General features: G+C 42.3%; 2 protein-coding genes across 3 annotated transcripts in view; both read right to left on the reverse strand.

Annotated features, from left to right (window-relative positions):
- Positions 1-14,257: 14,257 nt before the first annotated feature.
- On the reverse strand, positions 14,258-110,238 carry PHIP (PHIP subunit of CUL4-Ring ligase complex). The gene is made up of 40 exons (XM_074150227.1): positions 109,929-110,238; positions 109,681-109,739; positions 109,434-109,463; positions 109,157-109,216; positions 99,298-99,448; positions 99,075-99,173; positions 91,036-91,196; positions 84,678-84,899; positions 84,005-84,105; positions 75,911-75,981; positions 75,006-75,106; positions 74,848-74,888; positions 74,227-74,325; positions 72,056-72,209; positions 70,981-71,115; positions 55,049-55,177; positions 48,811-49,036; positions 45,090-45,227; positions 43,845-44,028; positions 42,924-43,047; positions 40,589-40,729; positions 39,998-40,074; positions 39,622-39,853; positions 39,003-39,122; positions 35,702-35,809; positions 35,021-35,145; positions 34,754-34,836; positions 32,646-32,757; positions 32,371-32,432; positions 31,004-31,159; positions 28,919-29,039; positions 25,294-25,419; positions 23,284-23,356; positions 22,861-22,911; positions 22,430-22,579; positions 20,776-20,928; positions 18,940-19,103; positions 18,183-18,463; positions 17,690-17,851; positions 14,258-15,417 (listed from the first exon to the last, which is right to left on the reverse strand). Exons 1-40 carry the CDS (start codon positions 109,972-109,974, stop codon positions 14,771-14,773), a joined length of 5,475 nt encoding a protein of 1,824 aa, XP_074006328.1. The 5' UTR covers positions 109,975-110,238; the 3' UTR covers positions 14,258-14,770.
- Positions 110,239-128,074: 17,836 nt separating this feature from the next.
- The window catches only part of HMGN3 (high mobility group nucleosomal binding domain 3), a 24,294-nt gene continuing 8,189 nt past the window's right edge, over positions 128,075-144,179 (reverse strand). The window contains exons 2-6 of one of the 2 annotated variants that reach the window (XM_074150398.1): positions 135,945-135,995; positions 131,785-131,814; positions 131,078-131,125; positions 129,076-129,189; positions 128,075-128,569 (exon numbers count right to left, since the gene is read on the reverse strand). In XM_074150398.1, the coding sequence (XP_074006499.1) occupies positions 128,531-128,569; positions 129,076-129,189; positions 131,078-131,125; positions 131,785-131,814; positions 135,945-135,995 (282 nt within the window). In that variant the 3' untranslated portion in view covers positions 128,075-128,530. Of the gene's footprint in view, positions 128,957-129,075; positions 129,190-131,077; positions 131,126-131,784; positions 131,815-135,944; positions 135,996-144,179 lie in introns of both variants that reach the window. The other variant, XM_074150397.1, reaches the window with a different exon arrangement.

The raw sequence follows: 144,179 nt of genomic DNA on the forward strand, positions 1-144,179 counted from the left end.
TATTTAAACTTGTCTTCTGTAGCAAACAGGAAAAAAAAAGTCTGTGACCAGGAACAAGTTCTCCTCAAGATTAATATCTAGACTGCAAATTACTAGTCTTTCAGTTGTCATTTGTACAAGTAAACCATAAGTAAATTTGGGAAAATGCCATTTTTCATGACAAGGTTGCTTGCTTTTTCTGTCCTCAGACCATAGGAATTGCTAAATTGCATCAGATTCTGCAGTTTCAACTGTTACTTGAGAATAGCGAGCATGAGACATCTCAACAATGGTACACGTAATCAAAAGACTCTTAAAAATAGCCTAAAAGTTTTTGCATAAATCTAAATGGTTAGTAGTTGACTCATGCCATGAAACCTGAAAGTTATTTAAATCTGGGTCTTTATGCTCAAAGCTAGACTTAGTTCTTTTTTTTCCCCATCAGGCCAATCTTTTGCTCTCATTACTTCATGAGTTCTACAGATGAAATCACACACCCAATGCACCGCACAGGCTGCGCTGTTATTAAAACTAAGTCACAGAAGTCTCTTTGCATGGTTCATCTTCAAGATAACCAACAAAATTGGCAAATGTTGGTAAGACTCTGCACTGGGTCATACTAGGCAAGAAAATCTATTTTAACAGTAAGTGTCAAAAGGTAATGGAAAGTCAGAAATAGTCTTACTAATGGAACACTTCATTTCCCCCTTTTTCAAGGGATGTAACCCACAGTAACATACATTGGAATGTCCAAAAGCAGAGTGAGATTAAGGCACAGTCCTGCACACACACAGATTTTTGTGAAGAAAACAATGGTTGTTATTCAAATTTTGAAGGGCATCTTTAAACAACTAAATACAGTCACATTAAGCCACAAAAATGTCTGAGGTATGATTTGAATGTTGTTTTCGTGTAGGAACGGCCAGTGTGTTCCACCCACACTCCAACTTTCCAGGACAAAGTGTCATTGGGGATGAGAAAGAAGAACTCTCTTATAAATAAATGCAGTGGGGAAGGAGAGACTTACAACCTTTCCGTTATTTGGATGCGCTGAGCAGAGTCCGTCCCGTACTGCTGGGATATGAAATACTGTGCGGGAAGCGCAGAGAGCAGCACGCAGATCTGCAGAGCCGCAGCTGCACTGACGTGAGGCATTCCAACAGGAAGCTTTTGAAAAGACACTCCCCTACTCAGAAAAGGGGAATTAAAAAGAAAAAAAAAAAAAAAAAAAAGGACAAAAAATGTGGCCATCAGCTTTCCTAGCTGCGTAGTATTTTAAACATTTCCTTCAGATTGTTCTGTTGGCTCACAGAGTAACACGCAATCTGTACACACGCATTTCAGTTACATCCGGAGCACACCTCCATCAGGTCAAACTGAATTAAAGTCGAGGGTTCTTATAAAAACTAATAGAAGACTAAAATAGGCAGCTTCACAAGACAAAGAAAACAAAAACCTGGTTAAGAGTTATAAAGACATCTCTTTCATGTGGAACTAGGGAAAAAAAAAAAAGAACTAGGAAGTTGTATCGTCCAATTTGCAATAAAAAGCTGCTCTCCATGAACAAAATTCATTGTGCTGCTCTATCATCTAGTTAAGTGTATCAAATGTCTCACACATCAGACTGATGGCCTCAAGAGAAATCTATTTAGATGCAGTGATTCTTGTGCGTATGACAGAACTGAGGGATTTTTCTTTCAGACCGAAGGCAAGCAGAGCATCGTACCAAGATGGTAACACCGTGTGCCACAGTCCCATCATGAGACTAGAAAAGGATTTGTCATCGCCCTTCATTCCACAGGCACCTCCCACACCTCACCAATGCATTAAGACACTCCTGGCTCTCCCCTCGTCAAATTTAGATACTCACCGTCAGCTGAGGAGCACATTTACTGGGGGGTTTTCAAATCAGGACTAAGGCTTGCTGAAATTTGAGATTTGCATCTTTTACACAAGTGTTCTCAGCTTTACTGCCACGTTCAAAGACTCACCTACATCCAATCTCCGTTCTTCCTCGTTAGTCTGTCTCGTTAGTCTCCGGTAACGGCTGTTACAGCTACCACTCTCCAGAAGAGTACTCAGCACAAGCAAATTGTTTCAGTTGTTTCTGAGTTTTTTCTAGTTGCTGCTATCCTAATTTATGTTATTTACAAAATAATTTGGGTTCCTGCAATAGACGCGGCACACGCGTACGTGGGAAGTGAGATTCATGGAAACTGCCCAGCGAAGGCAGGCGAGATCACAAAACAACGCCGAAGAATACTGTGAGGAATACGAAAACGTCTGTGTGCGTGATTTACCACAAACTGTATTTTTCACTTCTGCGTTACCTGCTCCAGAGCCAACAGCAAAGAAAACAAAAAGCTACTCCTAATTTTAGACATTATCAGTAGTTGTCCATCTGGAGCACTTGTTTACTCGTCTGTATGTGGAGGGGGAGGAAGGGTCACATATTAGTTCCATAAAATAACCCTCAGGACGCTGCCAGGCTGGGGGGCTGGACAGGAACCCCCGGGGAACGCTACCACCTTCCCCACAGCATTTCAACAACTCAATTTACTTAAATTTTACTTAAAAACTTCAAGGCCAGGCTGGATGGGGCTTTGAGCAACCTGGTCTGGTGGGAGGTGTCCCTGCCCAAGGCAGGGGGGTTGGAACTCGATGATCTTTAAGGTCCCTTCCAACTTTAAACATTCTATGTATGATCCCATGAACTCCCGCCGCTGCGGGTCCTTCTCTCATTTCTGAAAGCAGCTTTTTGAGCAGCCGGATCCAGCGAACGGAAAGGATTGCAGCAGCAGACGGAGGGAGAGCCTGGGCCAAAGCTGGACACACACATACACACACACACCCCCGCAAGGATCAAAACACCCCCAAGTACCTGAAAACCTGTCAGAAACCAGTTACGCCTTTACCCCCGCCCGGGAGCCGAGCCGCAGACCCCACCGAAGCCGGGGGAGAAGCCGCCGAACGCCCCCTGCCCGGTAAATTCCGCCACAAGCCCCGGGGGCCAACGCCACGAAGCCGAGCGGCAGCCAGGTGAGGCGGCGGGGCCGGGGGACCCACCGGAACCCCCTCAGCCCCTGAGGGGAGAGCCCGCCCGGCGGCGGGTGCCGGCGCCACCCCGCCACCCTCCCTTCCCTCCCGGTTCCCCCCCGCTTTAGGCAGCCCCTCACCCGGTGGCTCCGCTGGGCTCCGTTGACCGGCGCGGGGTTGATCTCCCAGGTGGAGGCGGCGCTGCCGGCAGGTAGCGACCGTTAGGGGGCGGCGGACATTTTGTGCGGCTGAGGGGAGCGGTGGGAAAGGGCCGCGCTCGGCTTCGTGCCCTCCCCCTTTACCGGGCCGGGAAGAGTTTTAACGCCCATAAATGGAACCCAGAGCGGTGAAGAACCCTCTACTCCGCTCTGGTGAGACCCTACCTGGAGTTGGGGTTCTTCAGCCTGGAGAACAGAAGGGTCCGGGGAGACCTTAGAGCCCCTTCCAGTCCCTAAAGGAAGAGATGGGGAGGGACTCTTGATTAGAGAGTGGCACCATAGGATGAGGGGGAATGGTTTTAAACTGAAAGAGGGGAGACTTAGATATCTGAGATCTCAGGAAGAAATCCTTTACTCTGAGGATGGTGAGACCCTGGCCCAGGTTGCCCAGAGAAGCTGTGGCTGCCCCATCCCTGGAGGGGTTCAAGGCCAGGCTGGATGGGGCTTGGAGCAACCTGGTCTGGTGGGAGGTGTCCCTGCCCAGGGCAGGGGGTGGGACTGGATGATCTTCAAGGTCCCTTCCAACCCAAACCATTCCATGAGTCTATGAAGGCTGGTGGCTTGAGGCCTGTGTCAGGTTTTCCTGACAGGATGTTACCTCCTGTCTTCCCTTTTGTGTGGGTAAGCCTCCCGCCGTGGGCGGATGGAATCAGGGCTTCGCATTCTCACAAAACAAACACCTGGGTGGACTTTACACCCTTACCATACTTAAGGAGATTCTAAAGAAAGAAAGAAGATTTTACTTATTTTTTCTGGGTTAACGTTAAGTAAATCGTATTTGCAACTCCCTGAAGTCATTTTTTTCCTGTGAAGATGGACAAGCACCTTTAACTTGCTATGAATAGAAGTCAGGGGACGTTCTCCAGCGTGAAGTTGATGTGTTTTACCACAAACCTTTAACCCAGCCTCACAGCGTACCTCTAACCACCCTCTTGGTAGCTCAGAGAGTGCTTGGTGGTACTCCCTGGGCCTGGTTTTGTCCCAGATGGGTGAAGGTGTAGCTGAAACGAAAGTCTCCAGCGTGGTTTCGATCATTCACATGTCAGCCATCGAGCAGAGGCTCCCTCTGGCCCTGTGACAGCCGAGCAGGTCGAAACCTGCTAATGAGTCTCCTCTTTGTCAGGGGCTTCTTTGGTATAAATTCAACAGCCATCAGAGTTGTTGATGGCACCCAAATAACAAGAAGGGGATAGACTGAAACGACCCAGAGAGATTAGAGCGGTGGGAACATTGCAAACAAATGGGGAAAATTCAGCAGTTGCAAATGTTGAGTTTTACCAAGGGAGAAGAAATGTTCTAGCCCTCTCTTCTCGCTTCCTGAGCACATCTTTGTAAAGGGCAGTCCCATCAAAAAAAGGGGAAATGTTATCGAGCCGTAACTAGTTCAATAATGTAGCTTACTTTTCATATCCATAGTTACACTTTTCAAATGAAAAACTCGAGAAAGTACTTTATCCTGTAGGCACATGCTAAAAGCGAAAATGGTCTCAGAAATGATTTGAAAAATGCAGGAACTAGACCATATGATGATACGGGCTGAAATACTCCCGCATCCTGTGTCTTCCATTTCTTCCTCACTTCTAGGGCTTGCATCTCAAAAATTGTTAGCTCAGATTTAAAACTCAGTCATAACTTTAAGCCACAATGAGATACCTGGATTTCTGTGGCACCCAAGTGGGTATGAGAAGTTGTGAGCACTTAGAACAATGAGCCTCAGCACCAGAGAGCTTTCAGACTGGAAGTGGATCTCTGTTAGTCTAAGGTATGCAAAGTAAGGAACCTTTCTGGATACCTTGTGGTCCACAGCAATTTCCTCTTTGCCCCATACAGCCCACCCCAAGGAGAACAGATTCTCTGGGGCCATTGTGGCTGTGTTTGCATCTTGCCAGCCGAGGCTGCAGTAAATAGAGGGACCTAACCCCTCTCTTGGGCAGAACCTCAGGAGCCACAGAAATAACCTGATCCCACCTCAGGGAGCCTGAAGGTCTCCAAGTCTGACTCAAGCCTTGGTACTGGTCTGACTAAAAGGATCTTTGTGGTCTGATTGCACTGGGATTCTTCACAGGATCACAGTGGTTTCCATTCTTCGCAGGCAGCAGTTATCGCCACAGAGCTCCCCAGCTTTCCTACCCCAGGTGGGCCACCACAGCCAGGCACGCAAGAGCCCCAGGCAGAGCCAGCCCAACTGCAACCAGGGGATTAGTACAGCCGTTTGGGAGGGGAAAAACCTCTTCCCAAACTACTTCTGTTTCTTCCTTGCATAAATTGTTTTTTATGCATAAAATCTTCTGGTTTCCACCACTCTTTTTCTCCATGCAGAAGCAAGAACTTCCAGCTGTTTGAAAGAACCAAATTTCTCTTACTTGTTAAGACAGGTGTATTTTCACAGAGCTGTGAAACAACAGCAATTACCAAGCTGTAGAAAACTAGGAAAACTGTTTTCTGTTCTGTAAAAATTCAAAACAGCTTCTTTTGTGAAGACAGAGTTCTCCATAAACCCAATACAATCAAATCGCATGCACAGAAGGAAAATGGAATGCTCAACAGATCTCTGAAACCTGGATAAGGGAACTGTTACTCACTGAACTCTACCACGAGTCTGCCCTGGCAATATCAGTCCCCTAAGGAGGAGAGAGGAGGCTTAACAGGGAGTCAAGGGCACCAAGACAAGTAAAAAATAAGATCCAAAGCTCACAAAAAGTTAGTAAGAATCTAAGTTTTGGCGAAAGGCTGGAGGCAATGCTACACCGCATTTTCTTGGAACATTTCCAAAGCCAGAGGAAAATGACAACTTGATAAATTAGCACGTAAGAAAAAAACTCTGTCCATAAGACAATTTCAGATGATCTAAAGACAAAGCTTATATGATTTTTCTAGTAAATTTCCTATATAATTTAACCTCTCGTTTCCCTTATAACTTTATCTGACAAAAGATTTTAGTATTAACGCACATTTTACAACCTCAAAGCCTTTACAACCGTTAAACAGAATAAAAGTTTCGAGTACCAGGTTTTTAATCCTTCCCAATGCACTTGTGCATTCAGATTAACCCATGTCACTGAATTACAGCAGTAGCACAGGGTGCACGTGCCCCCAGCTCTGCACGTTGAGATATTAGTTGGGTAAAAATACGCAGTGTATTGAGAAATGCTGACATGAGCACTAATTAGACTGTTTTAAGTAATTTTGTTCTGTAGGTTTCCTCCTCGACATCAACTCCAGGTGAATGGGAAGTTTTTGACAGCTGGGAATACAGCTGTATTCCCTTTTGTAGCAGTTAATGGGAGTTTACACCGCCCTCCTTAATAAAAAGAGAATTCACATTTTGAATTAGCATGCTCGAATATGAGGAAAATAACCCCACTAGATTTCTCTGCAGTAGAATGTAAAGTGATTTTTTTCTGGTGTTTTAGTCATTCTCTAACTAGCTTTGCATTTTAAGTTACAGTCTTTATTCTTTTGAATATCCTTGTTCAAAGTCAAATTCGGAGACCTGAGACAAAGCAGAGATTAACAGATAAGGCTGCCTGGCCCTTGAATACTAACTAACATTTAGCGTGAACTCGGTATCTCAAGGAATATGCCTCTGCAGAAATTTGATGCTGAAATAATTGATTACCTGCCTCTGCTCTTGATTCTTCTTTTTTTTTTTTTTTTTTTTTCCCCCCCACCCATGTGCCTACAAGCTAAAATAAAACGAGATGCAGGTAGGACCAAATATAGGTAACCCCCCCCTGTTTCTGAGACAAGAAAAGGCAGCACAAAGGAGATTTGCAGGGCTGTTATCAGATGAGGAACAGCATTCCAGAATTCTCTACCCTGACCACCCCTCGGCACGCACGGATTTCAGAGTAGGAGGCGGGATTCGTAAATCCTCACTCCACTCTTGTAAAAGAGTCAATTAAGCCTGTTGTGCAGATACCTAACACGCAAGATTTGTCGGAGCTGGAAACATAACCTGACAGTTTGGGCTTTGAGTTTCCTGTCTGCATTAGTAAAACCCACAAAAATTACATTTTGCATGCTAATTTTGTGTACAATAACTCAGTTATATGCTATTTAAATTCCAGTCATCTCCTACATCGCTTGCTGGGTTTTGTTTTCTGGCATTTGCTTTATTTTCACCTGTGCTTCAAACAGAAACATTGATTAATTTTTAAAGCCGTTACACTTTGCTCGTTTGTCTTTGGGAAAAGTGACAAACGCTCTTTTGTGAAGCTCTTTTTGTGACTGCTGGAGCAGGAAAGAGCAGAGGTTTTGGTACAAGAACTTCTCACTTTGGAAACAAAATGGTCAGCTTCGATGTTCATACGTCGTTTCCTTCATTTACTGAGCATTATAATCTAACGGGAGTAAATGGTATTAACAGGGGAATGAAGCATTAGGTCAGCATCTGCCTGTCAGATACCAACATTTCACAGCGCCTGCTAATCCGAAGCAAAGTCTTGACTCTTACTCAAAAATAAGGGCAGTAGGTTTCAAAAAGACGCCTGTCACACGTGAGGAGAGAGAACTGGGATAGGATTGTATTTTAAGGATTCGGTGCAAGGATTCACAGAAAAAAAAGATCTTTCAAAAAGAACAGACTTCAGGCTTCTAAAATCCCCCCTTTGAAAAAAACAAGCCAAAAAAAAAATCATGAACTACTTCATACAAACTGCTTCAGTAACAAAACTAAAATCAGGCCTAAAGTGAAATCCCTGGACCTGGGGTGGGTTGTTTTTGGGAGAGCACACCGCTATTATTGTAATAACGTAATACACAATAAAACTACCACCTCCAGTACTTCACAGAAACATGCAGGGGTGTTGCATTTTCAGCATTGTTAAAATTGTTTCTCTCCAAGCGGAACACACCAATTACTAACAGACACAGATACTTGAGACAACAGAGGTTTTTTCCCTCGTGTGCTAATAAACCAAGTCTTGCTTTTGCCACAGACTCCCCGGAGGACACGTCTGGGAAGCTCAGGGGAACTCAATCCCTTCCGCTCTGACCATCCCCTGACCCCGTGGCTCGGCGTCTGCCAGGTGAGGGCTTCTCCTGTCACTTCCTTGTGGTTTGGGGTAAGGTACGTAAGGAGGAAAAGATCATCCGATAAAGCGAGTAACAGGTGAAATTAAGCAGAATCCACAGGGTGCAGTGTTTGAAATACCCAACATTTCTTTTGCTTTAGGCCTACTGAGCAGAAACACGTAGATAGAAACAAACGAAACCCAGAGCCTTGCGCAAACACAGCCCGTATTGACTTTTCTGTGCATCACCCATCCAGGGCAACTGGAGGGCAGAGCAGCGACTCTACCTGCAGGGAGGCAGGGGACTTCTCTCTGCTTAGCTGGTTTTACCACCTTCTAGAGTTGTTGGGAAGTTGTTGGGAAGCAGGTATTTCCACAGGTTGGAGGTAGCTCCGGTACAAACAAGCTGTCACCTGAATGGGGATGGCTTCTTGGAGGAGGAGGGGTACCCTGCTGCACGTGCCAAAGTGAGCTAAGAGGACTGGCAACATGGCCTCTTCAGTGCCAGATGCCTTTATGTTGCCTTCAGAAACTGCAGTTTTAGTGAAAACCCCCTCAAAATAGCAAATTTCGATCTCTATCAGAGAGTGCTTTGGTTGTCATTTTGTCTGTTCCCACATAATACACCGCCATACTATTTTCTACAAGGAATCGAATCAAGCTGCTTTTAAGCTGTTTTGAAGAACACAGGAGCAATTGTCCCAAAATGCAGTAAATCACTAGATAGAAACAAACACTGTTGGACAGCTTAGAAAAACATGTTTTCTATTTATTTAAAAATAAGTTTGTAGTTACTACATTGCAGTGACAGTAATTCTTACACATACATTCTAGTTTGTATAAAAGGATTCAAAGTAGTATGCATCAAAACTAACATAGAAAGTGTCCACATAACAGTAAAGAAATTTCCAATCCATATGTACAAAAAGAAAGGGCACTGTTATTCTGGCAAGATACTTCAGGTTATAACATGATAAATCCAGATTTCTGGAAGGAAAAAAAACAAAAAAAAAACCTTGATAAAGCTAAAGAATTATAGTTTTCAAAACTGTTACTCATTACATACAACAGATTTGTGGTTTACATAATTCTGTACAAAATAAGCATTATTTTTTTTAATCTGAAAATGTGTCAGTTTCAAAATTAACCTTCCTAGGTCATTTCCTCGAAGTTGAGCTCCATTCTATCCGTATTTAAACATGATGACAAGAATTTAATTCCCGCAAGATCATTATCCAGTTGTCCGCCACACTTCTGCGGTTTTAGTATGGTCCAAAAATGTAACTTCTGTACAGTCTCAAGCTCAAACCAGTACATGTACACCCCACTGGCCTCTCTACGTGACAGGTCCTTGGATTTCTTTCTACTCCTCATTTGTACCACCTCATTCTTTCTTTCGGGGTAGAAATTCATAGCACGGTACTACCTTCCCTTCCTAAAATGCATTGTTTGCATTATTTGAAGTGAATTTCCTGATGTATTTATCTGCATTAAAAAGGATTCAAATGACTACTTGTTTCACTACCAAGCCCCTAAAAGCTAAATTTATTCAACCTTTATTTTATTGCAGCATATAAGGTTTCTCTCTAGAGTGCCTTGAGGCTGTTAGACCCTTGAGGGAGGGAGGGGGGGAAGCTAATCACCTTTTTCTGCGATTTATTCTAGCTTTCTCGGCGCGTTTCCTTCTCTAACACCCTGTAAAATGACACAGCCAATTCCCACGTTAAAATTAGCACAAATGCAAAAGCACCTAGAGGTTAGCTCTAGTTTAAAAAGCTACCCGTTATTTCCCCCAGACGTAGTAGAAAGCGTACAAGCTGCATTCCTGATTCAAGAGCAGGAAACTACGTAAGCTGTCAATCCCAGATTTCTTATTGGAAACACATTGTCAAGCCGTGGCCAATTTTATGAAATTTAATACACTTTCCTCTGCATATGAACAAGCTTGTATATACAATAATTTACAGCAGAAAACTAAGAGCCCTTTTATCAATTGAATATCTAGGTCCCCTTGGAAACCAATCTGTTACAAGAACTTCAGGGATAAAAGAAAATACATCGTGTAGTAATTTTACACAGTTAATTTGGCTTCGTTAGGTAGTAAACAGAAAAGGAGCTTTTGCTGTTTCTAGGTGAGGTTTTAAAGCCCCCGACCTTGTGTATCACAGCGCTGTCGCAGAGTTGTATTTAAATTCTTGTTAAACACTCAACTGTTAAATAAAAAAGCAAAAAGAAAAACCTTTGGAAAAACTACTGTGGACAAAATACACTAGTTTAGAGTAAGGTAAGGACTCGGGACACAATGTCATTACTGCGGTATGGCTGTATGTTGATTGACCAGCAATATGTTAAAATTATCTCAGCGAGATCTGTATGCTTCAAATCAAACGCAAGCGTTGATGAAAGCGAGCTTAAAATCTTCTCCAATTTACTATGCAAGTACGGGGTGAAAGGGTCCCATTCAGTTAAGCCTATTGCTTTTATAGAACCAGTCAACCATTTAACACGTGCCTAAATTCAAATTACACGCTAAAAGCATTACTTGTAGTCCTTGATCCGACAAATGTGAGCAAAAGATTTAACAATGTGGTGTAAAAATTGTAACAAGCTTGAAGTTACCGAATGGACAGGCTATTTTTTTGGGTTGTAAGTAGTCTTTTTTTGGTAAGACAAAAGCCTCTGGCACAGAATCAGAATTGGTACTTGAAAAATATTTGTACAGCAATACAGTGAGTTGTCTCTACACTACAATTTATTTTTTTTTTTATAGCTATTAATATATCCTACGTGCTGCATCAGGGTCCTTTATCCATTCATAGCTTTACAAAGATTAAGCCATAGTAATATTTAACTCAACCAACTCAATCTTACAAGTCTTATCAACAAACTGAGCACATGTACAAACCGGACACTGTACAAATAAACATATGCAAATATATATCACAGCAGGCTAATCACCGGAGGAAGACATTGCTCTGTAAAGGTGTATCACTGCTCACTGCCCAGTGACAAAGAGCACTAGTTCAATATTGACAATAAGGAACACTACAGCGGTAAAAATGTCAGTTCAGTTCCCAGAAAACACACCGACAACAGAAAGGAAAGGGCTGAAGAGTCGTTAATTAGGGAGGCACAGGTACAGTGGTTTCCGTTCAACATTCCCAGCGCACCGGGAGCACAGAAACAGAAGTGATTTCTTCATCGGTAGTTAGAGAACACACTCTTATAAGGATACCACTCAGCGGTAAATACCAATTTGAATGTTTCCCAGTATAAATACCAGAACAGTATCCTCATACCCATGTCAAAAAGAATTTAATGACTAAAACTGTGTTAATTGCTGCCAGGTCTGTAATATCATTTGCGTGTCTATGACTCCGAACCTATGGAATATTTACAATGCAAATGAGAAACAAGCACATGAGATTCTGCTACTCCATTTTCTGAACGTGTTGGCAGGTACTTGAGATGGCATTATAAAACATGCACGTAGCTGGAGTTCTTCAATTAGTTCAGAACACCGACCAATAGTTTATTGCTCACATTTAAAAATTTTAAGACTTTGTAATAAAAAGCTCTTTTTCTGTGTTGATACAGTATGTCACAACAACCTCAAATAATACATTTTTTCCCCAACCGAAATGCACAGTCTGATGGTGACGAAAGTATCATAAATAAAGTTTGTGATCTAGTGACATTAAATTATAAAAATATAACTTTCAAGTAAATCTGATATCAACTTCTAATAATTTTTAGTGTTGCTTATATAAAAAATTTGACCCAAATTATGCACTATTTTTTTTAAAAGAAAAAAAAACCATTAATGTGTCTAATATGAATTAAAAAATTACCGGCTGAAGTCACTGGTATTACTGGGTGGGAAGCAGTACCCATGTTCTGCAGGTAAGGCCTTCTATTCTCGTAAAATTAAGATGTACAATTTTCTACCTACTGTTAAGGGAACGCGTATTTCAGTTTCCAAAACTTACTTACAAGGTATTTTCGATATATAAATATATACATAAACATGCCATATAAAACATAATTACAAATGGGAGTAAATACAGAAGTTGAATTTTCGATATAATCTATTTCATATATTACAATGCAGATAACATCAGGAAATTACACGTTTTCAAATGATTGCCTTCATCAGGGAGATCCGACAAAATGAACAATTAGCTCTGACCCGTGAAGCTGTATTGAACTGGACAACCACCGCTCCTCTCCCCATGGGGTTAGTGACTCCGTTTTAACTGAATGATTGAAATCATACACCAACAAATGAAATGCAAACTGAATCCCTGCTCCCCAAATTCATATCCGTAACAATTCAAAAGAGGATCTGGAAAATATTTTTGTAATTTTTTTTTGTAGCAAAATGCGTAATGAATTGCATAAAACTAGGTCTGGTGGATTCCAGTTTGCTATCCACAGTAAGCACGGTTCTGTTCCCCTTGGTGCCAGACACCAACGTTCTTGGCTCAAACAGTTAAGATTTTTATTTTTTTTTTTTTAGTAACAGAAAATAAAGAGTGAAGAATTAGGCCTCAAATAAGTATAGAGAATCTGTGCAAATTTAAGGTCTTAATTCTGTATGCCCTCCCTTCCAGATATTGCAGATGATGTTTGTAAAAATAAAAAAAATAAAATAAAATAAAAAAGAATTACTATAAAGTAAGGGTGTACAGAATTGAGGTTTCATTTCAGGTTTATTTTTTCAACTAAGTTAGGGTCACACACACACAAAAAAAACCCTTTCCCACTACCCAAACTTCCAAAATAATGTATAACCAGAAAATTTTGGTTACATTTTTGTACCATACCAGATCTCAGAAAATATGACTACTTCTGTATTTTTTTTTTTTTCCTTAAAACTGGACAATATTTAAGTGATAGAAAATGGTATTAAAGTTTGTTTTGTAAAGGTATAAAATAACTAAATGTACCATAAACAAATAAATAACTGCTTTTCTTTTCTAGAGCAGTACATATAACAATACATTCCCCTAAGTCATATAGTTATCATTTACAATAGACAACTTAATTTTACTAAGGATGCAAGAAATAATAGAATACAAGGCACAATCATTAAATGGAATTTTTTCTTTAGGGTGTATATTGACTTATGTCAGCGTGATATACCATAAAAAGTGCAGAAAAACACAATGTGCAATGAGACCACTGTATAAAACATGATTGCATAAAAAGTGATTTGGCCTTTTGAACCTTAATAATTGAAAATAACCAATCTTCCCCTTAAAATTAAACTATAAAGTATGACATTTTAAAATTTCTTTTCAATTCTAGTGCTATCTAAAAAATCCTGAAAAAAATTTATACCTGGGTAATATTTTCTAGGTACGTGTTTCTGTATATATTAATATATACACGTAACACTCCTCTTTGTAGGTCATTTTAGCCCCTTCAGCACGTCTAAAGTTGTAGAAACAACAATCAATCTGGATCAGAAAGTAAACATCATCATTCCATACCTGTCCTGTCATTTCCTTGAATCCTTTAACCAATTATACATTTTGTCTAAAACATCTCTGTCAAAGGACCCCACCAGTGCATTATTTTCTACCAAAAGTACCAAAAAAAAAAAAAAAAAAGAAAAAAAAAAAAGGATACATTTCAGAACAATGTTAACAACTCGCTATTTCAAACAATCCACAGCTGTTATCACTGCAAATGGTATGTTGTACTGACACTCGAAAAGAAAGAAACAAAGGCTTTTCCACTGCACTGATTCTCAGTCTTTGGCACAATAAACAGAGATTTAGTGATTGATACAAGAATCAAGGTCTGAAAAATTAGACATTAGTCAAACTTTTTCCAATGTGGATATATATATATATATATATATTTGTGATTACATTTTTGCTATGTTTGGCAGAACTTGGATAAACCAACAGCCTGTGCGAGGCTTCTTTTGCAGCTGAACGTTCCATCACAACTGAAATTAAGCATTTTCAGATTAGCAAAGTTTGGTATTTTTTTGTATTTAATAGAAATGTAAGTGAATTTACTGCCACTTTTTGCCAAAACCTGCCTTCCCAGGCAACTTGACTTTACAATCTACGTGTACCTTGCTTGGTTAAAAATAGACTTCTGTTTTCAGTTTGTGGCATTAAAAGTTCTGTCCCCTTTTGTTAATTGTGTAGAGATACTACGCGCCCCTCGAGCAGAGCAGTTCTCAACTCCATACGTTACTCAGAAATTGCTTCAATTATTCTCAACTGTGAACAAAATGACTGTTGAAATGCATAACCTATTTGGAGGGCAATAAATAGCAAAAGTTTAAAATATATATTTCTTTCAAAGAATGTTCTTTCAGTTTTGTTTTTTTGTTTTGTGGTGGTGTTTTTTTTGTTTGTTTGTTTTTTTTGCTAAATTTTTCTCCCCAAATCAGAACATATTCTTCTAACCCATAATAGCAGCAGGGAAGCAGAAGTCTGGTCTGCTGTTCCTTAACTGTACCTGCTTCGTAGCGTTCTGAAGTAAAACCCTTGGTAAAAATTACCAACCGATTAAATTAGCTTTTGCTTTTTCAGTCAACTTTCGGACTCGGCCTCTGCTAGACGTTCCGAAAGTCAAGGAGGTGTCTTCAAACAACAGCTGCCTTTGCTCTTCCTCAGAGTCATCCTCATTGTAAAAGGCTGTCCTCCTACCCTGGTTTCTAGTTCTCATGTGAGGTTCAGAATCTTTAAGCTCTTCAGACCCCTCCTCCATGGGCTCCTCGATCTTTTTCCTCCTGCTTCTCGTTTGCATTTTAACATTGGCAGGAACTAAAAGGTCCGAGCCTGGTTGATGGGTCTTGATCTTTCTTTTTGGCTTTCTACCCCCACGGCCTTTTTTTTGTAACAAGTCTTCCTTCATATTATTTTCCGAAAGAGAATTACATGCAGTAGAAGCGGAGGCTTCTTCGGGTACATCCCTTGCAGTCTGGATTGTATTCTGCTCTGTGACCTTTTGCTGTTCAACAATTTGTAGCTTTTTTGGTTTTCTGCCTCTTTTCTTGTGCACCACTTCACAGCTACTGTTTAAATTAGTCTCCACCTTCGGTTTCCGTCCGGGACCTCTTTTAACGGGAGGTTTCGAAGGCTGCCCCCCGTGTCCGTTCACCTGAACGCTTCCCGATGCCAAAGCATTATTCTTGCAATCTGCTGTAAAGAAACAAGAGTGCTTATCACCTAACAGATTTACATCTACATTCCTTTTCACGCTGCCTTAATAAAACTCTTACTAAAATATCTGAAAGGATTCACTGCGATTGCCAATCTATCATAATTTAAGACACCCAAATTTAGAGCTCCAAGAGCTTCATGTCAGTATGGGACGAGGACTAACTTCTAGTTGGGTTTAGCTCAAGGTAGCTTGAAGAAAAAAAAAGAAAAAAAACCCACAAAAAAAAAAAAAAAAAAAAAGAAAAAAACCCCACACAGATAAAGAAAAAAGGGAAGAACTCGGGTGTTTTTCTTGGCTGATGCTGCACCAGTGGACAAGGACTCCTACCTGGTACCTGCAACAGCAAGAACTTCACAGCAGGTCATCTCTGCAGAAATGGAAAGGTTTACTTTCAGCCTGGGGTAACATCCTTTAGAGCCAGGCCATTACACCAGGGATATTTCAACAACAAGCGAGGAAAAGGGTAGAAACGTAGGTCTTGAACAAAAAAAGGAAGTTATGTAATTTGCACTAACGTCCAGTTGTATCACGGGGGCGTATTTAGCCATGCAACGTGGTGAGAGCCGAGGCCTTTGTGGGAAAGCTTGCAAGGAACAGATGATTTAACCCATCAGACCACAAGCTGCTTTTTCAGAAGCACAGACGAGTAAGAAAGAAAGGATAATCCTCAGGGAGAGGACTCCTCCAAGGAGTGAACAGATTAATTAGCTGGGGACCGAAGCGTAGACTACTGTTTTTCCATCTTCAGAGCAAAGATGCTTAGTGAAGCTTCACAGCTCAGAGCTTCTTCATGAACAGGAAAGCTTTTATGACTAAGTGATATTATTTCAGTCTCCACAGAAGCTTTGACTTTTAGGGGAAGTTCAGTCAGAAGACTGTATGAAACTAGGTCCGATCAACCCATACAAATGTAACTGAAGCAGGAAACACTGTATAGATTCATAGATCCATAGACTGGTCCAGGCCGGAAGGGACCTCCAAAGGTCATCTAGTCCCACCTCCCCGCAGTCAGCAGGGACACCCCCAACTAGACCAGGTTGCCCAGGGCCTCGTCGAGCTTCACCTTGAATATCTCAAGGGAAGGGGCCTCAACCACCTCCCTGGGCAACCTGTTCCAGTGTTCCACCACCCTCATGGTAAAGAACTTTTTCCTAATATCCAATCTAAATCTCCCCTTCTCCAACTTAAAGCCATTGCCCCTCGTCCTGTCACTGCAGGCCTTTGTAAACAGACCCTCCCCAGCCTTCCTGTAGCCCCCCTCAGGTACTGGAAGGCCGCTATGAGGTCTCCCCGGAGCCTCCTTTTCTCCAAGCTGAACAACCCCAGCTCCCTCAGTCTGTCCTCATAGGAGAGGTGCTCCAGCCCCCTGATCATTTTGGTGGCCCTCCTCTGGACCCGCTCCATCAGGTCCATGTCCTTTCTATATTGAGGGCTCCAGACCTGCACACAGTGCTCCAGGTGAGGTCTCACCAGAGCAGAGTAAAGTGGCAGAATCACCTCTCTGGATCTGCTGGCAACACTTCTTTTGATGCAGCCCAGGATGTGATTGGCCTTCTGGGCTGCGAGAGCACATTGCCTGCTCATGTCCAGCTTCTCGTCCATCAGCACCCCCAAGTCCCTTTCCTCAGGGCTGCTTTCTAACACCTCATCCCCCAGGCTGTATTTATACTGAGGATTGTTTCTTCCCAGGTGCAGAACCCTGCACTTGCTTTTGTTGAACCTCATGAGGTTCATCTGGGCCCACCTCTCCAGCCTGTAGATCTACTTTGCTGTGGCAAAAGAATTAAAAAATTAATTGCAACCAGGACGCTCTGATCTTTACGCTCGTGGTGGTGGAGGGTGTAATCACACTCAGCGCTGCTGACCCACATATAACCCACTGAAGTTTTATTAAATAAAACCCACGGGGTTTAAAGCGTGACCCTGCAGAAGTCTGCTTTGGAAGCGGAGAACTCATAACATGACCTTTGTAATAATTTCAATGAAGGTACAGATATGTTAGTGTATCAAACCGGCTTGACAACACTGTTACCACACCACGGAAACAGTGTTAAGAGTACCCAAACCCATGCTAATTAATCAAGAAGGAAGCTTACTCTGACTAAGCTGTTCCACTAGACTTCCCTATTCCGCTAAATCCTAATGCACAGTGATTTCCCCACCTCCAAATTATCACAACTAAGGTACAACACACACCACAGCCACCACAGCAGTAACCGGGAGGGAAAAAGTTCCAAAGAAACTCCGTACCTTGTTGATTAACGGTGGAAGATTTTACTTTGCGCTTGATTTGCTTCTCTTTCTCGGGATTTTCTCTTGTGGAGTTATTCCTAGTGTTATGACTGTAATCGGACTGACTGGGGATGGATACAATATTCTGGTTCTTGGAATGTTTGGTTGAATTCTCCAGTACTAGAAGGACAAAAAGAAGAAGGAAAAAAAAAAAAAAAAAAGTATTATTCAAGTTAAGTAGTTCATACCACATTCAGTCTTACCTGGCTAAAAAAGCAGTCATGTTCTACTACAAACAATTTGAATCAGTGAGCTGGAAGTGACAAAGCTTCCTGGATAAAATAACACAGCCCAACTTGCTCAATTTTCCTCCGATAAGCCTCAAAAGCCCAGCAGCTTGAAAACAGAACCGGTCTTAACTGAGAAAAATGCCTTCGATTTCCAAAAAGCAAGTTTTAGGTTTAAAAATATTCACGGCTTCAAAAAAAAACCAATCAAAGAAACAACTTGCCTGACTTCGCTGACCCTGCAGTAGTATTAGGCTTTGTAATTAAAGGCTTTATTGTTAAAGGCTTTGCTCCTGAAGAAGTAGACGGTTGCTCCGTAACAGCCACGTCTGTCACTCCCCTATTGCTTCGAGTCCGCACGAGGGAAGAGGTTTCGGCCGCTTTTCCGTTCATCTGAGGCGGAGCGTGTCTGGGTGCCGTCGCCCGTGCGGGTGCAGAGGACGAAGAGGTGGCAGAAGTTTCCGCCTTCAGCGGAGGTTTTATTAATCTCCTCTTCCTTTCAGGGCTGAGAAAAGGAGTAACAAATTTGTATCCCGAATAACCACTTTTTTTTTTTTTTTTTTAAATTTTTCCAGGAATAAATAAAATTAACTGCTGGTGTCTAGAGATCGTGGGAGTAAAAACCATCATCTCTGTACAAAGTATGGTAAAAATACGGCATTTACTGTGGAAATTCAGGTAGTCGTGAGCCTTTGAAAAATGGATCTTACAATAAATGCTGTATTTACGTGATAAAGCATGACGCCAGCACTGTCCTAACGATGCTGGTTTACTGTATTTAGCAGTTATTTGAATTTTAAGCACTAGGATAGCTCTAAGTGAAGTTTAAAACTCTTCCGCGTCACAGGGACTTGGCTGTCAGAGCTCTGCAGCACCGGGAACAGCAAAGGAAGCATGGATTAAAACCCACACTAAGCTCTACTGCTCGGGTATGTCCGACTTGCGCAGCATTTAACGGATACCGTGAAGGAATTAACGTACCTGGATGCAACGCTACTGGAAACTGAGCTGCTTCTACTTCTTTTTTTCCTTCGTTTCTTTATTGTATTTCTTTTATGAAAGCGTAGGGCAGATTTATAATCCGATAAAATAGAACTTATGTGTTCTTCAAAGAAAGCAGAAAGGCGCAAACTCATGCTGTAGATCTGAAAGAGAAAAGCCAGTAAACAAGTAAGTTTTACGCTTTTCCAAAGCATCGTTTTACTTATTTATCGTTGAACAATAACTAATAAACTGATTAATATGGAAATGTTTTAAGCAAATTTAGTCTGTCTCAACTGATTTACACTCACCCACGTCTAGGTTTGCTTTATTTTCATGGTTTTGAAAAGTGTGTTACAACTGAAGATCACACACAAAAGGAAAAATTAGAAAAAACACCTTTTCAACTGCTTTTCCAGGCACATCACTTGCCAGCTTCAGCAGAAGCCAGAGAGAGACCCTGAACAGAATTTTACTGTATCATACCTAGGGTCAAGAAATCTAATTTTCCTCCGTATTAAGTTGCCTCCTTATATCCCAGATTTGAGCATCACTCTATTCCTCTTACGGATGAGCTGATACTACCAGTGAGTTGGCTGCAACAGGTACAATAAACGTATTAGAATTTCGTAGGTGCACGTTTTTCTTTCCTTTTTTTTTCCCCCCCTCTAGCCTTGGATGATTTACAGAGAGAACCAATCAAACTCAGATCAGAGCACAACTCATTATTTGAGCAGAGCTGCTATTAATTTTGGAAACAAAACCACCGAAGTGAACTGTCTAGATACTTTCAAAGGGGACACGGCATCTTCTTAGAATATGAAACACAAACTATCAGAGCGCCGGATTGAACAGTAAGTGTGACAGATTCTGAACGCATTACTGGAGAGGACATCCAAAGAAATTTAATAAGAAAATATGTTAAAAAAATTGTAAAAAATTATGTCTAATGTGCCAAGGAAAAAAAAAAAAGGCTGATGGGCTTAGGTTTACTCTTCAAACAAGCATCAGGGACGTAAAGTGAGGCACTAAAATATCACTGAATGACAAGCCAGAGTAAAAACATCACCATTCCACAACTGTGTGTTGCATTCACTGAACGTCCATAGGGTCCGGAATACTAAAATTCTTGACATCAGAACCTTCCACTTCTCAGTAAAATAAAGAAGAGCTACAAGTTCACTACTTACTAGACCGGTCTGCTTGGAAGAAACATGAAAAAATACAAAAACATCAGAAGAATCTGTGAAACCACACCTGAGCTAAGATAATGCCAAGCACCCTCTTTATCTTGCTTTGAGGAGATCAAGAAGAGAAAGAAAAATCACAAAAGAATCCAGACCTGCCCCAAAAGCCCTGCCCTTTGATGCAACTGAAAGACAAGAGACTGATTCTTAGGCCTGAACAGTGCGACTGTCTGTTATTGACTGAACAGAGACCAAACTGCTCGGTCCTTCTTGCCAGTCACCTACTAAGGGATTTGTCCCTGCGTTTTAAAGAACTCCTGATGATTAATTTGCTGTTTAGAAAAGCCAAACATAAAAGCTATCCCTAATTCTAGTCTAACGCCTAAAGCATATTAGGACAAGAAAAGCTACACAGAAGCCTTGAATGTGCGTAAATAGACATTTCTCCCTTTCACTGCTAACACATACTGCACTTACAAGTCAACTGGAGGGAAAATATTAACAGCTCTGTCACCAGCAGAGAATTTCAGTATCAGCTCAGTGAGAACGGCTCTGTAGGCTCCTGCCTCCACCGTCTCTTTATTTTTCTGTCCTGTATTTTTTCAGATATAAGTATTCTTTTAATCAAACAAACAGAAGAAAGTCTTACCCTTGATCTTTTACTCGGTGTATAGGCCTTGGAATTGCTGAAAATAAGTCTCACATCTTTACATAACTCCATTGGTGACTCATAGTTTCCAGCTTCCAGTGTTTCTCTAACAGTAGCAAAATCCATAGGAGTGTCAATAATATCTCTATAATCCTGTTAAGAAATAGCAAAGCAACGTATTGCAGCTTTTTTTCTCCAAGGTTTAATGTATCATTTTCGTTCGGATGCATTTGATAAACCTGTTTAAACAAAACCGTCCTCTTTAAATAGGTACAGAACACTCCTAACGACATTTTGCTCCTTTCTTCTCGTATACAACGTAACTCCTCGCAGACATACTTGAGAGGATGAAGGGTAGAAGTTACCTGATACAAGAGTTAATTCATTTTGTGAACAGATTTACTGAAATACAAAGCTCAAAATCTTGTGTCCTAAGGGTTACCTTACTGACACGCTGTCCCACAGATAACCCCGGTCGGAAAGCGTGACTACAAGCTCTCTGGGTGGCTCAGCAGCTCAAATTTGGTAATAAGCCTAATACTGGTTTTACATATTTAGCTTTAAAATACGAAGTCTGAATATTTGAACCCGATGAGAGGCTTAAGCACATCCCCGCTGAAACCCGAGCGGTTTCTCAGATGGAGACCTGCCAATTCAGGAAAGTATGACTAAAATAATGAAAACTCCACAGGCTTAAATAGGGCCCTGTTTGAGCCAATGACAGAACTTTTTTTTTTTTCTAGCCTATGGAGGAAACAGAAGGATATTCATAGGATAAAAAGCTTAAATACCAAAATTAACCCAGAAGTTATCCATCAGAGCAAACAGAACCTGTGTTAAGCTACAGTTAACGTTTCACTACAGTTCTTCAGCGGGTACTTTTTCTGCATCAAGCCCAGATGACCGTGATTAGAAATTACTTTTAGTTTTTATACTTCAGAAATGAAAACAAAAGATGATCCGTGACAACGTTTGCCAGATGCAACAACCAAACAGATGCACTTCCATTTTTCACCCAGAAAAGGAAAGATGCATCTTAAATAAATTACAACTCTTGCACTTAACAGCACAGGTATCCCCAAAAATGTCTTAAGAGACTGAAGAAGTACAGTTTCTTTTGAAATTACTTTAAAATGATGAAAAATATAATTACAGAATCATAGAATGGTTTGGGTTGGAAGGGACCTTGAAGATCATCCAGTGCCACCCCCTGCCCTGGGCAGGGACACCTCCCACCAGACCAGGTTGCTCAAAGCCCCGTCCAGCCTGGCCTTGAACCCCTCCAGGGATGGGGCAGCCACAGCTTCTCTGGGCAACCTGGGCCAGGGTCTCACCACCCTCACAGCAAACAATTTCTTCCTAATATCTAATCTAAATCTCCCCTCTTTCAGTTTAAAACCATTACCCCTCATCCTATGGCTCCCCTCCCTGATCAGGAGTCCCTCCCCATCTCTCCTGGAGCCCCCTTCAGGTACTGGAAGGCCATTATAAGGTCTCCCCGGAGCCTTCTCTTCTCTCTTTATTATCAGGTGACAACCAAGCACTGAAAAAAATGTCAATAAAGCTGCCTGAAGTTTCAATTGTAAGAGCTGGAAAAATGGTCACAGTTGAAAAAGAACTGATCTCACCAGCCTTGCTGCCCTGAAATACTCACTGGGTACTCGAGGAGATCCACGGGTTGTCGAAACGGTTCAGAGTCTTCGCACTGAAAAATGAGATTGAGCAGCTCCTGGCACTGCTTCTTCCACGACTGAATGTCATACGACTGGGCTCTGTTACGCAGCCGCCGCTTCGGCTGGTGATCCTGGAACGACAACATTGTCTGGTTTGTAACAGGTAAACTATATACCCTGCAGGAGAGAAATTCTAATTAACGAATTCATACACGCAGCAGCACAGACAGAAATGCTGAACACTGAAACACCGAACATCTCGGTAAAACAACACTTCAGTCATTTTATGTTCAAAACCTTCCAAAAACTGAGATCACACAACAATAAAAACATTTTCAGTTTTACAGTCCTTTGTTTACAAATGCACTTCTAATTATTTATAGCACTATAAATCATCGCAAAAAAAAATTACCTTTCTTTTTCTAGTGGAAGTTCCTGGCACATTTGTATCTTTCTCTTCTTCCTTTGAGCAAGATAATGAGTCGCATAAAAAGGTTAAAAAAATATAAGCATACATGAGTAGGTGAGTTCTTTTATACTTCACTTACAATTTGAGTCTTTACAGTTCTATCCCTGTCCCTCTGGGAAGCATTTCATGTGACCATCAGGTCTGAGAATCTCCCAGAAGCCTAAAGAAGCATCTAAATTCTCCAATAAACAGGGAGACTAGAGGAGAGGAGGCTGGATTTTTACCCAGTTTCCCAGCTGACAAAAAGGAACGTTTAACGGACTGAGAAGTACAACCCACGCCCTTCGAGCGACCGAAACCAGCTCTTTCATCCCCAGTAGGACAGAGACAGTGGTCCCATTTCTCCAGTCCATCAATGCCACTTACCTCATCGGAGTCAGACAACACCTTCTTCTTCATCGTGTTGTATAATGGAATTATGTCATAGCAACTCTGGTCTCTGAGTGAAAAAAGAAATACACACTGACATTTATCTTCCATCTTCACCTACGGAATAACTCTGTTTTGCCTGGGATAAGGAGAACGTTTAAGAAGCCATTCCCAAATAAAACAATCAGGTGTTTAGTGCTATATGAATACTAAGAGGACTGCAGTAATAAGAAAAGCTAATTTTCTGCCCTAAAAGCTGGAAAAGATTATCTGCACTCTGTAAAATACCAACTACTTAACAGTGTCAAAGTTTTAAAATTTAAAAATCATACTCCTTTACTATGAATTTATTAGCATTAGAAAAATCTAATCCTATAGCACATAAAGGGCTCTGGGACCCATCTGGCTTTCTAAGAAACTCTACCCTGGATTTAGGATCCAAAACTGCCATTAAATACATTTGCACCCACCACGTCAGACATCTGAAATGTAGTGTTTATTTGTGTAAGGACTAACGCTGTTATCGTAAAAACCTGCGTAATTAACTCAGCAGAACAAATAGTGATTTTCAGTTCTTGTGTAACACAGCAGACTCCTACGCCGAAGGAAGCCCAAAGGTGTTGTACCACGTACAATACAAAGCACCAGGAAAAAAGGGTAAACCCTCAGCAACTCTAGACTGGAATCGTAATCCATAACCCAGGCTACTGGGATTAGCACCAGAACAGCTGGGGAGAAGGTGAAAAATAAAAATAAAAATCAAGCAAGCCCCCTCCCCTCCCAATTTTCTGCTTTTTAAAAGACTTTGGTAATTTAGACTGCGCCTTAGATTCTCAGAGGCACCCTGATATTTCACTCTCGTTAGAACCATGGGGTTTGCCTTCCATAGTCCAGGCCTTCCTTCTCCCCTAACATTTAGAACCCTAAAAAAAAAACCTCCAGCCCAGAACTCTGGGCTTTTTCTGCATTGCTAGTTCACTTCAGTGAGTATATTAATAGACACATGCTATAAGCCATAATTAAGTAAGAATATCCATGTGTTGCACAAATTGAACTAAGCCAATTAAAAACACACACTTTGAAAAACTCTGAGCTGATTAATTTATCAGAAAAAAAAGCAACGTAGGACAAAACGTTAAAGAACAAAGCTCGTAACAGAGAAGCCCTTTGGGTACAGATCGGTTCCTAAAGGTGCATTTCACTACAGCTTTTAACATCTGACCCAGAGGAAGTATTTTTCACTCTCCAGCCAAAATCAGAACTCCCAGGCACTGAAGATAAAGATTCACGGACGGAGTCACAGCCTGAGATTTCCAGCTACAGAATGCGATTCTGATGTTTTTAAGAACACGCGAAATAAAAAAAGAACAAGATTCAACTTAACACCAAGAAACGAAATCACTAAAACTGTGGTGATTTGTGTGCAGCTAATGAAGCGGCTTGCTGTTTCCGCAGCGTGGGAAGAGCAGCGTTTCACCGTGCACATGGAAATCGAGGCCGGGGACGGGCTCAGTAAACTCCTCTTACTGACTTTTAGGGCTGCAGATGTGTCAGCTGAGCGTGAGCAATCTGAAACAGTTCTCACTGAGTTTCTCTACAGACAATAATAAAGAAAGAACATCTGAAAGACAGCTACTATTCCTGTCGACTACAAAGCCTCCGATTTTTATTTTGTATCTCAAACACCATTTTCATAAATTGTAAAGGCTTTAGAATTAAATGCCCCCCATTATATTAACACAGGCGTTATTCAAACTCCAGATCAGAACTCCTAACTTGCCTATCAATAGATCTATCACTCCAGGAAGATACTCAGACCCGTTTTTACAACTTAGCACAAAGCCTCTTGAAATTAAACGCCACGTCAATCTGTGCCAATCAACGTACTATAGAACTTCATCTTGTTTTGAAAACTCACATATTCTTCATCGAGACAAGCTTTAATCTGAAAAGGCTAAGCACCTCGGTAAGAGACAGGAGTAACAACAGCCCTACAAAGCAACTCACTTGATGAAGTGCAGCAGAAGATCGGTGACAAATTTGGCAGATTTGACAATAGGGCTCCCAGGTTCGTTAAAGGTGCGAGTGTTGTGTTCAATGTACCGGACCTCCCACATCAACGATGAAAGGCGCCTGCGTACGGAAGGAGGGAAGGGAGGAAGAAGAGAGACTTAATTTCTAGTCGTGTCTGTGAAACAGGAGAAAAAGCCTTACAGCTTTCTTCCAATTGATTATCCCAGCCATTTTTTGTTTTTTACATTAAATCAGAAAACACGCACACTGTGCTATGCTGTTCATTGTGACCAGCAGACGGCAGCTTCCCCAGGCTCCCTGCTCCTGGGTGATTCCCGCAGTCATTTATCCACATGGCTTCATGAATATAGAGCTGACAGCCCCGGGAAGATTCTGCTGTGACGCTTCAACTTTTACAGACTCACAGAATGATACGGGGTTGGAATGGACCTCTGGAGATCATCCAGTCCAACCCCCTGCCAGAGCAGGGTCACCCAGAGCAGGTCCCACAGGAACGTGTCCAGGCGGGTTTGAAATGTCTCCAGAGAAGGAGACTCCACCACCTCTCTGGGCAGCCTCTTCTAGGGCTCTGCCTCCCTCACAGGAAAGAAGTTCCTCCTCATGTTGAGATGGAACTACTCATGTTCAAGTTTGTGCCCGTTCCCTCTTGTCCTGTCCCTGGGCACCACTGAAAAAAGACTGGCCCCATCCTCCTGACACCCACCCTTTAAGTATTTATAGGCCTTGATCAGATCCCCCCTCAGCCTTCTCTTCTCCAGACTAAAAAGACCCAAGTCCCTCAGCCTCTCCTCATCAGAGAGATGCTCCAGGCCCCTCATCATCTTTGTAGCCCTCTGCCGTACCCTCTCCAGCAGTTCCCTGTCCTTCTTGAACCGGGGAGCCCAGAACTGGACACAGTGCTCCAGATGGGGCCTCCCCAGGGCAGAGCAGAGGGGCAGGATGACCTCCCTCCACCTGCTGGCCACACTCTTCCTGATGCACCCCAGGATGCCACTGGCCTTCTTGACCACAAGGGCACATTGCTGGCTCATGGGCATCCTGTTGTCCACCAGGACTGCCAGGTTTTCTCCTCAGAGCTGCTCTCCAGCAGGTCAGCCCTTTATGATATACACAACCCACACTGTATCACCTCCTAAGTTACAGCTGAGAATTAACAAAATAATCATAAAAAAATTATTAAAAGCATGCATTTTTTCTGACAGACAACGATCAGAATTCCCCACATAGCTCTGATTTAATGACCTAACTGTAGAATAGCTACATTATGAAAAACAATGCACAAACCCGAAAATAACTGAAAAAAATAAATCCAAATCTAAAAAAAGAAGCAATAAGAAAATGTGTATCATTCCAAATAAAACCTGACAGCATAGATTATATATATATTTGTGATTTCTTCCACTTTCATACTAGCAAAACATGATGAAAAGAAACGCTGCACAAGTGTTCTGTGGAGCGAAGCCGCACATCATAGAATCACAGAATCATCCAGGTTGGAAGAGACCCTTGGGATCAAGTCCAACCATCTACCCTACACTACAAAGTTCTCCCCTACACCATATCCCCCAACACCACATCTAAACGTCTCTTAAACACATCCAGGGATGGTGACTCAACCACCTCCCTGGGCAGCCTGTTCCAATGCCCGACCACTCTTTCTGTGAAAAATTCTTTCCTAATGTCCAGTCTAAACCTACCCTGCTGGAGCTTGAAGCCGTTCCCTCTCGTTCTGTCATTAGTTACCTGTGCGAAGAGACCAGCACCAACCTCTCTACAGTGTCAAGTACTTGAAGAGAGTGATGAGGTCTCCCCTCAGCCTCCTCTTCCTCATACTAAACAGTCCCAGCTCCTTCAACCGCTCTTCATATGATTTGTTTTCCAGGCCCTTCACCAGCTTCGTTGCCCTCCTCTGCACCCGCTCCAGCACCTCGATATCTCTCTTGGATTGAGGTGCCCAAAACTGGACACAATACTCCAGGTGTGGCCTCACCAGTGCTGAGTACAGGGGCACAATCACCTCCCTACTTCTGCTGGTCACGCTATGTCTAATACAAGCCAGGATGCCGTTGGCTTTCTTGGCCACCTGGGCACACTGCCGGCTCATACTCAGCCGCTTGTCAATTAGAACCCCCGGGTCTCTTTCTTCCAGGCAGCTTTCCAGCCACACTTCCCCAAGCCTGTAGCAATGCACGGGGTTGTTGTGGCCCAAGTGCAGGACCTGGCACTTGCCCTTGTTGAAACTCATGCCATTGATTTTGGCCCAATGATCCAATCTGTCTAGGTCTCTCCGTAGAGCTTCCCTATCCTCCTGGGAATCAACACTCCTGCTTAGCTTGGATACATCATTTCACATCTTTAGTGTGGTGTAGGCTTTCAGATGCATTTTCATCACGTTAATGGGTCCAGTGTTTAGTTCTACGCCATGCCAGAAGCGACTGGGAAAGATTATCTCTTTTCTGGTTTGTTTTGCCTTTTTTAAAAGCATTCAGGCACGCTAAGCCTCCTGGCTCAGAAGAGAAAAAAAAAAAAAAAAAAATCTGTTTTAAGGTAAGCCTCACGAAAAACTACCAAAATCCCAAGTGATCTGAGCAATCCCTCCTGCAGAAGGTGAGGAAAACAATTTCACTGGAAAGCGCAATGCGAGGGGGTTGCTTATTCCCTGCCAGGCCCCGGCCACGCTACAGACTAATAAAAGCAGATTTACTGAAGAAGGTACGCTCGTTACCAAAAATAACCACTTACTGTTTTGAAAACCAGGTTGGTTGTTTTTTTGGTTTTGTGGTTTTTTTTTTGTTTGTTTTTTTTTTTTGTTTTTTTTTTTAAATAATTCTATCTTCAGTTAGTATGCACAAAATACCACACAGTAACTTTGAAATTTGGCCCAAAACAAAACGCTGTCCGTGTTTATTCAAAACCAGGATCGGAGGGACGCTGATTTTCAAACCAGAAATAGCCCAGCAACCAAAGGAAAGGCAAATAATTTAAAGGGAGCACACTCCTGCAGAGATAATATTTAGTGCAAAAAAAAAAAAAAAAAAACTAACAACCCAGCAATTACAATTACAATTTAGGAAAATTTCAAAACGGTGTCAAAAAGTTAAAACTTATTTTTGTGGCTGTCCAACAAATTAGAATTTCAAGGCCAATAATTTAAGAAGCTATTTCTGTGCAGTAATACTAATAATTATTTTTTTTTCCCCAAAGTGCAGTAGAACAAAACCACCTGCCATATTTCCAAGGTTTCTCTTATTAAAAACCAGATTTTTTATTTTTTTTTTTTTAAATGTTAGTGGAAACTTAATCCTTTTGACTAAAGCCATTTCACCGACCACGTCTCTGCTCCTGCGATTTGCATCTCGCGTGGAACACGTCATTTGTATGATGAGGAATGCGAACGTCACGTAACTCTAAGAATACGTTTTGCAGAGGAGATGTTCAACCCTTTCGAGAGTTTTAGAAACTGGAAACTTAGATGAAGGCCAGAAGATGGGAGAAAGGGAGAGCGCGCACCCCTGCCCAGCTCCCAGTTGGGATTTACCAGACAAAGAGCCATCAAAAATAGGGTATTTCACAGCGGGAACCGGGATTTGGCCCTAACCTGTAAAATCTGCTTTCCAGTCTCTGTTTAATGGTGCTGAGGTCGGTGGGATACGCCACAACAGTGCAATACATGGGGTAGGCTTGGAGATCCACAGGTGCCACAAAGGCAGAGGCAATATCTAGACAGAATGAAAAAAAAAATAAAATAATAAATATAATCGGTTATATACCACAAAAGTCCCTCAGCGGCTTCAAAATTCACACCCCTGCAACATATGCTGTTTCTTTTGTTTGAAATTTATATAGATGTATGTATAGAACCTTCTATATGTATATAGAAATGTATAGAACCTTCCCCAAAATAACCACAATAATTAGATATTCCGAACAATTTGTGATATTCTACACGTAAAAGCGTATAGAGATGATGAGAAGCATATATAGGTGGCTGAGGGGACGCTGGGGGTGCAATCACTGCCCACTCCGTCGGGCACGAAGCACCGTGCTCCTCAGAGACACGGCAAACATAGGCAAAATATATGCTTTTGAAAAATAGATTTAAATGTATAAATTATACATATATTACAAAATTTTCAAAATATATGCTTTTGAAAAATAGATTTAAATGTATAAATTATACATACACGAAGACGGGCAGCTCAGGGTTGTTATTTACAACACAGGCTCATTTCCTTTGGTTTTATACAGCCCCTCTCCCATCTCCAAACAAATTCTTACCCAAAAAGTTATACTATTTCAATCTCATTAACGTAGAGGGAAAATCCAGACTCAAAATAAAACGGGAATACAATCTCCTGTCCCTACCTCAGGGCGAAGACACTTTCTAAACCCCACCACCCCGACGCCAGGAGAATGCTGAGAAATTGAACCCTGCACCTACACAAACTCGGAGTTTTCCTCCCGTGCTCAGGAGCATCCCGAGCGCTCAGACGCATCACTAACATTTCATACCTCAAGGGAAAATACCATCATACAAAACCACCCAAAAACCTTTACAGTCTCTCTCAAAACTCTTTAAAAAACAGAAAATACGTTGTTGCTGAAGAGCCTGCTGCTCTTCTAAAAGCCATTTACTTGCTCCTATGAACGTCTGTACCGACAGGTACCACCTACGCTACAGTTGAACCCCCAAATATGCATTACAATGTAATGCAAAATGTAAAACAATTACTCTTATACAACACAATGAAAACAACTAAAATTTAATTGCCTCGCCAGTTTTTTTAATGGAATTCTGGAATTTGGATTACTACGCTGTACGGATGGTTCCTTTCCTTTGGAAGCAAAGGGAAGCCTCATGCGGTACAGTCACGTGGGACATTTAGGTATCAGAAGTATTTAGAGAATCGAGTTTGCCGGCTTTTGGGAAATGTGTCTTATCTTGCTTAAAGTAATTCTTTTTTTAACTGGTTTTTAAAATATCTGTGACAACTTCTCTATTTAATTTATGGCTACTGTTACCCCATAACCCGAGACTGCTGAGGTAACACCGTTTGCTCATCACGGAGCCCCGTCTCAGACACCCAGCTGTGACCACGTAGATGTCGCAGTGATTTGTTAAAGGTTTTAACGTTTACCTTTTCCGAACCTGCCCTAAAGAGTCTCTTGCAACCAAATCTCAAGCAGCTTTTCACAGGTTAATCTACTGCTTTTTCCCCAACGCTTTGCACAACTAAGGCAGAATGGGGGAGAAAATGGGAATTAGAAAAGGCTAATACAGGGGAAATCTACACACAGCTATCCCTTCTCTAATTAAGTATATAAGATTATTTTTTTCCCCCTGTCTGTTTGCAATTTAAACTCCAACAAGAGATTCTGGGAGCTAAATTAAAAAATCAGATACTTGTTTTTAGCATGGAAAACCAAAATCCCTAGCATATATCAAGTTATCTACCAAAAACCAGTTACCTTTGAAAACAGGAGGAAAATTTAGGTTTTATATGAATTTAAGTTTCATTATATGAAAAATTTAAAAACGTTCAACGAGAAAGTTTTGTTCCAGTTAATCAAGACGTAAAAGGTGTATTTTATCACATTCAGTTTTTGTAATTTCAGAAGTACACATGAGCATAGTCTGAAAAATATAAACCAACCCCCGTTTCCCATATGGTTCAGGATTTACCCAGAGTCATGAGCTGGTTTATCCCTGCAATAATCCTGTCGCACTCCTCGTCTCGCGTCCTGGAACCCCACTCTCCATCCAGAGGTTTGTAGAGCAGCGTCCTACGTTCATCATCTGTTAAAGGAACACTCGTTCCCAGTTCTTCGGGAAACACAGCTGGAATGGAATAGGAAAACTAAATAAAACGTAAGTCTTTGCATCTTGTGTAATACGTATACCTGCAATAAATAATAAATGATTTAGGCATTCTCCAGGTAGCGGTTCCACCTTGTCACAGCAGTTTTGTGAGGTCAAATGCTAAAACCAGAGCTCCTGAGCAAGCAAAATCAAAGGCCGTCACCCTGGCATTCCACAGGGCCTGCCAACCTCCCACCAGCCCAAGTTGCTCCAAGCCCCATCCAGCCTGGCCTTGAACCCCTCCAGGGATGGGGCAGCCACAGCTTCTCTGGGCAACCTGGGCCAGGCTCTCACCACCCTCACAGCAAACAATTTCTTCCTGAGATCTCATCTCAATCTCCCCTCTTCCAGTTTAAAACCATTTCTCCTTGTCCTATGGCTCCCCTCCCTGATCAAGAGTCCCTCCCCATCTCTCCTGGAGCCCCTTTAAGGACTGGAGGGGGCTCTAAGGTCTCCCCGGAGCCTGTGCAACAGCAGATTTTCAAAGTATGATGCAAAGCACTCCTCTAACTATGTTTTTTTAAAGGAAGGTGTAACAGAAATCAGTATTTGCGGATACAGCAAAAAAATCAGGCTGAGGTTTAGTTATGTGCCCATTTTCATTTATTGTTTTGGTCACGTTATCACTCTGACTGCCTTATGTTACTTATGACGAGGAGGAACCCGTTAAAAGGGCTGAACAAAAATGAAAAGTTGAAATTAACACATTTACAACTTACGAAAGGATTATTTATGGTTACTTCTGACTAACAACGTTATCAAACGTTTCCTAGAAAAGTCAAGTTAAAAACGCTGATTCTACTTCATTGTTTGGCCTGATTTTTCTGGAATCTTCAAAAAAAACCCTGAGGAGGGAAGAAATCCCGGCCGGGCACAGCTTCAATCCTCCCTAACCCTACAAAAATTTACCTTCAACTGTCCATCAGCTGTTGCAAGTTTTTGTAATATTTCTGTCTCTTTCCACCATACACTTAGTTTGTTTAAATATGCCTGTGTTTTTTCCCGGTTCATTTACCTTGATCCACTTTTAGTTTAATAACTGATCTAAGGATGTTCTTCAAATGCAACTGGTTTGTGGAGCCTCCCCCCAGTCCCCAAGAGAAACAGGATAATTTAGATAAAACCATACATTTTTTTTTCCCTTCTTTAAATACGCTCTTAAAGCAAATTACATTATTAATGTCCCATACCGTTACTTGGTATCAGCTCCATGTCCCAAGGGCTCATCTTCTCAGTGTCACCGTTGTCCCAGCTTAAAAACAAGGCACGTTTCATTTATCTACTAATATTGCTTCAACAATGTAATTATTTAATGTTTCTAACGTAACTTATTTATACACCACAGGGTATTATAATAAACTGGCAGCGAGATGCACGACTGAATTTAACGAGAGCGAGTCGCTCAGTCAGTACTTCAAATGAAATTAATTAGTTAAAGTAGAAGATTGTAGAGAAGTTTGCTGACCAGACGTTGTAGCACTGGAATAAGCTGTCGGGGTAATCGGGCTGGAGAGGTTCCTGGCTCTCGATCGTCCCGAACCACCAAGCGTCATCTATCACAGACCTGAAACGATCGCCTGGGTGAGAACACAAAACAACGGCATCAGTACAAGGCTCCTCGCTCCTCCCCCCAAAAAAGCAGGTTTTTTTAGATACTTTTGGCTTGATCTTGAACACAGAAATCCCTTTGAGCACTTGGAGCATCAACAGGCAAATGCTGAGTCCTGCTCAGGTTAATTGTTTCCAAAGGCCGCTTTTAAACCAAAATGAAAGTTAGCATGGCATTAAAAACCGAAAGATTTGCAGATCTATCCGTGTATTCTTTATATATGAATTAATTTCTGAATTTCATATAAAAGGTAAGACATTTCAATGCTGTAACTCCAAGACTCAAATTTACTTGCATCAAACACTATGTGCTGTCTTAAAATAAGTGAATACTTTCTATGCTGCTGAGCTCCTCCTCCTCCTCGGTTCCTGAAGTGCTTTCTCAGCTACTCAAACGTAACTCAGAGGTTTATTCCCTTTCCTATGCAGGCAATCGGACTGATAAAAGAATAAAATTTATTAAACCTTCTTCAAAAGGTTAGCAAAGTAATTTGCTGTGACTTGAAATGGTTTCACCACCGCCGAGCGTTCGTCTCGCTGCGAAAAAAGGTCAGAAGCATTATTAAAAAAAATTACACATGAGAGTATGTGTATTACAGGCTATCAGAAACTCCAACGCTTTCTGTAACACACGCCACGGAATTCAGAAACCATTTTTAGCGCAGCATTCAGTTCCCTTAACACAAGAACAAATGTAATTTAAGTCTGAAATTCCAAGAACTGCACACTTTTGTTTTCCTGGGCTTTGAACTGACACACACTTTCTCAACGGCCACGATGTTTTTTTCTATGTCAGTATCTCCACCCTCTGCCCAAACGCCGGCTGCAGTTGTCCGAATTAACAGGGAGTGAAGATACTCTCAAAAATCTTCTGCTTGCTTTACTGCATTTTTTTTATTTTTCATAATTTAATGGATTGCAAATCTAGGACAATTACAAAGCTTCCATTAATAGTTTTAATTGTGCTGAATGTAACAGAACCAAGGACACCAGAAATATTTCCGTTTCTGATCTTGCATTTCAGATAAGGGCTGATGCTTTATTTTGAAGGAATAAATCTACGCCGACAGCAGGCCAAAAATTCCTATTAGAAGAAGGATTTACCATAATTTTCCAAAACTGTGTATCAGCAGGTAATGTACCTTGGTGAAAATGTAAATGTGTGGGGAACTTAAAGTGGGTGCTGTGTAAGAGACAGGTACGTGCACCTGTAACATCTACAGCTAAAGCTGCAGGAATCCTACTGGAATAGAATCAGAGAATCATAGAATGGTTGGAGTTGGAAGGGACCTTAAAGATCATCCAGTTCCAACCCTTTGCCATGGCCATTCTCCAGTACACTTCCAAATAACTAAATCACGGGCAAAAGCAAACTGATCGAAAACATTCCCACGTCACACGGCAGCGAAGCCAAACCACATGAGGTTTAGAACAGAATTCAAACAAGTATAAAGAGATGGGAAGGGCACTCCCTTCGTATAAACTAGGCATCATAAATTTCAAATGGTGAGAATGGTGTTTCTGTATTTCCAGCAGAGATTCCAGAAATTGAAAAAAACCCGAACCAACCAACCTAGCAGCAAAGCAGTTGTAAGAGGGCCTTCAATCAAAAAAAAAAAAAAAAAAAGACAGAAGCAATGTACAGGCTACAGGAAGTTACCAGTTACCAACAAACACCGTATTTCTATAAAATATTCCGATTTCCTCTCTGCAGAGACACAGCTGAGATTTCCTTTGCCCTTTCTTTTACAGATCACCTTCAGTGTTTCGTTTCCTTGCTGTAGCTTTGGTCAAGGACAAAGCAGGACTCCGCACCCAAATACCCACAGAGCTCATTCTCCCATTTCAGCACAGTGTTAGGATTTATTTACCATAACCTACTTTTTAATAAATAATCATGAAAATGAGTAGACACTCAGAAAAACAAAAACCTCACACCAAAAACCCTCCCCACGCACAACTCACCTATGTTCCATCGCCTGTGTTTCGCATCATCAAACTGCTGCCTCAAAACCAGGAAATCTATGACGTCGGGCATATCGTGGTACCTAATTACAACAGAACACACGACTATTAAGGCATCAAACAGCAGAAGCATAAAGTAAAGCACTTGCATAAAAAATTAACACTTGAAATTCAACACTTCTCAAGCCACGACATTAATGGTATCTGAACTTTGAAACCCCCCCACCAAGAAAGCCCCCGATCTCAATATAATATTGCTTTTCTTACTTCATGGTGAACGATCCTCCCGTCAGTTTACCCGTATCAGGGTCAAGAAAGGCGAGTTTTAGACAGCAGAGAGTAGGCAACCCCACTTCATACTTAATCCCAACTATTTTCATCAGCTCTTGCTCCTGGAATAAACAAACCCGTTACCCGTTGAGGTGAAGGTGACCATAATAACTATTAAAACATGTAATTACAGGAATGCTGAAAAGACCAGATTTCTGGCAGAACACGTCAAAATTAAGTATGTGAAATTTAGTCTTTCAAAACAAGCTGTTATTTCACAATGTAAGTTCTTTGAAAAGTATTTTGCTGTGAAGTGTAACCACCTCATCTGCTTGAGGCAACACAAAACGTACAGTGTAAGGTCTGATTTCGTTTGACTATTTTAAGTTAATATATATTAAGATAAGGGGAAAAAGTGAAGAGCACAACATTAGAAACATCTGTATCAAGAATCTTAAAATCATGGAATGGTTTTGGTTGGAAGGGACCTTAAAGATCATCCAGTCCCAATCCCCTGCCCAGGGCAGGGACACCTCCCACCAGACCAGGTTGCTCCAAGCCCCATCCAGCCTGGCCTTGAACCCCTCCAGGGATGGGGAAGATGGATGATCTTCTTTCAGTTGGTTTCCAAACTTTTTAAATATTAAGATACAAACAAAACTGAAAAAGAAGCCATACCCGTAATTCCATTTTATGCCATGGTTGTTTCTTGGGATTAATACTATATATTTTGTTCTTCTTGGCCATTACAACGTAGGCTTCGTGACCTTGTCGGAAATAGTAGACCTGAAAGTGAAACATGACCGTTATCGAACGAAGACTCTGAGGGGCTGAAATGCCGGCACACCGCTGCCACGCAAGGGGTTACTTTCTATTTTACCATCAATTTCCTTCCGCTCCGTTTTCCTGCAAAAGTCCCCAGGTTCTCCAAAAATTAAGTGGTGGACAAATAAAGCAGGTATCACAGAAATGTTTGCGGAAAAAGCAGGAAAGATTCAGAACGGCATTGTTCCTATGAGCAAAATATCCAAAATTACACACGTGAGACCAAAAGGAAATCAGGAATAAAACCAGGGATTCATCCTCGCACCAGAGAACTGTTCAATGACAACAACATGAATTCCACTGATCCGCCCAGTAACTCATCGCTGCAGGACAGCCCCGAAGGTGACAACCGCGTGTCACTAAAATCACTGCCTGGTTAACCATAGCTTTTTTGAACATGAAGTATATTCTACAAAGAAAATTCAGCTGTTTGACACTGTTCTGGTTAGAATCCGGCGTTCGCTTCCATTCCACCAAACAAACAGCCTAACGAAGACACCAACAAACTGAAAACGGACATTTCAAGCGCTTATTAAAAATTTTCCAATCCTTCCACTCTAAATGTCCACGGTTCAGACGGCCAGAGCCTGTTAGTTTTATTTTGATCCTGTGGTGTATGATACCACCTGGATGAACGGTTTTGTTATAAACCATCACCGTAATGAAGCAGGAAGCTCAAAACCTTAAACGTATATTCACAGAATCTATCTGAAATGCAAAACAGAGGTTCCTCAGACTAATTAGAACAAAGATCTGATAAACAGCTGTATTCCAACTACGATGCATTCCAGAAAAAAAAAAAAAAAAAAAAAAAATCCTCTAGAAATTCCCTAAGCCATAAACATGGGGTTTCCACCAGGCGGGGAGCAATAGCCTAACTGTAAAGGTCAGCCCAAAAAAAGAAAGCAGAGTGAAAAGCCCCTCAGTAAATTTTAAAATACGTTTATACCAATAATCACACCGACAGCTGCATTCCCACATGCTCCCCCAAACCCTCGCACCGGAGAAGATTAGAAACAAGCATCTACCGAGTTTCTCCGTTAACAGTTACGGAACTTGCTCCATGGCACATGACAAGATTCGGTTTGGTTTTGTTTTTTCCCAATACTCTTGGTTTTCAGAGTATTTGACCCACACAATGTCCTCGGAGGAAAAAACCACCCAGTGGTTCGAGAAGGCCTGAAAGCGCGGAGAGTCTCCTGCGCCACCAGAAGCTACTGGCAGGAAAAGCAAGAGGCTCCTGAGACACAGATCTAAAATAATGCCAATTTAATTGAAATTACACTTTCTGCCTTGTGACTATTGTTTCCCTGTACTTTCCAGTGAATCAAACAAACAAACAAAAAAATCCATTTAGTGGGACTGGCTCCAGCCGATTCCTCCTACATTTAGTGATTCTGCTCGACTTCCAGAGAAATCCAACCCACTGCTTACAGCAGCGAAACCATTTTATTTTGTAAATGGCTCTAAGCATTGCAGCTCCTGTGGGAAGAACCAAAGATATCTGTGGAATAGAGAATGATGCCTTTTCCCAGGAAATTATATTTTTGATCTTAATGAACTCCTGCTTCTGCATGTTTGCTTGTTTTTGGGTTTGTTTTTTTGTTTGTTTGCTTTTTTTGTTTGTTTGTTGTTTTTTTTTTTACAAAACCGGTCTTTATGGTGTTAATGGCAGAATTCTCCAGCAAATATCGTCATGTTTCCATAACGGGACGGGGACATGGCAGTCCCATCTCTCTGCTGTGTCTCTGCTGCTCCTCAAGACACACCACAAGGGTCTGTAAACGCCAGTATCCAGCAAGGAAAAGGGATGGTACGCACTATTCTTAGGCACTGAGTATAACTAAATATAGCACCACTGGGTTTCCTGACTTGTTTGTACAGCTGTAGGAACGAATTTGAAGTATCTCTCCTCCCAGATCTTACAAAACATACCCACCATCCACCAAAAAGGCCACCCGAGACCTCTTCTCATCTTATCTCTCCAATTAAACCGATCTTTTATTTCTGCACATCTCAAAAGTAACTTTCTAGATTAACGGCTTCTTTTTGCATCTTGGGCAGATCTGGGGAGAGCAAGTAGCAGGGATGGGATGTTAGAGCCAGCAGCTCCATTACAAACGTGCTCTCTGTTGGTGCGACCACTCCTTCTTTCTAGGCACAGGACAGGAAACCTCCTGTTCACCAAAATAAAGCATTTTTTCAGCAAAAGGACGCGGACCGCTTCGATATTCCCGGTAGACACCACACACACTGTTGAGCGGGTGCCAAACCAGACACCCCAGTTTATCCTACTGAACCTGTACCACGGCACAGTCTCCTGAGTAACAGGGATCCCCCGCTACCCGGTACTACTCGCTGATGCAAATAGCTCTGATGTTCCCATGCTGTACACTCCCAAGTAGAAACCGGCGGGTTCCCCTTTGCTACTTTATTTTGAGACATCTGGGCCACGTTTACCAAGTGTTTACAGCCCAGTTCATACAAAATACATACACAGAAATATATATGTGTGTGTGTGTATATATATATATATACACACACACACATATATACATCGTTTTCTGTTGTAAGAGACCAGGAGAAGTTTTCTGATGTCAGAAACACAATCAAAAGGGACAATATCAGAGTTTTTATTCAGAATAAATGAATTTTAAAAAACCAAACAAACAAAACCACCACGAAAAACCACCCTGAGGTTTAATTCCTATTTTTTAACTTCAGGTCCCAAATGGATGTTTTCCAAACAACTTAAATTCATATTTGATTTCTTACCTATTCTTCAGCGTACAAGTTGCTCTACAACTGAGGACTAGTTTCACTAGTCCTTAAAGGACTCAGAACAAAGGATAAAGCACCTCACGTGTGTGCATACACGCGGCAGAAGGACATTAACACACCCAACACGGTACAAGAAGGAATGTTACTGCCACAGCATGGAATAAAAAACCTCAAAGCAACAATCTGCACAATATTTTTTTAAGTATGGGAAAGACTAAAGGAAGCAAAAGCAAATTTTAGCCAGATCAAAGAATGTTTTGAAAAAAATCCACGATATTCTGGTAATAACTCCCTGGAAAAAATGCACAGATGAAAATTAAAAAGGCAAAAAACAAGCCGAAAGAAGGAAGAACACAGGGAAAAACGACGATACCTCATCTCCCATCTGCGGCACAAACGGGCACCGGCGGGGAACGGTGTCTGTGATCCAGGCTGAGGGCAGCCATTCCTCCAGCGTCAGACCATTCTCGGCCAGAACTCCCACAGCCAGCCTCTGCGCGACACGGGGATGTTAGAAAGCAAACAAAACGCAAAGAGCCAAAACCAAAACTCCCATCAAGTGAAATTCCCCTTGAGGGAAGTACAGTGGGGCAAGGATAACGCAAACATCGTAAATCATGGAAACGGTAGAAAAAAAGTTGAGGCATTGTGCAGACCTCAAAGAAACTGCAATGAAGAGGGGAGAGAGCACAGCTGGAAAATCACAGGCACATGTTATACCAGTGCTCAATTGGGAGTTTCTGGTCTGAGAAAAGATGGTGTTAAAGACATTAAAAAATGTTCCTTAAGTGAAACGTATCGTATTTAGAAAGCATATTATTAGAGCAATCTATCATCTGACTTACAAGTGTCAGTAGTTCTCATGTATTACAAGTGAAAGTCATGATGTTTTTTCAAATTGGACAATATTAAGTCATAGACGTAACTGAATCCTTCATCTAATTCTAAGACAGCAGGAGTGAGCATCCCATAATACACCGAGAACATCTAACCTTTTGTTTTCTCTCTTTGGGTTTCCTCTTCTTTGGTGATGTTGACGGTCCATCCTTCTCCTCAATCCCTTTTTTCCTCTCCTTTTTAATCTGCTTCTTTTGTTTTTCAGGTCCTTCTTCATCCTCGGAACTGCTTTCTGCTTTCTTTGTTTTAATTTTAGGAATTTTCTTTGGTGGTTGCAAATTGATTCCTGCATCTGCCGTCCAGTCAGAATAATCACTGGAGTAGTCACTACGGATGACAATGCCAAAGAAAAAAAGGTATTATAAACCAAGAAGTTAGTTATAATAATAGTAATAAAGCTGAAAATTAAATTATGTAATTTTTTTTTTAATTATTTAAACTTTTCTCTGTAAGGTATATATGGTCACTTACCTGGAACTGCCGTCACTGTGCCACGCTCTTTCATCGTCTTCTGATGTTCCACCGCTGGCGACAACCACTTCCCCTTCCTGACAAAGCCGGGGGAGAAGGGAAAAAGAAAACATTTGCTTTGGAACCCCAAAAAATTAGAATACATGACAATATGCCTCTTCTGGGCTTCGTATGTGTTATAAACATATAGCATTGTAACAGCTTTATGTTGTTAAAAAAGCATAGTTACTTTACTGTAATGAAATTAATTAAGTAAGAAAAAAGAAAGTATCTATTAAATGACAGTACTGCCAGGCCATACTCATTAGGGTCACAGATCCAGGGAATATTTAACACTGCACACGTACTTGGCAAAACCCCTTACAAATGAGTATTTCTCCCTTTTGGCAACTACATTGTAGTCAGAACTAAACACACACAACAGCGCGTGAAAACCTCCTTCAACATCAATTTCTGAAAAGGCGAAAGAAAATGCACAAGGGAAAATGTAACCCGAGTTTCCACTAGAAACAAGCGTTTAATTAGCTGAAGTGGGAGCTTAACAAGTAGAAATGGAATATATATGACTTTTTCCACGAGAAAGGATCTTACGTCCGAGGAACTGTGCCCGTTTTCTAGCTCCTCAGCGGGCCTCGCGGTCTCCTCGACGGCGTATCTGGTGCGGTAGCTGTGCTGGTTCGCCTGCTGCTTCCTCGAGTCGCTGGCGTCCAGTAAATGATCGTGAGAATGGTTCTGCAAAGACACGAAAGTCAAAAATACTTCACTGTTGAGTATACAGCTTATCAACACCTCGCATTCTCTTTAGGAACAGTATTCCAGGAAGCAACTCCTTCAGCAGCAAAAAGATACAGGTAACAGCTCAAAAGAATCCCAGACTCACACAATGACACGGGGTTGGAAGGGGACCGGTGGGAGGTGTCCCTGCCCAGGGTGGGACTGGATGATCTTTAAGGTCCCTTCCAACCCAAACCATTCCATGATCCTATATCTACAGAGACCACGACTGTCTGCTTTTTGCCGTATTTCCCCAAGACAAAGGTGGGAAGCGACTAAAGGATTTAGCAAGTTCTCTCTCCCTCACATTCTGAGCACCAGAATCCAGATCACAGACCCTCTAGGGACAGAGAGAAATGAAGGGCACATTCTTCCCTGGGTAAATATATAAAGGATTTTAAGGGCATAAATATCCACAATGAAAACACAGGGCTCAAAAGGATCCAGCGCTGCCTTTAAAGTTTGGAAACTAAAAAATTTCTCCTCTGAGAAAAGATTTTTCCGAAGTATCCACATCGAGTTTCTGTGAAACGAAAATGTAATAAAAGTAATTACTGAAACCAAAACGCTGGACCGAGCAGCCTACGCCGCTATTTTTATGTCCTAGTGGTATTTTAGGAAAACTGTAACCCAATTAGAAATTGAAGGGTAAGCTGGTGGGAGTTCACATCATCAGGAAGGATCTTCTGACCAGGCTGCAGCTGAAGGAAAAAAAAAATAACCCCTTGAGCAGCGCCATCGTCTAATTAAACTAAAAAAGTCTCTAATTCAGCAAGACAAGAAATAACTGTTAAAATCTGAATTTGTGAGGCCCCATTTTCTATTATTCCTAAGAGGAAAAATAGGGGTTACCAAGACTTCAGATGTCTTGGTACTTCACTAACGAGCCCTGCCATGGCCACCTCCAAAACTGGGAAGTGGCAAACAGCTTCTTCCCGCTACGTACAAAAAACAGGGATACACTGAAAAAAAATATTAGTGTGCTTTATCTTTGGCAACCACATTGAATGCTGGTGACTGCAGCACCGAAATCAGCCTATCGCTCCCATTTCTTAAGATAGCAACGCACACAATTTTAACACAAGAAAGTAATTGAAGAGAAAATTAAGAAATTCAATAAAGAAATCGAAAATGCTTAGGAGACTGTTTGGGAGTGGGGGAGTGTTCATCTCGCTTGTTTTGAAAGCTTCACTTCGGCTGAATATGAAAAAAAAGAAGCAAAACTGAACACTTACATTTAGTATCAAGTAGAAACCTGTCCATCCCAAATTTATCTTTCTACCGCGTATAAAACGTCCCTTCCTCCCCAAGAAAGTGACTAACAAACAGCACGAGCATTAAATACGCTGCTCTGATAAAGTATATACTTGTTCTTAATATTTCATTTCTTCACTTTTCCACCTTGAACCCCTTAAGTGATTTTAACTTTCCAACGGACCGTTTGCAGCCGTCCTCGAAGGCCCGCATTTCACTAAGCTGCTGACTGAGCCCAGGGTGAAACACTCTCACCCAGAACAAGGGCACGACAAAACCCAAAGCACGGGTTCTGCTTTACAGTCGCTTAGAATTTCCTTATTACAAAATATAGTCGGTTATTTGGTCAGAAAAGCACAGACAAGCACAGATGAAACTGATTTTTAACAAACAAAATATAAAATGATTGTTGTTAAATATAGACTATACACCCTACACATTTTCTTGCCAGCGTAAAGGCATAAGAATAAATTTTATTGCAAGTTATATGAAAACATCAAGTCAGTTACGACAATTTCTTCTTTAATACAACCCATTCCCTTCTATTTCATCTGTCCTGTTTTCCTCTTTTCTGAAAAACCCACTCCAGCTCGAGGAAAAAGCATGACTTAGAAATATCCCATAAAGAAACGCGATATGATTATCAGGGAAATACCCGATTCTGTATTTGGAGATGTATTTAAACACGTTGAGGTTAAGAACTGCAACCTGAGCTTTAATCGAGCAGTGTGTGGAAGAGCAGGACGTACGGATGATCGGTGACAGAGTCCCTACAGCCATTCGTGTCCCCAACGCCACATTCCCAGGGCTTCTCACTCGTGACCAACATTGATTTGGCCCAACACACCGAGGGGAATTTTACGCCGCCTCCTGCGATAAGGCAGAAGGGACTGTTTACCTTAGAGAAAGCAGGTATTTTGTTTTCTCTTTGAATGTGACTCGTTACGTGTTTCCTCTTCTCTTCCGATCGATACACCCTGACTTCTTCTTCTCCCTTCGCTGTTCTCCATTCCTCCTGCCTACTGAGGAAACAAAATCGAGACGTTAACTTTAATGCAAAATACTACAACTAAGAGATCTATTCCAAAGCAAGGAATAAACGTTTAACACTAATATTGTTCTCTGAACAGTATTTCTCTCTTTACAGTGAGAATATGGCTTCAAAGTATGGCTACCTTGCTGAACTAAGTAAAATTCCAATCTTATTTCAAAAAGCTGGAGCAGTTTAGGTTTGACTGTGGCCAACAGGGGTTTCATCACAGGAGTTAATTAGTGAACAAAATAAAGTTCCAGTTTGGAAATTAAAATTCACCTCAGACATCTAATGGATCAGGTCAGTGTCCCAGCCATAAAATACCATGTAACGGCAGGAACAAATGGAGTTAAAACACACTGTAATCACAGCCTTCATAGAATCACAGAATGGTTTTGGTTGGAAGGGACCTTAAAGATCATCCAGTTCCAACCCCCTGCCCTGGGCAGGGACACCTCCCACCAGACCAGGTTGCTCCAAGCCCCATCCAGCCTGGCCTTGGACCCTGATCTTATGCTACGAGTCAGAAAACCCTGAGGCAGCCAGATCCCACTGCATATACAAGTTAAATCACTCCGATTGTTAAATGGTCAATTTTTTATTCACAATACTTCTATAACTTCAAGAGTTTTCAAGTGATATGCTAACAGTAACTGATTTCAAACTGAAACTGATTTTTTAAGAAATATAGAAGAATAGATAAATACCCCACAAATAGTTCTATGACGATGTGAATTCCGAAACCGTTCCATTTAATTATCAAACTGAAATTCACTAAGAAGCTACCTGGCCACGCCAGAAGAGAGCTCAGGCACCACGACCCTCCGACTCCAGGCCACCAGGTCCCGCTCGGTGGCTATTTCACTCCGGGGGGCGTTGCTGTGCATCTGACGCACGCCTTCGATCTGCCCACTGCGCCTCAGTCCTATATTTGGTGGTGAATGAACTTCTGAGGTAGAACTTACAGACCCTAAAACGGTCAAAGAGTGAGAGTTTCAGATCAAGTAAAACTCTTAAGAGAAGCATTTAAAAAGAAAAACTCAAAATGAAAGGGGGAAAAAAAAGAATTTTACTTAATCTATTACTTCAAAAGAAATCAAATATTAACCGAATATAACGTTTTCCATAAATTCTTAGCCAACACACAGACTTAAACAGCTCCTGAGTTGCAGTCCCCAGTTTAAAAATTCACGTTGAAAAGGAGCAGATGTAGCAACAATCTCAAGCAAAGCAAACGTTTCATGGGTTTGCTTCTCTTCAAAAATGCTTTTAAAACATTTATGCGAAGCCAACTATTGCTATTGCACTCCAGATCTGTATTATAAAACGGTGAGTTATCTCGCTGAATCGCTGCACTCCTTCAAGAGTCCTCTACCTTCAAAAAAAATGAAGCCACAACACTGGAAATTATTAGGAATCCAAGCTGTAAAATTTACAGAAAAGAAACTGAAATGATCAATAGATTAAAAAAAAAAAACCCAAACCAAAAGGACACACACACACAAGATCCTTCAAACACCTACACTGTAGCGAAATCTCAACATTTTTCCACATCTTTCCATACACGAGCTCTTCTTGCCCTCTCAGGGGGATTGCCAGCCACAAGAAGTGTTAAAAACCACTGTGAGATCTGGTGCCAGCCGCTGGAAGATGGACCGGCCGCACTGAGAAACGAGCGGCTCCTTCCTTCTTTTCTCCTTCTGTTTCCTTACCTGAGACAGTTCAGATTTCTATCGAGCAGAGGCCGGTTCTAGATTAAACACTGGGGTAGCTACTTCTAAGGGAACGCAGTTGCTGCAAGTTCCCAGAGCGGGCAGACAGTGATTTTAACAAAGATAAATTTGTAACGTGAAGAATCCTGAGATTTTACAGGAAGGTAAAAAAAGATGGGAAAAATGTTGTTATTTTCTACAGCTCCTTTCTAACAGTTCAACAAAATGCACAAATCACGCACAATAATGTGATTTAAGGTTTCCAACTCTCGGCTGGTTCGATAGAAGAAGCCACAACGTCCACCCTCCAGTCACCCACCTCGGCTTATCCGGCTGGTGCTACTGGTTCCCGCCTCCCCAGAGCGTCTCTGGTCCTGCTCTTGCTGGAGTCTCTGGATCATGCTGTCCAACGGACTGACCTCTTGATTCGCTTGTTGACTGAGAACTTGATTCAAGCCTGTGGAGTAAAATACACAAGAGAACAACACACAAATATTTATTCCAAGAAGCAAATGTTACGAACGGCTCATCTAAGTTTTAGCTTTGAAACTCAGAAGGACACACGGCTAAATACGGGCTAAGGCATATTTTCCTAACAGCTGGTTTTTAAACACGACAAGTTGGTTTTTTCAATATATTGAGAGCATTTTATTTTTCTAGAGCGGGGTCAAAATGATCACATGTCGCTCCTAATATAGTGTTTAATTTTGACCGCAAATACAGGTCGGACAGAGAATGGCTGGAGATCAGCCCTGAGGAGAAGGACTTGGGGGTGTTGGTGGATGAGAAGCTCAACATGAGCCGGCAAGGTGGGCTGGCAGCCCAGAAAGCAAATCGTATCCTGGGCTGCATCAAGAGAAGAGTGGTCAGCAGGGCAAGGGGGGGGGATTCTGCCCCACCTGGAGCACCGCGTCCAGCTCTGGGGTCCTCAGCACAGGAAGGACATGGACCTGTTGGAGCAGGTCCAGAGGAGGCCACAAAGATGCTCAGAGGGCTGGAGCCCCTCTGCTGTGAGGACAGGCTGAGAGAGTTGGGGGGGTTCAGCCTGGAGAACAGAAGGGTCCGGGGAGACCTTAGAGCCCCTTCCAATCCCTAAAGGGGCTCCAGGAGAGATGGGGAGGGACTCTTGATCAGGGAGGGGAGCCATAGGACGAGGGGGGAATGGTTTTAAACTGAAAGAGGGGAGATTTAGATTAGATTTTAGGCTTTGCTGTGAGGGTGGTGAGACCCTGGCCCAGGTTGCCCAGAGAAGCTGTGGCTGCCCCATCCCTGGAGGGGTTCAAGGCCAGGCTGGATGGGGCTTGGAGCAACCTGGTCTGGTGAGAGGTGTCCCTGCTCAGGGCAGGGGAGTTGCAACTAGATGATATTTAAGGTCCCTTCCAACCCACACCATTCTATGATTCCAAGTCCCAGCAAGTCAAAGAAACTTAACACAACCGTTGTTTGTCAGTTCAGTCAATGTAAATTGTTCAAAGGCCTGCCCAAAATGTGTTATAAAACACGAAGTATAAGCTTCAACAAAAGAACTACATCAAGGTCTAACTGAATTAGAAAAGAATTACCTATACTAGAGAACACCAAGCAGTAAAAACGCTTGGTTGAGCTCCACAGAGACACAAAGATGGTGCAGGTTGGGTAATGCTGATTTTCTCTGGTGTGTAAAACAGCCTCCTCTCGGGTAGGTCTCTCGAATAAAAGACAGGAAATAGTTCTCACGGTAAAATTAAAAGGTTAGAGAGGAAAAGGCCAGGGTTAGAACAGTGATTGGAGAAGGAAGTCAGACACCTCCACAGGGGACAGTTAGATGGTGGAGGGGTGGGAAGCTCTGGTCAAGAGAAGCAGAACTGGCACAACTTTGCAACGAGAGATGACAACAAAACAAGCTACAGAAATTATTTTTCCAGCATGATTCCAAAGAGATCTCACAGCACCAACGGCACTTTGCGAGATCGAAGACAAGATATTACAGTAATTGTGCTATGAAACGAAGAGCTTTGATGACACGGCTACGCAGAAGCAGCCACCTCTTCCTAGATGAGGGTGTGCATGAAGAACATTAATATTCAAGATAGTGCCCTCAGGGTTTCAAGGTTATTGTAGTTGGAGTCAACCTCCCTCAAGCAGCAGAAGCCTGGAATCATGGAATGAGCTCTGGAATAACCACAGCTGGATGGTTTCTGACTCACACAGTGAGACAGTCAGATTTAAATGGTGATCTCACGAGCAGACGCACCATCTACTGAAAACAGCGGGAAACATACTAATAACCCAAGAATGATCTTAAATAGGGAAACTGCTACCGACACAAAATGAACGCTTTTACGTATCTAACTTGTGAGATTTGCCTTTGCAAGCAACAGCAGGTTTTTTTTAAATAACGAAATAATAAAGACACTGGTATATATTTGATTTGTTTCAAAACGTGGTTTAAGGAAGCTTCACGTACATCTAAGCACTAAATCAAGCATGACTCTCTAAATTTACCCTACTCTTATAAGCCCCCACAGAAAACTTGAGAAGCAATAAATCATCAGTGCTCTGAGGGAGATCCATCAAATCCCACAGTAAAGTTTCAGAAAGAAATGGAGCTTCCTTAGTGGAAGGGAACATATAAAATACACAAACATAAGACTGCACATATTGTTGGTGAACTGTAAAGAGGTAGAAAATGTCTTCTGTCTCTCCAAAATCTCTCTGGCTGGCTGGTTCACAGAATCATAGAATGGTTTGGGTTGGAAGGGACCTTAAAGATCATCCAGTTCCAACCCCCCTGCCCTGGGCAGGGACACCTCCCACCAGACCAGGTTGCTCAAAGCCCCATCCAGCTTGGTCTTGATGGCTTCCTGCAACCAAACCAAATGCCATGGACATCATCTTCCTGTCGTGCAGCCACACCATTAAATTTAAAGCTGCTGGGTCTGCGGGCAGAGTCCAACTTGTTTCAAGGTATTATATGGGAGAATGTGCCTAGGATATTTTCAAATTTGGAGAATTTCAGAACGTCATGGATCTATCCCGTAACTATAACAATGAAGTAATACTGCATCCTTCCCTGGAAGTCGAATTTAGCTTCAAAGCCACCGGCTAAGAAGTTAGAGATAAACCATGGCATACGTTCACCAGAAAGGGTTTTTTCCTTCTTGTCAGGAAGCATTTCTTCCTGGGATTTTGGAAGAAATACGGAAATGCTTCTTAAAAATTATTATGTAATTATTCAAGTGGCTTTTAACCCTCAGGTCTACAAATGAGGATAAAAGGATACTTGGTAACACCACCATCAGTTAACCTTCCAGGAACGTCTGACACGCCACAGGCTTAAGCACGGTGTAGGTATAACCCACTATTTACAGGCACAGCCAGTTTTCCCACATTTTCAAGAATATCCAAATACTTAACAATGAGTATCTTGCAAGTATTTAAAGCTACTTTCACCAGTCACTGTTTGCTCATTCATACTAGTGCCATGTAACAAGTAGGCATCATTTTTACATCCTCACTGGCCCAAAACAAGCATATTCCTCTCATGTGCACAGAAAATACAACTTTTGAGGCACTTCCGAGATCTTCTATCCTCATCAAGTCTTCAGAGCTCTCTAACCAAACTATCGAAGCTGAACGACTGCCTTCACGTAAAGAGGAAGAGGATTCTGCACGTTGCAGGTGTCCGCTCATTTTTTCTCTTCTTGTAAGTGTTTCCTGTTCCACGAGCTGTGGAAGCCCCGTCTATTTCCTACACTTTCTGAAACAGGGAATCTCACCCCGAGGAGATGGAGTGAAAGCTCACTCAGGGTCACACGCTCTTTCAACACTGAAACGAGCTCCAGCCTCCCTGGTGGCATAGCATCAATTAGTGCTGACTTGATCCATGACGATACCGTAAAATTGTCCCAAGCGATCAGTGCCGAGGACCCTGCAGTTCCACGCTACGTGAACTGCTATGCCCAGAAATGAAGAAATAAAAGATGAAGTGAAAGGGAAAGCGCAGAACACCCAGAGGTAACTAGACAGGCTACCGCGTACCGAATTGAAATTTGCCATACCTGAAGATGTGACTCCCATCTGAGGAATAAGCTGTTCCTCCCTGCAGTTCTCACGACCAGGAACCAGCCTCTGATACCTGGCGGGATGAGGGTTGCCATCCACGTCAACCAAAAAGGGGGGAGGCATAAGGTGTGGAGCCTGCTGGGTCTGTTCGTCCAGGACGAAGTTGTTGGCATCACGGATAAGGGGCCGATAATCACTATGAAAGAACATCTGATCTGCTATCTGTAAACAAAGTCATTTTGTAATTTTTTTTTAAAGAACCTATTAAAAAAAAAAAGCACACAGAAGATAACGGCCAAAAGCATTTTTAACAGTGGTCACTTTTGCAAAAACAAGGTTACAAGCTGATCTGTTTTTCTGCACTTAAAGGGGAAAATGTAATGACTCCATGATTATTTTTTCCCCGCAGTACTCCTTTGCTAGATTATAGTCCAAGGAGAACAACTCACACGTTTGAGGGTGGGGAGCATTTAAAGAACAGAGGAACGGGGCAGCGTTTAACTACTGGAAGACATTTGACAGAACGCTGCATGGACATATTAAACAGGTTACAAATTTTCTTCTATACTCCGAATATATGAATATATATTCTGATAATGAAAACTGTGTCACAGATTTATGAGCTGTGGTGTAGGAAGAGGAATAGGAAACTATTTATCCCATCACGTCATTGCCAAATATTTTAACATCAGCAGCCAAACATATGTATTCTTGTTATAATGCTAGATAGATGAAAAAGTTCCAGTAGAGAAAATAAAGCTCATGTCAAGTTGAATTCTTCAGGCTCAAAGCTTTCTTTTTCTATTTCAGTCCATCTGCTCATAATTTATTCTAGATGACTTTCCACAGACACTCAAGACCGAGGAATTCTTTTGTCCAAACAGTATCTAAAAAGGCTTATGCTCCGTCCCTCGCTGGCACGTGCATCTCGGTATTGTGCGATCAGAAAGATACTGAACCACATGGATGAAAGAGAAAGAGACCAGAAGCCAAGTTGAGGCATAAACTACAGATCCCAACGCTACCTACTGGCAAGCAAACCCCAGTTTAACTTCAAACAAGTGAAAATAAAATCGTAAAATCATCATTCATGTGAATCAGATTTCCGGGACAGCATAAAAATGATTAAGAAATTGACTCAAAGCATAGAGATCTCCAAAAAATTCTCATGCTAGGTGTTAAAGACAGACAGGTCTTCGAGCCCTGCCAGAGGAATGCCTGAGTTGTTGTGGAATAATCCCTGGTTTCTGCAGAGCGTGCTCTACCATGACCAATCCATAACAGAGCTCCCAGTAACTTCTCACGTAGAAGCCAGCAAGGCAGAGGCTGTAGCGTCTACTCAGAGATCTGGTCTCCCAGTGACTAAGTTGTTCTGTCCTGGACCTGAGAAGACCAGGAGGGAAAGATGACAACAAACATCTGCCAATTACATCAGAAAGTTGCATCCATGTGAGGTGGATAAAAAAGGAATAACGAAAAAAAAATCATAGGAATCATGGGATCTGGATGCCACAAACGTTCAGAAAAGTAACAACAGGAAGAAAATTTAAAAGATTCGCGGAAAGATGCAATGGCAAAGAATTTACTTCAGGGATTAAAAAGGTGACCCTCAGAGAGTGCACACAGACAAGGTGACAAGCCCTGACTGGATGAAATCTTGCTGCTGGATTCACCGTAACTTGACAGAGGCTGAATGAGAAAGACACGAGCACTTTGATGTGTCTGACTGACAGAACCAAGGCCTTCTTAACGACTGTGCTCCTTCAGCTCAAACAGCTCAATATGATGAAGATACAGGTGCCCTAGGAGGACCTAAGATTTTCCCTAGAATCACAAGAGCAGAGCATCCAGCACTTTCACCTGGCCTAAGTTTTCCTGTCGAGTACTTCCCACTCTGAGAAAGAAGAGATTCCAATGGCAGGACAACAGATCACGAGTTGTAATGTGCTGTGATTTGGCCGTACAGTGCTGTCTGTGTCCCAGGTTTCATTAGCAAAGGGAAGATATGAAACCCCTTCCTTAGCTCCAGTGACATCTACCAGAATAGCCACCAGGGCAAGATCATGAGGGACTTCTTTGCAATTACCCTTCTGTGTACTCTGTACTGCTATCAAGTATGGTAGAATAAACAATTTTCTACTCCAGGAGATAAGCATTAATGGAGAACCCAGGCTCAGACCAACTCTCAGGTAGGACATTGGAATGTTCCTACTGGAACCCGGGGCAACAATCTTATCCTCAGCTACTCCAACTCCTGACAAAAATCAGAAGAATTACATGTTTTAGAGAATCTTAAATAGCTATGTTCAGCAGGCACCAAGTTAAAACAATCAGACCTACTTCTTGATGTACTATCAAAGACCAAATTCATGACAAAAAGAAGATACCACACCATCATTAGGACATACGGCTTCACAAACCCAGCTTGGGTTTAAGTGCAAAAGCTTTCCACAAGGCCTGAGCTCTACAAGCAGACTCTCCTTCACTAACTACACATTCAGGATGTCTCAGTTTCTCCAAATGGGGACATCTACATAAATGCCAAGAGATTTTTTCCCCACTCCTGCACCAACCCACCACAGAGGAGCTGTCAACTTCCAACGGAGAGCTGTGGTTTGGGCAGCCTATGGAATAAAAGCCTTAGAAAGCTCAGAGATCTACTCCAATCTAAAATTTAAAATCTACTGAGAAGTATCTTCTGCTTTAGGACATTTAGGCGTTCCTGGACAAGTTTCTACCCAAGCAAGAACTTCTGAAGTGCACATTCCCTGTTGATGGTGAACTCAGCTCATCTCTAATCATCTTCACACGCTCAGAAATTTCAGCTGACACTAGCTCAAGGTTCCCCTAACTGGGACAAATAACAAAGGAGCCCCAAACAAGCAGGAAATGGTATTTTTTTCCCCACTAAAGAATAACTCGACAAAAATATGTATCGCCGAAAATAACCCAAACCAAAACAAACCCACCCCATCACCTTCACTGTGGCCGAGACCACACTGGGGAAGGAAAAGCCTGACCAGTGGTTCCAGTCAACTAGGAAGCCAGACACCACCTGAATGTAGCAGGAAAAGACACACACGTGGAAGCCCAAGAGCTTGCTCTCAGCAGAGCCATCGCTATCTCAGCTATAACCATGGTCCCGAGCACAACTCACAGATGCAGAAACACAGGACAGGTTACCAAACTCCTCTCTTCTGTAAAAATCATTCTTCAAGATGGATGGAAACCACTTGAAAACCAAAAAAAAATGCAGGGTCTATCAGAGCATGTTCTCCCAAGATGTTTGAAAAAAACCCAAGTATCTGGGGGGGCTGGGGAAGGGCAGGACAGAACAAACACCACCGAATCTCCAGTGTAGAATCTTCTACCTATTCGTAGTCACATTTTTCCACAAATCGGGTCAGACAAAAATAAAGAGGAGACGGAACCAGACAAGAAAGAGCTCAGAAACTTCCAAGCTGAGTTTTCTGAGACTTGAAGACTGAGATTGAAGAGGTAACAAATCTAAATCCTATTTGCTCCCATTTCTTCTATGGTCTAGAAGGCCAAGATTACCATTGGCACAGTAACAACTGGAAAGGATTATTTTAAATCACCCAACAAGTGAAAAGTTTTAAACATAATCTTTTCTCAGAGGCTGCAGCAAAAACCCCAAGAGAACAAAGGGTCTGTAGAATTCAAGAAGTGAAAAAGAATTGGTTTTATCCTTCAAACAGATCGAATTCCTCACAAGGTAAATTCTCAAATGGCAATGTAAAGCAAACTCCTGGTCTATCACCGCAAAGAAAAAAAAGGCTCTTGGTTTCAATATGACTTCCAGCACTGAGCAGAGAACTACACACTTCCAAAATGGAGAGAAAAATAAACCTGGAACAATCCATGGACACGGTGAGAAAAATGCTTCTGTTACAACAAGCTTTAAAGTTTGGAAGAGTGAGAACTCTGAAAGACAAAGACCTTGAAAACAATCTGATAATCCTGGTTTTCCTTCCTTGTGGTGTCTCCCCTCATTCACTTTCTTTGGAATGGAAGGGGAAAGGCACAGCTAGTAAAAGCTGAGGGATGGCAACAGCAGCCAAGTACCGAGTAGTTCAAATCACAGCTGAGAGACAGAGGAAAAAAAATCCCCAATCTGCAAACACTGCTGTAAGGAGCATCAGAGTAAGAGCTGGAAGACTACAGACAGAAATGCAGTGGCTTACAAGGCAAAGATTAAAAGTCCTTTTGCTCTCCCTCCTTCAGGCCCCTATGAGTTGCTCTTTGCCAAAATGCTTTCAGGGCCAGCCCAAGTCCAAAAATCCAAAGCAGGAGGTGAGATCCAGAAGCCAACACTTCAACAAGTCCTGTAACCAGTGGTGTCCCCCAGGGGTCAATACTTGGTCCAGTCCTGTTCAACATATTCATCAGCGACCTGGACGAGGGGACCGAGTTGTATCCTCAGCAAGTTTGCTGATGATACCAAACTGGGAGGGGTGGCTGACACCCCGGAGGGCCGTGCTGCCATCCAGCGAGACCTGGACAGGCTGGAGAGCTGGGCAAGGAAGAACCTCATGAGGTTCAACAGGGAAAAGCGTAGGGTCCTGCACCTGGGGAAGAAGAATGTCAGGCACCAATACAGGTTAGGTGTGGACCTGCTGGAGTCAAGTTCTGAAGAGAAAGATCTGGGGGTCCTGGTAGACAGCAAAATGACAATGAGCAAGCAGTGTGCTCTTGTGGCCAGGAAGGGCAATGGAATCCTGGGCTGCATAGGGAAGAGTGTGGCCAGTAGGTCGAGGGAAGTCATTCTCCCTCTCTACTCTGCACTGGTGAGGCCACAACTGGAATACTGCATCCAGTTCTGGGCTCCCCAATTCAAGAGGGATAGGGAACTACTGGAAAGAGTCCAGCGAAGGGCAACGAGGAGGATTCAAGGATTGGAGCATCTCCCTTATGAGGAAAGGCTGAGAGAGCTGGGACTCTTTAGCCTGGAGAAGAGAAGGCTGAGGGGAGACATTTTGAATGCTTATAAGTATCTAAAGGGTGGGTTGAAGGAGGAGGGAGCCAGACTCTTTTCAGTGGTTCCCAGTGAGAGGACGAGGGGCAACAGGCACAAGCTGGAACATAGGAGGTTCCACTCAAATATGAGAAGAAACTTCTTCACGGTGAGGGTGCCAGAGCCCTGGAACAGGCTGCCCAGGGAGGTCGTGGAGTCCCCTTCTCTGGAGATTTTCAAGACCCGCCTGGATGCAGTCCTGAGTAACATGCTCTGACATGCTCTGGGCAATCCTGCTTCGGCAGGGGAGTTGGACTAGATGATCTCTATGGTCCCTTCCAACTCTAAAAATTCAGTGAAATTCAGTGAAACAACCTTCACCTATCAGCTACCAGGAGCAGAGATGAAAATCGTGGAGCAGATACGTCTGCTTGAGTCTTAGAAAGAGGGAGAAGAGACACCTCCCCTCTTCCCTGGGTGGTAAAAGAAGAACTGGGACCTTGAGAGCACTCCAAACTGGGTGAGCTGCATGGTTCACAGGGCATGGTCATCCACAGAGGGGAAAAAAAATAACACCACAAATCTTTAAAGTCATGAGGGTCTGTGGCAAGACACCCACACTTGCAATACACAATGTAGACTGTGAGATTAGAATAAAGATGTAATATTTTAATCAGACAGTAACAGTGGAACATTGCTGTGTAAGCACCAAGGCAACAGAACTTCATTAGCAGACGCAGAATAGCATCAATAGAACATATAGTGCATTTATTGTAAATAACTGTCTCCCAGACTATGCAATGTTTAAATACAGATAGCAGGAATTAGTTGTATTAAACCTCCCACCTTTTTTTTTTTTGTCTTAGTTAGGAACCAGAAAAATATTTGAAGCAAAATGATTTAACTGTTACCAATTCCACTCTAGTTTATCCACATTATTCCTGCGGATCCATTAGTAGACACTCGCAACCTTGTCACATAAGAGAGAGCACAGTGACTGGGTAATTCTTCAAAATGTTTTCCTTTTTTTTTTTTTATAAATTATTTTTAACTTCCCATCTAAACAGCTTAATAGCGTGTTCCCATAGTTTAAAAAAGGACAGTGAAAGAAAGCTCAGTGTCAACAACAGGAATCTGAAACATCCCATATTAATGGCTCAAAATTGTCGTGACCCTCTTGAAAGGAAGCTCTGGAGGAAAAGCTTGCACGAACGCATTCAACACAGACAAAACATTTTGATTTTCATCTTGCACTGTACCTTGTCATATTTGCTACTGGAACCAAAGCCAAAAATCAGAAGGTGACCGTGAGAATCGGTACATGCAAAATGCTGTCCGTCAGGAGAGCACTTGCAGTCAAAAACTGCACCGTGTCCTTGTCCTTCAATCTGAAATACATCAACATACAAAATAATTAAAGTTACCAGAAATAAATAAATAACTTTCAATTATGATTCTCAAAACTGTGGTGCTGATGTTGAAATTTATAAAATCTGGAAGACAGTATATACTGCTAGATGGAAGTTACTTTAAAACGTAAGTTTACTTCTAAGCTAATTCACTTCTCCGTGAATTTTGCGATAATGCTCATGAGAGATGCCAAATTGCTAGTAGTAGAAACGGACAGATTTATCCACAAAGCAGGCACAGTCTAGGAAGTGAAAAAAAAAAAATAAAAGCTTCCCCTTGATCGTCCTGCTAATGAGCCTAACGAGAGAGCTGGGTCCGGTTCAGGGCTCGGTCGCTCCACCCTTTCGATCCTTTGCCTTTTGGCTAAGCCGCCCCAGGAGCGGTGGCCGCTGCGGGGGTCCAGGACACCGGCCCCGCTTGGAAAAACGCGCCGACATCGACAACCCACATTACACCACTTCGCAACTGCCTGTTTCCGTGATGCCTACTCCTAATTTACTGGAGTGGGGGGAGGGGGAGGTGTAGATTGGTGTAAAAACTCCACTTTTTAAAGGAGAACTGCAAAGATTTTAAAAAAGGAATTTTTACCTGATACTCATTTTCTGTTTTCCAGTTCCATTAAGCCAGAACAAATGGGTTTTTGTTTTTCCCTGCAACCTGTCAATCAAGCAGAGGTGACCAATCACCACTCTGAATTTTCACGTCTTCAGCACCTCTTCAGAAAGCCCCTTTCTATTCTCCCCAGCAAAGCACTTTTGCATTTTTCTTTATAGAGACACCAAAGAAAATTCTTTCCCTGACTGTGGCCGGCCTCGATACTGCCAGAAAAAACACCCCCGGTGGTACCCAGCCTGCAGGCACCAACGCTACGCACCTTCCAGAGGCCCTCAGCATCATTTTAAAAAGTTAAATAATGAACCAAGGCTGGAAAAACCTGAGGTAGGTACAGTTCTCACTAGCTTAAAGGCTGAGACAAAGGCAAAAAGGCTCAATTTTTGGCCCAAGGTCGTCAAACACATCCGCACCCGCTCCCCTGCTCACCCCCCCACGGCAGAGCCTGCTACACCTATTTATTACCAGCGCCTTCGGGTACTTGATAAAGGTCTTTCTTACTACAAAAGTACTTTCCACAAAAGTCAAACGAGTTTCTGGCTTAGCAAAAGAGGAACTTAAACCAACGCAAGTTTTACGTTCTCTTTTGCTCGTTATCCCAGAAGAAACGAACAGAAGCGTCGGATAGGAAGAGATGGAAAATAAACCCCAGAGCTTGAAGGGAGTGACGCTGCCGTCGCCACGGCTGGGAACGCAGAAACTCACTCATGCTGAGCAAGATCCAACAACCAAGGCAAAGCTACAGCTTTGTGCTGCTTTTCGTACCTAGAAAGCTCACCGTAATAAAAGGGGGAGAATCTGGGGAGACCGGTGGAGAGGGGAAGGAACTTCAGCCCAAGAATAAGCTTCGCAGATGGACAGTAAAAACCTGGAAAAGCAGCACTTCCACAGAGATTTCTGTTCCCTTTCCCTTCCTCCAACAAAGGGAACATCAAAGCATCAAGCTTCCTAACTTTCAAGTCCTTCACAAATAGAATTTCAAGGTTCTCCTAGAGGCTAAGATGTGAAGACTTTTTGTTTTACAAGGACAACAAGGCATGCTGTGGGAAGAATCATTTCCTAACCACGGTGAGGAGAAAAGTGAGAAACAGAAGGAAAAAAAAAAAATCAGACTATTAAGATGATGGGGTTTTTTTAATCCTTCCCAGCAAGAAACGGTTTGGATGGACCATTTTCAAGAAACTCTTGGGAATTAAGAGTGTTAGTTGGGAGACATTCCCTTCTTATGTAAAGGAAAAGAATTGTGATCTACTATTCAGTCATTAATAGAGTGTAAATAGTTTTACTCTGAATGTGGCCAGAATCTGGTTTTAAAAGTGCTTTTGAAAAGGACAACAGTAAAACCTTTTAGTACAACCCCTTGAGTCTGATGTACAATTACTTGGAAATAAAGATCCTTAATATTGTAAGAACAAAAAATTACTGTTGGGGATAAGCTTCCAAGATATAATTACTATTACGAATTAAAGAGCAAAGCCTGTCGGAGTACCCAGTAGAGTTTTTTAAAAACAAAAATATTTTGGGATTAATAAATGACATTTTACAATGGGATTTCTTCAATAATAAAGCTAACACAGAGGAGTTGGTCACCTGGAACAGAAACTAAATGTAAAGTTGCTGCAGTAAATCAGTGAAGCTGTAACTTCAGCAAGATAAAAGACCTCAGCAAGAAGGGAGCTGCTTTCCCCTCTCCACCCCTTTTAAATCAAAGATGGAAGAACTATATGAAGACTGTATCCCAAAGAAGGTAATATTCTGTCTGGAGCCTTCCTCTGTTGAACAAAAGGATATCAACGGTGAAGGGAAGAGACCACTCCCAAGAACAGAAAAAGCCCAATTAAGAGCCGTCCCATCAAAGGGCTGCCAAGAACCAACACGTTAAGACGCTGCTGGAAGCAAAGACATGGAGCATTGACTCTTTGGCCACAACCAGGGAAGAACCAGGGATGCCATATGAAGAGGACTAAATTAACATTACTTACAGACCCAACCCCAAGAGTTAAGCCCATATTTTCACTAGCAAGGGAAGAGATGGACAGTGGTACATCACAAAGGGATGAATGCTGATGAGGGAAGGGAATGAAAGAAAACATTACTGTGTCCCTCTCAGATTTGAAAGGAGCTTATTGTTCTCTCCCAAACCAGGGAGAACAGAGCTGTGAAACACAAAGGAACCTGTCTCAGATCCATAAGAATAATCTGTATGAAAACAGAGTAGTGCCACCTACAGAGAGAGCGAGCTCAAGAATAAGCCTTTCTGACCTGTTATAAATAGACAGTATGAGAGACTTAAAACCTAGTTTTTAAGACAAGTGAAAAACACAAGGGAATAGAAAAAAAAAAAAATCATGTAAAACAAAAATTAATCAAGAGGAGAGAATACCAGACAAACTTAGCAGACGTTCTTCGTTAAAATAACTGCTTTTTTTATACCAAGAAAATAGAATACAGTCAACCTAGCTAGACTTCACGGCCATGATACGGCACTGAAAACTCAGTTCCCATGGAACAGACTGCGATTAGTAAGAGAAATAGAGAGTAGGGAAACTTGCTAAGGAAAGGGTAACAGTGGTTTTGGAAAGACACCCCGAACTGAAAGGATGTCATCAGTGGAGTTCCTCAAGCCAGGCCTTTCTGTTAGCGACTACAGAAACAAGTGAGAGCCCGTTGATGAAATGAACATTAGGAAATTATCCACTGAGAACAAATTTGGGAGCAGCACAAGTGATACCGACTGGAGCGATGAAAAGCCCCCAGGACAAAACGCAATAGGCCACGAAGGTAGTAAGATTATCAGAAATAACTCGCTGAACACACTTACTGCCAGAAAAAACAACAGAACTCGGGCTACACAGAATAATTTCTATCACACCTTCCGACACAAGTCGTCAGAGCTGATGAAAAAGTCAGTGAATTAAGGCTCTACCAGCCTGAGGTAGAGGGTGTTCTCTCTCGTCCTTCACTAAGGGACTGGGGCAATTAGTTGGAAACACAGGGAGAAAAATCACTGCGTCTTCACTGCAACGCGTACAGTGCAACAACAGAAAGAGAACCGTAATTCTAAATCGTACCAGAAGTATATCCGGGAGACAAAGCGCACACGTGCTGGACAAACAGACAACGATAATAACAAACTCTTCCAAAGCAATACACGTAATTTTTGCTTCCCGTGTTTCAAGGTGAATAAATTTTAAGTGGAACGGCTACAGAGAAACGTTTCCACTCCTCATGATAATGAAAATCCTAAGAGCTCAACTTCTTCACGTGGACACTAAGGAAAAAGGACTATTTTGTGTGCCTGTAGAAAAAGAGCCTTAGCAGCAAGAGAACTATTCTATTTAAATGCAGAGGAACAAATGGAAATTGGTTACAAGCAACACTAAAACTTGAAAATTGAAATTTAGATTCTAACGATCACAACAATGGTACGCTAGATCAACCTTCTAAAGTGAGCCAAAAAGTTAACTCATTGTTATGAAAACATATAACCTCTTTCCTAAGTGATGAAACTACACCATATCTGCTGGAGTCAAAATCGGTCTCCGAGTATCTTAAAGTTCCTTTGCAGGTTTATGTTCTCCTTTGCTTTAAGGAACAATCTCCGACCACAGCCTGCTGCCAGGGTAAGCCAAAAAATATCTACGGACTTCCTGCAAAGCTAGAAGTGGTTACTGCAGATTTGGAGAAGTGGAAGGAACACTTAATGTTTAAGCCAGTTTAAAAAAAAAAAAAAAATAAAAAAAGAAAATCCCCAGGGCTTTTACACTGCTTCCAGAACAAAGGATCAAATGGTAGGAAGAGGACAAGAAGTAATTAAATTAAGAGTAAGATGTTCACTAAAAATGTTTCTATCTTCCTACCACCCAAGCCAGTTCTCCATTCAGGAATGCAGTGTATTTCCCTTGAAAGACAAACATATCAATGAAAAGCGAAAAGCTCTGACAGATCACCCACTCTGAGGATGCCTAAAGTTATATAAAGGCATATATATAGAAAGTATTTACATTTTCTTTTCTATTTTTTTGTTAAAGAAAGTTTTTCTTAATAAACATCCTCCAAACAGTACTGGCTTCTACTTGGAATACTGGAGCGTGATGCTGGCTTTGCTTTTCAGGATCTGCTCTTCAGATTGTGCTTTTACGTATTATTCAAATGTGGAAGCTCTCAAAAATTTCAAAAATATTTTAGTCGGATTACACACTGGCTGATTCAAAAGTAATGCATCCATAATCTTATCCTACATCATTCTGTATTTCAGATGACTACAAAACCTCATCTAAAAGTGCAATCCCATATAATCCTAGCAAAACTGGAAGATTCTTCAGACTTTATGAAGTCAACAACGTAAGAAATAACTGTTTTTAAATCTCTTGTTGACACTGGAGACTGCAATACCTTGTCCATATGAGCAACAGGTACGTCTTTTGGACATTAGTCCAAAAAAATCACCTCACATGGCAGAAAAATCCATGCACAGAGCATTCTGTTGGGCTGTCCTAGATGGAATCTGATCTTTCATGATGTTCTTCTGGCAGGGACGCAGATTTTTTTTGCTATGTTATTTAGACTAAAACTAATCAAGGAGTTGCCAACCAAGATCTAGGTGGGCCATGCAGGTTTACACAAGGAAACAACATTGTAAGCGATATGATAATTCAGAGTTTAGCAGGTCACACTGGAAGCTGGAGCATTAGAAAAGAAGGAACCACATCACACAGGTCAGACCTCAGAAGATGGGGTGGGAAAAGCGTGAAGATAGACAGCCATAAGGAGACACAGGATAGGAATTGCCTGGAATGAAGCGTCCACTCAAAGCTAAAAATAAATGAGAGTCAACCATCAGCTCTCTGAAGGAGCAGGAACACCCAGAAAAATTCAATTTCAACTTAGTAGCCTCTGCTTGATTGACAATTTGCAGGAAGAAACCCTTCTGACCCGAGTCAGTCGGTGCTGTACCCCTGACAGCAAATTCTAAGCAAAACAAGGATTAAACCGTACTAAAACATTCAGACAATCATAAACAGGGGATATGTTAACGTCCAAATTCACAAAAACTAGACATCATCACCGTTATGAAATACATGATTTATCACTTCCGGGGGGTTCCTAATTCTCACCGATTTATATAAAAAAATAAGATGTGGGAAAAGGGCAGAGACCGGGGTGAGGGAGAGGGAAACCACCAACACGCGACTGCACCCGGATGGTCTGATCCTTCTACCGTAGCACGGGCTCGCCATTAACTTCAAGTAGGGTCAAAATTACACCCTCTACAATTTCCACTGCAGAAATGAGGAAAATTCTCACGGGCTGCCTGAACCCGACCTTTTTAGGGTCAAGTTTTAAATACAACAATTTCAGTCACAATAGCTTCAAATAAATCCACAATATAACAAAAAGCTCACAAAGCCAAGAAAGTGATTCTATTAAAAATTTTCAGAAGGTACTTTTAAGTGTCAGAAAGTTGGGGAAAATACAAGCTCAGAGAAGGACCAACCAATGCAACCACCGTCCATCCTATCGAAGTAATTAAGGACCCACATGGAAAGAAAGTCATGGAACCGGGAATGGTACCAGACTTTGCGTTAATTAGACGACCAGCTCTAGCTACACACCTGGGGACAAAAAACTCACGACATCAGCTTCAGCAATCGTGTCCTTCTCAATGACTACGTGGCTGGAACTCTCATCCTTTGAACATCAACATGCAGGTTATTTATTTTTTTTTTAAATAATAAAACACCTATCTGCATTTACACAGCTTAATTAGTATTTGGCTATGAAAAGGTAGTGAATATAAAGCAAAACTAGTACGAATGTACCCACTTGCTTCAAGCTTTCTTACTGGATGTGTGACATTACACATTTTCAGTTTAAAAAAACCCAAGCTTAATGTTTTAAATACAACTATTGCTTTGTTGTAATATATATCTCACTACGTAATATAACGTAACCAGCAGAGGGTGGCCTTACAAGGCAGGGCAGTATCTGCTCCCTGATTCTACTACTCCATTCGTTTTCAAAGGCAATCGGATGAAATACAGGAATTTCAGAGATCACCTTCAAAACAAGCACATCAAATCTTTTTGTTTGGTTGGTTTTTTTGGTGTTTTTTTTGGTGTTTTTTTTGGTTTTGTTTTTTTTTTTTTGTTTCCTCAGCCCACGGCTTCTCAAGAAAGAAGCAACCTGAAAAAGAAAACGAAGGACCAAGGAGAGTCACGTTTTTTTCTTTACTACAGCACAGCCCTAAGAGCTTGGGTCTAAGCTTTTTGACACTGGTCAGGAAATCAAGGGACCTAAAAATAAGTGTGTGAGTATTCACAAACAAGGTCTATTCTTTTATCACGTGAAAGCATCATCTGCTTCACTGCCTAAAAACGTCAGAACCCAGTGTAATGAAAGCTCCTGCAGCAGAGCAGTAGGTAAATAAGGTTTTAACGAGGAGTCCCACGTCATCAACCAGATCCTTCCAACACACCTTTTCTTCTACTTAACTTTTTTACTACCGGTAACTGTTAGAAATATGGTCATGTTGAAATCCTTAAAGTGTGAAAAGCAGATGCTGGAATGTTTATCTGCTCAAGTAATAGGGACAGAGATCGTCTAGTGAAGTACGGCTGTCACTCTTCACAACTATTACTTCAGAAATACCCAGATATAACCACTACAGCTTTTCAAAAATGTCTATCAAGCTTTATTTAAACAATTGCTTTGCTTGATGTACCTAAGATAGATGAACAAAGATTAAAAAGGAAATTTAAAACTGACTGATAATGAATTTTAAAGTAAAAATATATAGTTCTTTCTTTAAAAATTAAAGAGCGCCGAGAAAGGCGGTGTGCATGTTTGCTTGAAAACTACATAAGCTGCCGTATTTTTTCCCCTTTTCAGATATTTTCTCTTTAATTTGTGGCAAAAAAATGCATTAAACTGGTCACGCTAAATAGCTGAGCTTAAGACTTGCTAGGAATCCTGACCAGCTTTCTCAAGCATAGCTGTGCATTTTTATATTTCAGGTTAACAAGCGCTGTCCCATCAAATCTGAGACTTCATTAGAGAAACCAACTCTGGCTTCTGGTCAACTTGGTAAGCCAGTGTAAGACATAAAATGCTGCACAAAAGAAGTCCCAACCCAAACAGGTCTATAGCTACAAACATAAGCAAATGATCAGCCTACAGGTGTGTTAACTCCACTGATTAGTTATTATTAGCTTATTCCACTTATTAGCTCCATAAGTAGCTTATGCCTCTTGGTATTGTATGTTTAACAAGTTTTTATTTAAGTACTTGGAAAAGTTTTTCAGCACCAAGAACTTTAGAGTTGCTGTTTCCCGTTAATGCACCTGCTCAGGGGAACAATTACACTTCACTCGTGATGTCATAATACAACGCTAAGTCAAAATAACTTTATCTTGCTGAAAGGATCCACTATTTCAGAGTTACAGAAGGTTCCAGTGAGATGTCCTTTTATCTCTGAACTTCAAGAATGCAAAGTTTTGTCCCCATTTTTCTTCCAGCTGTCATAAATTTTCTTTAGAAGAAAAAAGAACAAAAAAGGAAACGTAACTTGAAGGAGTTAAATCCAGGCTTTATCCTAAAATCTCCAGTAACTTGCTCCTGGGATGACAATTTTTAATGGATTTGGACAAAATCACATATTACTAAACTGATATTAAAATTGCAACTTCAAAAACTTTAACTTGTTAGAAAATTGACACTTTTCAATTCAGCTGCTTACACTGTACCCCGTTTTAATGTGTGGTTTTTAATACAGATGAAAGAAAAGCATACTCATCACACCAGCCACATCTTTGAATAAGCTATTAAGTATTTTGTGAAATAAACGAAAAAGTATCTAAGTCCTTACTTTGTTTAAAAACCGTTCATATTTAAGGTCTAAGTTTCATCACCAGTTGCTAATTAATAAACATACTGGAAAGAACACATGCAAGACCCAAGCTTCCTAGTTGTGGATACAATTTTATAGGTATATGTGGGACTATTGATCATGAGCTTCCAACAGAAAAGTGCCCAGAAAGCAAGCAAACATCTAGGATTCTGGCACAGATATCTAGATGAAGATATGTCCCAGTTTAAAAAAAGTGAAATCAATCATGTTTCTTTCCTACAACACCTGAAAACCTGTAAGAAGCCTCATCCACCCTTACAGCAGCTACAGTTTTTGAGACACTGTTTTTGAGTTTGAGACACAAAAACACTGTTTTTGAGAATGACTGTTGTCACTCTAGGTCTCAATGAAGAAGTCTTAGCCCCAGGATCAGAGTTTTTCAAAACCAGCCAAGAAATGCGATGGCACCCTGTATCTTCTCCAGCCCCGATGCCACAGGCAGGGCAGCCTCCCCCTCGGGCTTTGCAATTCTGAAGTTGGATTTTATTTTTTTTTTCCCCTTTTTTCCTCATGGTTTCCATAAAAGCAGGACAGAGGGCATAAGAACGACAAACACCAATCCAAGCAGTAACGGTGACACTGCTGTAGGAAACCACCACTGTTCTTGAAGAACCTGCTTTCCGTGCAAGCAACATTTACTCAGTGACACAGAAGAGAAAATGGTGTTTCTGAGAGAGAATCAAGCTTTCATTTCACAAATTTAACAGAGCTATTTGCCGTATCAAAGGAAGATGAAGGTGGAAGAGGGGGGAAAACAGGTTTGGTGAGGAAGTTATTTTTTTCCCTTCCTCCTCCTCCAAAAGAATCAGAAGGAATCCAACTCAAATCACCAGTTTCCAGACCTCCAGTTGTAATGCATTTCTGAAATATACTCATGGTATTCTATACGCTCTGACGAGATGTGCTTTGGTCTTTAGAAACAGTCTCATCGTCACATTCGCATCATCTGGAGATGTATAGGGTGACCTTCAGGTGTCAAAGGCTACGGTGGCTCAGCCTTTCAGCAAGTCCCATAAAGTCACAAAGACAGGAGGATTTTGAAGTATTGGGACCGGTGAATTTAACGCAACATGGTAAAAACATTCTTTTTCTATCAGTATTTCAAAGCGATGTTCAGAACACAAAAGGACTAAGGCCACCTTTGTACTGAGATCTAAGTGGGTTCCAGAAGTACCACCCACCCAGATGGTGTTGCAAAGAACACCATAACACAGGACAGTGCTCAGAGAGACTGTAACAACAATCAGTCCAAATGAACTCTTCACCATCACTAGGAGGAACACCTTAAGATCACAAGTTAGCAAAAGTCTGACCTTAACAGGCATCCAGGCACACAGGAGGCCCCTGAAGGACACGGATCGTGTCAGACCTAAGAAAGCCACCAGCTACAGCAAAGCCTGGACTTCTCAAAGACTCAACCCACAATGAGAGTCAGCCCAGTGAGACAGAGGAGCAACACCTGGTCACAGAACGATATGGGGTTGGAAGGGACCTCTGGAGATCATCTACTCCAACCCCCTGCCAGAGCAGGTCCCACAGGAACGTGTCCAGGTGGGTTTGGAATGTCTCCAGAGAAGGAGACTCCACCACCTTTCTGGGCAGCCTCTTCCAGGGCTCTGCCACCCTCACAGGAAAGAAGTTCCTCCTCATGTTTAGATGGAACTTCCTATGTTCCAGTTTGTGCCCGTTCCCTCTTGTCCTGTCCCTGGGCACCACTGAAAAAAGCCTGGCCCCATCGTCCTGACACCCACCCTTGAAGTATTTCTAGGCCTTGATCAGATCCCCCCTCAGTCTTCTCTAGTCAAGAAAGATCTTTTGGTTATTGGTTTTGTTTGGGGTTTGTTGGGGTTTGGTTTTTTTGAAATCTGTTGTCCAGGAGAACCATTTTTTATTTAAAGGCATCAGTTTTCTTGCTTGATTAATTTCTACGTCACACAAGGATTTCTTAAACGCCGTAAGGCTAGTCTTTATCAATTAATGCACGTTTCCCAGGGCAGTAATTGCAATGTCTACTTATGAAATCTGCTGAGTCGGATTTCAGATTCAGGCAAAGCAATTACATTCACAGATACAGTACAAAAATCCAATAAAAAAAAAATACAGCGACAAAGACTGTAAAAAGGCCTGCTCTCCCCCAGCCTTTCGCTCCTGCTGCTGTAGGACAGGTCTCGTACTTTCAGCGGCACAATGTCAAGTAACCGCAGTCACCATATATTCCTGCAACTGTTCATAAAGCTACGCTCTAAACCAAATTATTTAACAGAAAAAAAAAAAAAAAAGAGAAAAAGAACAGAGTTAGGGCCTGTACGTACCCTGAAATCTTTTAGGAAACTTTTAAAAATATTCTTCTACAGTGGCAGCCCACTCATGGGACAACTATCAGCTTTATCACAGGAGAAATGCCCCAGCGAGAACGCCTTTTGCAAACAGTCTGAATCGGCCGAGCTCAGCCACGAGAGGTACTGCTTAAATAAAAATACCCAAGTCCAAAAAATAAAAATCAAGGGCAGCACTATAATAACACAACCCAATTTGGGGTCAGACTTGAGGAACACCAATACTTAATGTCCAAACCGCAACACCAACAAAAACCCAATCACCAAACCAAACCCCACGCATTCACCTGATGTTACTGGGCACCTCCTTTTTGATCTGGAAGATTCTTAAGTCCCTGTAGTTTTCTTTTTTCTTCTCATACACTCTCGGAATTGAGTCATTTCTGCTTAAAGCCCACAGGAACCACAAGGTTAAGCTGCAGCACATCCCACCCGAGCGCCAACCCTGGCGTTCCTACCAAACTGACCGTGTCAGGTCTATTACAAAGAAATTTAGTGAGAACACCTGAAATAAAACAGATTCAGACAAGAACCAAGCAGTGCACAGCTTTTGTTTCTGATTTAACAAAGCACTAACCCTGCAAGTTCAAGAGCTTGCCTGAAGCTGGAAGCCAAAGGTCATTTCTACCATTTTCCAGTTTACCTAGAACCTGATTTCTGTACCCAAGAAAACAAGTCTAAAGCCACAGGCTACAGACTCACGCCTCTCCACAGCGGCACAACTCCCAAGAGAAAGTTGGGAAAAAGTCTTGTTTCGACATTTATAGCTCAGGCACCTTCCTGGGTAAGTGGCAGATGCTGAACTGAACACCTTGACACCAAGGAGAGAACAGAATCTGGGTCTTCAGTTTCCCAGCTCGACAGCTTAATATCAGTTATCACAGAATCACAGAATGGTTTGGGTTGGAAGGGACTTAAAAGACCACCCAGTTCCAACCCCCTGCCCTGGGCAGGGACACCTCCCACCAGACCAGGTTGCTCAAAGCCCCATCCAGCCTGGCCTTGAACCCCTCCAGGGATGGGGCAGCCACAGCTTCTCTGGGCAACCTGGGCCAGGGTCTCACCACCCTCACAGCAAAGAATTTCTTCCCCAGATCTCATCTCAATCTCCCCTCTTTCAGGTTAAAACTGTTCCCCCTCGTCCCATCACTCCACTCAGTGTTAGAAGAGTCCCTCCCCATCTCTCCTGGAGCTCCTTTAGGGACTGGAAGGGGCTCTAACTTCTCCCCGGAGCCTTCTCTTCTCCAGGCTGAACACCCCCAACTCTCTCAGCCTATAAAGGTTATGGCAACCCCAAAAGATGAGTGTCCCCTGCTCCCTTGCCCTGCTTTTAGGAGAGCGGGGATATCCCTCCCTTATCGGAAAGGTGTCTCACCACACAAGGGATCCCGATGCCTCATTGCAGCTTTGAGTAAGAAACTGCATTTCAAATACCTCTCTACGCACATTACCAAGCAGTGGCTTCTGCTAGACAGAGCACCAGACAGAGTATTCCCCCCCGGATCATCCATTAATACACCTACATCTCGTGTACTGCTCTGTGAACCGAGGATTTGGCAGGATACTGCATTCCACTGTGGAGGCTAAGGACCTCGGTCCCAAATAACCTGGATGCCACAACAGTCAAATCCTTCAGTGAATCCAGGCCCTGGGTAACAAGCCACAATTTCAACATTTACAAGGGTTTTTGCTGTACTTCTGTAGCAAAAAAACCCCCGATTTTTGTGAAATCTCTAAGCTCTGAAACAGCTGGCTGCAGCAACCACTTAAGGTTTATTACCCTGGTTTCTTCAGAACACTGCTAAATTCTTATCTCTACGGGGGAAATACAGCATGAGAAACTGCCCTGATGTCGCACCACCAAAGCAATGACCTCACCGATTCCCTGGAAAAAATGAACGACAAAAATACATTTTCCATTAGCAGCTGTATTAAGTCAGGACTGGCAGGGACATTACACAGGTCACAAAACAACAAGTACCTGTCTTTGCCTGTGCAATTTAAAACCATCCCAGGACTTCTCTGCTGCACCTCAACATTTTCTAAGAAGTTTTAACCCTCTCACTCTCGATATTTCCACAGCAAGTTTCTCTCTCTGGGGTAGCTGAATACATTCCTTGAGTCTGGCGGACTCAAGTCACTGAATGAAGGCAGTTCCCAATGCCCATGAACTCCAAGTTACGCGGTACTTACAGAATTACATCAAATGAAGTGAGGGCTACAGGTGAAAATGTGGAACATATAAAATATATACATACTCGCTGAGAGTAAACCCACGTGTGTAAACAGTCTCTTACGGGCCGGAGGTCACTATTAATTATACAGACCAAATCTGGCAAACAGATTGAAGACGCTTCCAGTTACCTGTGACTGTGCCGATCAATTTAATAGCAAATCTTAAGTTTAAAAATATGGGAGAGAAATTTTCTGTAAAACCACCAGAATCTCCCAGTGGTATCTATCTGTAACCAGCAAGCCACAAATGTGAATCCCCCATTTAAATTAAATACTAAACAAAAAGTGTATTTAGTTACTACAGCTTTGCAATTTCATTCACTGGCTGGATAAAAGGAATTAAGTTTCAAACTGATTGACACCACTTGCATCCCTCAGATTTTGGTTTCATTTTTGATACTGAAAATGAAAAAATTCAGGGGCAGGGGAGACGGACAAACAACTTAAAAACACCCAACTCTACTTTAGGGATTTGTCACAAGGCTTCAGACATACCAAGCCATCCATCCGGCGTGGGAATACCCAGCTGGACTATCATTAAGCTAACGGTCATCTAAGATTTTGCTAATTCAACCCACACCCCCGAAGTCTGCATTTTTTTTAAGGAGCTTTTATTACAACAAAGCCATCCAGTGCTAGTTCTGAAACCACAGGCACTGTTTTATCAGGCAAGGATATTAAGAGGTTCTTGCGTAGAAAAGCAGGTACCTCATGTCATTCGACTCTCTCAGGTTTGGTTCCTCCTCATGATGATCCCTGTCTGAGCCAAAAGAACCCCATCTGTAAAAATTTCCCACCCCCTGAATACAAATACCGTTTTTCACAGGTATGAGATGACATATTGACCAAGTCAACAAAGGTCACAATCAGGGTAATTTAACAGTAACTCATCTAGTGATGTTCCAGGCTGGTATTTCCTTCCCAGTTGGAAACTGGGAGAATACGGGCAGCTCTGTACGTATTCACACCCTTCCTCAGTAAACCAGGACACTGAACACCTGCAGCTCTGCAGAGGTGACATGCAATCAAGTCTCATTGTCTAGAGACATCTCCCCTACCCAGTCATCTGAGAAAACCTCTAATTTCCACCCGTGTCTTTGGAAGCATCAGACATGGAAGACTGGCTGGTGAAATATCCAGAGACTGTCGAGAGATGCCTCTCGCACACCTGGCTCATACGACTTATTCCTTGGTTTGAGACAACCAAATGCCAGAGTGACAATTCCCCTCGCCTCACACAGCGGGCAGACCTCCTCACGTTCATCTCTAGCATGAAGCTGCAGAGATCTGATTATCTACACACTTCTTTGACTCCAAAGATCTTAAAATGTATGTGATTTTTTTTACTCTTTTTAGATGTTTGTGTTGCACTGCACCCTTGAAATAAATATTTCACTCTTTCAGAGGGTTGCCTAACATCACAGGCAGCTGTAATTTAGATTCCAATAGCTCTTAAATGGACTTGTCTTATAAAAAGCAGATAAGCTCAGCCTCTTCTGACCTTAAATTCCACGAAAACTATCATACACCCACCAAAAGCAGTAGCGGAAAAGGCACCCTAACCACGTAATTAGAACATACACCTCAACTGGTAACAGCGAATGGCACCGAGTACTGAAGATCTGTACTCGTAGCTGCAAGAGGATTGTCTGGGATCCTTCCTACGCTGAGCTACAGGAATCGGTGCAGAGGGACAATACTGAACCTCAGCCAGCACTGAAGGAGGCTGGGCTTCTCTCTCTCCCATTAAACTCAGCAGAATTTCTTCAGAGATTCTATGAACCATACGTATGCTGCACATCTCAAAATCTTTCTTTAGGTTCAGAGTGACCTTCCTGCCTTGACTTCACTTCTAAATGCCCCCCCCACCTTTTTTTTTTTTTTCCCCTGTGAGTACATCTATAGCAGGTCTTTTCTTCAGATGATCTTCTTTATGCTGGTCTCCAAGACAGCCATTCTGCTCTGGCTGAAGGCTGGATGAAGCCCATTTGCCTACTCTCAGCATTCTCAACAATTCTTCATATTCTTTCTTAATTTTCTCCAGGAGACAAAGTTTGAATTGCACAATACATCATTACCTTTTTGAGGGGAAAAAAAGATATGTACGAAGACCCACTTAATATCAAGGAACAGATGGAAATACCTGTTGCATCCATCTTCCAGAAGAACAGTTTAGCACAGAACAGACCAAATATGAAACCTGCTTGCGGAGGAACTCCACACAGAAAGGCTGACAGTACTGAGTCCAACAGGCCAAGGCAGCAAAACAACAACATTGTGTGAGATCAGGGGACTCCCGAAGAGTTTTACCCAGATTGAGAATTAGCCACGCAAAAACAAACCAAGTTCCACCTTGGTTCCCCAGGCAGGAAACAGAGCACTGAAGGAGGGTCTCTGTCACCCTCTTACATGTGATCTCTGACAATGTACGCTAAGACTCCAATTTCATGTGGATGAAGCCTATAGAAAGATGACGCTATGAAATACAGCCAAAGAAACAACTTTTTATGTTCTACAGATTCAATCTTTGCCCCACTAAACTGAACAGGAATTTCTCTTGACTGCACGGGATGCAGGATCTTGCCCTACACACAAATGCATGCTTCAAGACGGTCTACGTAAGAACGTACTAAAAGCAAAAAGTTTAGAAGGGTTGCTTTGGCGTATCTGCATAAAGCACAATAATTACCATGTTGAAGTAAGACCGGATTTTGACCCCTCTTGCCAAATCCCAAACGATGACATTTCCATCATGTCCAGCAGAGAAGAGAACTCTTGGATCAAACGGATGAGGTTCAAGTACAAACACTTCATCTTCATGGCCCTGAAATTAAAGACACGGCAAGATGAACAAGAGGATTGTCTCAAATACTTACCCAGAAATTCAATACGGTAACACCAGGAACTGCAACATTAACCTATGGAAGCATCCAGCAAAGAACAACTGCTTTGACCACACATTTCTGGGTTTTTCTGGTAGCACTGTATTACACTCTTCTTTTTCCAGTTCCAATTTTAGCTTCCTAAGAAATATGTCAAGTACGTCACCTCCACAATGGCCCAATACTTTCGCCATGATTTTAAAAGATTGGAGTCTACAATATTTGGTATTTTTGGTTTTAATGCCCTGCAGACTTCGATTTGCTTAGGCAGAATAGCAGTTAGAAATTTAACTTGGGCCCATAAAGAATCAAATACGTCATTAAAAGTTACAGAACAACACCTCCAAAATTAATACTAAATTTTAAAGCTTTGCATGAAATATTTCCATCCCTAGCGGAGCATCTATTTGCCTAGAGTCACCTACTTCTCACTTAACCCAAAGTATCAGACATGAGTAAAAATATTGTTTGATTTATTCTAGCCAGAAGACTATTTTTTCACACCCACGGAATGATTAGGCTGCAGAAGTGTTTCCAGTTAAACAGGGCAAATTTATTCATTAATGGTATTTCAAAACATTTCTCACGTAAGATAAAGGTAAAAAGAAAGAACTGTTTCCTTCTGCCCTTTCAAGAAAACAGGAGAAGGAAAAAAATACCTTCAAAATGAGTTTCGGTTATCTCCATCAGCAATGCTGACTTGCAACTTTAAAGCTTTGTTTTCTAATAAGCAGTTGACAGACATCTCTATTACACTTTAATTATCTGGAAAAATGTGTTCAGGCAGTTTTCAGACAGAAAAAAAATGCGTAAGGAAGAATTTTGATGCTGTATACATCAATTTTGCATTCAGGATTGATAAATGAAGATGGAACACCTTACCATGAGAATGTGAATGAGTTGGCCAGTGAAAGAATTCCAAACTTTCAGAGTCATGTTATTTACTGCTGTTATGACAGAGTTGTCGTGGCGGTCCCACGCCACCATGGTCACTTTCAGTTTCGTGATTTTATCTTCAACTCCTTGTAAACTTTGTCTAAAACAGAAGAGCAAAAAGTTTTAAAGCAATCCTAGTTTGTCTGAACATTTTTATGGCCCTAACAAGTGAAAATGCTTCTGTATTTTGCTTTATTATTAAATATAGAAGCACTACTTCAAGAAACTGGAGAAATGAAAAATGTTTTCCATTATGTAGCACATACAACAGAACTGTAGATGCTTTAACAATGACTGTTGGGTCCTCTTAATATGTTAAAGAATATCGTGATCTGTTTTTCCAGAAAACGCCCCCTGATACATGACCTACCCCAATTAAATTTGATAGCTACGCTATTTGTTGTGACATTTGAAGAGCGAAAATCCAAACTAGTCACCCAGTGAAGAGTAATTTGTCCTGGAGAATATTTGTAATAAGCATTTATAAATACAGAGAGAAATATTCTGATCCCTTTAGGTGAGTTAAATTCTCAGGCTGTATTTAGTATCATACCATCCCCCTTACATCACCCTACTGCGAGTAATAATGGCGCTTCACCGTGAATGTGTTTTATTTTCACCATACGAAAACCAAACACCAGCCATCTGTAATATAACCTATCGGAATACTCCCAAAATTACATTTTGGTCACTGTGGTTTAAAGACGAACCGCCATTGAATTCTCTAGCACATTAATTTCTGGGAAAAACATCAACCAAATGCAACAACAGCGTGTTACCACCAAGTAGGCAGACAGAATTTTCCATATAGTAAGCGCTACAATACGTTACACAATCGTATATATTGTACAACTCAAGAATAGAAAGTGTAGTTAGAGCCAGATTTCTTTCCAGATTCAATGCAGAACCCAGGAGGCTTTATAAAGCTGAATTCACTCTTTCCTTTCAGTGCAGCAATTTCATTCGCTTTGATAAAATTGTGCTTGTGCAGAAAAGATCAAATTTGGAACTGCACTTATCTCTCTAGTCAAAAGGACAGAGCAGAATTCGGCTAAAGGTGCTTCACTGAAATGAGCAGTTCGGTTTCTCAAGGAAGTTCCGTGTTTGTGACTACAATGAAAAAGAAACTATTCCTTTTTTCCCAGATGAGTTAAAACTAAGAATTTTTACAGAGTAATTCAGTCTGTTCTCAAAGCACCAGTGTTTTATACAATCTTGTCCAGCTGTTTTATATTTGTGTTTTGTTGCATCTGCCCAGAACTGACAAGATACTCTCTGATCTGAACATCTAATGAAATTACAGCTTATTAGGCTTCTCTTCCATCCCTCTCTTGGTCTTTCGGACATCTTTCCACAGGATTACTCCCGAAATGAATTTTTTTTAGCTTCTCCTATTAAATAGCATCCTTCAAACCACTCAGTATGATCAATAAGGGGAAAAGGTTTACCACTTAAATCCGTTATAACCATTTCTAATGTATGGCAGTTGGAAAACATCTCTATGCCAAAATAAAAAGGTTCAAGCCAAAATTCCTATGAAGTCATTTCTCCATCTTTAAGTCTCTCCTGTTGCTTGTTCTAGTGTACAGAAGCGTCCCGTACCTACAAAGCCTTGTAAACGTTGAGATTATTTTAACAAATGAGAACCTGTTACAGAGCAAGCGATTTATTTGCTCTGGCACGTGGTATGAAAGAACCCAACCCTGCTTTTCTGGGCACGCAGACCCCACAATATCTCCAAGTATTACTAAAATGCAAGCAGGCTCAACAACAGATCTGACCTGGTTTTCTTGCTCCAGAAATAAACACCTATAAAAAAGCCATATAATTCTGACCTTTAATGGGTTTTGAGTATCTTTTATTCTTTTAATCTACTCAAAATACCAGTGGAGCTATTCTCAGGACAAGCCAGTTTCCACAGCTGAATATGTAGTCAAATATTTGTCTTCATTGGACCTGAAGAATTAGACAAGTGTATTGTGCATTTAAGCAATAATAATTTAAGAAGGCCTTCCCCACCATCCTCTTTTTTCCTTTCTCTCTTTTCTTGTTATTTTTTAAGTAAGTCAGCAAATTGTATCAATGGCCTTCAAGTATCTACCTGATACATCACTTACCCTGCTGGGCGAGTAGCCATATCTAACAAAATGCTCTTCCATTCCCTTCGCTTAAATTGCCAGATTCGTGCTGTTCCATCACGGCTACCGCTCACAAATCTAACAAAAGGGGGAAAAAAATGTTACTCAGAGATCAAAGGCAGATCTGTACAGAAAAGAACACCTGAAAATTCAAATTTCAGAACTTAGAACTCAAAAAAGGAAGTTATAACTAAGAAACAGTTTCCCTCTCCTGAGCCCCTTCTGAACTAACTGCACCTTGACCTTTGGTGCTCTCTACCGAGTTGTGACACTGCAAATATATGTAAAAATAATTGTATTTTATATATGAATATACATACACATCCATTTCTTAAGAAGAAATTGCAAGAATTTTTATACTCCTTAACTTTGGCAAATTCAAAATATTTTAATCATTCATTACAATGAAAACAAGTATAAAACTGAAGGAGTATTATTAAAACAGAACAGTGTGAACCCAATAGTTATAGATCATTCTACTGGATGAACCTCAAAACATAAAGCAATTATTATTGTTTTGTAACTACTTCCAGGAACGGGTATTAACAAGTGTCCACAAAGTCAAAAAACAAGCTCTGAACAAATAAATTGTGTGCTTACCTGCTACTACTATTAGAAAACTGAATGCTGTCAACTTTGTCCTGTATAAAAAAAGAGTAGAAAAGGGGCAAAAAAATCAATTATTATTCCAAATTATCCAAATTTATCCAAATTATTATTTTAATCAAATACATATGTAATTTTTAAAAAGTATTTACAGTATGAAACTCCAACTCTGATATCTTCTCTGGCTGACCTGATCCAAAGAAATAAACCCTAATGATGTGATCTGTACTCCCAGTGGCCAAAAACATTCCACCTGAGAAAAACAAACAGATAAGTCTTAAGAAAAAAAAAAAAAAAGAGCAATCTAATGTTATTACAGTATTTTTAAACGACTGTAACATTAAATACTTAAATTTATCCCCTTACATTTATAGCTGTATCTCATTTCAGCTATGCTTGTAACTGACCTTTAAGTAAAAACAAGATTTAGGAACTTGAAAGTTTAACTGGAGTTGAATTACCTTACATTTGCTGTCAGATAAACAGGCGTCTGCAGAGCTATGGGAGAGATCAGGTAACTACAGCAATTTGTTACTGACTAAGCCCTTAGAAGCCTTAATCTTAACAAAAAATGAATGGAACTAGAACTGCAGGACACTTTCTGAAAGTCAGCTTCTGTCATTTTGATATTTTATCCAATTATTTATGTTGCATTTTTCAATTGCCAACCCTGGAATCAATGGAATTTAGACCGTGAGAACCTGGTAATCAACACCTTCCTATCCTAATCCCTCTAAATTCCACCTCAGATAAAGCCGACTCCCGGAATCACTCTGAGAAAAAGGCATACATTGTGTTTAAAAAGACTTGCAGTCACAAGAGACTTACTTTCAACACTCTCGATTTAACCGTTTTCAAGAATTTCTGTATCACCAAGAGCTAATGCATAGATTGTGAATTTCTATTTGAAATATTCTGGCCTTTTTAATAGCTACTTCAACTCAGTTCCATCTTATTAACAAGAAATATGGTATTCTAACTTTATTTTACTCTCCAATGACTTCCTACATTGATACAAGAAAAGAAATAAATAATAATAATAAAAAAAGTCTTTTACCGGCACTAAAAGAAGAACAGATCATTTGGACTCCGGGCCGAGGGCGTTCTGTAAACTTCGTTGGCCTCGGACTACAAATAAAGAAACAGTTAAATAGTTTCCTAATAGGGCTTGATAAAATAAGTCAGTATTTTAGAAATAAAGCACAGAAGGACAAAATTAAATATGAAGGAACAGATGGCTGCCCATCTATCAACAATTTGGTGTTGACTATGCTTCATGATCTGATCTTTAGGAAACTAAGACATCCAGATGGACTAAGTAATCCACGTATCAAGGAGAGCTGTATCCCAAGTTAATTCCCATTCCCATCTAATACTGCTCTACAGAACACTCTCATGGAGTGGTTCAGGTTGGAAGGGACCTTAAAGATCATCCAGTTCCAACCCCCTGCCACGGGCAGGGACACCTCCCACTAGACCAGGTTGCTCTCCTGAAGTCACCGGCAAAGCAGAACAGAAGACACTAAAGCCAGTTGTCCACCATGATGAGTTTTAAACCACTGGGTGTACTGGATCTCTGGTTATACAAGAGAGAAACAGAGCACGGTGCTCTTTATAGAAAAGCATATAAGGGAAATTTAAATAAATTCACAGTTTTTCACAGTATTAGAATATACCTGTTTCTTCAAAGGACATACATTCTTTGTGGGCTGGTTTCAAATAGTGCCCAAAGGACGTCAGGACAATGGCTAGGAGGTTGTAAGGAATTTTACTTTATGGCCTGTGCTTTCTTTTTAGGTGTTTCAGAACCAAAAACGTTCAAACAGAACTAAAGCTTTGATGGATTTGGCACTTTAAGAGTGTATAAAACCCAAACAAATCAGATTTGATTCTTCAATCTTGCTTCAGTTCTGCTCATGCACTGCAGCACTCTCAAACCAGAAGGTGGTCGTGCAGAGCATGCCATCCTAAATCTTCACTCCAAGGATAAACTCACTGGAGAACAGCAGCATTACACCCACAAATGTCACCACTGAAGATTTGTTTTAACATAAAAAAATGCATATTCATAACTTATCCAACATTTTCTCTTTTAAAAGCAAAACTGCCCATATAATTCACAGACTCACAGAACGGTATGGGGTTGGAAAGAACCTCTGGAGATCATCTACTCCAACCCCCTGCCAGAGCAGGGTCACCCAGAGCAGGTCCCACAGGAACGTGCCCAGGCGGGTTTGGAATGTCTCCAGAGAAGGAGACTCCACCACCTCTCTGGGCAGCCTCTTCCAGGGCTCTGCCACCCTCACAGGAAAGAAGTTCCTCCTCATGTTTAGATGGAACTTCTCATGTTCAAGTTTGTGCCCATTCCCTCTTGTCCTGTCACTGGGCACCACTGACGAAAAAGACTGACACCCACCCTTTAAGTATTTATTGGCGTTGGTCAGATCCCCCTTCAGTCTTCTCTTCTCCAGACTAAAAAGACCCAGTCCCTCAGCCTTTCCTCATAGGAGAGATGCTCCAGGCCCCTCATCATCTTTGTAGCCCTAATTCATTTCAGCTGAAGGCAGATGCATGAGACCTTTCTCCACAAATCAGCTACTGCTATCTCCAAGAAAGTAGGAAGCGTTAAACCTTAGTGGTGCCTGTGCATAAAACAAAGTAATAAACACCAGTAATAGCAGTTTAGAAATCTTTCTCCAAGTCGTCCATTCTGGCTGTTTCTGGGAATTTTTCCTCTAGGAGTTTTGAGGTAGCTCCCTGCAGGCTCACGACAAGGAAACTTCACAACAAAACAAACTAAACGAGACAAAGGTCTATTCTACAAAAGGGCTGAAAGCCCATCGTTAACTAACATGAGAAGAACTCTGGGACGATTCAACACGCAGCTTGCAGAATTTGGAGCAAGTGTAAATAGATAAATGGGCTGCTGTTTTCTTCCACTCTGGTTTGTGAGCTCTGCCTTTGGAGTCAGGACAGCTGCAAAACAGCAAGTACACACTTACGCTCTAGCCTGGATAAATTCTCCAATTTACGCCTCTCTAATGTGTGTTATTTTAGGCATTAGGAGACAAAAGATCATGGCATTCTTTCACAACAGAGCAGAACGTGGTCTCTGCAAAACGAGCTGGCCAATCAATATTTTTGGGGAAAGAAAGGGGACAAAAGCATACTTTCTTGCAGCATGCAGAAACCAAGCTAATTGTTTTCTCTTTACATATATTCTCAGTCCAATTAATTAAGTGGCTGGAAGGCACTGAGATCCCTTCGCAAACATTTCATGGAGAGGTCCAGAAAAGCCCTGGTGAACCATTCTCCTCCTGGAGGAGACACATATTAAGCTCATCAGAAAACCAGAACCAAGAGGGGCGGCAGTCAAAAAAGAACCTGCCCTCAGAGCAGCAGCAAAGCTGCCGTTTGGTCTCAATTTGTGCCTCATCAAAGGGACACTCTCACCCATACAAACTTCTTAAGATCATCTTCAAAATGCAGCAAAATAGCGAAGGAATTAAGTTATCTAAGCCAAGCCCTGCAGACTAACCTCACCCTGGACGTGGAGTGGCTCAAACTTCTTCCCAGAACACGCACGTGTGATACAACCTCTCCAAATGAAGTCTTTGCTCACAAGATAACAACTAAAGTTCAGAATATCTGAATTCTGATGTATGACCAGCCCCTTTAACATCAAGCGCCTTCTGTTTAAGAAAGCAGATGGGAAGTATTACACCAACGACAAATGAGAAATCAACGTCTGGTCCAAAACAGGAACACCAAAATCATCAGCATGTGTTTTTCCTAAGGTTTTTCTTTTCCCTTTTTTAATTATGGTGTGGGAAAAATAGAAAAGAAGAGAAGTATAAGAAGCTCTTCTACACAAATTTGTGAGACAGTTCTGCCAGTCACAGGCTAATGTGGGAAACTACTCGTGATCCAAACAGGTGGTAGAAGAATAACAAGAAAACTCAGCATCTTTCTCAGAGAAGATACACATGCAAGTATTTTGCAGTACAACTAATTTAACCTTGATGCACTGACCAGCTGTAGTAAACTCTACCTTAAACTTGAGGCAGATTATTCTTCAATTTCTGCTGACACGAGGATGATTCTCTCTCTTCTCCCTCCTGTCAACTGACACGGGATCTGACTCGTCCAGAATAGCAACAGATGGCTAAATATGGGGAAAGTCTTGGTTGACTGAATTTTTAATTATTTCCTGTCTTGTTTGGGCCACATTCCTTGACTTCCTTTACCTAAAGAAACAACCAACCCTACCATTCAACCCAACCTCCCTGAAAGGAGGGTGTAGCCGGGGGGGGTCGGTCTCTTCTCCCAAGGAACAGGCGATGGGACAAGAGGAAATGGCCTCAAGTTGCGCCAGGGGAGGTTCAGATTGGATACTGGGAAAAATTTCTACACAGAAAGGGTTGTCAAGCCTTGGAACGGGCTGCCCAGGGAAGTGGTTGAGGCACCATCCCTAGAGGTATTTAAAAGATGGGTTGCCATAGCGCTTAGAGACATGGGTTAGTGATGGTTTCTTTTTATCAGTTAGGTTGATGATTGGACTAGATGATCTTAAAGGTCCCTTCCAACCCAAACCATTCTATGATTCCTCTTCTATGTGGAAACCAGTGTCTTATCTTTCATCCGATGGCACCAAATCTCCTGTAATGTGCGTCCTTTTGCAGTTTATGAGAACAGAGCTCTGTCACCAACCACCTCCTGTCTGGGCCATACGTGTGACCTTGGTACTGAACATCACAGAACCACAGAATCTTCTTGGTTGGAAGGGACCTTTGAGATCATCGAGTCCAACCACAAAAAAAAACCCAAACCAAACCAAAAAAACCACCACACAAAACAAACACCCACAACCACACACCACACCCACCCACCCACAGACACAACCCAACAATCTTGGGCACTAGAGCATGCCCTGAAGTGCCATGGCTACACACTTAAATACCTCCAGAGATGGTGACTCCACCACCTCCCTGGGCAGGCTGTTCCAGTGCCTGACCACTCTCTCAGGAAAGTCATTCTTCCTAATATCTAATCTAAACCTCCCCTGCCCCAACTTCAGACCATTTCCTCTGGTCCTGCCATTATTCCCTTGGGAGAAGAGGCCAACACCCACCTCTCTGCAACCTCCTTTCAGGGAGTTGTAGAGGGCAATGAGGTCTCCCCTCAGCCTCCTCTTCTCCAAACTAAACATGCCCAGTTCCCTCAGCCTCTCCTCATATGACTTGTTCTCCAGACCCCTCACCAGCTTGGTGGCTCTCCTCTGGACACGCTCCAGCAGCTCAATGTCCTAACATGCCTCACTTAACAACATTATCCAAAACCTGGGAGCCTCTAATTTCAGAGATACTATTAATACTGCAGCAGAGCTGCTGGTAAAGCTGAACATAAGGATTTTTGCGATTTAAGAATGAAACAAAACAAACATTTGCAGAGATCAAGAAAACCAAACAGAGCTGGGGTAGGGGACGAGACATTAGAAGGGTTAAAGGACATCAAAGGCCATTTTAATTGCAAATACTCCAGTTTTCAAAGTAGTGACTTTTCCAATTTTTCATGATCTGTTGAGATAAATAATCACTCTACAATATTTTGATCTTATTAAGTGGGGAATAAAGAACAATTTTGAGTTTCCTCTTTTCCTGAAGAAGCTGACAGGGAAAGATTCCCTTCAGAGGGAGTTCCCAGGAGGGACTAAATCCAGTTTTCAGTTACAGACAGGGAGTTGATCCAGTTAACTTCACCACCCAAGCTGGGTTCCACTGAAACAGTTTCCAGTGCAGTTAAGAACAAACTGGATTATTTTCCATTCGAGAGCACCCTGAACACAGTGGTGTATCCAAATGCTGCCTTTCCCATATTTAATGAAAAAGTTCAGCCAAGTATTGCTGGTGCTGCCAACCATCCTCAAACTACAATCTACCCCATGATCGTCATGAGGCTGCCCAACAGCTCATCATCTTAACTCGCTGTCAGATGATTCAAGTAGTGCAGGGGGTGGGGTGTGTATATATATATTTTTTCCTTTTATTTTTTTCTTTAAGCAGCTGAAATTTCAAGACTTTGCCACCAGTCCCCATTAAAAGCACTGGATGATTTACTAACACGCTGTCATCACTGACAGCAATGGGATTCTTGAAGGACAAGCTGCAGTAAAGCTCAGGAGGAGCATGAAATCAAGTTCTGATTTAGGGATGTGACAGCACCTTCACCCATGCTACTCAGATCTTCTGGTCTTGCTTGAAAGCTCCCATTTCTCCTTTCTGGGCTGGGAGTGGTGCTGGAACCGAGATACAGGGCAGCAAGCTCAGACCTTGAATATTTGTGGGAAGAGATCTTTTCTCTGCCAGCTTTCCTCCTTTCTAGACATACTGGGGAAAATTACACTGGAGTCTTAGTTTCCCAGTATCGTTAAGTTTCATTTACTGGAATGAGCATGACAAACATAGGTTGAAAAGTTCAGTTTAGCACATTAAGTAAAACTTCCTGTAACTAAGGAATTCCCCAGAACTACCATATTCTGCAGTTCAGGAAGAGCTACACTAAGACTTTTCTGGGTTTCCAACTATTTTCACTGAATTTCACTGAATTTTTTTTTAGAGTTGGAAGGGACCGTATAGATCATCTAGTCCAACTCCCCTGCTGAAGCAGGATTGCTTAGAGAATGCTACTCAGGACTGCATCCAGGCGGGTCTTGAAAATCTCCAAAGAAGGGGACTCCACAACCTCCCTGGGCAGCCTGTTCCAGGGCTCCGTCACCCTCACCGTGAAGAAATTCTTCCTCATATTCGAGTGGAACCTCCTATGTTCCAGCTTGTGCCCGTTGCCCCTTGTCCTGTCACTGGGAACCACTGAAAAGAGTCTGGCTCCCTCCTCCTTCAACCCACCCTTGAAATACTTATAGGCGTTAATAAGGTCTCCCCTCAGCCTTCTCTTCTTCAGGCTAAAGAGTCCCAGCTCTCTTAGCCTTTCATTTTGATACCATAAACAACATACAGTTATGTTCCAGTCCCAAAAGACTCATTCAGACTTTACCATATTTTTAACAAGTTTTAGCTTGGATGAAAAAGCATCAATTACATCAAATACATAACAGCTCTACTAAGTTCAAACCAAGATCTAAAACCAGTATCCTGCCACCAAAATAGCCAAAAGTAGATATGTAAGAGCAGAAAAAGCACACAGTGCCTTTAAATATCTTTGTATAATGCATAATATCTTATGGCAAGGAGTTTCATAACTGCATGTTTTATAAAGAACCATCTCCTTCCCACCTGGAATTGGCCACCTTCACTTGATACCCTCAGTAAAGTAAGGGCCAACAAATAATTCCTCACGATATTCATGACTGTCCGTGTCATCTTTTTCCAGACTGAAGAAATGCAGCTTAAAGTGTTCCTCGGTACAAAATAATTCCCAAACAGAAAGTGAGGAGGGTACAAATTCCAGTCTCAAAATCTACTCTGTCATTGAGCAACACGAATCACTGACTTGTGTTACCAGAACCACGTCCTCGCTGCGCTGCATGAGACACATGAATTCATCTGTTTTCCCTTCGCCACTGCCTGATCACATCTGCTGTGACTACTTATAGATGAAAGCATTACTCACAAATCATCTATTTCTTTCATATTTGCTGAGTGCATCTCACTGAAAAAATTTATTCTACACTTAAATATCACCACGGAAAGGAATTAGTTGAGAATCCCCTACCATAACTGACGCCAGCTTTCTCACTCCCTAAAGTTTTACCTCTGGACAAATCCCGTCCAACTCTGATTCATCCAAACATTCAGGATTTCTACACACTCCTCTCCCAGCTCATATGGTATAACCCACTTAAGTCTCATGGATTCTGCTATTCTCTAATAACGGGATTTGTTTCAAAATTCAGTTCCATAGACTTGAACTTTACTTAGGAAAAGGGGAAAAGAAAAGAAGGAAAAAATTAGGAGAGAGAAGCACGTGGGCTCAAAAGGTTTACAAATCAGGTAGATGAAGGTTTCACCTTGTCAACAAGAGCTCAGACTTAAGAGACCTTAAGAAAAAATAACATGGTGGCAACTCCTCTCCTTCGCATGTTAAAAATGAGCACGTGAACCATCCCTTCCTCTCCTCAGTAAGAAGGAAAGTCTGTCTTTACAGCACACACCAGGCAGCAGAGGATTAACAGCCTGAAAAGCGGCTTCATCTACAGTATCAAAAAAAGAGCCAAAACACCCAGAGAACATCAAAATAGTTAAGGTCCAGACAACCAGAGCAGTTCCCAAGCAAACACACCTACAAGCCCTGCGCAACCGTGGCACGCCACAAGAAAGAGATTCTTACAGCAATTACTACCCAAACTACAAGACAATGGAAACTACTTGCCAGGAAAATATGTAAGAACCACTTCCCATCCCCAAAGCTAAATTACTCATGTTCACTAAAACATTTTTCAATTTTAAGGTACAGGTGTTTTGCGATAAAGGAAAAGGAGCAAAAAGTATTTGAAAGCCATTGAACAAGTTAATTAAAAAAAGCCTAAACAACCTATCTCTATTTGAGGGTCCTGACAACATTTATATCATCTTATACTTTGAAGGCAGAAACTTCGGGCTCAACTTCAGCCACCAACACGCAGCTGCCCAAGAATTGTGCCTCCTGCCACACTACAGTAAAGAGCAACCATGAAAAGGTAATACAGATAAAGAAAGAACAAACATCAAAACCATCCCATCCTAATTTATACTAGGGTTTTCAAGTCTAAATTGCAATCATTTCATCAATATAATTTTCATTTGGGATTAAGAGATGAGAACAGAACCGGAAAGGACCGACTTTGACATTATATTACACTCCTCCCCCCCCCAAAAAAAAAGCAGTAAGACTTTTTTAATAAATTAACAAATACAGCAAAACTGGGTATACGGTTATTTCCTTCATTCCACAAAATGTTGTATTATCAACTTAGTCCTTAAAGGATAAGCAAGCTGTAGCTACATCAGCAATAGATCATACCCAACAACCACACAGTGAACCAGTCAGTGACAAGTCAAATTTTTCTCAAAACATTTGTACATCATTATTAATTTAAAAAAAAAAAAAAAGAAGAAGAAGAAAAAAAGAAATAGCAACAAATAAAATCGCAACTAACTTTATTTTAAGGGTGCCAGCATCCCACAGCCAAAAGCATATTGTTCCATCTGCCCCGGTTGAAGATAAGTATCTCTTTGAGCCACTGCACAGTGGAGAGAACTGGGGGGAAAGGGAAGGGAAGAAAAAAAGAAGAAGGTCTCCTGTTAATCTGTTCCAGATGTGCTGAGGAGTTCCTCAAGTCATTGACTTCTCACCAAGAAAAATAATCAAGTATAAGGGAAATAAATGGCAACGAACAGCAAAATAACACGCTGCTGCACTCTCTTTGTTCAGAACAACCCTCCTGGGTTACTTGCCAAAGGACTCTGGGTTCTCCCTCCCCACATCCCGAGTTGTGCAACAACAGGCAACTCTACACAGAAAAAAAATCCCAAAATATTCAGCAGCGACTGCAGTTCTCAACGTACCTGCACTCATAACCACCACCTGCAAAGGAATGACACCTCAAAATAGAACTACCCACATGCATCACGCAATGTTTTTCAACAGGGGTTCAGGCATTTTGACAATAAACACCTGTTATTTCACAATAAGCCGTGAAAATTCCTTCTCACTTCACAGCGTAGTGACCAGGCTCCCATTTTTATTACACAGAGCATTCTCGGGTGGTTCCTTTTTCAGTCAAATGGTGCATTTCATCGCTCGGGTGAGCTCAGAAAGCAACAACCTACCTGCAGCGATGTTATGGAGGCGCTGTGGCCCTGCAGAACCGCTAAGGGCGCGCAAGTTCGAAGGCACCAAACTCGGATCATTTTATCGCAGCTCCCAGCGGCTATCATGGTGTTTTCGTAGTTCACCGCCATGTCGGATATTTCAGCCGCGTGCCCCCTCAGGGTGGCCAACAGCCTTCCATCATCCGTCGCCCAGATTTTTACGAGGCAATCATCTGACCCCTAGAAGTAAGTCAGAAACAATTTCAACCATCATTAGCTGCTTTGATGGTACAGTTAATTAACACAATGAACTGGAAACCAGTGAAAAACTAGTGCCATACATGGATAAATAATCCCCCCTCATGTTTTTAACAGTTTTCCACACCGCCTTCAAAACACAACATAAGCTTACATTAATTCTCAACAGTCCATACAAAGCATGATGCATTTGTAAGAAAGAGCACAAATCCCACAGCAAGTTGGATTCGTGCTCTTCAGGAAGACACTTCTTCCAAAACTCCAGCAGAAACAGAAAAGGCTGGTGCAATACACGAAAATGAAAACTGACATCAATTGTGACATGAATGATGAATCGGTACCATGTTTGTCATTTAGCATTACACCCACTTACATTCACAGAACGATATGGGGTTGGAAGGGACCTCTGGAGACCATCTACTCCAACCCCCTGCCAGAGCAGGTCCACCCAGAGCAGGTCCCACAGGAACATGTCCAGGCGGGTTTGGAATGTCTCCAGAGAAGGAGACTTCACCACCTCTCTGGGCAGCCTCTTCCAGGGCTCTGCCACCATCAAAGTCAAGATGTTCCTCCTCATGTTTAGGTGGAGCTTCCTCTGTTCAAGTTTGTGCCCGTTCCCTCTTGTCCTGTCACTGGGCACCACTGAAAAAAGACTGGCCCCATCCTCCTGACACCCACCCTTTAAGTATTTATAGGCCTTGACCAGATCCCCCCTCAGTCTTCTCTTCTGCAGACTAAAAAGACCCAGTCCCTCAGCCTTCCCTCACCAGAGAGATGCTCCACGTCCCTCATCATCTTTGTAGCCCTCTGCTGGACCCTCTCCAGCAGTTCCCTGTCCTTCTTAAACCGGGGAGCCCAGAACTGGTCCCAGTGCTCCAGATGGGGCCTCTCCAGGACAGAGCAGAGGGGGAGGATGACCTCCCTCCACCTGCTGGTCATGTTCTTCCTGATGCACCCCAGGATTCCATTGGCCTTCTTGGCCACAAGGGCACATTGCTGGCTCATGGGCATCCTGTTGTCCACCAGGACTGCCAGGTCTTTCTCCTCAGAGCTGCTCTCCAGCAGGTCAGCTCCCAACCTGTCCTGGTGCAGGGGGTTATTCCTCCCCAGGTGCAGCACCCTACACTTGCCCTTGTTGAATTTCATCAGGTTCCTCTCTGCCCAACTCTCCAGCCTGTCCAGGTCTCGCTGTGTGGCGGCAAAGCCTTCTGGTGTGTCAGCCACCCCTCCCAGTTTTTTATCATCAGCAAACCACTAGTCCCATTCTTCTTGGAGCTACATAAAATAAAAAAAAAAATATATATAGAATGCTCTGTCTACCAAGCTACACATATTACATAAACACGCTTCTGCAATTCTCACATTGTACAGATCAATATTATGAATAAGCTACTGACTTTACAGTAAGCTTACAGCCTGCAGTCATTTTACAGGATGAACAGATTGTTCAAAGCACAGCAAAAAGAAAAAAAAAAAAAAAAAAAAAAAAGAAAAAGGAAATCAATAAACCAAACCCTGCATTGTGAGACTCCTGAAATGCCGGTTCCAGAACGTAACTGGTGGAGAGCAACCTGCACACTAGACAACTTAAAAGATGTAAAACGGTCAGCAAGAAAAGCTAGTTCTGGGACCTAATGCCACCTGGAGGGGCCTCAGAGGTCTCTTTAGGAACAGTAAACCATGGAAAGAAGATCGGCATAAAACCAGCCCACTCCCTACCAGTTGGCTATAGTATAGCTATAGAAGCATGTGTTATACATCTCCACTGCAGAGAAAACATGACTGTTAGCAAGTCTCAACAAAAAAAAAAAAGGAAAAGAAAAAAAGAAAAAAAAAAAAGACTTGGGTAAAATTGTAAATTCTGTAGCATCTTGCCAAGATAACAATATTAGAGTTCAAAGAAATTCACGGAATTCTGCCTGAACTGAATGGGACAATTCACAACTCTTAAAATCCTGTTGCAGGGGTGTTAGCAAGGGCATTGGCTCACACCACCGCTCCTGTTTCCAACCTTATGTCTGCAACTGCTACGAATTATGTGCCTATTAAAGAGCATTTGTCAAAAGGGAATCCTAGAAGGAGTTCAGCACCGGGAGAGAACTGGTGACGGCACTGCCAAGGTATGGATGAAAGCGGCTCGTTTTCCTACCCTGACACAGACTTGTGGGCTGAAGTGAAACTGCCAAAAAACGGACAAATTAACCTGGGGTTGGAAACCTTACCCAGACGATTACACACCACTGTCCGTTATTCCCTAGAAAGAGGAAACTTGGAGCAGACACGAAGACAAAAAGTTGGGAAAAGGAGTTGGCCGTCATCCTTCTTCACAGTCAGAAAGTGAAGTAGTGCAGGAACCAGAAGCCAACGCTTGTTTCTATTACTCTGCCTGGGTTCTCCAAGTCAGGCTTTTCAAGACATCCAGAATACACAGCCTCAGAAATAATTAGGTTTTCTTCACTGATAGGTCTTTTAGCTGTGCCTTTGCAAGTGAACATGCTTTAATTCGCGTTAATAAAAACCCCCCACTAAACTACCAAAACAACAGTTAGTGTATTAAGAATATTTTAGTATATTCAGGAAAAAGGTAAGAAGTTGATCTTCAGAAATCTCTTGTAAAAGAATATAAATGGAAACAGTCATTGCATGACCTACTGGTTAGCAGGAAAACTGCATAATGTCCTGTTCTCGCTGCCTTTAGGCAAACTAAGAGCATCATCTTCCTAGCAAAGATAACATCTCCCAGAAGACTATGACTCAAAAATGTGCTGAGATCACTTTCTTTTTCTTTTAATTTGAAGCAGGACATAAACTGAACTTGAATTTAGAGGCTTTCAATCCCTCAGAGGTCAGGAGGAAAAGGAAACAGTTATGATGCATCTTCTACAACCAATGATAAATCTAAAACAAGCTCTTACCTCGCTAGTGTCACACGGAACACTGGAGGTTGTAGAGCAAAAACGTAGAGCAAGAACAATTCCCTATTGATGCAGGCAAAGTTACAGGCTGGCAACAGACATGTCCGGAACAAAGTCTGGCTTACTTTTGGTTATAAAACCCTACTTCTAGTTACTACGCTACAGACTTCAGAAACTGTAGCGGTCCAGATTGAAAAGAATTGGCAGCACTTCATTATAGAGACACAATTACAACAAGACAGTTCGTGACTGTTCATCCACTGCCTACATCACATCAGCTCCAGCAACTTGGACTCTGCTGCCATCTGGAACACAAACCATTGGTTTTCCACTTGGAAAAAACCACTTAAACATCTACACAAAAACCACCAGATTTACCCAAGAACGCTGAGGTAAGAAGGTCTGTCCCAGGCCGTTCAAAATGAAAATTCACCAGCCACAATTAATTTCTATGAACACTTTAACACTAGATTGAAGTAATCATGATCTAAACCGGGGCCTCTTTCAAGCAATCATAGCAGAACACCAGCGTCTGTCAGCAAAGGACTTGCCAGCAAAGTGCTGGAGTGGCAGAAGCCATACTGCTCCCCCCCATTTTATTTCAGGTTCTTCTACTTTGGTGGGTGTCAGGAGGATGGGGCCAGGCTTTTTTCAGTGGTGCCCAGGGACAGGACAAGAGGGAACGGGCACAAACTTGAACATAAGAGTTCCACCTAAACATGAGGAGGAACTTCTTTCCTGTGAGGGTGGCAGAGCCCTGGAAGAGGCTGCCCAGAGAGGTGGTGGAGTCTCCTTCTCTGGAGACATTCCAAACCCGCCTGGGCACGTTCCTGTGGGACCTGCTCTGGGTGACCCTGCTCTGGGAGGGGGTTGGAGTAGATGATCTCCAGAGGTCCCTTCCAACCCCATATCGTTCTGTGATTCTACTTTTCTTTTGGAAATAACCTGCTGTTACAGTGAAGAGAACTCTAACTGCAGAAAGCAAGGGAATGTGCAACAAGGAATGACCATTGCAGATGCACCCAAGAGGAAGTTTAGCGCATCTCTGGAAGAAGGAAGGCTTTAGGAACATGGGAAAAGTTTTAGGTAAATGAAGAATTAGAAGACCTTAACAAGGAGGTTTATATACTTCACCCAGGAAGCACAAAGAGAAGTTTTTATTTAAAGGTCAATAGGGTGAGCATAGGTGATTTTTATACTTGGTACACATAAAATCTCCTATCCATTCTGCCATGTCACATATAGAACAAAACCACAACAGTGCCCTTTTCCTGATAAATTAATCATGTATAAACTACAGGACATCAGAATTTAATGCCTCTGACTGTTGCGGGACTGAGCTTGCCCATGAAAACTAAAGAAATACATAAAGGTCCCTGCTATGCCTGAAGTAACAAGTGAACAAATAAACAGAAATCTGTTCAAGACACTTTAAGCCTCCCATCCCTGCAACCACAGAACCACAGAATGATACGGGGTTGGAAGGGACCCTCTGGAGATCATCTACTCCAACCCCCTGCCAGAGCAGGGTCACCCAGAGCAGGTCCCACAGGAACATGTCCAGGCGGGTTTGGAATGTCTCCAGAGAAGGAGACTCCACCACCTCTCTGGGCAGCCTCTTCCAGGGCTCTGCCACCCTCACAGGAAAGAAATTTCTCTGCATGTTCAGATGGAATTTCCTGTGTTCCAGCTTGTGCCCGTTAGCTCTTGTCCTGTCCCTGGGCACCACTGAGAAGAGCCTGACCCCATCCTCCTGACACCCACCCTTTAAGTATTTATAGGCCTTGATCAGATCCCCCCTCAGCCTTCTCTTCTCCAGACTCAAATGACCCAAGTCCCTCAGCCTTTCCTCATCAGAGAGATGTTCTAGTCCTCTCATCATCTTTGTAGTCCTACATCCCTGTACATCACACATCCCTCTACAAAACAAAGCAAGAGGCACGTGGGCAAAAGGACAAATTATATTTACAACCACCTTCAAAGAATTTCAGAAGTCAGGACTGTAATACATAAAGTAGGAAAACTGCCACGAGGTTAGAAAGTGCACAATCCAGCTCCTGGATCCACAACGGTCTCAATTACATGGAGTGTTTCTGGGAAGGGGATAAACCCAGCCAAAGTGTCCCAGACTGGCACGAGGTGTGTATCTAAGAGAACTTTGGCTCTGCTGAAATAGACCACTTACCAGAAAATCCAGATTACACTAACACCTATACGTTTTTATAATTCCCATTCCTTGGGAAACTTGCCATTTCAGTAATTATTTCAGACAATTATTTTTTTAAAACAACAACAAGAAAGAAATAGTTAAAAATGCTAAAAACACTGGTACAAAAAAACCCAAACAACCCAGTTCCTGGGATCTCATAAGACAATTCCTTGTGAACCAACATTTGTTACAACACACCATGTGCATTTTCAGCTTTCTCATTACCATCACCATCTCATTACCAATCCTGAGCATATCACCAGGCTTTTATAAACTCAATAGTCATTCTCTAACAGAAGTTACAGATAAGAGTCAAAATACTCTTTACTTCCATATTGACTGTCTTCTCTGACTTTCTAATCAAATTCTGCAGTGGTGGTCCATTCTTTTGCTTATAGAATCATAGAATGGTTAGAGCTGGAAGGGACCTTAAAGATCATCCAGTCCCACCCCCTGCCCTGGGCAGGGACACCTCCCACCAGACCAGGTTGCTCCAAGCCCCATCCAGCCTGGCCTTGAACCCCTCCAGGGATGGGGCAGCCACAGCTTCTCTGGGCAACCTGGGCCAGGCTCTCACCACCCTCACAGCAAAGAATTTCTTCCTGACATCTCATCTAAATCTCCCCTCTTTCAGTTTAAAACCGTTACCCCTCGTCCTGTCGCTAAACTCCAACATAAACTTATGTTTTTGCCAAAGAACACAAGTCCAGAGGAAAGAATCTACACAGGGTAATTCCTTCCCACCAAAAACAACCCAAGTTTTCTGACTGAACTACACAGATCAGCAATTATCATCACATCTAGCCTTAAGACATGTATGCCAAGACTAATTTAACATGCAAAATAGCATGGTTATTAAGAAGCATATATGAGAATAAAGCATTCAGCTGCTTTTGATGCACAACATCAGTACATTTAGGCTCTGGAAACAATCAGGTGACATGCTGCCTATACTTAAAAAAAAACCCTCACAAAATAAAGATTTGGTACTTACAGTAAATATTCGCCTGCCAGTCCGATCAAAAGTTACACAGTATACGGAAGATAAGTGTCCTAAAATTCTTTTGTGCATCTTCATGTGTTGATAGACTGCAGTCGGAACAAGGCGTTCAAGTCTGTATTTTCCATTTAGTTTTCTTGAAAACAGGGTATCCACTACCAAATGGGGAAAGACAAAAGAAGAGACAGCATTTATATAGGGTTCATAAACTACTTCCTCGGGATGGAAAGTTTATTTCAACACCTGCCATATGAACAGGTCCCTATAGTAATTCCTTCATTTTGCCATAGTTAGGGGAAAAATAAGTATAAAAGTAGCCTCTGATACAAACATGCAAAAAAGTACCAAGGCAGAGCACAAAAATGCAATACAACTTTCAAATTTAAGTACCAAAATGTATGCATCTGATCTTACAGCAAGTATGAGAAATTCAGGAGGACCGAAGCAGCTTCTGTGGAGGAGTGAACTACCTCAAATTTAATAACCGTAAGAGCTTCCACACAGCTATTACCTGAAGATCAGCAAACATTCAACACCTTCCCCAAGGCAGCCTGGGGTTTTTTGAGGTCTACACCATCAAACATTCATCCACCACTTGCAAGATAATCCATTTCTTTTTTTAAATATTGCTACTCACTACAAAACAAAAACAACCACCAACAAAAAAAAACCCCTAAGAAAATATTTATGTATCAATTTACCAAAACCTTACAAAAAATTCTGATTTTGACTAACAGAACCTTACTCAAAGACTTTGGGATTTTTTCCAAGTTTAAAAGCTAAGAAGGTTCAGGAGCGGGAAATCTTCAAAATGGAAATCTTCAGTCAAGAGCTTCAGTAAAGAAATCTTAGTGGTACTAATTTTAAACTGCTACTCATGCAATAATAAAGCAACAGACTATATTGCTTTTGTGAATGGATAAATAGGTATTAGTCAAACAGATCCCCATATCAACATTAGACTGATGAATGGCAACGGTGTTAGATTCTATATTCCACCGAATTGTGATAAAGCAAGTATTAATATATTCAGATCTTCAGCTTCTGAATACATGAAAAGTAAGGCCATAAACACCCAACAACGTCCACAGAACGACACACACATGAAAAACGAGATCTATCAGTGCCGAGAGAGGCAGCAGATACTTTCATTACAACGCTGGTTTGTCATTCTTTCTCTGTGACCAAGGCCAGGCTGGATTGAGAGCAGCCCTGAGGAGAAGGGCTTGGGGGTGTTGGTGGATGAGAAGCTCAACATGAGCTGGCAAAGTCCGGTGGCAGCCCAGAAAGCCCCCCACATCCTGGGCTGCATCCCCAGCAGCATGAGGGGGGGGATTCTGCCCCTCTGCTCCGCTCTGGGGAGACCCCACCTGGAGCACTGAGTCCAGCTCTGGAGTCCCCAAAGTAAGAAGGACATGGACCTGTTGCAACAGGTCCAGACGAGGCAATGAAGATGCTGCAAAGGCTAGAGCCCCTCTGCTGTGAGGACAGGCTGAGAGAGTTGGGTTGTTCAGTCTGGAGAAGAGAAGGCTACAAGGAGACCTTAGAGCCCCTTCCAGTCCCTAAAGGGGCTCCAGGAGAGATGGGGAGGGACTCTTGATCAGGGAGGGGAGCCACAGGATGAGGGGGAGTGCTGAGAGAAGATTTAGATTAGATACTAGGAAGAAATTCTTTGCTGTGAGAGTGGTGAGAGCCTGGCCCAGGTTGCCCAGAGAAGCTGTGGCTGCCCCATCCCTGGAGGGGTTCAAGGCCAGGCTGGATGGGGCTTGGAGCAACCTGGTCTGGTGGGAGGTGTCCCTGCCCAGGGCAGGGAGGTTGGAACTCAATGATCTTTAAGGTCCCTTCCAACTCTAACCATTCTGTGATTCTGTATCTGTAGATGCGAAGGGAGCAGGACCAGGGCAGGGGTCTGGGCATGGAATCACACTCACTCCACAGCATCAACCACGGAACAGCTACAAACCTCTGGCATCGCTTGGGTTTGGCCCAGACCAACCAGACACTGGTTCATGAGTCAGCACAGGTCAAACTACATTAAATACGCAAAGTGGATTGTAGCTACTCTATAAGGAGCAAAAGCACTTAGTGGTATGGACAACTGCCAAGCCCACTGGCCTCAGGCCATAAGAACATCTCTGAAACACTTCAGTTGACTGCCTACGTAGCCCAAAGAGTCAAGGAAGGTTTCCCAGGTCAAGATGCTTTGTGAAGGAGCAGGAACAGGGATCATTACCTGTGGAGTGAGGAGTTTCTAGTCAATGCGCCACTACTGCCTTGAGGCTCTACTATTTCCTCTTTGCTCTTCACCCTCCCTTCACACAAGACAAAGATGCATTCGCTTTATGACAAAGCTTTTCCTTGCCAACGGTCTACTTTAGAAGAGCAGGAAATCAAGATTAGTTCAGTCACAAGATACATCTAGTTTTGGTTTCTGACAGATCATCCTACAGTTTCAAAAAAAAAACAAAACACAAAACAAGAAAGTCACATGCCCCAAAAACACCCCAAACAAAAAAAAAGAAACAAACCCAAACACACATACACGCAAACTAACAGAAAAAGGAAGATCTTTGTCACAACACAGTAACCTCAACCCACTCAGAAGTTACATTTTGTTTGCTCTTAATCTAAGATGGAGATGGTTCTCTAACTGACCCATTCCCACTCTTTATTCCAAACCCTGATGACTCCGATGTGTCACCCGCACACTTTGCCAGCAAAACAGCATTTGTTTTTTTCCTTCAGAGTACAGGTAAAAATTAAAAATAGCTGTGTCTCAAAAATAAATTCCTCCAGTCGAATAATAAAATTGATTTTCCTGGTGCAAGCCAAGGTGAGAAAGGCTACCAACTGTTAATAATAATAATAATAATGACCTTGTACTAATTATAGGCCCTTGGTTTTATAAGTAAGAAGGGTTGGAAGGAAGAAAGAAAATAACAGAACAGAGTGCCTGCTCCTTGCTGGAAGGGCCCTGTGAAGTGGACGCTGAACCGAAAGAACTCCCATCCAATGCCTGGCCAACTAAAGAAATTAAAATTAACTTAGCTTTACATGCCTGTCTACTACTCTCACATTGGAACCTGCTTTAAAAATAAGTAAGTAAGATTTAAAACAAGCAAACAAACAAAAAGCAGATGTTATTAAGTGGTTGTTGTGCAACACAGGAGGACAATCCACCACTTACTTCCAAACGACATTTTGGTTTCAAAATCAGGATTCCTCATATTTACTACCGAAGCAGAACCGAAGGCCTGAGAAAGCCACGTACATTGTTCATGTTTTGAACACGTAAAAACCACTTTGCCACAAATTTTATCGTTTTAAGTTGCTATCAATTGTTTACCCACTGATTCCAAATAAAACAAATCGGCTTCTACTTTTTAGGTGGCTGGGGCTCATCAACATGACCAGCCTCAAAGACGGAAATGATCTACTGTCCCAGAACCACGGTAGAGTGGAGGTGGGAAGGAACCTCCACAGATTAGAATCACAGAATGGTTGGAGGGGACCTTAAAGATCATCCAGTCCCACCCCCTGCCCTGGGCAGGGACACCTCCCACCAGACCAGGTTGCTCCAAGCCCCATCCAGCCTGGCCTTGAACCCCTCCAGGGATGGGGCAGCCACAGCTTCTCTGGGCAACCTGGGCCAGGCTCTCACCACCCTCACAGCAAAGAATTTCTTCCTGATATCTAATCTAAATCTCCCCTTTTTCAGTTTAAAACCATTCCCCCTCGTCCTATGGCTCCACTCCCTGATCGAGAGTCCCTCCCCAAAAGATCAGATCCAGTCCAAGCCCACTGCTCAAGCAGGGTCAGCCAGAGCACGCTGCCCAGGGCTGCGTCCAGTCAGGTTTTGAGTACATCCAAGGATGGAGACTTGGCAACCTCTCTGGGCAACCAGAGCTTTGATCACCCCCACCAAAAGGTGTTTTCTTATGTTTAAATGGAACTTCCTCTATTTCAGTTTGTCTCTGTTGCCTCTGCCCCATCAGGAGGCACCAATGAGAAGAGTCTGGCTCCTCCAAGGACAAAAAGGCACAGAATACCTCAGCTTTTCCAGGTCATTCATCACCAAGTCCCCTACCCCATTCAGCAGCCAGCCCTACTGTTCCTTCTGATGCTGCTAGACCTGTAAAAGCCCTTTTTGTGCTCCTTTGTGTCCCTCACTAGATTGAATGCCAGAAGAACTTAAGACTTTTGTTACCACAGAATGACAGAATGATTGAAGTTGGAAGGAACCTCTGGAAATCACCTGGTCTAATCCTCCTTTGAAAGCAGGGTCAAATACAAGTTGCTCGGGACCTTTTACTAAAGTAAGAAACAAAAGAAAGTGGGGTAGGGTGAGAAACATGGGATTCTTTACCCAAAGGCTCTAACCTTAAGCTCTAAAGGTAAGAGTTTAAATTCCTTTTTTTATAAAGGCCACTCAGGAACCGAAGCTGTGAATGGAGATTTAGGCTCTTAAAACAACTTAGTAAAATGGAACTTTGGTTTTATTTTTTAAAATCTCACTTCTACTGTTACTGCCAACAACCTTAATCTGAAAACCACACATCTCAAAGAGTCAAGCTCACCTTATTTGTTTGGTTTGCCTTAGAACAATGTAAAATCAAACACAGATGTGTAGCCGATGGAGGTAAAGGGGTGGGAGCTGTCAGATTAAAGCAGGTTTCCAGCAGGTTTTCTCACACTCAAAAGGCACGCAACAGGCACCAACTTGAATGCCTTCGAAGTTTTAGAACGTCTCTAACTCACTCCCAACCCAAAATAGAACAAGCAGCTCAAGAGAAAAACATCAAACTGTAAAAGGAAGATAAATTTGGGGATCTGAAAGACATGGCAGTATTAGCTACGCCGATTTTTATTTCCCCTTGGCTTTCTTACTTCAGTTTTATCAGTGACCAATTCCATCACCTTATTTACATGGTCTTATCCTGGAATGTGAAATATGCCTTTAAAGATGGGGGACAGTAATCTGCCTTAGCCACTCATCAGTGGTAAACCCAATTTAATTTTGTACCAAGTATAAGTTACATTTAAAAAAGCACACACAAAAATCATTATGGCTTATCTTCCATTTTCTTCCTTTCCCGAGTTGTATTTAACCAATGAAAGCTCTGTTCTGAGGAACAGAACCCAAGACAGCACTTGTCTCTGGGCATTTCAGGAAAGTGAAAATACACTGACACCGGAGCATTTCTTAAAATATAAAATGTAAATACAAAAATTCTATACACCATCTAAAAGTTTACATATAATATGTATTTGTTCAATGAAAGTAACTGTCAACCTGTACTAACTCAGAGGAGTAGGTGGCGAGATATTTGCAAAAGCAGAATCCCACTTGCTTTCACTGTGTGTTTATTCAGTTTCTATTTTACTCAAAGTGTAAGTACTATAAGACTTCTATAGCCCATTTCTTCTTGCATAACAAGAAGTCATTTACTTTAGTATAATGCACTTTAAACTTGAATAAACAGGTGTAACAAGATGTTACTTTTACGCAGTCCGTTAGCACAAGGTGGTCTTTTTTTCTAGTTTTTTTACTATAATTAACAGAATAATATAATTACACAAAGTACTCTTCGGTTGGCTTTTAGGGCTGAAATATTTAGTGTATTTCCAAAACCAGACATCTATACCACTTCCAGAACCTCACATTCTCTTTATGGCCAAGCAGTTCCTGAAAATTACAGAAAAAGAGTTCTTTTTCTGTTTTAGGATCCAAGAAGATGGGATCTTTAACAAGACAAATTAGCATACGACATGGCCCTTTTTTTTCTTAATTAAGCACTTCAGCAACTTTTTATAAGATACGTTGCACAAGTGATAGCAACTGGATAAGGATTATTCCATATTCAAGTTTTGTTTATTATGTTATACAGATACTCTAGTTTTCTGGAGAAATACACATTTATACAGATGGATTTTAACCACGTATAAATCAGCTACATACAAGGCAGCTGGCACAATATACACAAATTTAAATCTAAAGAACATCCCATCAGCATCGTAATTGCATTGGTTCATCAGGCTAAGAAACAAATTAATATTTCTGCATATTCAGCGAAATATAAATTAATTTGTCCTGCACAAGATAAGAAAGACTTCAGCGTCTTTTCTGTTCCTCAACCATTAGTGGGTTCTCCACCTGAAATTCATTCAGCCTGAAGAATAGGTTCCAATTCTTTTTTTTGTTGGGCAAATACATAAAATACAGCCTTCCCAGGGGAAAAATTAGAAGTTATTTAAGGAAATAGCTCAATTTATAAAAGAAGTGTCATTCCAGTTCATGATTTCATTGAGAGTATCAGACTAAAATCGGATAAATCAAAAACAAATGCTTTCACACGCAGCTCTGAAACAGACATCCAAAAAATCCAAATACACTTCCCAGTTAAAAACATTCCGTTACCAGCACTTATCTCAATGTTTGGAAAAGGAAATTATTGGTCATGAAAAAGAGGGAAATGTTGAAATAACTGTAATTTTGCAAATATTCAGTGCTTTGCAAAAGGTTCAATAAAAATAACATTTATTTAGAAAGCCTTACTTGTTCTTCCCTAAAACGAGTCTGAAAGTTATTTTTCTTAACATTTAATTCCACTACCACGGCAACTCTACAGCTTGCTTTCAACTCCAGCTGCCGCAGATTTCATACGCTGATCTTTTGCCCTTTAAAAACTATATACCATGGAGGAAGCAACAGCGCAACGCAAAACAGTCCTCTTCCACTCGGATTTCTCCAACGTGTTTTAAAACGTATCTCCAAGTAAAGGAAAAGGTTAAGGCAACCACTGAAGAAATGTCAGCTATTAGAAAGTTCAGTCCTATTTCAGCCACCTCGCAGAAAAAGCTGCTCATCTACCCCAAGATTTTCCAAGTTTACCATCTTCAAGCTAACGCACGGCCACTCAAGAGCATAATTCTATTCAGCAACTTGCATTTTCTCCCCCACGTCTAGTGCACAACACAGGAACAACTCTCTTCACAAAGACCAAAATAACAGCTCAAAACAAAACCACAGTGAACGGATGCAGGTGCTCCAGGCTGAAGTGAACCATCTCTGGCCAATACACGTACTAGCTGAGAAAGCTCTGAAAACTTGGCTCTAAACACCCAGCAAAACCACGTTCTCCTCCTGTATTCCAAGCATCTACAGAAACACCACGGAACACATGAAAATTGTGCTTTAAAACGGACGAGGTACTAGGACACCAAACACTTTGCCATCTGATCAAGCCAAAATCGGCTGGGCTCAACCGAAGAGCTTCTCGGCTGTAGCGTGTTTCTGCTTCAGCTGTTCCAACTATAATTCTGTGGGTGAAGTGTAACGGTATGCATTTTGAGATTTGAGTTTCTTCAACATTAGAAATAATATAAATATCCCAAATTAAGCTCTCTCAGTTACTTACATATATATACAAACCTCTCCCAATTCGTGGAATCATAGAATGGTTTGGGTTGGAGGGGACCTTAAAGATCATCCAGTTCCAACCCCTGCCCTGGGCAGGGACACCTCCCACCAGACCAGGTTGCTCAAAGCCCCATCCAGCCTGGCCTTGAACCCCTCCAGGGATGGGGCAGCCACAGCTTCTCTGGGCAACCTGGGCCAGGCTCTCACCACTCTCACAGCAAAGAATTTCTTCCTAATATCTAAATCTCCCCCCTCTTTCAGTTTAAAACCATTATCCCAAGCCCTATGGCTCCCCCCCCAAATAAGGAGTCCCTCCCCATCTCTCCTGGAGCCCCATCACGTACTGGAAGGCTTTGAAGTATTTCATACTTTGAAGACAAAATTAGCTTCAGAACAGAACTGGTATATGAATTTACAATATCCATTTTGCCCCACACATACAAGCTGGTAAATACGACAACATAACCTCTTCATAAAAATATACTCAAGGTGAGGTATATGCCACAAAGGACAAATCCAAACAGAACCTGCTACTTAGCTCTCATCATCACAATAATTAATCACCCTGGGAATTAGGCATTACAGTGGCAACGCCAAAATAAAACAGACTTACCTATACTGGGTGGACTGCCATAATTTACAGGGGACTCCGGAGGCCTCCCACAATGTAGCGCGGCGAGAGCAGATCCCTTCCACACGACGTGTTTGCAACCTGGTTTAAAAGAATTACACAAAAACAACAAAAAAAAGCACGTAGGCAAGCATTTTCTCGTGCGAGAACACGAGAAAGGCATGAAATATCAAGAACTCTAAAAATTCTCATAAAATTTTCATACTTTTGTTTGTACGAAGCAAAGACTGTCTGCCAGCTCCTAATAACGTCTGCACTCCAGGGACACTTTGGGGAATTTCTTGCTCTAGAAGCGGTCCAAGTCGATGGCATATTTGAAGCAAGTGATCAGGTGCCAAGTGTCTGTAATATTTCACCTATTACATGAAAGAGCAAACAAAACATTCCATAAAGAACATTTTTGAAGAATTACCGGTTTAATCTTCTCCCCCCCCCCCGATTGTTACACAAATTTGTAAGAAAATTATAGTATATTAAGGAGAAAAACAAATAATGACCTTTAAGTACAATAATTCCTTCCAGCTGGTCCTAATTAATTCTTCTATTCAGCACACGCTACTTTGTACAGAGAACTGTTGGTATTTACTACTTTCTGACTTTAAGGCACAGTTGGTCATAGACTAATAAGCTCCTCTATAATCACAGTAAAAAAATGTAAAATATATATTCACTATTATATTTAAATAGCAGTCTGGTCAATTTAAGCTACTGTAAGATAAAGACAAGACAAGACAAGGACTATAGGGACAGCAACATTTACGGAATTCTTGGATACCAAATAAATAACACAACACAAAAACATTCCGCCTCAGCTCACGTAAGTTACAAGACCTTGTCAAAGCTCCACAACTGGATTTTTATTTTTTTACATCTAAAACTTTTAAACAAAAACGTTGGCTTGAGTAATTCGACTTTAAAATTGGTATACGAGGTCCTCTATTGAGCTACAACCTCCCAGCACCAAAACAGGCTCCTATTAGCAGCAACACATCCTCTCACCGCTTCGTTATGTTGAACCAGCGTTAATGAGTGCCCAGACAAAACCAGTTCATTCTTTTGAACTGCTGTAATTCTAGATCAAAGACCATTATACATCACAAGGATAAAAACAAAAAAAAAAAAAAAGCTTTGAAATGTATGCGACAACAGCAAAATCCTATCAACGTAAAGCTTTTGGTTTAAGAAACGGCATTTTTAAAATGCATAAGCTATTGTCAGCTTGGAGCATAAGAAAGAAAATTTAAAATAATAAAATTAAGAGGGAGGACAGAAACTCCGTTTTCTTCAGCTGCTGTACAGGGTTTGGCATGGAGTAGTTTCATCCTCCATACAGCCTAAAATACTTCTTCAGTGTTTTACTTTGTGGAAGGAGAAAAAAAAAAAAAGGTACTGCAGCAAAATCTTGTGATGTTTTGTTATTCTGCAACTGGAGAGGGCCGTGCCTGACATTTTAGGCAACAGGATGCTTCTGTCTTACACCCAATTAACAGGAATATACCTCCTTCTTCAGCAAGCGTGCTCCTGTCCTGCTGACACACTGCAATTGCTCGGTGTATTCCAGCAGTTCGTTAACATAAAGAGCGCTGATGTCTGATCTGAAACCAAGGCTCTGGAAAAGCCTCGCTTACACCGGGAATTCCCACCACAATAAGGCAACCTTTGAGGGAAGGAGGGAATTTTTCCTCTTTTCTCTTCTGCTCCCGTCAGGGTTTAAGCCTCACTCACCTACTCCCCCTGCGGCAGGTTGGGGCAGAAAATTAGAAGAGTGAAAGAGCCAAAACTTGTGGGTTGAAATAACAATAGTTTAGTAGGTAAAGCAAAAGCTGCACGGCAAAGCAAAGCAAAATAAGGAATTAATCCTAATTAAAATTTCCTGCTTCCAGGAAAGCAGGGCTTTCCTTCTGTGAATGACATTACATTTGTAGAAGGCCTTGCAAGCTGTCTGAATTTGACTGCCTAAAAGTTAAATGACGTGCAAAATTCACACAAGTTTAAAAAAGGGTTTCCTTTAAAAAAAAATTAGAAATTACACTTTATTTTTTTATAAAATTACCCTTAACTGTAGAGACCTATTCATTTAAAATTACTGAGTTTAATGTCATCAGGCAGTCTGTTACAATAGTGGCAAAAAAAAAAATCAACCGAATTCAGAACGTGCTATTCTGATTCATTTTTTTTATCGGCAACATGCAAATAAAACTTGCTTTTTCCTACCTACAGGAGGACTCACAGTCAAAACACATGCTCGAGAGCCCTAAAATATCAGAATAGCCCTAAGCAGTGACAAAGCTACATACAGGGTTTTATTTGATGTTTATACCAATATGCAATGCAGTTGTCGTTTTATCCTGCTCAAGACCCTTCAGTTTTACCCATTTTGTGCACAAATGCACAAAAATCTAAAGTAAATGAAGCAAATGGGCTTTGGCACATTCCGAAACTGCAGCTCGCTGACATCTTGAGTCATACTCCTCATGATTTATCATAAGCCATGTGTTCACTTGTTTTATTTTAGCAGACACTAGGTAGGCTCGATTCCTCGCGCAGTTTTTAAAGGAAATGTTTTGAAAAGGGGGGGGGGGGTCTGTTTGTATTATTCTTGATCGTACCTATTAAAGATCTTCTCTTAATACATACCTTACACCCACACTATAGTCTTTCCTCATTTAAGTCCATTTGTGTGAAGACAGCTAATTATGTCGCCTTACGCAGTAGTTTTGTGATGCTCCTGCACACCATTTGTCTGAATAATCATTGTTCGCTGCTGAACAGCATTCGCTACCGGCTCATTAACAAACCGATTCAAAATAAAAATACTTGTCAGTTCCGGAAAGTTTCTAAAACTATTTTGTGAACCATACACAGTCAACACTCAGCTCTTCATTTCCTACACAAGACTAAAGCGCACACAAGAAACTTTTAAAAATTAAAAAAAAAAAAGCAAGCTTCATTTCACTGTAAAATCTGCTAAAGAAAAAAACTGCTTATTTCATTACAGGTTTTATGCGGATTTATTTACTTTTTTTCTCCTATAAATAAGGAAATGGTGGAACTTAAATAATCTATTAAAACCAGAACCACAACATGGTAGCAATAACTCAAGAAAGACAAGGTAAGGAAGTTTATTTAATACGTTAAACAAAGAGTGTCTTGAAAGCTAAAATTACTCGGATTGTTCTAAGGCGCAGCTGATCAGGAGATAATTCTTGCACTGATAAACTGGAAAAAGAAGCTAGAACAGAACATAACACCTAGAAGATCTACCACCCTGTGTCCTCCTCTTGAAACAAATAATAAAAACACCCCAACAAACCTGCCAAGAGTACTTTTAAGTCAGATTTAAGTGACAAAAAATAAATAAGATTATTTTCTAAAAGGACACTTTACAAGCTTCGTCAGAAACAGAAAAGCTCACGACAACTCAATAGAACGACAGAGATTTGTCTTGATATCAATCTCTGATTCCATGAGGTGAAAGTAAAAGTGAAAGTAAAAAAAAAAACAACAGATGTACAAGTATTTAAAATTCATACAGCCCGAAACAAGAAGTGAAAATTGGCCTCTATAAACAGGAACTCTGAAATTTTATGCCAAAACTGGGATGTCAAACAGTATATAAGCAGCACAGATCTTTTTTTCTCTGCCAGTCCCACCTAGCTGAAATTCTAGCTGGTTTCCTTCCTCCTCCTGTTAAGCCTTTCTGCAACATCTAATTCTGCTCTTTTCTTCCAACAAAAACGCACAGAAGATACACTTTTTTAAGTGTAATAATGAACTCTCTTTTTGTTTAAACACACTTTTCACATAAGACAAGTTAATAACATTTCTTAAACATTACTGGAATAAAATTCAGAACTCCGCTAGCTACTACAAAATTTTCAGTTCTTAAGCACAAATAACATTTCCTAGAAAATAAGCTGCAGAATTACCCTCAACTTCACCCTTTACCTGCTACCCCCGACTTTAACTTATTTCAAAGAAATAGCATGGGAATACACAAAATGCAGCTACACAGCTATTGGAACCAATGTTCAAATCTTATATTATCTTTGAAATAGGCCTAAGTGCTCGTATTTTCATTCTGCATGACTCTGCAGAATAATTCAGCCTGAGAATCACAATGAATGCAGCAACAGAATCACGATTTGACCCAGACTCTCTAGTTAAATTTGTAATACATAATGCAGTTATTCGCTGTCAGTGTTTTAGACACCAAGTAAAATACGACGCTGTTCCGGGTTCTGCTCTAAGCTCTATGCACACCGAAACGTTCTCCAAAATATTGCTGTTGGGGCTTTTTTCCACCCCCCCGTGCTAACAGTTAACACGCTTAACTACGCATTTGACTGTAAATGTCTTTCAGAAAAACACATTATCACACAAGGACATTTAACAACAAAACCTAAGCCAGTCAGCTACCTGTATTTCAAGATGCGAGAGCTCAATCTTACTAATACCAGCAGCTATCCCAGCTTTAACTCTTCTGCTATGTAACATATTACCCAAAACAAGCTCCAAATTGAATTACAGTAATTGTTGTACTATATCAGACCATCAATCTAATTGAGTACCCTGTACCACCAGCCACTGCCTTATCACTTTAAAATTAGAAATCGCAATGAAGTGCAATTACTTTTCTCTGAAGCATTCTAATTCTCTTTTTCTTTTGGGGGGGGGGGGGGGGGAGAGGAGGGAGGCAGACGGATGACAAGGAAGGAAGAATTTGAGAATTAACTATTTTCCCCAAAGCATGTTTATTTCTCATATACTTTCTAATTATGCTTGAGCTAAAAGTATATGGACACTTAGCCACTATTTCCTATAGAAATGCAGTGATTTCAATGTGAGATCACTTTTTCTCTAATGAAATAGACCCCTGTGAAACCAGCCATCCCAAAACCATACTAGGTTTTTAACTATTTAATGCTTTTATAGGTGGGAGGCCAGAGCAGACAAACTCAAACCTTAGTGCAGACTGCTGCAAGCTCGCTGCTTACCACGTGAGAAGGGATGAAGAGCAGTAGCATTTTCAGCTTTATGGACTAAGACATTCAACTACACCTATTACTGTCCCTATTTGCCCATCTTGAACCCATTTGTAGCATTTTTTGGGGGGCTTTTGTTTTTGCTGTTGGGTTTGTTTGGGGCTTCTTTGGTTTTTTTTTTTAATAAAAAGGTACACCTTAGAAACTTGATGTTCCTCTTTAGCCCGTCTCTCATCAGTGTTACTTAGCCCCAGATTAAAAGAGACTTACAAAACAGTTGATTTAGCCAATTCTCCTGATTATCTGTGGAACAAACAAACGTGTGGCACTTTGCACAACGAACTAGAGTTGTTCCTCCTCAAAACGTAACAGTTTTAAAAGAGAGGCTCTAACATCACCTAAATTCCCAGCTGTGGGAATAATCCGTAGAACAGAAGTGATTGCCTTTTATTTCTAAAAGGGAGTAATTTAAGTTGATGGATGTCCAACAAGAAGCACTGATAACGAGACCAAAACCATCACTAAAGGCTCAATCATTTCACAGGTTTTCTTACCTCCAGTGCCACGTCTCTCAGATCACTTTCCAAAACACTGTATAGATTTTCCCCCAAAACACTGTTAATAATGAAAACTAGATGATGACACAGCTCTCTGATTCAACGCAAGTTTTATTTTTGCTCCCTGGTTCTTTGCATGCCTTCCCAGCCCAAGATTTCCTGAAGGAACAAACCACTTATTATCTGGTTACTTATTAAGAAACAGAATTCTTAAACAGTAACCACAGCGCTGCCTGAAAGAGTTTACTATGTTAGGTATTATAGGAACAATGAAATACAGTGTCAATGTACTTAGTGTCCCAGTCCCACGGAGACTCTTTGTAACTTCACGCACTTTTGCATAACCGAAAAGAAAGAACAGTGAGATGGCCTGAAAATAAGAGTTTCATCATTTTCACTCCAAATCACACTAAATAATTGTGGGCAGGGGAAGGGACAAATGTTAGCAAAACGGTAATAAACAGTTCCTGAGAACAAGGCGTACTGCCCACTAAACCCATCGCACCACCTTCCAATTTGATGTGAATTCCCTGCTTTCTCCTTCCTCAACCACCACCAACACGAACAAAATCCTAATTCAACAGAGAAAACAAGTGACATGAATACCTCAGATAAGAAGCAAGTTAACACAATGGTTCACATCATATACACCATGATGTCCGTACCCTAGAAGACCTTAAAAAACCAAACAAACCCAAAAATAAATAGAAATCTCAATACTGACGATATAAAACCAAGATCTGCACTCTGAAATAAGAGACTACGCTCTCAAAGCAAGACTCAAGTGGTTAATATCACGAACATAATATAGAAATATTTAAATTCAAGCAAAATCTCTTAAGAATATAAACCGTGATATTAATGGTATTTCTGAACTCATGTATTTTCCTGTAGCATTACAAGCCCGCACAGCATGGCGTTAGCTTAAAAGAAAATGAAACATTTACTGACCAAACAGAAAAATGAAAGTCATTTACAAGATGAAAATTGCATCGGATTTAACATTATTTGCACAAATTAAGTTACAGAAATAAAACATCTAAGGCCATGAATTTCAGTCTAATAACAGAAAGTTAACTCTAATAAGAATTTCTAAATAAATGTTTTCAAAATGAGGACAAAAAAAAAAATCCCAGGAACAACATCATCTCTTGAAAAGATATTCACCTAAATTGATGTATAATGAAAGGCATGATTTTGCAATCAACAAAACAGAAGCCTGGGATTAAATTCCATCCCCTGTTACACGGAGCCTTTATTCCCTCCTAGAGGAAAAGCCAGACATCTAACTACATTTACTGCTATTTTTATTTCTTAAGCTTTCCTCCCTTCAGCCCCTTCTGTGACGTATAGTGAAAGCTCAAGGCATTAGAGTCTGAGAAGTGATACCAAAACATGACAAAACACGCCTTCTTCAGAAAGAAGTAAGCGTCTTAAAGCTGGATTTTTTTTTTAAAAAATGAAAATAAATGAAGAAACAGAAGGCTGGCTCATCATCAGCCTCTACCTTAAGAGCTAAAGATGCTTTGTTTGATGCTTTTGCTTTTGTTTAATGGAACGAGACCCTGTGAAAAACACCTTCTTTTGTATGAAATGTACCTGTCACCCTGCAGATACGCTCCCGTGCCAGCTCTCCCGAGCCTAAAATGTCAAGTAATACAAAGTTCACACACCTTCGACAACTGAAGCAAGAGCAGAGAGGATGGAGAGAAGCACCAAGAACAAAGTAACCCATTTCTTTTCCCCCCTCCCTCTCCCAACATCTAGGTAGGGACAAGGGGAAAAAGGGCATATAAACATTTATTGGGAAGTCTAAGAAAACTTTGCCAGGAAGAGCAGACTAGGAGAAGAGGAAGGAGCTAGTCAGCATCACATCTCCAAATAAACATATCCAGAATCAAGCCCAAATCCTGAGGAAGTACATCTTATGTCGTCACATACCTATTCTGACTCAATTAATGTTTACCTGCATTCCAACGAACAAAAGATGTTTCTTGGAAAGAAGGGTCTGAATGAACTCATTTCTCATCGTCTTCTTACTTCTACTTTTAAAATGCGTTTTTCCTCACTTTTCTTTACATCCTTTTATATTCTGACTATGCAGAACCCCAAATCCATTCTACACTAAGACCGCACCTCCAATTCTTTATAATTTATAGGATAAAAGAGAGGCTCATGGTAAGTTTTGCCAAGCAACTTCTGGCCATTGTTTGAAATGAACAGTACAGCCTTACGGGCTCACGAATAAATATGTAAATTACAGAACAACTAATAGAATATTACAATATTATTAAATATTATTCTATTAACAGGATTGACAGAATAATAAAGAATAGAAGAGTAATAACACATCAGGGAAAAGCATCAAGCGCTTTGAAATTCCCACTTGAATTTCTTTAAGACCTTTGATTTCAGGAAAATTGAAACGTACTGGTGTATGTTTTTTTCCAACAAGGGAATGGCTATCAACTCTTCCACACCACACACATTAAAACGCCTGGGCCAACCCACCTCTTGCTCCAGAGAAATCCAATGCAGTAAGCAGGCCTGTTCCAACTACACTAAATACCTGCGATTCATACTGTAACATTCGTTACACAACTAAAATAACGCATACGCAACACTCGTCACGGGGCGCGTTACAGATGGGAACTGCTCCCTCTCCTTCTGGGTGAGCTCAAATGTTCCCCCCCATTGCCTAAACCTCAGAAGCGCCGGAGTTCAGAACTACCGCAACCAACCAGAAAGCCTGAAGGGAAACCTCACTTTGATGAACTGCCGCGAGCGTTGCTCAGCCTTCCTCTGAAATCCCGTTCGGAAATTCAGAGGCGAAAATTATACAACAGCGCACCTGCAAGGAAAACAATACTGGAAACAAGTCGCTAACAGACGCGATTCAGACATCTTAATTGTTGTTTTCCCAGCTACGGCAGTTCACAACGTATTGGGGGGGGGGGGGGTGGAATATATCCAGGACCCTCTGTGCTAGCAAGAACCACATCACTGCAAGAAATACTTCTTTTTTATCGCTGATGATGACAAGCAGACATTGAGAGATTAAAAAAAAAAAAGGGGGGGAATAAAAAACACGCAAATTTGTGATGTGAGCCTGGCAACTCCAGTTATTCCTACATACCAGATCCGCTGTATATTAAAAACCACCAAGCCATATAACACACCTTGCCAGCATCAGGTGGGCACACAGTCACAGTGATACGGGACTGGAAGGGACCCTCTGGAGATCATCTACTCCAACCCCCTCCCAGAGCAGGGTCACCCAGAGCAGGTCCCACAGGAACGTGTCCAGGCAGGTTTGGAATGTCTCCACAGAAGGAGACTCCACCACCTCTCTGGGCAGCCTCTTCCAGGGCTCTGCCACCATCAAAGTCAAGATGTTCCTCCTCATGTTTAGATGGAACGTCCAATGTTCAAGTTTGTGCCTGTTCCCTCCTGTCCTGTCCCTGGGCACCACTGAAAAAAGACTGGCCCCATCCTCCTGACACCCACCCTTTAAGTATTTAGAGGCCTTGATCAGATCCCCCCTCAGTCTGCTCTTCTCCAGGCTAAACAGACCCAAGTCCCTCAGCCTTTCCTCGTCAGAGAGATGCTCCAGGCCCCTCACCATCTTTGTAGCCCTCTGCTGTACCCTCTCCAGCAGTTCCCTGTCCTTCTGGAACTGGGGAGCCCAGAACCAGGAAAGACCCCTCCAACCAACCAGATCCTCCCCTACGACGTCGATCCCAACGCAACTTCACCGCGCGGCGAGGGAAGAAGAAAAAAAAAAAAAAAAAACAAAAAAACCACAACAACCACCCCAAAATCCCCAAAATAAAGCAAAACCGCCTCAGCACAACCGGGCACCCAACCTCCCCCCTCGATCCTCGCCCACCGTGCCCTGGTCCGAAGGGGGAAAGGATGGCGGCGGAGCGGGGGGATGGGGGAGCCATTGTGTGCGGGCGCCGCGGCGGAGAGCGCCCCCGCCCGCTGCCTGCCCGCTCGCGGCCCGCGCTGGCCCCGCCCCGCGCGCTGCCGCCCGCCCGCCCGCGCCACGGCCATGACGTACCGCTTGTTTCCAGCCCCGGGCTCCGCTCCCCTTCGCGGGGCGGGGAGGGGGGGGGGGGGGGAAGAGGAGGGGGTTGGAGCTCCTCGTTATCTTTACCGGCGGGACCCCGCAGCCCCGCGTCTCCGCTCGGGGCCGGGAGGGAGGATGCGGAGACCTCGGCTGTTTTGTGAGGGATTTTTTGTTTTGGTTTTTTTTTTTTATCGTTTTTTTTTGTTTTGTTTTGTTTTTTTTTTAAAATCTCCAAAGTTTTTGTGGTGGTTTCTTTTTTAAATTGGAATTTTTTTTTTATTTTTTTTTTTTTTGCGGGAAATTCGATTTTTTTTATTGGGTTGCTCCGAGAGAGTGAGGGGATTAAAAAAAAAAATAAATAATAATAATAATAATAAAAAATATATATATATATAAAAATAAATAAAGAATGAAATAAACTTTGCCCGCCGCACGGGCTAAACCCCTTACCAGGTTCTCGTAGCTCCGGGGATGCTCCTTGCCCGTCCAGTCCGTCCGCTTGGGCAGCAGCTAAGGGAAGGGAGGGAGGGAGGGAGGAGAGGGGGGCACCCGGTGAGCGATGCCGCCCCCCCCCCCCGACACACACACACACACACGCCCCCCCTCCCCCGGAGACACCCCCCCCCCCCCCCCCGGCGGCGGCCGGGATGGGGCGGGGGAAGGGGGAGAGGGGAATGGGGGGGGGGGGGAGGCCGCAGGCGGGGCGAGCGGCGGCGCCGCCGCTTACCTCTTTCTCCGCCACTTCTCGGATCAGGACCTGCAGCGACAACAAAAGGGGGGGGGGAAGAGACCAAAAGGGGATCGTTTTGTTTTGTTTTTGTTTTTTTTTTTTTAAAAAAAAAAAAAGGGGGGGGGGGAAACACGGGGAGAAAGGGGATGAGGCTGCGATCGCGCCGCCCTGCCCGGCCGCCCCCTCCCCGCCAGGCCCGGCGGCGCCATCCCTCCCTCCCTCCCTCCATCCATCCATCCCCTACCTGAGCCGCTTGCTGGCAGGGTCCGTCCTCCAAAAAGCGAGCGATGAGGAAGTAGAGCTCTGGGGGGAGAGGAGAGGAGCGGGGGGGGGGGGGGGGTGTGTGTGAGGGCCCGCAGCTCTCCCCTTCCCCGCGGGCTTTTTCTTTCTCTAACCCCACACACTGCCCCCCCCCCCCCCCCCCCCGCCCCAACTCCCGCCTCCCCCGCTCGCTTCCCGCCGGCCCCTCACGGCGGCTCCCCCGGCACTCACCCGCTCGCAGCTCCGCCGTGTGCCTGCTGCCGCCGTCCCCGGACATGGCGAGGCGAAAACCGGGGAGGGAGGGAGGGGGGGGGGGGGGAAGAAGGGGGAGGGAGGGGGGGAAAGGGGAGGGAGGGGGGCTGGGGCCGCGCTCCCGCGGCAGCGTCGGGGGCCCGGCGAAACGCCTCCGCCCGCCCGGTAGCTGTCACTGTTCGTTCACCGGGAAGAGTCTCGGCTCCACCATTCAACCCACGGGCAGGAGGAGGAGGAGGAGGAGGAGGAGGAGGAAACAACAACTCACACCAACGCCGCCGCCAACGCCGCCGCTGCCGCCAGCCAGCGCGAGCGAGCGCGATCCCTCCGCCCGGAGAAAGAGTTCCCTCCTCCTCCTCCGCGCCCCCCGCCTCAAGCCCTCCCGGCCCCTCGCGCCGCGCCGCCCCTCTCCTCACCCACCCCCGCCCCCCCCGCGCCCCTCAGTGCCCGGCGGCGGGGGCGGCCCGGCGGGGAAGGGCGGGGGGGAAGCCGCCTTCTCCCGCTCCCGCCCCGCCGCAGCAGCAGCGGCCTCCCCCGGCGGTGCCCGGTTGATGGGGGAAGAAGGGGCGAGCGCTACGTGTTTATTATCGGGCGGGCGGGCCGCGGCAGAAGATGTCGGAGCGGCAGAGGCGGGGCGGGCGGGAAGGAAGGCGGCGGGCTGGCGGCTGAAAGGCGCTTTCTCTGCGAGCTGCGAGCGGGCGGCCGGAGCGCGGAGGGATACGACGCACGGGGAGGAGGGGCCGCGGAGAGGGGCGGGAGGGGAGGGGGGGTGCAGCGGCTCTTCACGGCGGCGGCGGCGGCTGGAAGTTACCGAGTTTCAGTGTCGCAGAAATGGGAAGCGAGCGGAGCCAAAATGCCCCCCGGGGACCGCGGCCCCGCTGGGGAGGCGGGCTGAGGAAAGCTCGGCCCTCCTTCTTCTCCCCCTTTCTCCGCCATCCCGCCCCGCTTTCCTATTCACCCCTGTAGCCAGGCCCCTCCCGGGCGCGGCCCCCTCAGAGCCGGCGCTGGCGGCCCCGGGCTCCCCTCAGAGCCGGCTCTGGCGGCCCCGGGCTCCCCTCAGAGCCGGCTCTGGCGGCCCCGGGCTCCCCTCAGAGCCGGCGCTGGCGGCCCCGGGCTCCCCTCAGAGCCGGCTCTGGCGGCCCCGGGCTCCCCTCAGAGCTGCTGGCGGCCCCGGGCTCCCCTCAGAGCCGGCGGTGGCGGCCCCCCGCTCCCCTCAGAGCTGCTGGCGGCCCTGGGCTCCCCTCAGAGCCCCTTAGAGGTCTCGGGGAACCGCGGCTTTAGCATCTGCGCGTAAGTGCCGCTGTCAGGCGTCGTTGTTTCTTAATTCTTGCAACATTGTGCCCGTGGCCGGGGTTCGTGCCTTGGGTTTTGAGGGTGGGGAAAGAGCGGGGTGGAACCCCCACGAACGGCAGAAACGCACTTTTTTGCGTTGTTTCCTTGCTGCCCTGCCCGGGTCGGGGTGCCCCGGCTTGTGGCCGCCGCGGGGGAGGGAGGGAGGGTGAAGGAGCAAGCTGGGTTTAGAGAATTTCCCTCTAAAAAAAAAAACCCCACCAATCCAAACAGCTAAATAATGCTTTTATTCATTGTTCTTGCTGCCAAGCCAGTGGGACACGCGGGGGCTTGGCGAATCCTCTGGCCTCCGAGGAGCGATGGGGAAGAGGAGGAGTGTTGTCACCGCGGGGACAAGCGAAGGAAGGGATGGCGACGCCGGCAACCTATGGCTGAACTGGAGGTAATTCGCTAGCGGATCAATAACCTACCGAAGGTTCCTGAAAGGCTGCGATGTTGTATGGAGCCTGATTAGCGATTAAATCATCTATTTATTTCGTGCTTTCGCTAGCCGGACGGCACCGACTAAACGTCCGGATTTTATTTGCTGCTTACGGTCAAAAAGGGGAAGAAAATAAAAACAAAACAAACGTCCACTGATAAATATCTTAAAAAAAAAAAAAAATCTGCACCCGTTAAGGAGGGGGTTTAAAGAAGCATAATTACTTGTCTTTATGGTTTACAGTGCATCTATGCTTTTTTTCAGGTTGAGTCAGGGCCTTGCGAGAACAAACATTGTTTGTGGACAATAAGAATGAAATTAGCAGGGATCGATGTAAACAGGGGTCAATTTTTTTAAATATTTCTTTTGCCCCGATTATTAACTAAAGTAACTTGCGAAGCAGAGCCAAAAAGTGTGTTTGAAATCATATAGAAACTAGACAAAGAATATTTTGTGTTTAAAGACCCTGAAGCTCTCAGCTACGTAACTTTTAACAAAATTGAATTTAAAGGGTATTTCTGTGCAGCTGAGGGGAAGCTGAGTTGAGCATTTTTATGTTATTTTTCCAAGGCCCGCGAGCTCGGCATAGGAGCTTGAGCTTTGTGCTTGGCACGGCGAGAAAGCTTGCTGCAGCGGCCCTTCTGCTTCATTGCACAAACGTAACCGTGAAAGGTTATAGAAAGGAGGCTAAAATGTCACCTATTTCCATAAAGTCATGTTATAACAAGTGATAAAAAATAGGTTTATGTAGCAGATGCCTAGTTGCTATCCATTTTGATGTATAATTATCAAATAACCTAAAAATCATTAAAATCACAGTCTAGCATGTGGTCTGTAATCATCAGGATAAATGTATTTTGTAGTAAAGATTTTATTTTTTTAAGTAGTAAAATTGTGCATACTAAATTTGATCACTTTATCTGTAGCTACACTTTATATATTTAAAAATGCACACGTGTCTCTCTCTTCCCAGTTTTTATAACAATAACCACTCTGTGTTTCAGCTTTATTTTAAATCCACGCTTCAAATAATTGAAATGCCAATGGAATCATATTTACCATCTAATAAAGATTTAAAAAATAAAGTGACTCGAGTCTTTTCTTAGCGATGTAAAATATGTATTGTAATATCTCTCATAGGTGTTTCTCACAACAAAGGGCTACGTGAATAATGTGATTAACATTTTAATTTCCCTTGATGTTTACATAAAAGAAAGTATGCTTACATGTGACATCATTAAAACTATAAACCAAGGAATAGAGAAATTTTAACAGTTAAAGAGTCTGAAAGTAGAGGAAAACTATCCTGATTATACTGAACTTCCCTGTTCTTGTGGCGACTCGTAACTTTTCCTGATGAAGTTTAAAATACGACCCACAGAATCTTCCTGGTGCTCTGACAGTAAAATAAGGAGTCTTTTATTTAATAAGTGTCTTTTATTTAATTTTTGTAGAGCAACAAGCAAAATGGAATCCCAGTCCCTGACTTGAGCCTGAGCACTGCAGTACTACAAATAATATTTAATAAAGAGCTTTTACAAACATACTTTTCACTTCTTTTTACAGATGAAATCTGATGGGATTTTTGGTTTATTTGTGGCTTAACATGGAAGTCACACGGGCCACAAGAGAAGATGTGGAATTATTATTTAGTGATGCATGTTATAATGAGTTTTAAGAATTCCTGCAGCAGTGATAAGTATTCCATTATTTTTTCACAGATATTTTAAAAGTTGGGGTTTTTTTTCCCCTGTTGCAGTTAAATTGAGGATGTTTTTGTTCTGTACACAGGTGGAGGAAAATATCCTCATGTCTGAATTTTTACTATCTTGGTGGTTTTGCTTTCAAATAACTCCTTTTCTTTCATGTGATCTTGTCACCTTGCATTATCCTTAAGTAAAAATACATCACTTCTGCTTTGTCAGTGAGATTTAATGGTTTTTAGGAGATATTGCTACTCTGAAAGGTCTGTATTTAAAAAAAAATAGTAATAATGGAATTATTTTCCTTTTTCCGCTATAATGATTGTTAGTTAAAAAGAAAATCTCAGATTATTTTAACCTAGCAATTGGATTTTTTTTAACGTATGATAGTTTTACAAGTTCTTTTGCAAATGTTGTGTCCTGTTACTTTATTTTGTGACTTTCAAATTGGAATATTCATACATGTTCACTAAAATCATTTTCTAAAAAAGCAAGAATAAAGTTTATTAGATTTTGCCGTTAATAAAGTTGATATGTACAATTTATAGTCAGTTATGGGCTGATCCCAAGGGGCTGTTTGTTTTACTTTTGTTTAAATTTCCCCTACCTTGGCCTTTTTTTTCTTTTTTTTTTTTTTTCCTCTTATCCCCTCTCTTCCCCAGAAAGCGCTACAAGTTCTAGAAGTACCCAAATACAGATATGATAGAATTCTCTTGAATCACTGTTTGCTTTTGACAGATAGGACTATAGTAACTTTGGTTTCTTCTTGATTTTTCTATATCTTGATCGTTTGGGTTGGTTTTTTTTTACTGGTGTGCTCTCCCCTCCCCCAAGTTGTTTATATCAGTATCCGGTACGGTTTAACAGCTCGCAACTGGAAATTGCATTACTTGAAACTTGGTGGCACTTCTTGAGGTGAAAATCCTGTTTCTTGTGAAACTTGATCTTTCCTTTATAGACAAAGGCAAGTATTTAGGGTTTATAAAGTGTCACGCTGATCAATAGAGCTAAATATTTGCGGCACAAGGTTGGTTGAAGGCAACCTAAAGCGTTGACTGAGCTTTCCCCAGATTTGGTTGGTTGGTTGGTGGCTGAGGTGGGGGTTTTGGTGGGGTTTTTTCCACCTCAAGTGAGAATTGTCCCCACCAGTTGCTTGCCCTTTCTGTGACTGTTGATTCTTACTCTTGAAACCAACCATTCCAAGGGCAAGAGGGGAGGGATGGCACTGAGGAGTCCAGCCAATGTTTTTGATTATTATCGTGTATATTAAATATCTGCAGAAAGAACCGAACACGCCAAAATACAGTGTTACGACGAGGAAATTCCTTCTGCAGTTTTAAGCAATAACCTACAGTTTAATTAAGTAGCTTCCCATCAAAATTATTTTAAATACTCGCTCGTTCGCGCTTCGTGCCAAGAGTGTATCCTTTCTGGGCCTCGCGTGGGTAACCGGCCTGAACTTTCAACCTCTGACAAGCGCGTTTCTTCTGCTCTTACGAAGATACCATTCATTTTTGTGTAAAAACAAATAATAAGCAGCAAATCTACCATGGAGCTTCTGAAAGTAGATCTATGTCTCTTGTTTTTTGAGCAGTAAGTAAAGGAGTATGGTTGAAATTCACCCAATAACTCCAATTTAGTGTGTTGTTATCCAAATAAATGTGAATTGCACCAGCCATGACACTCTTTCAGTTTCACTATTTTATCTTTGAGTACAAAAAACTTCCCTTATAAAAAGAAACCAAGAATTAGACCTATGTAATTCTTATTAAAGAATAAGGTTTCTACTGTTTTATGGTGCGGTATTGTTTGGGTTTTTTTTAATTTTGTTTTGTTTTAAAGCAATTTAATTTGTGCTCCTGTATTTCATAAAAGAGCTTCGATTAAATTTACTGGATCACTTTGACAGTAGAACCTTCTATGCTGAACCTACATTCCCTAATTATCTGGATATAATTATCTGGAGAATTTTGAGCAAATTATTAAACTGCTGTACTTAATTGTTCGCTATTGGGCTTTTCTTCCCAGAGAATCTTGTATATTTGCCATATTCCATTTCATGTCCATGTGGTATCTCCAAAGTTTTCTGAGAATCCTAAGGATTATGTGGTGTTTTTTAGTGGTGCTTTGAAAAAATTAATGTGCAGGGTGTATTTTAGAAGAGAGCTGCTCCATAATGAGCATAGGAGCTGAAAAACAAGAATGTTTACTGTGTCGCTTTGTATATCGACAATTATTTTCTTAGATTATTACTTCTAGAAAACTGCTGAAAACATTTGCTGTTACTGTACTTTCCAGTAAGGCATTCCGATATCCCAAGGCGATTTTTGTCGAGCAGAAGATTCTCAAGACAAGAAGTATCATTGATTTGTTTCACTGGTTTCGTATTAAGAGTTCTAAGTCTAAGAAGACATTTTAAGTCTAAGTGACAAATTTTATTTATACCGATAAATTATAAAGTTTAAGGAGACACATTTTAAGTGTCTTTCAGTGACTATTTATCTTTCCATTTCTCTAAAAGAAAATCCTAGATTTGTGTTTAACCAAGCTTGAGGGTCACTTCTGATCAGCGATTTGGATTCGATTTTTCCAGGGACAGCAGTAGCCTGTTGGAATTGCAACTTTTTAAAATACGGATGAGGGTTTATTTGTCTGACTCCGAACGGGGCTGGTTATCAGTAGCTTTGGTGTAGGACTTGGAATTTCCCTGAAGTTAATACCGTGGACTATTACAGATTTCCATCTATGTAATAACTTAATATTGTTATCAGAGAGAGAATCTGATATATTTGTTAATGTGTAATTACAGGAAAGGCCAAAGGAAAAAATATTCCGATGTTTACAAATACTCGTTGGGCGATTTAGATAAAACCAGAGCAGGCCCTAGGAAACGCCAGAGAGATCTACCCAGAGAAGAGATGAACAGAACAACGTAGGTAAAATTTCATGATGTTACGTTCAAAATAATCTGTTGGAAGAAATAATATGAGTCAGCCATGCTCCGTATGGGCTCCTAAACCAATATAGGAGAAAAAGCTCTACTCAAGAGCCAGTAGTAGATCTTCTTAAAAATACCGTTCTATTTATTACATACTCAACGTTGACAATATGGTCATTTTTGTCTAGAAACCAACATGAAAACAAGGACACATCTTCTGTTGGAATATTGCGTTGGGTCTTTCACCTTATCTCCAAAGAATTAAGAGTTCAGAGATCCACAAGGAAAATAGTTAGGATCAAGAGAAAAATATTCTGGGAATCGAATTAAAGACCAAGGAGATGGAATAAAATATTTGGAGGAGGTAATATTTATGTACGGCACAAAAAATTTCTCTGTTTTGGTGATGATAAAGCAGGATCGTCCGTAAACTCGGGGCTATAGTTCAAGAACTGAAATAATTGAAAGGTTTCAAATTAAGAATTTTTTCCCCATCACAAAATATAGCCATCCTGGCTTTACTTTTGCCTCAGAAATCGCTAAAGCAAGGGTTTTAGCAGTTTTCTGTAAGTAAGGGCATCCGGAGAGAGCACACATAGCTAATTAGAGGATCATTAGTCTGATCAAACAGAGCCTCGCTGTGTTGTTAAGATAATCCTTACTTTTTCCTGAGTGTATCCTTCTAGCGTTGTTTGCTTTCATTTAGAGCTGCGAAGTATTTTTATTTCTATGTGGCAGAAATAGCTGCTTTCCCCAAAATAGTCACGATGTAGCGCGAGTAGTACCAATATTTGCCGTTAGAGTGAAGATTTCCGTGCTGTCAGCATCGAACCCTTTGGCTGACGGTGCCCGCTTTGTGTAGCGTGTGTGTTTCGTCACTCAGCCACGAAACACACATCACTGAGATTCCGAGCTCCGTTTATTGTTCGGTCTTTTGAAAAAAATACTGGGCTGCAGATGCACGTTTCTCAGAATTTTGCATTCCTCTGTCGCATCTACTTGGTGCATTGATTTTTTTTATTTTTTTTTTCCAGTTTGCCCAGATAAACTGTTGAAGAGTTTTGCTGTACCAATGGAGATATTAAATGCTGTAAGGTATCTGTTGCTTTAAAATCATTGAATCAATCTCTTGATTGTACAGGTTTTAGAGTACCAGAGACAGGAAGGGTGATCAGACCCCAAATGATCCTCGTGTATTTTGATGCTGGTTAGGCTTTTTGTTTGCTTTTTAACCTAATACTAATGTAAGATGGAGATTGGCACATGTGCCTCCCTTTTCCCAGGTGAGGACCTACCACAAGATTAAAAGAAGGTGCTCACTTGAGCTAATCTGTAGTTTTCACAGCTGAAGTGGAGCAGTTTATTTAACAGAGGCTGAGAAGGACCCTCTTTCAAGGACACCCATCCAGCTGGTGAGCTCTTTTCACAGGCACAAAATACTGTTTCCTCTTCCCTGTGGAAGAGTTTGAACTGAAGTTGGCTCCCCCTGTGCACCAGAGCGGATGAAAATGACAAAGTTGTTGGATAAAAGGCACAACTGCTGCTTTGGTTGGGACCTAGTTCAGTAAGCATGCTCTGGAAATGCTTCTACAAGATTTGTGGATCCTGAGCTTCTCAGAACAGGCAGCTTTGGGCACCCTCAGAAGACTTCTAGACACCCAGAAGCTTTTGCTGTTGGAAAATTAAGTATCTAAAGATTATTTTATAGTTGGGCTGTTCTACACATTCTCACCCAGCTTCGGGTCAGCTCATCACCCATGGGTGTTACTGCAGCAAGCTCTGGAGCGTTTGCACACTGCTAGCTGCTGCCCACGTGTGTTTTATTAGAGCTCAGACTTCCAAGATCAAATAAAAAAAAAAAAGGAATTGAACTTGATCTTTCAGCATCGAGTGTGATGACTGCTAATTGCCTCTCGGCAGGCCCTTGTAAGCAAAGTACTGAATAACGCTAAAACTCAATCAACTAATGTAAAGAAACATGATGTCTTACAAAGACTTAGACTGAGCATTTAAGGAAATGCACAGGTATTTATTTTTAACATAGTTCTAATTTTGGAGTGTGTTATGCTAGTTATAACGAAGCTACGTTTATTTAGTCCACGTATCAAGTTTTTTGAATATATGTTTGAAAGTGCATGTTCTACGTTTTTTCTGTTAGACGTTTACTAGAAATGAAAGCTGAGGTTTTCACAGTTTACTTTCTTATAGATCTGAGCAATAAAATAAAATATCAGACTCCCACAATTTGAGAAATGAAAATAGAAAACATTTTCTCCCATGTAGTCCAATGCAATTCATAAAAATCATGCAGGTTGGAGAAGAACAAGGAGGGGTGTGTTCTGTTGAGCTGCAAGAGGAATTACCCGCAGGAAATCAAAAATAATAGCATCGAAAATAATGTGCTGAGTTTTTAAAGAAGGGATCACGTGGATCCTCTCGATCACAGTTTCATCAGAACTTAATCTTTATGTCTCAAATTAAAGCTTCAATTTGAAGACACAGTCAAGTTTCAGAGAATTCTGGAAAATTTGTTTTGTACAAACAGAAAAGAGAACTGCCTAATAAATTACCAAAAATATTTCCTGCAAAACTTTTATAGTTTTGGTGTCACTGTTTTTCAGGGATGAACAAGGAGGGAGAAAGTGAGAAAGTAGCAGCCGAACCAGCAGAATTTGGGTAATTCTGAAGTCAGGGGTAAGTCACCTGTGCTTTAGCAAACTCCTGAACAAGATGGAAACCCATTTAAAAATTGGAAAAAATAAAAATAAAAATAATGGACAGTTTCTTAGAAAACAGTTTCATCAACTTTCCATCCTTTGGGGAAATGCCCGAGTTAAGGTAGAATTGATTTATGCCCGATTTCTAATGCCCAGCCCGAGCCCCAGAGATGTTTAAGTTATTAATTAAAACTTAATTTCAAAGTGGTAAATGCTCTTAAAAAAAAATCGGGAAGAGGTATTCGCTTACCTAATCCCCTTTAAAACAAAACGCCACATGTTTCTTCAATTCTAACAACACAGCAGCACCTCTGCTCTGTTTTTCCCCCAAGTCCTTTTCTTTTGAAATCCTTTACAAGTCCTAACAAAACCAGTCCAAATTAGAAGTCCTGGGTCCCCTTTCTTTGAGTCTTTTAATCTAAACTAAATAATTATCATTCAAGTAAAATTAGAAAACCCCTCAAATGAAATTGACTTTTTGATTTATGGTCCACCACCCGCGGTGCATCCAGGATTTCATCAGATTAAGCGCGTGAACTCTGAAACGTGCTGTTCACGTGTACTCCCAACCCTGATCTTCCATTTGAAACCCTTCAGCAGCCAGAGCAGCCTTCGAATTTTCTTCTCCCTCCAGGAGCGTGGTGTGTGTCCCTCTCCGATCATTCACTGCCGGATATCCCTAATAGTGTAGGGTTCTCTATAGGAGGGCAGGTCATGGCATATTTACAGACAATAAAATCTCGAATCATAGAATCATGGCATTGCCCAGGTTGGGAGGGACCTTTCAGATCATCGAGTCCAACCATCAACCCAACACTGACACAAACCATCACTAAACCATATCTCTAAGCTCTATGTCTGCCCGTCGTTTAAATTCCTCCAGGGATGGTGACTCCACCACTTCCCTGGGCAGCCCATTCCAAGGCTTAATAACCCTTTCGGTGTAAAAATGTTTCCTAATATCCAATCTGAACCTCCCCCAGTGCAACCTGAGGCCGTTTCCTCTTGTCCCATCGCCTGTTCCTTGGGAGAAGAGACCGACCCCCCCCGGCTACACCCTCCTTTCAGGGAGTTGGAGAGAGCGAGAAGGTCTCCCCTCAGCCTCCTTTTCTCCAGGCTGAACACCCCCAGCTCCCTCAGCCGCTCCTCACAAGACTTGTTCTCCAGACCCCTCACCAGCTCCGTTGCCCTTCTCTGGACCTGCTCCAGCCCCTCAGTGTCTTTCCTGTCGTGAGGGGCCCAAAACTGGACACAGCCCTCGAGGTGGGGCCTCACCAGTGCCCAGTACAGGGGGACGGTCACTGCCCCAGTCCTGCTGGCCACACTGTTCCTGATACACACCAGGATGCTGGTGGCCACCTTGGCCATCTGGGCACGCTGCTGGCTCATACTCAGCCGGCTGTTGACAAACACCCCTAAATCCTTTTCTGCTGGGCATTTCCCACATGCAGAAGGTAAGGAATATTTGTTGCTGTATTCCTCAATTTTGGATTTTATCCATACTAGGAAACAGAACGACTAGCGATCCATACTGGTGGTACTAGTCTCCATGCCTGAGGCCAACTGCCTCCTGTCTTTTTAGGGAGGCGTAGTATATAAAATACGGAACACACCAAAACTTGTCCTTTGCTGGGAAGTGCTAGAAGCTGAGCTAAATCTCAGTACATTTTTTGCTCAGCCTCTGAATTACATGATCCTTCATTCTATCCAGCAAATGACGGCAGAACTCTGAAATGCTTAAAATTATAAAAGCTTCTCGGAACCACGCTAAGGATGATTGAAGGAAGAGCTGATGTGGAAAACAAACCTGGAAAATAAAAGGATAAAGCTGCCGAGAAATAAGGTAATATAAATTAACAGCTGTCAGGCAGATCCACGGTACGTCTCAAACATCTACAGCCTTCTGAACCGGGAACTACCCACAGCGAGAGGGAGCCCAGAGCTGGTTCCAGTCGTTTGCAACAAATCTATTTAAAAGCGCTTGAGGGATATTGCGAAGGAGACGCTACAGTGATCAAAGCCTTCGTCAGACCTTTCTGGGAACGGGAAGGCTGGGGCACGAAAAGCACTGAAAAGAATCCTTAAATGGGATTTGCGCATAAAGCTTCTTGCTATCTTGATCTTAGCTGGTGAAAACAGGACTGTTGGGGGGGGGGGGGGGGGGAAGGAGGAACACCCAGTTTTGAAAAAAACAGCGATACGTAACAGAACCCTGCATTCACGGTCCGACAATCACAGAAGAGGTATAAATCTGCTAAACGGGACAGATGCATTGTTGGACAGAGATAAATGGTACCAAATGCGTTGTCCGATTGCTTCACGAAATAAAAGGGATGCTCGGTATCTTCCACGCTTGTTGATATAAAACAAGGCTGTTGTTATTAGCGATAAATTGAATCGGTCATTGAATTTTGCAAGAATGCGCTATTTGTGCTGCAGGCGGCTTTCTCCCGATTACTTCATGTGCTTTAGGATCCATAGACCTAGAGCACCACCACACCATGGAAGAGTGAACCTCATGCCAGTATGACGTATTCATCAGATGAGGTGCGGTATTGTTGTTTTCACTTAAAAATCCAGCATTTCAAAAATAAGTTAAGACACCCCTGTGATCGTGTAAGTGTGAAGGGGACAGTGGCTTGACAGAGCCAAAGAAAAGGGTCCTAACATCAGTGAGGTTAGTTATCCTGGTGGCCAACAGGATAACCACAAGCCAGCAATGTGCCCTTGTGGCCAAGGCGGCCAATGGCATCCTGGGGTGCATCAAGAAGAGTGTGGCCAGCAGGTCAAGGGGGGTCATCCTGCCCCTCTGCTCTGCCCTGGGAAGGCCCCATCTGGAGCACTGGGACCAGTTCTGAGCTCCCCAGTTCTAAAAGGACAGGGAACAGCTGGAGAAGGTACAGCAGAGGGCTACAAAGATGATGAGGGGCCTGGAGCATCTCTCTGGTGAGGAAAGGCTGAGGGACTTGGGTCTGTTTAGTCTGGAGAAGACTGAGGGGGGATCTGATCAATGTCTATAAATATAAGAGTGGGTGTCAGGAGGATGGGACCAGTCTTCTTTCAGTGGTGCCCAGGGACAGGACGAGGGAACGAGCACAAACTTGAACATGGGAAGTTCCATCTAAACATGAGGAGGAACTTCTTTCCTGTGAGGGTGGCAGAGCCCTGGAAGAGGCTGCCCAGAGAGGTGGTGGAGTCTCCTTCTCTGGAGACATTCCAAACCTGCCTGGACACGTTCCTGTGGGACCTGCTCTGGGTGACCCTGCTCTGGCAGGGGGTTGGACTAGATGATCTCCAGAGGTCCCTTCCAGCCCTATTTCTAAGTCTGTGTAATACAGTGTGGTGAACTTTAATAAGCAGGTTACCTTCAAGTTTAAACTTTCACATCCCCAGTTCCCTTGGCAGGCAAAGCTTCCTCAAAGACTCCAGAAGTTCATCGACACAACTAGTTATCCTACAGGTGGAAATTTGGCAGAGATACAAATGATATTTAAGTGCAAAAATGCCCTCAGGGAAGCAGAAAAACAAGTTACAAGAACTGTATCCCAGAGGGAACAACAACAACAAAAAAAATAAAGCACACTCAGTACCTGAATTGTTGACAAAAGACCCAAAAGGGAAAAAAAATAAATCTAGTGACACTCCAGGCTTGCTTACACGTGAAAAGAATTTTGCTGTAAAAAGAACTTCTCTCTTGCACTTATTCCTAGAAAAATCAGTTTCTTCTATGTTGTGTGAGATCCCTTCCTCCACAGATTTCTCCCCCTCCTGCCTTCCCCCCCTTTCCAGCTCGTGTCCCAGGGAACACCGTTGCTCTCCAGTCGCTCCATCACCGCAGGGCACTCGCCCATCTCCCACAGAAAACCACCAGGGAACGTTCTGCCGGCCTCACCCCGGGACAAGCCACAGCTGCCACGGCAGAAGCACTCTTCCCTCTTGGGAATAACAGGCAGCTCACATCATCCCCCACCTTCTTTCCTTACAGAATATTAGAGAATATTAAATAATAAGAAAGGAGGGGCAGCTCTGGAGCTTTCTGTGATTCTGTTCAGTCACTCTAGATGCAACCGACACATTTCCATCTGTTTCTTCATCTCCAAAGGTTACGAATCAATCCCCTGGTGTTATTTTAAGAGCTTGTATCTCCCCCCACCTTTCCTTACAAAATATTATCATAAATTAGGAAGGGTTTGGTTTGGTTTGAAGAAATTAGATCCTTAAGATATTTTATTCTGATGCTTCTATCGAAAGCTTCGAATGGGCTTCCTTCCGCCTTAAATCCCGGGATAAGGCAAAAAGTTCTTACTCTACAGCCTTTATTTTGTGAGGAACTAGAATAACGTTTTATATTCATTTCAGAAACGGACTGAGGACTGTGACAAGATCACTACTCCCAGTCTCTGTATTGTCATCTTAAATTGTATTGCTCTGCATTAAATTGTTCCGTTATTAGAAGATTCCTATCAGACAGCTCCGTACCTGAAATCCTCTAACACAAATTCAGTTTTTATGGGCCCCAAGTCTGAAATTTGTTTCTGAAGGAGAATCGGAACAGCGATAAAACAATTCCTACAAATTATACTACTGTAACTTAAAGGCAGTAGTAAAATCAAGCACAATGGCTTCACGCGCTCCGTTCTCTTTTGAGCATGAATTTAAATTACTCGCTTTATCCTTATCTTGGCAGGAATGCAAATACGCTTTTCCATTCGCATTTGGAAAAAAAAAGAATTGAGACGAATTAGTATCCGTAGACAAATTTGAAATACACCGTGAAGTCATTTTGCACCAGAACTCACTCTCAGCCACTCTGAAGAGCGTATTTTCCTGAACCGGTCAAACCCGGCTCAGTCTCTGCCTGTTACGTAGGAATTACTTCCTTACCAATGCTGTCGTTCCTCACCAAGGGAGTAACGTATCCCGACAGTTTACTTCTCATCTTGTCCATTTTCTACAGGAAAGCTGTAATTCTGATTTATCATAAATACAGAATTGGCCGTTAGAGAGGGCAATGTGGCAATTTGGCTATAACTGGGCAAGCAACAGCTTTACAGTAAATTCAAGGTTTCTGAATAAAGAAAAAAAAAAAAAATATGTTTATTATGGAGAACAGCAGTAAAAAATTCTTGCCTTTACCAAAAAATAACGGCAGTGAACATTCTCGTGCGTCTCCTGACGGTTACACACGGAACTTAATCAGTAGTGATGATACCGTCCAAGTTTTCCTACAAATCAAAGGATGAGGATCACAAACCTCCTGAATAAAGAGAAGGATGAGAGAGTTCCTCGCCTGCAGACGCTCCCCTGGAGCTTTTTGTGCTTTTAGGTCGAATGCAGAATTTACTGACTTACTGAATACGAACTGACAGAGTGGGGCTAAACTGTTGCTTAAAATCTGATGCCAATCAGGTGCCCGGGAGTATTCCAGGTACGGGGACATCAGGGAACATACAGGTCCAAGGCGGCAGCCAGGAAAAAGCAATTAATTGAGAGGAGACACAAACTCATTTGCATTTCAGATCATTTTGCCCTTTCTCATTTGCCGACGCTTTACCAGAAGGGCCACTTGTTTCTCAGTTGCATCATCTCTTTGGGGTTATAGAAATTTTTTCTCATTTCCGTAGGAATTTAAGCAAAATTGTTGCTGTTGAGGCTTGGTATCATCATATTTACCTTAGCAATGTAGAAGTGCTTTGATTTTAAACCATCAGCTTGTTCAAAAATGAACATTTAAGTGAGCTTATTTTCCCTGTCTAGGGCTGCATTACAAAAAAATAAAAATCACAGAACTGAGCACACAGAAATTTATTTTTCCCATTCCACTAGAAATGTAACTTACATATGTATGTTATTTATTCTCATATTATTTTCTTGTGATTCCTTCTCCCTTTCCCTACCTTTTTATCTTGTTGCAGCTACGAACAGAGCAAATAACTCCTAAACTTTCCAGAGCTGAGCAAAACGTAGGAAACCAACTTCATTTTCGCTGCTGGTCAGCGCAAGGATTAATCTTCCATTAGCGCTCCCCGGAAACGCGTGTGTTTCACCTGCACCGTTCTCCGATCAGAAAAAGCTGCCTTTGCCACGTTGAAGAGAGAAAATACACACTCGGCTCAAGGTCAGTCAAGGCCAGGGAAGCAGCAGAAAGTTAAGAACCCAGAGAAATTATTTAAAGCTGAGGGAAGGTGGACTTTTAGCAACTCGGGGGTGGCTTTTTTTGGATCATTAAGACTTATTTCTGATGTACCTGTTGCCTTTAAACTTAAAAAACAGTCCATCCTTCCCAATAAAAAAATAGTAAGTATTTTTTTTTAATGTACTTTGAACTTCTCATCTGTTACGTCCCAAAAAGGACAAATATCAGAGATTCCTCCAAAACTTGCGTTCAGGTGTGACGGAGCCGTTGATGAAATAGTGATGCTGCAGTTTCTTCACGGCCGCAGTGCAGCCCCTGGTGCTTTCAAGTCCCACATGGAAACTCTAATACTTCTGGACTTCCTGAAGGTGCTCCGCAAAGACAGCCGGTCTGAAGGTGTGACCATTCTTTTAAGTTTTTTTAAAAAAACAAGCGTTCTCAAACTTGATACGGTGCTTTGAAAATTCTCCTGCCTCTCTGAAAACTTGACACACAGAGGAAAAAGACAGGAAAGCATCGCATTTCCAAAGCACTTTTGAAAAAAACCAACAACCCAGAAGCATGAAGTGAATCTGCAGGATAGTGTGGATTTTCCATCATTAAATGGTTCTAAGAGGACTCCGGCGCTGAGCTCAATCTCCTGATCTGGTCAAGCCGACAGAAGAATTTTGTGCCAAATTTACTCGGTTAGGATATTGTGTGATTAGTTTAAGGACCCAACTTCTGTCCACCTTTTAGCATTTAGTAACAGGAGCTCTCCTAAAATAAGCCTGTCCTGAGACGTGTCAGTGTCTTGTGATGCCCGTGCCCAAGTTAAATCTAAGTTTAAAGGGTAATTTAATGAAATCCAACTGTCCAGGTAGGATCAGGCAACTCATCTCAGTTATCGACACAGAATCATGAGAGTATCCAAACCTCCTCCTCACAGGAACGATACACCCATACGTTGACAATTAGCTACAGCACTTTGATGACCCTGTGAAATCAGTTAAACTTCCCATGACCGCAGCGCCACAATTAAGACACTTTCACCAGGGTCCATCAGGAAGCACATCCGAAGAACGGTGTGGGACCATGGAGTAACAACAGGGACTTTGCTTCTCGTTCAGCTACAGCCTTCCATCACCTAAAGCAAGAGAATTAGTTGCATTTTTCTTCCAAAACTAAGTTTGTGACGCAGGGAACAGCCTCTTCTGATTACCTGGCCGTAGCCAGCCTATCGCTAGAGCTGCATCTCAATCGTAGAATCACAGAATCATAGAATCGTCCAGGTTGGAAGAGACCCTTGGGATCATCGAGTCCAACCATCTACCCAACACTACAAAGTTCTCCCCTACACCGTATCCCCCAACACCACATCTCAACGGCTCTTAAACACATCCAGGGATGGTGACTCAACCCCCTCCCTGGGCAGCCTGTTCCAATGCCCGACCACTCTTTCTGTGAAAAATTCTTTCCTGATGTCCAGTCTAAACCCACCCTGTTGGAGCTTGAAGCCGTTCCCTCTCGTTCTGTCAATGCAGGCCTTAATTACTGTTCCAGTTTGCATATAGGGTTTTGCTAATCACTCTTCAATTTTTCAGTATTGAGACTTCTGTTTTAATTTAAAAAGGCCAACTGGAGAGTCCTTCCCAAAGAACGAACAGAACGCCAGGTCGGGCAACAGTCAGTCATTTATTGACTTAAACAACCAAAAGGTGTCCTCAGCCAGAAGGGCCACCACTTGAGCGCTACAAATCAATGCTACGGAAGAACAGGGGCCATCTTTGCTCTCACCCCTCCCATCCCAGAATTAACTAGAAATACCAGGGGCCCTAGAGAAAAGAGAAGGAGAGAAATTATAAAAAGGCGCTTGGGATGAGCGGCAGAGTGGAAACACGGACACTAAAAAAAAATAATAAATCATTAGCTAATCCACCATATCACCGCAATCACCTCAAAAGTAACTGTCATTGTTCCATTTCTACCGGGTACCAAATATATAGCGCTGTTTAACAGCCATTTCAATGTATTAACAACTGTCCTCAGCTGAAGCGGAACAGCAATTACTATTTATATTAAATTTGAGGCTGCAGATAGAAAGCAAGGTTTCCACGGAGTCCGATGCGAGTCTTCCCCAGTTAGTGAAAAGGGAGCGGGGCAGAAACAAAGCTACTTTAATGGTTATTGTACATCTCAATCAAGCAATTAATTCTGTATGGGTGATTACACACAGGAGATCCTGATCGAGTATGGCAACTCCGCTCACGCCGTGACAGTCTACCCAAAGAACGGATCTCTAAGTCCCTTAAGCTGTGGGCCACTGAAAATCCCAGCTGGCTACTCCTGCGTGGGCATTTTTAAATCAGATAGCAGCAAAAAAAGCAAAGAGATCGCACACAAATCATAGAATCGTAGAATGGTTTGGGTTGGAAGGGACCTTAAAGATCATCCAGTCCCACCCCCTGCCCTGGGCAGGGACACCTCCCACCAGACCAGGTTGCTCCAAGCCCCATCCAGCCTGGCCTTGAACCCCTCCAGGGATGGGGCAGCCACAGCTTCTCTGGGCAACCTGGGCCAGGGTCTCACCACCCTCACAGGAGAGAATTTCTTCCCGAGATCTCATCTCAATCTCCCCTCTTTCTCCCCTTCCCCTTTAAAACCCTTCCCCTTCGTCCTATGGCTCCCCTCCCTGATCCAGAGTCCCTCCCCATCTCTCCTGGAGCCCCTTCAGGTACTGGAAGGCTGTTACAAGGTCTCCCCGGAGCCTTCTCTTCTCCAGGCTGAACAACCCCACCAAAAATCATTTAGTCTTCCTTCCTTCTAGCAGCTGCAAACAGGAGGAAGGCGTTGCTCAGATTTAGAGAAAACATTAGAGGCTGTAGTTTTGCAGGCAAGGAGACCTTTTATTTTAATCCATTAAAAGAACCCAGAATAGTCAGCAGGTGGCCACATCTATCCATGTTTCATTAAAATCACAGAAACCCTAAGTACAAAAGCACCACTGATTATTGCTCTAGAAAAAACTGCATGAAAAATTCAAATACGCACAGTAAAAACATCACCATATGCACAAGACTTCATCTCTTAAAGCAAGTGTACGGAATGCTGATCCGATTTGACACATACCTTGCGATATTAAGTTGATATTTATATTACTTGGCAACAATGGGAAGTTCTAAAAGCACTGTTATGAGGAGGGAAATGTTCATATACAGTTTAATATGTCAACTATCATAGTCCTAAAAAAATTAGCATTTACAAAATACTTGATAAAAATATCTTTTAAAAGTTGTCCAAGAGGTACATAAAATCAACCCAAAATTTTCATGATATTTCATTCATTCTTGTCACCTACAGATTCAGTTTTCTGAGCCTGTGGAGAAGGAAGAAAGAAATTAATTACTCTAGGAAGCTGCCATTCCACACCTACATACCCAAACTACCCTTCTTCTCTTTCCATTTCTTACTCCCAACAGCTCGGTGTCAAACCTACCTCCGTCTCACATTTCAACACGAACAGGACGGGTACATTTCACGCATTTTTTTTCTTAAATTACGGGTCCCAGCTTTTGGAAAGCGATACGGGCCTTACCTGTCGGCTTCCAGGGTTCACACTGAAAAGCACCACACTACTACCTCTTTCTAACGCTCTACCGTACCCCTCAACTTTCACTTTCAATCTGCCCTTTTACTGACAGTGTGCTGGGGTGGGGGCACCTCTGGATGTTGGAACACTAAGAGTTGAGCGAGAGATGCGAATCTGCAATAACATCACGGGCAATAAAAAGAAACATTATGAACACGCTATCAAACGTCTGAAAGGTCGAATAATTAAAACGGGGCTGATTCAAATCAGCAGGAGGTATGTGTGGGAAGTACCTCTTCAGCTTTATTGTCACCATTTTCAGATGGTGTAGTACCTTCCTTTGCAGCTTCTTGCTTTTCATCCTTCTTCCCTTTAGCACCTTTGTTGGCCTTTGTTCCAGGTTCCTTCTGATTAAAAAACAGGGGCATAGACATGGTGTGAGTCGCCAGCACCCTACATCTTTATCCAAAAAAAAAACTTCACGTGAACTAAAAAAGCAAATCTGGGCGAGCTGCGTGTGCTGGACTGAAGCAGAAACCCAGCTAAAGACTACCCGGAAAAGGTATGTAGAGACTCTCAAAACATCTAGAAAACGCTGATGTCTGCTCCTTTATTGTTTCTGCCAATTCACAGGGATCCAAAACCCCCTCAGACTGGTTTGGTGGGGCTGAGCTGCACAGACAGAGGTGTATACAAGACATCTCTACGAACAAATCCAATTATCATCTATTAAAAGCTTATTCAGCCAAGCACAAACACCACGCCACTTGTGTCACAGCACTACACTTTCCATTAACGGGAAATATTAACTTAGATTTTAAAAAATTAAGCGTTTTTTTTTGTTGGCTGTCCCTTTTGTTAGTTGGATAACATCTGTGATGTTCATTCCATGTCAATGAAAGAACCAGCCGACACACCAGGGAGGCAAACACTGGGAAAATTCCATCTGCAGCAACACAAAGCAGCGAATTTATCAAAAGGAACTATTCTGGAGATTTGCTCTTAAACAAACAATTCCTATGTTGAAGTCTACTTTTTTTTTTTTTTTTTTTAATCCTTGCTCTATGTACGTATTTATATTTTGTAATTTGCAAGCTTTTAACACTGAAAATGATCTCAAATCTGTCCCATCTTCTGTTGTTTACTAGCAGGTTCGGAGTACGCGCTTGCTGCTTTCTGTTTAGGAGACCAAGATTAATAGACTCCTGAAAATGTGATGCAGTTAGTGTTTGGAAAAAAAAGCAGATTATTGTATTGAAAAGGTACTTAGAATAATGTCGGAAGGGATTCAAGTCGCCTGAAATGAGCTTCAAGTGTCCCTTGTGCAGCTCAGACTGACTCCGTGACACCGAGCTCATTCTGCAACACGTACACGATGCTACAGAAGGTACCATATTCCCTTTTTTTGTTAATACTCTTTTTCGGAGAGGAGCAGGATGGACTCAGCAAGACTTTATTGGTAATTTCATATGATAAAACATAAATTGTTCAACGTCACAGAGTTTTACTTTCACATATGGACTTTGTATGCTGGTACCTGCCCAACTGAGATACCAGTAAAAGCACTTGAAAACTGTGAGGAGCCTGAGACTCAGCTTCCAGCATGGGGTTTTTTTTTTTCCACTAAAGCAATTGCTCTTATTTAACATTCCCCTCGGGCACAAATAAATCTACAGTTTCTGAAGTACATGATTTATATGCAGAAATCCTGAAAAGGTATTTCAGGCACTAATAAGATTTTAATTTGACTGTAACTGGCCTAGAAAACCCAAACCATTCAAATTAAATATATTTAATTTCACCTTTAATTATAATTGTGCATTCTCAGCAACGGCCAGGCTTCAAGAACAGATAAGAGTTTCTCAGTGTGAAATGAAGTACTGTCCCTCTAGACAAGGAAAGGGGATGGCACAGAGTAATCTCAAATCCTGTTGTAGAAATGGCGTGGTCTCGGGTAGAGCTCACTCAACCGAATTCCCCGCGCTTTGGGAAAGGTGTAGGAAAGGTAGGGATTCTCCTCAAACCAGGAATTCACTGTAAGCTAACACGCTCTGCATATCAAACAGGCAAGACATTTTGTTTGGGCCAGCAACGAGGCCAGGAAGGGGTGGAACGGAAAGAAAAGACTGATCTCATTTGTTGGGTTTTTTTTTCCGGGGCAGGCAGGGAGCTGGGGAAGGGCAGGGGAGCCGATGCCTCCCAGACCCGCCGCGAACCAAACCCTTTGCCCTGCAAAGGAGTACACGTCCTTACCGTCGGCTACGAGGATGGCAACTAAAAAGAAAGGTTATTTACCTTCGCGGTTTTCCTTGGTTTGGGTTCAGGTTTTGGCGGAGCAGGTTTCTAGAAAAGATTTTTAGTTGCACAATGTGTTAGACGTGTCACCACAAGGCACCCAGCCACCTCCACGGCCCATTCTCCCCCCAGCCCATGCCTTCCCTCACTGCCTGCTCCTTAGAACGCAGCTAGAAAAAGCCCCAAAAAACCTTAATCCACAAAGGCCCCTCATCACTGCACACCCCCAGGTTTTCATCAGCTCACCCATCTAGGAGTCAAAGCAATTTGGGGGTCATTCTAAGAGTAAAACACGGAGATTAGTAGTAACTATTAAAAAAAACAAAGAGAGAAGTCAGATGTGTTCTAACAGAGAAGAGGAACTAAAACTAAATACTGGTAGTGGCATCAAATGAAGTCCTTGAAGGACAGATCTTTCCCCTTCCAAGGGAAGCAGTTGCATTTCCACAACTACCACCAGCCTGTAAAAGGGTAGGAAGTCAATCCTGCACCTAACAGTGTTGCCCCGAGGTGGGGAAAATACATCTTTTATCAGAACAACCTGAAACCTGAGACCAAGAAAAGAGGGATAACTTTAGCCCTAGAGTTCTTAAACACCCCTCAGCTACAACAGAAGTTGAATCAAGCCAAACACAACAAACCTGTTTGGTCTGAGAAACCATATGTGCCTAGAAAAGTACATACCAAGAGGTGTTATACATACTTACAGCTGACAATCTTGCTGATCGTCTCGTGGGCTACAGAGAAAGAAAAAACAGGGAAGACATTTTTATAGCAAACAATATCGAAAGCAACACAGTATCAGGCATTTCACGGTGACAGCATAAAATACGTCCCCACCAACACGCGTCTCTACCGCTAAACACAATTCACATCTTCCTCGTTTGGGACGATCAAAATTTTAAAGGGACAAAGTGATGTGCAAATGGGTAATAAAAATTGTTCAGAAATATAATAATGTCTAAATCTCCATATGGTTAAACACTTTTTTTTTTCCCTGTCCCTATTTCACAAGCCCTTCTGAGCCCCCCGCTGCTCTGCGAAAGGTTCACAACTACAGCGAGCTTGTCTGCCTGCGCACGGGACACCCAATCCTTCTCATAAATGCTTAGAATAATATTTCTATAATCTACCAGATGCTACTTGTAATCACAGGTAAAAATACCACCTGATTAACAGCAGAATGAAGTTAATATTCTTCTCTAGAGGATATCGGAATGCTAAAATTTCTAAACATGAAACTGAAGTCCTTCCACTTCCTCAGTTCCCCAACACACTCAATCCCAGAGTCCGGGTGCACAAAGGCAGCTACAGGATGAGAGGCAGAAATTATTTCTTCTATTTAAACCCAATTCTCAAAAGGAAAGAAGAAAGTCAGATATTCTGCTTTCCTCTGCTTTTATCGTTTCAAACAAACCTTCCTTATTTCACTGGTCTTTGTCACAAATCTATTCTCGAAGATGTGTTAAGTCTTAGAAATAGTTGTAAGCTCGTTAGTTTGTTCACAATATTTTTGTATTCATTAAAACAGATGAGTTAAAACAGTTTTGTATTCATTAAAACCCAGAGTTAAAGTTTGGTCTGTGTCATACAACCGGAATCACACCCGTAGCCAAAATAAAGGCACAACCGAACCGCAACGAATATCCAATGTAACACAGCTTAAAAAGTGAACCAAAAATATCTTCTTATTTACATATTAAGCGTTTAAGTCGAGCTGAAAAAGCACGGCTCCACACATCTTGCAACAGGAAAAAGCTGTTGTTAATATCTGAAGAATGCAGTCGTCTGGATTCGTTGGAGACACTGAAGTATTCGGAGCGGAAAGCAGCAGTGAATAGTTGAGATCCAGCAAAATAGAAGTCTTGTCAAAAAACACCTAAAGATTATTTTCAGCTATCAAATATTTATGCATCATTAACAACAAAAGAAAGTAAACCTCTCTCTTCTTGGCAATTTAGAATATCAACTGCTTGTTCAGCAGCTCAGCACTGTTTTACAACAGGTTAAATAAATACAGCATTGCTCTGTCAGGTAATCACAGAACCCCCGGCTCAAGGCATCTGCTTTTACAAATCTCTTTTCTCAGCTGATGATTTCTACCTCTCTGCATTTGGGCACTGGGATGCTTTGTTAGCCTCTACTTTTTAAAGGATAATATGTTGGGTTAGATAGATTATAATTCTCTCCCATCTTCCCCAACTGTTCCTGTTCCGTGACTGGTTTCACAGAAGGCTTGTACTTCCCTAAGAAACACAAAACCTGTCCCCCCTGGTGTCTTTCCTTTCAATCTCCTGCCTCTTACTTTCACCAGATCCGCCTTGTTTTCGGGTTACAGGAGTTAGTAAGTCCCTGACTGCCCTTCTCTGTGTCACTGATGATTTTATCACACCTCTTATGTTAAAAAGTCAAGAATTCTAGAAAATCTGGGGAATGGTTTGTACTTTTTTTAAAGCTGCTCTGCATCCTCCGTTTGTCCCTCTCTAGTTGGATCCTTTTCACTCCATCAGGGCCTTTTTAAGGAAGAGTCAGGAGAACTTTCATTTAGCCCTCATCTGGGAGAAGCACATCATCACTGACGTTTCACACTCTGGCCTCGGTATTTTTTCCTATATCACCCTTACCTTTTGTTTAGAAGAACTGGTATTTTCTAGCAACTATTCACTGGGATTTCCCAATCTCTCCCCTGATTAACAGCTAATTTGGTAACCATCACTCTCTTCCCCCACCCCATGTATTAATCTGCATTTCTCCGTTCTGAATGTCTATTGATATTTTATCACGCAGTAAATCACATACTGCAATTAACAGTTTGGCAATTACTGGTGAATACTGTCCAGTTCTCACTCACAGTCAATTAAAGAATGTCCTCCAGACCCTACATCCATGAGAAAAGGCTCCGCTGCGACAACATCCCTAAGAATTCTCCATAGCAGGAGTTTCATTACTGCTTTTCAGCTTCACGTTTGCCACGCTGCAGGCTTTCTTCCTTTCCTCGTTATTTTCCGTCAATACAAAAAACACCTTACAAAAATAATAAATTTTCCTTATTTTGCTATTATGCCATTCCGGTTTTTTTTTTTCATGAGGGAAGTGTTGGCTTTGGAAAACTAACGTGTATTTCTGGAAGCCTCTAGCACGGAGCACCACAAAGCCTCTCTGCCACCGAAACCATTAGACTTTTTAGCTGCTCCTTTTAATAGGCTCTCATTTTTTAATCAAATTCCCTTTCTTCATATCAAACCTTACCAGAGCGGAGTTTATTTTCACTTACATTCCTGCAAGGATGATGAACCTGAATATATTATGGTCATAATTACAGAAGAGTTCTCTGACAACTGCCCTTTTAAACTAGCTCCTACAGGCTGCTGAGGACCAAATCACGAGCTGATTATCCCTTTGTTGGTCTTTTGATTTGTTCCTCCAGGAAGCAAGTTTTAACTTTTTGGTCTTTGTAACACGGCCCCGTGCCTTTTACCAAATCTCTGAAGGGTAACTGGAATCTCCATCAACACTATTTCTGTCCCCGGAGCCTCCCTGGTGTCCCTTAACATCCCATCGCCGCTTTTATTATTGCGGTCAGACGATACCTGGCACAATTTCTACACTATATACTTTCCATCTTCATTTGTTGGCTTCTTTTTTTTTTTTTTTCTGTAGCATCAACATCCACTGTGGTCTCACCGTGACTGAAAACTAGTCTAAGAGCTCTCGTATCTCAGAGGCAGCAGCTCTCTCTGTTTCCATAAGCTTTTTGGTCTTTCTTCTTTGATCTAGCAATCGGGGCTCCATTTTTTTAGGGGAAGGAACTTTCACTCTTCTGGCTCTCGAAGAAATAATATTTAAACTTCGACAGAGAAAAAAATTAATTTAGAGAAAAGGAGATTATATTTTTACTATGATTTAGTCAGTCTTCTCCTACTTTATGAAAAAGAAACTATTTTTTCTTCTAGGAAATTGCACAGGAAGGTACTGAGGGATCAAAATCTATTCCTCTCAGACCTCTTTTTTACTCTGCCTGATTCTTTCAGGAGCTTACTGTAAGTGCAACTCTTGTTTGAAATATTTGGACATTTCCACTGTACCATCTTTTTCTGCCGGACTGAGCAACAACCAACTTCTCAATTCAGAAAGTGTAAAATTTCATTAGACCATTTTTCTTGTTCAAATATGCTCAAAGGTTTACAAGGAGAGCAATTAATTGTTAATTCATTTGAATATTCACCTATTCTTTTCAAGGTCCCGATTTCATTTTTGTCTTCCACAATAGATGACAACCTAAGAAAATGAATCCTCCTAATTCTCTACCTGGTTTTTAAATTCACATTAAGGGCTGTGACAAACTGCAGAGGTCAAGGTACCCCCAGCGCTCTCCTTGCCTTCTCTGGGAAAAGTGACTGCGCCCTTAAGACAAATTCAGATAAAGAAAACATACAAACGTGCCAGCTGCTCCGCTTTGGAGCCTGGTATCTTAATTCAAGACACCCTTCCATCAGTCACTCAAGCTAAGAATAGTTTTGCAGGAGACTGGCCGAGGTGTGTGCATTAACCCTTCTCTGCCAGCCCGCCAGAGACGGAGCAACAGCTCCCACGCTGCTGCCACAGGATCCACCAGAGCTTTGTCCATCAAAGCCCTAAGTGTTCCTGAGATTTATTTTGTGTACTCAGTTGTATGAATCCTCAGCGCATCGAAATCAAATTAGGCCAGATAAGCTACAAATGTGGTTTTACTGTCATTCCCACTGAAAACACCTCACTAGAAGTGCCAGAGCAATGCATATCCTTCTGGTATGCAAGCCTGCAGATCTCCAGTTAAATAATTACAAGCCAAAATAAATTTTAAAAAGTAATATATATATATACTTACCTCTTGTTTAGTTACTTTTGCTGCATCCTTGCCTTCAGCACCCTCTGGAGACTGAAAGAAAATATTAAGTCAGTGTTTTTATTATAGACTTAAAAGCATCCAGGCAACAACATTTATGTTGAAGATTCTTCTTTCTATACATTGCAGCACCGGAGACAGGCCTGGCAACTTTACCTTAGTATTTACAAGGCACGTTGTACCAAAGCCATTCTAGATTCTCCAAGCAAGAGCACAAGGACCGATCAACACCAGGCACGAGCATCCCCTATCGCACAGCATCCCTCGTTGGTCCCTCCAGCCAATTAACAGACGCATCCGCAGGCTCCGGCGGGAGCTCCGTCTCATCAGCAGTCGGCAGCACAACAGGACGAACTGGAAACCTGGGGTTTGCTCTACCAGGACTTCTGAAATCCCTGAGAAATTTAACATGTTTCTTCCCCAACATGAACTTAACTAATAACAAGATGTGCTCAGATGAACCAAAAATCACAGCATTACTGAAACGAGTGATTTCTTTACCTCGTTTACTCCTTTTCTGCCCCAGACCCACTCAGCTGCAAGCTTTAACAGTCTCTTTCCCTCATCTCGTCTCCCTCCTCCATCAGAACAGCAACAATTCACGAAAAGACCAAGACATTGACAGGAAAACTAGGGACAAACATGTTTCTTCACAAGAACAAAGTATCAACCTGATCATTCTAATGCTGCTCCCCCAGAGGTCCCAGAGAAACATCGGTTAAACCACAGGAGAGGGGGAGGGAAAAAAAAGCAAGCTTCTGTCTTGTTTACAATTCAAGCTGAATTGCTTCACATTTTGCAAATGACTGGGTTTCTAGGAGCAAGAGATTCATGGAAAAACAGCCACGAGGAGCAGCAGCAGTTCGAGAGCTACAAGAACAGTATTTCAAAACCAGGCAGCAGAGAAGGCAATTTGGGTGCTGGTTTGTTTTTCAATCGGTAGAGGAGCGGGCTGGTTATCTTATCCTTTGTCTTTCCGTTTCAATCCTGACCCAAACCTCCCCCCCCAGTTTTCGACACGGAATAATGTCTCGGAGTTACGGTTTGGGGCAGAGTCGACACAGCTTGATGGCGTGATGCTGGGAGCATCAAAAGCCACGAGGAAAACAAAACCAAGTAGTTCCATGATCGCCATCAGTAACAAAGTCTTGTCTTCTACAACTTCCCTCGTCAGCTCTGGGTATAACTTTTCTATAGTCCATGAATTCCTAACATCTCTTTCTCCTAAATGCATTTTGTCCAGACTAACGCACTTGCACTGCGCCCTTTTTCCCTGGGAAAGAGCTCAAATAGTATTTTTCCTGTCCTGGGCACCTAGTTATATGGAAGTTCTCTCAGATTTTTATAATCCTTTCCTCCTGGAGGCCAAGAGACTTAAGATTTACAGAGGTGGGGACATAAGACGGCACGAGACATTTCCTTCAGAAGCCAGGCTAAAATACTCCCCGTAAACTAAAGGAAGCTGCTTCTAGGTGGACCTGCTCTGGCAGGAGGTTGGACTAGATGATCTCCAGAGGTCCCTTCCAACCCCATGTCATTCTGCGGTTCCGTGACACCCCGCACTCGGGCCGGTTTACCCTCCTTCCCTTGTAGGAACCAGAGAGCTGTTAACACGGGGCTAAATCATCCCAAAGCGGCGCTGGCCACGTGCCCATAGCCCTGCAGCACCTGCCCAGGAGCGAACCCTCACAGTTAACACGGAGTAATTCACCCCATCCTCTCCAGCGCTAATAAGAGACGAGTCTCCGACATCCCTGAGAGAGAGGGCAGCCCGATTGCAGCGGATAGTGCTACTGCTTGACAGCAGATTTTAAAAACTGTTCATGAAGCTAACCACAGGGGGGGAAAACTATATTGAAATACTCTTTAAGGCAAGCACCACCAGTGTATTCTACTATGATTTATCACAACAGACTTCAATTAAGTTCGCTAATTAGCCCAACGTTCCCTCTCAAGTTAGAAAATCCAACAGCAACTCTGAAGGCCACACGTCCCTCCACGGAGGGGCACGCGCAGTGATGATCTCCGAGGTGTGAATAAACAGCAAGGGGTTTATTTCCATTTCTGCCCCACTCCCTCCTCTCCGCAATCACGGCAAGGCCAGGGGTTGGGAGGATGCGCTCATCCTCCTCCCGCTGCCCGGGCTCCCCAGTTTGCCAGCAGAGCTACGTGGGAGGCCCTGTCACAAATAAGGCAATTGATCCAGCTGAAAAACAGCCCGCTGCTTAAACAAGTTTAGAAATATCATCAATACATACACAAATTATAAATATACAGTCTTCCTCCAGCAGAATTATTTCGCTGCACAAATGACTGAGCCAGTAGAACAGAGAGGAATGAAGCGGCACGGGACAGTCTGGGACTCTTCCAGCTGATAGACACACCAAAAAAATACCTATGTCAGATATGGCCACAGTATATTTGTTATGAGAGGGACAGAAACTTATTTTCCCCTCCGTGAGTCCTGCCTAGACATTCCAGTGAGTCCCAGCTGTCGTGGATCTTCACGGCAGTTTTTGCAGCACTTTCTCCTCTCATTAGGGACCAGAGGGATTTGTACCCAAATGGATTTGAGCCAAGCACAGGTCCCAGAGAACCTGGCCCCCACGGCACAGGTATCTCCAAGTCCCAGGACCTGGACCTGTTGGAACAGATCCAAAGGAGGCAACAAAGATGCTCAGAGGACCGGAGCCCCTCTGCTGTGAGGACAGGCTGAGAGAGTTGGGGGGGTTCAGCCTGGAGAAGAGAAGGCTCCGGGGAGACCTTAGAGCCCCTTCCAGTCCCTAAAGGGGCTCCAGGAGAGATGGGGAGGGACTCTTGATCAGGGAGGGGAGCCATAAGATGAGGGGGAACGGTTTTAAACTGAAAGAGGGGAGATTGAGATGAGATCTCAGGAAGAAATTCTTTGCTGTGAGGGTGGTGAGACCCTGGCCCAGGTTGCCCAGAGCAGCTGTGGCTGCCCCATCCCTGGAGGGGTTCAAGGCCAGGCTGGATGGGGCTTGGAGCAACCTGGTCTGGTGGGAGGTGTCCCTGCCCAGGGCAGGGGGTTGGAACTGGATGATCTTTAAAGTCCCCTCCAACCCGAACCATCCTATGATTCTATGAGTTTTATGTAGATACCACCAAAACCTTGAAGTCCTTGTCCCTAACTCTTCCACAGGAACCTGTCCGCCGTCTTTTCTCCTGGTGACAAACTACTGAAGGAACTCTGGTTTCAAAGCAACCGAATCCTCCGAGTAACCCATCCCCTTGACACATTCTTCCACACAACGCAATGCTATGGCTCACTGTATTTCACATGACACCCAAATCACGTTAAAACGTACCCTGGATATTGTGCTTTACATCATCAACTACTCGGGAGTGGGTCTCCCCACACAGCGAGTTTTGTGCAGCAAAATCAAAGACCAATGTGAGCACTGAATTTTTATTTTTTCCAATTACAGGGGTACACAGAAGGAAAGAAGCCGACTGGCTAACTCTAAATACGCTTTTGACATATAAACTAATAGCAAGTTTTAGGTTCAGATGACCACACGGTTGTGTCACACCTCAATTAGCACCACATCTTGGCAATAGGATTGTAAATTAAGCCGTAGCTCAGCTTGGCAAGATCTGTCTGAGCTGCGTAACTTTTACACCACCAGATTAACCTGGAAGGTCCCACACAAGATTACCCGTGTCTATCAGAAACCAGACTTATTTATTTTTTTAGTTTGCTTTTTCCCCCTCCCTGTTTTAAGGGCAACCTAGAAAATTATTTTGAGAGGATCGATAAAACCAAAGGAATATTAATAGATGATAGAAAACATTACAAAAAATAATCAAAGGAGTATTAAAATCGAGCTTGTTTGTACATACAGCTCTTGCATTTCACCAGCTGGGAAGTGCACGTAAGAACCAGTGTTTCCACACACCAGTAAAACACTGTGGTTCCTGCAATGCCACCAGCATTACAGAGCTGTTAAGCGGAAAACAGAAAACTCGGTAACTGTTTTAAGGAAACATTTAATAGAACATACAGACAATTTCACTTTTTTTCTCTTGTTCTTACGGTAGGGTTACCTGGCAGAGACGCACCACAAAAGCAGCAAAAAGCTTCCATTTTTCTAATCAAACCCTTGCAATATAAGCAGGGTGTGAGGAGGGGACAGTAGCACAAAGCAGTGAAATTACTGATGTCTGTTTAAGAGATCCAAAGGAACATCTGAACTTGCAGCGACCGGCTTCCGGATAAATATTTTGTTTGTATTTAAATGAATGGACGGTACTATTATAAAGGAGTACAAGAAAAAGTGTGAAGAATACAAATATGTGATAAGTAACAATCAGTACAGAAGGTTGCTTATAAAATGAAATAGATGGTTTGTTCTCTGAAGGATCTTGTTACCAGCCAAAACTCACCACCTTGGCTCTGATGGGACAGAAATTAGATGAGATCTCAGGAAGAAATTCTTTGCTGTGAGGGTGGTGAGACCCTGGCCCAGGTTGCCCAGAGAAGCTGTGGCTGCCCCATCCCTGGAGGGGTTCAAGGCCAGGTTGGAGGGGGCTTTGAGCAACCTGGTCTGGTGGGAGGTGTCCCTGCCCAGGGCAGGGGGTTGGAACTGGATGATCTTTAAGGTCCCTTCCAACCCGAACCATTCTATGATTCTAAATTACTCCTTTCACACCCACGTGAAAAAAAAAAAACTAAAAAGGAGATGCCAATTTCATTCAAAATAAGAAGTGAGAAAGGAGAAAAGCTTTAACTGTCCTAGCACTCTATAGAATCATAGGATGGTTCGGGTTGGAAGGGACCTTAAAGATCACGGAGCTCCAACCCCACAGCGCTTCCTCCCTTCTTTGCAGGCTGTTTTGTTCAGCCACATCCAGTGCGGTGCCCGCAGCGGGATTTGTCTGCAGATTCGTTCCTGGCTCACTGCTCAAGCTGCAATTTCCATGAGGTAATGCTTTGGTCATTCCTTCAACAACTTCTTTTTCACCAACCAAAACACGAGAAAAGCTTCCAACAAAACCACAGTGCAAGAAGAGAAGACATATCAAGTCCTAAGCCTTTTTCAGGGTTTCCTGCACTATTTTCTTCAATTTTTTCCTCCCCTCATTTCCCTGTGAGTAGAACTCTGCATTTGACTAATTCAGTGAATTGTTTCCCCATACATGCGAGATCTTCTAATTACTTTGTCTTCAGAGCAGCTCCGAATTTTGTGCCAGTTCATAAATGTAATTAAAACGCTCTTTATTTCTTGTTTGCGATTAATGAAGACTACGTGTCAACTCATTTAACACCAACCACCTCCTGCACCGACCTTCTAACCACTGCTTCCTCATTCAGCTCCTCCAGCACCTTATCGTTAACCTTTGTTTATAGCAAGGTCTTTGATGTTTTCAGGGGACAGAACAGTGCTCACTGCCAAGCCAACGGGAATGAACTTTGCAAGTAAAATTAATTCTCCCTAATTAAATCTTTAAGAAATCAGGTATTCTTCCTACTACACGCCTTCATTTATTTTTTTCTACCAAGAGCCTGATCCTGGAAAAGGAAAAGAAAAATAAAAGGGCATTTCACCAATTTAAAAACTAAGTAATTCTGCCAGAACCACGAGTGAAGTACAGAATAAATCTGGTTACTGGCTGGATTTTTTTAAATACTTATCCACAGTGGTATCTGTCTTGTTCTCTTCTGAAAAATCCAAGGTATTCTTTTTTTATATACTGTATATATATATATATCTCATAGAATCACAGAATGGTTAGAGTTGGAAGGGACCTTAAAGATCATCGAGTTCCAACCCCCTGCCCTGGGCAGGGACACCTCCACTAGAGCAGGTTGCTGTATATGTACATATATTCTTCACTAAAAAAGCCACAACAAAAACCCAACAACAAAAACCTGCTTAAATATTTATTCTTTAAGTATGTAATATTTTAATCTTTTCTGTTTAGAAGTATTACAATAAGATTTATAAATATTACAATAAAATATTATACAATGTCATGTTTAGAATTTAAATTCCTCCATCTTACATCTATTAAGAGCAGAATATTTAATTTTTTAATTCTTTGGGGAAGAATGTCAAGATCATAAAGTTCCAAGAAGACAAAAGTTTAAATATAAAGACGACCATTCACATCCCTTGGTATTAATAAGCAATTAGCGGGAAAAAAATCAGGGAAAACATTTCCCCATCAAAGTCTCCATTCTTGCTTAGAGATTCAAGCCATAGTTAACCGAAGAGTAGTGAACATGCATTGCATTTTCAAAGAATATATGAGAAAATAAGAATACAAGCAACCTGGTTATAAACAAAATCAGCAGGTTCAAAAAAATGTATTTTATTAAATTCCTTAATTCTTACCAGGTAACTTCTGTGAGCTTTACGCTCTTCCAGACAAGAGAGAACGAGACAGAAACCAAGTCAGGCCTGGGGTAGTTCTAGATATCCAAACCCAGCCAGAATAAACGCTCTTCCAAAAGAGGAAAATCCTTCACTGTAGACTGAGGTTTTGCCATTCCCACTGAAAAGAAGTCAAAGGTTGACCAATACAATTTAAAACACATTTAAATTTGATGGAATATTTTACAAGTCTCACAGCTGGTCTGGCTTTTATTTTTCCTTCCAAGTTTGTCTTCTCTGCAGTCAGCTTTTTGAATATGACATCTTCTACCTACAGCAGAGTGAAGAGCAGTTTCTAGAGGCTCAGATTTAAAAAAAAAAAAAAAAAGAGCAGCATTGTAATTTAAAATTAGGCAGACAGTTCCTTTTGCAGACAGTGAAGTAATCAGCTGCATTTTGAAAAATACAGCTCAGCCATGGGAGCAGTGAGCACAGCGCATTCGGAATTCTTCCGCTTCCCCTCAACGGCAAACATGAGAACTCAGCTCGGTAGTAAGTAAATTCCTGTCTCTGTATTTCTTTAACCATTTTTGTGCCACCATAAAATTAAAAAAAAGGCAGATTAAAATAATACGATGGATGAAATCCAATCCCTAATCATATTATCTCTCTGACCTTTCAAATCTGATGCCCGTTCTGCAGGTGAGGTGAAGCCGATCGACTCACTCAAGTCTACATACAGAGCCAGAGTTTTCAAAACCTTGACGACTAGGTTCCAAAATCTAGATCTAAATAGAACTGACAGATCTGCAAAGCAGAACTAGCACAAAGTACTTCTGAAAAAAATAGGAAAAAAAATTATCTACTTAAATACAGAGATTAAATTTAGACAACTGCTTTCAATAACTGATTCCTGAAAATAGCCACCTCTGACAAAGTAGTCTGAAAGACTGAAAAAAGGTGTATAATTCCTCCCCTCCCAGAGGACATAATCGTGATAAAACCACCATAACCTAGAAAAGAACCTTTTTTGTTGTCGTTTCAACTAAGTGGTGCCACAGATCATCAAACCTCTGAGACGACGATAGCAGGTTCCCGAGTAAGAGAGAGGTACCAAAGGCACAAGTGGTCCAATGCCTCAGATACACCAACCTCTTACATCCCGGTAATAATTCCAGCTGGGGTTAACAGGAGTATTGCTGTGCCACAACAGCCAGAACGGAGAGCTTCAGAGACAACCTTTCTCTCTTATGAGGAAAGGCTGAGGGACTTGGGTCTGTTTAGTCTGGAGAAGAGAAGGCTGAGGGGGGATCTGATCAAGGCCTCTAAATACTTAAAGGGTGGGTGTCAGGAGGATGGGGCCAGGCTTTTCTCAGTGGTGCCCAGTGACAGGACAAGAGGGAACGGGCACAAACTTGAACATGGGAAGTTCCATCTAAACATGAGGAGGAACTTCTTTCCTGTGAGGGTGGCAGAGCCCTGGAAGAGGCTGCCCAGAGAGGTGGTGGGGTCTCCTTCTCTGGAGACATTCCAAACTCACCTGGACACGTTCCTGTGGGACCTGCTCTGGGTGACCCTGCTCTGGCCAGGGGTTGGACTGGATGATCTCCAGAGGTCCCTTCCAACCCCATATCATTCTGTGAGTCTGTGAAATGCGGTTTCAAGAGAAGAAAGAAGTAAAATGTCTCCAGGAGGGTGCAGGCGGGATAAGGAAGAAAGGATGCAGTGGAGATAAGGGATGTTTTCCTACTACAAATAGAGCATTGACACCTCTCCTTGAGAGGGACACCACACTGCAGTGGTAAAAATGTCGTTAAATCCTTGATTTCCAACAGTGGAAGCACCGTCTGCCACCGCTAACTCAGGCCACATTAGGGCAATG

The sequence above is a fragment of the Numenius arquata genome, chromosome 7 (genome assembly GCF_964106895.1).
Source record: "Numenius arquata chromosome 7, bNumArq3.hap1.1, whole genome shotgun sequence".
Classification (NCBI taxonomy): Eukaryota; Metazoa; Chordata; class Aves; order Charadriiformes; family Scolopacidae; genus Numenius; species Numenius arquata.

Bases quoted from the DNA above. Each gene is read 5' to 3' on its own strand.
- PHIP (XM_074150227.1), bottom strand. From the start codon at position 109,974: ATGTCCGGGGACGGCGGCAGCAGGCACACGGCGGAGCTGCGAGCGG. The intron at 109,217-109,433 runs GTAAGCGGCGGC...CCCTTCCCTTAG, and splicing joins GAGAAGTGGCGGAGAAAGAG to CTGCTGCCCAAGCGGACGGA. The intron at 99,449-109,156 runs GTAAGGGGTTTA...TTCATGTAATAG, and splicing joins CCCGGAGCTACGAGAACCTG to GTGAAATATTACAGACACTT.